The following is a 144,179-nucleotide window of genomic DNA, read 5'->3' as shown; positions in this document are numbered from 1 at the left end:
TTTGTTAAACTTTCTCCTACCCTGATGTAAAACTTTATTATTACATCTCTTGTTTCATTTTCTGTGAACTCGGAAACTTAAAACTCTCTGTCTCATTGTAAAATAGACCTTGGAATTTCAAGACTTGAAAGAATCTGAGCTGATACTATGATACAAATTTTACAGAAGCACCAAAAGCACCCAGTAATTGAAGTAAACAACATTTTGATGCAATATTTTTTAATAGATGCAAAAAAAATCCACGATGAACAAAATCTAAAAAGCTTTAAATAACATCAGGATCAGTATATTGTCTTGTCTAAAGATTGCAAATCCTTCACATGTAGGGCAAGCCTAGAACCAACTCTTTGTTTGCTCATAACACAATTGAGACAAGTTATAGTCTTTAATAAGACTTTATTCAAGGTTCAGAGGTTACAGAAAGTCATTTTCAATGCAATAGAGAAGCAATTTTATTTTAGCTATCAAAGGAAAGTCACCCTTATTAGGTGTTGGCCCAACGTGTATGAAGATAGAGTATCTTACCCTCCACTAGAGCACCCTAGAGCTTGTCTCCTGACATTAGTGTCCCATCTTACCAGCAGAAGACCCACATGACAGAACCAGACTCCATCCACTTCTTCCCTAAGTCTTCCTCTAGATTAGTTCAGATTTCAAGTCAATCAGACACTGAATGATCAGTTTTAATTTCTTCCTCTAGAATGCACTTCTTCCTGGGTAATTAATGTTGAGAATATTCCTTGCATACAGGGCGTTAGATTTGTCATACGGCCTCTGTAGGGAATTACATCAGAACACATGAGTACAACATCAGAACATTTCTCCAGATATGATGATTCTGTTTTAACAGCTCCACAAGCAGTGGTTCAACAGCATCGTCTGGGCTGGATTCCATCTGGGGTATCTACTTCCCTCTTTGTGTGAGATGAAGATGGGGCTTCCCAGGGTTTCCACCAACATCAGATCTCAGCTCCTGATCACTTGTGAACAATTTCTCAAATGATAGAAGCAATAAGACACATACATGTCCACAAAACTGAGTAGCAAATCATAGGCATGTGTAACTAAATTCAAACAGACAAATAGGATACACTGTCTACAGATGCCACCCTGCCTTAATTCTCTCCCTCTCTCTCTTTTGATTATATTACACAGATCTTTCTACATCTTTAGGTATTCCTTTCCAGTTTAAAATATCTGCTTAATATACACATAGCCAGGGCAGCCCAGGTGGCTCAGCGGTTTAGTGCTGCCTTCAGCCCAGGGCCTGATCCTGGGGTCCTGGGATTGAGTCCCACATCAGGCTCCCTACATGGAGCCTGCTTCTCCCTCTGCCTGTGTCTCTACCTCTCTCTCTCTCTCTGTTTCTCATGAATAAATAAATAAAATTTTAAAAATCTTAAAATATATATATTTTAATAATATATATTATTATAAAATAATAATCCCTTCTGATGATTTCCCCCAAAATAGAGGCCTCAGGATATATTCAGATTTTCACTTCCTGCAAAGTTTCCACCAATGTGATTAAGGTTTTGAAAATACCAAATTTTAGCGAGAGCACCATGTTACAATCACTTTGTTCTTTCTTTTGGTATATCAGCACCAGTCACTAAAAAAGATGTCAAAATTTAACTGGTCCTAAAAGTAAGGAAAAATTTATAAGATGTTTATAAAGTTGAATGTACTTAAACGATACTTCTTTATTCCTTGATTATTATTTAATAATTATTGTTTCATTAATTAGGAACTTATTTAACAATTATTTTTCTTGACTTTTAAAAAAAAATTTTTTTTTAGAGAGGGAGTGGTGAGGAGGAGCAGAGAGAGGAGGAGAGAACCGGACTCCCCACTGAGCATGGAGCCTGACTTGGGGCTCAATCTCATGATTTTGAGATCATAACCTGAGCTGAAATCAAGAGTCAGATGCTTAATTGACTGAGCCATCCAGGCACCTTGATTTATTCTTTATTCTATTTTACTGTTAATAAATTATGATAATAGTGAAGGGGAGCAGAATATGCCACCCCAAGAGATGTCACTTTGGCATATTGATTATTTCAAATTAAAGCTACTTGAGAAATAGCCAGTTTAGGAAGGACACTCTGACCCTCCTTTGTCCCCCTAAGAGCAACAAATAAATTTCCCATGTGAAAGGTACAGTCCCTGTACTAGAAGGGTAGAAAGCCTTATCTTTATGACCAAGAAGTCTGTGTAAGCAAATTTTGTTATTTTTTCACTAATTTACTACTCCAAACCCAAACCCCTTTGTGCTGACAATTTTCCATAAATTTATTGTGGGTTTGTTTTTTGTTGTTATTGTTTTTTGTTTTGTTTTGTTTTGTCTACAAGAACATCAGCTTCCTGCTTTGATCACTTCTTTAGACTCACATTTTTATGGGGCTCTCACATGTATGAAAATTACTTTTTTTCCCCTGTTAAGCTATCTTATGTCAATTTAATGATTATGTCATTCAAAAACCTAGAAATGAAGAGGGAAATGTTTCCTTCCCTACAATATCATATGTTGGTGTTTTGAACTCCTGATTTGGCAAAATAAAAAGTCTGAAACCATGTGTCATCCACATAGGATTATTGGTTTGTGGGATTGCTTTCATTGTTTTCTGTGGGCTGAATTGTGCCCTCCTCTTCAAATTCATATGTTGAAGTCCTAGCCCCTAGTACCTCAAAATAACCATATTTGGAAATGAGGCCTTTAAGTAGGCAATTAAGTTCAAGTGAGGTCATTAACGTGAACCCTAACTCAAATATGACTGGTGTCCTTTTGAAGAGAAGATTAGGGCAGACATACATACACATAAAAGAAACATCATGTGAAGACACAGATAAGACAGCCATTTGTAAGCCGAGGAGAGAGAGTCTGCTTTTTTTTTTTTTTAATTTTCTATAAGGGAGAGAGAGTCCTTAGAAGAAACCAACCCTAGTGATACCCTGATCTTGGACTTCTAGCCACCAAAACTATAAGAAAATAAATTTCTGTTTACATTGCCCAATCTATGGTACTTTATTAAGGCAGTTCCAGCAAAATAAGATATTATTGTTGGTATTGTGTTTGTAATTTTACCCTTCCTTGAAATCTCAAAATCTTAAGAATCTTGTTTTAATTGATTATGGTGCAGTTTGTCTTGCAAGAAGATCACAAATGCTTCTTTTATACCTCCTAGCACAACATAGACATTTAATCGGTATTTGTTGAAATCTAGAGATATGGAAGAAATTCCCAGAAAGATCACTGGGAAATTTTAGATTAAGAAAATGCTTCAATACAGTCCCAACAGACAAAGTGGCAACTGTCTGACTGTTAATACTAAACCCAAACTTGAAAAACAAGATTCATTTTGACAGGATTTGCTTTACAAGGACCATTTTTCTTTATAGATTTTATTCTATGAACAGAAATCATCATTTCCTCTTTGTCTTTTTCCCATTCTCCATTTCGCCCTTGTGATTTATTATTGATCCTCATTAGGGGACTTTTCTCTCCACCTCCTCATTACAGTGAAATTACTTCAGAAATACACTCTAAGAACCAATTATGCTTTCCTAAGAATCCCATTCGAGGTCCACTTGTTAGAGGCAGTTAGTTAGGTTCTAACAGGTTACCCAGAGGCCAGCAAAGGGGAAGTCACAGGCCTGTCCTGGCAGCACTCCCCAAGGAGCCGATCAAACCAGATGAGGCCAAGATGGCAGATGCCATGACAGGAAACCCCTTGCCAAATAAGGAAGAAAAGGCAGGAAACTCTGCTTACAAGAAATCCCCACCCCAAGTAATGAATATTTCTTTCACCTCCCAGTTAACAACTGTTAATAGAAGACAGAAACCCAAACCCCAGGGCATATAGCTCGCTTGATCTCTGAAGCTTGCCCACTTTCACATCTAAAGAGGGTACTTTCACTTTATTAAACTTTCCCACTGTGTCACTTGTTTACTGTGCTCTGTCAGTCCTTGAATTCTTATGACAAGACCAAGAACCTTCGGCGACATCTTTGGAAAGAGTTGAGTCAAGGGCTGGGATCTCCTCAGTTCACCTGGAAAAACACTTCAATCAAGTCCCAATGATGATGACAAAGAAAGGCCACACAATCCTTATTTTCTCTAGCAGAGTTCCAAATACATGTTATTGTCCATGCTCATCATTATTAATGATTCATAGATTTTTTTAAAGATTTTATTTATTCATGAGAATACACAGAGAGGAGAGAGAGAGAGGCAGAGACACAGGCAGAGGGAGAAGCAGGCTCCATGCAGGGAGCCCGAGGTGGGACTCAATCCTGGGTCTCCAGGATCCCGCCCTGGACTGAAGGCAATGCTAAACCACTGAGCCACCGGGGCTGCCCTGATTCATAGATTTAAAACAGGAAAAGCAATTCTTACTTGATGTGTTTAGTTCTGGCTTTAGCACCAATGAATCTCAACGAATCTCTTATGAATTTCCTTCAACTGTGCAAAAGTCTTTGTCCTCACTGGAGTGCAACCAGTATCTTGATATGGAAAATTGAATCTTTCTTTTAAAAGATTTTATTTATTTATTCATGAGAGATACAGAAAGGCAGAAACACAAGCGACCTGATGTAGGACTTGATCCCAGGACTCTGGGATCAGGACCTGAACTGAAGGCAGATGCTTAACCAGTGAGCCACCCAGGCATCCCTGGAAAACTGAATCTTAAACAGATTAGGTTTCCCACTTCAGGTGGAAAGAAAACCAAACAACAACCAAAAAAAATTGAAAAAGCACCACACACAAGAACAGCTATTCTTTAAAACAAGGTAAAATACAACTTATTCTCGTCTTAATTGGGAAAATCACCTTGCACATTCAGTGTGACAACAGGAAATGGTCTAAAATGAGAATCTCCTTGAAAATCATGGTCTTGTCAAGGCAGGCTTCGTAACAGAAAACATTTGTGTAACCTCAGCTCGAGCACTTTCCACTTGTGACTATCACAATATGCTCTGTGGGGGTGTTAATGAATACATCTGTTGGCCTCCCTGCACAGCTGAATAATATCTGAAAACAGATCTGTTTTTCACATTTCAGGAAAAGGCCCAGGGAATGCTCGCTGATGAACAGTGTGGAGTTACGTAAGTTCCCTTACTTGCCTCTTAAACTAACACTAAAAGATGCAGGAGTCACTGAACACCTGCTGGAACGCAGGGGCATATTATTCACTTTGAAGCCATAAAGTGCCCAGGCAGACATTTTTATCCATTACCTCTCCTTTTGATAAACAAGGCTGTCCTCGCTTTGGGCTTCCAGGGTTATCTATCTTGACTTCCTACAGGGGAGGGAGACACTACACCAGCCTCTTGCCAGAAATGTAGCCTTAAGGGGTCCATTTCCTTCTTTCTAAAGAGCATAGAAGCAGCAGTAAAGGCTGTAATCTGCTGCCACCAGGCCTCACAGTGGTTCCAAGCCGGGGAAGATTTACCTGCTATGTCATCGCAAAGAGAAGCAGTTTCAGCAGTTTCCAGACTCATTACAGATTTGTTTTTTGCTTGCTGACTCCGATGAGATCAAATGCGTTCACTCAGCCGCTCTGATTCCAAGAACTGAATTCTGATGTTTGGCCCGGTTCCCCATCCTCATTTTAGCAACACCCCCCAAAATAGATGCTTCCTCTTGATTCAGCTGCATTATTAGATTTGTTTTCTCCCCTTTCTACTGCTTTTATGCCAGATGTTTGAGATACCTTTGCCACAGTGACATCAACTGGAAAGAGTTGGAACTGGAAACTCGCAGAAACCCCCAAATTCATGTTTTTCCAATTACTTAGAGCTACTACTCAAATAATCCCCATGTAAGTACCACAAAAAATAATCCCAGCTGGATTTGTAAAAAGGACCTTTCAATTTCTAAAACAAATAATAAAAATATTTTTATTATTATAAAAATGACCATGAAAAAAAATGACCATGAGAACTATCTAGTTCTTTTTTTTTGGGGGGGGGGGTTCATACTTTGAAAAACATACTAGCAACAATGAGATGAGAGATTCTCAAAATGATCCTCACATTTTTAAAAAGTAGAATTCTAAATAAACGAATCCCATAAATTAGCAGGCAATTAATACTTTGGGGTAACTTTATTGAAATAGTCATTTATTCGGCAAATATATATTTTGTTTTTTGTTTTTTTTTAAGATTTTATTTATTTATTTATTCATGGTAGACAGAGAGAGAGAGAGAGAGGCAGAGACACAGGCAGAGGGAGAAGCAGGCTCCATGCAGGGAGCCCGACGTGGGACTCGATACTGGGTCTCCAGGATCAGGCCCTGTGCTGAAGGCGGCACTAAACCGCTGAGCCACCTGGGCTGCCCCAAATATATATTTTGATATCGTTTTACATATAAGGTATTAATAATGCAAGAGAGCCACAAATATGCTTGAATTGTGGGTATTCTCTGTCTTCTGGGAATTTACAGCACAACTAGAGAAAGCCCATAAAATACAGGATGTGTTAAGTGCCCTAAGAGAATGCTAAAAGATTTTAAAAGAAGACAATCATTTTAGTTGGAATTTGAAGACTGATTTTTTAAAATAATGCAACTAAGCAGTGCTCAACTATGTTTAATTCTTGTAGGTAATCTTAAACTTCATTCTGGAATGAGGCTTGCTTTTGAAGTTTTGTTATCTGGGGCCAAGGCAGCCTTGAGCCGCCAGTGTTCTGAGAGCTCTACTCCATGCCTCATGGGTTATTCCACCTCTATGACTGGTGGAAGCACAATTCTTACTGGCCTTTGGTGAGCTCTGAAGATTGTTCTCTGAGTTCCTGTCTGGTGGCTCAGTCGTTAGCAGTGGGGAGTCTCACATACATGAGATCAGGAATTTCAAATGTGCAGGGGGTTGGCAGTCTTAAGTCCTGCATTTTTCAGGGGTCAACTGTATAGATACAGATGTACATAATACCTGAAAGAGAAATATTTGAGGTAGATCATAACCTGTTTCTTCCCCCTTAATAAAAGGTTCTTTATATGCGCTATCATTAAATATGTAGCATCATTTAAAAATTTTTTTAGGGGAACCTGGGTGACTCAGTCAGGTAAGTGTCCAACATTTGGTTTCAGCTCAGGTCACGATCTCAGGGTTGTGGGATTGAGCCCTTCATCAGGCTCCATGCTCAGCAGGGAGTCTACTTGAGATTTCTCTTTCTGCCCCTCCTCCATCAAATAAGTAAATCTTTTTAAAAAAGGTTTTAATGATATATAACATTATGTTATTTTCAGGTGTACAACATGATTCAATATTTGTATATATTGCAAAATGATCACCACAGTAAGTCTAGTTAGCATCTGTCACCACCACACTTACAAATTTTTTTTCTTTCTTGTGATAAGAACTTTTAAGATCCACTTTGTTAACAACTTTCAGTATGCAACACAGTATTAATTATAGTTGCCATGCTGTATATTATATTCCTATGACTTACTTGCTTTATAACTGGAAATTTGAATCTTTTGACCCCTCTTCCCCAGTTTGGCCACCCCTCACCCTCTGCCTCTGGCAACCACCAATCTGTATCTAGGAGTTTAGATTTTTAGCTTCTTTGCTTTTGTTATGTTTTATTTTAGTTTTTGATTTTTTTTTCAGATTCCACATAAAAGTGAGATCATAGGTATTTGTCTTCATCATTTTTAGTACGCTGAAGTTTTATGGGTTTCCACAATAAATGTAAACAATACATTTCTGAGAAATGTGGGTTATTTATAACTCTTACAATTATAAAAAGCACCATAATAAATATTTGAAATTAAACTACATAGTTTAAAACTACTGAGGGCGCAAAGAGGAAATCATTAGAAAACTTAGAATATATTTGAGCTGAATTACAATGAAAATATTCTAAAATGTGTGTGATGATGATAAAACTATGCTTAGGAGAAATGTATAGCTTTAAGCATTATGGTAAAAAATAATTAGTGTGTAAAATCAGTAGGTGTAAGTTCCACTTGAAGAAGCCAAAAAAGTTTGATCATATCAAACCCAGACAAGAAGGGAAGCAGTAAAAAGCATATATCAATAAGGTAGAAAATAAATAGTAGAGAAAATTAATCAAGGCAAAAATTGATTCTTTGATAAGATTAATAAAACTACAAATCTCTAACAAGACCAATCAAGAAAAAAAGAGACAAACTCAGATTATCAATATCAAGAATGCAAGCAAGGTGTCATTATAGATTCTATACATGTTCAAAGAAAAATAGCAACTTTATGCCAACAAATTTGACAACTTAGATGAAATGGACAAATTTCTTGAAGAAAAAACAGCTTATCCTGACTCAAGATGAAATAAAAAAAATCTTAATTTTCCTGTGAATATTTAAGAAAATTGAATTTGCTATCAAAAATGTCTTTTGGGGGCACCTGGGTGGCTCAGTCAGTTGAGCATCTGCCTTCCACTCAGGTCATGATCTTGGGGTCCCAGAATCCAGCCCTGAATTGGGCTTCCTGCTTAGCAGGATGTCTGCTTCTGTCTCTCCCTCTGCCACCCCCCCTGCATGTTCTCTCTCCCTCTGTCAAATAAGCAAATAACATTTTAAAAAAAGTCTTTGCTTCAACCGTAAAAAAAGAATAAGTTCCATCTTGCCATTTGCAATGACATAGATGGAACTAGACAGTATTATGTTAAATGAAATTAAGTCAGAGAAAGACAAATACCATATGATTTCATTTATACATGAAATTTAAGAAACAAAACAAGAGAAAAGAGAGAGAGAGAGATAATCCAAGAAACCAACTCTTAACTGTAAAGAACAAAGTGATGGGTTATCTGAGGGGAGGAGAGTGGGTGAAATAGGTGATGGGGATCAAAGAGTACACTTATAATGAACAATGAGTAATGCATAATGTTGAATCACTATATCATATGCCTAAAACTAATATAACACTGTATGTTAACTGTACTGGAATTAAAATAAAAAACATAATAAAAAAATTTTAAGTGTCTTTTCACAAAGAACACTCCAGGGCTAGATGATTTCACTGGTAAATTCTATCAAATATTTAAGGAAGGAATAATACCAATATTATCCCTAATATAAGGAAGAAGAAAACACTTTATTTTATGGGATCAGAATAAAACTGATACTAAAATCTGACAAGAAAAGAATACTACAGGTGAATATCTTTGTAATTATAGGCCAAAAAAAAAATCCTCATACTAGTAAATTTAATATAGCAATGTATCAAAATGATGATATGTCAGGACCAAGTGGGATTAATTCCAGGAAAGCCAGGTTGGTTTAACATTCAAAAATTACTCAGTATTAGGAGAGGCTCTTCCAGAAATCCACATTGAGTGGAAAACTTTAAGTCCTTTCTTTTGAGCAATTGGGTCAATGGGGGTGCTATGTACTGAGAAGGGAAAACTGATGAGAGCAGAAGTGAGTTGGAAAATTAAAACTTTTTTTTTTTACATATTTAGATTGAAATGTCCTATTAAGGACATTACATTACATTCTTGTAAGCAGTTGAAGATATTATTCTTGGATTCTGGGAGAGGTCAAGGGTAGATACTAAGATCCGCTATCACATAGATGGCTTGTCAAGGTTTAGTCACCTAATGGGAAGTTGGAAGAAGGAAGAGGCTTTACAGCTGAGCCCAGAAAATAAGCAGTGGTCAGGTGGGAAGATCAGGTGGGTGTAATTCCCATGAAAGTATGTTCCAAAGGAGAGAATGGTCAATTCGGGATAATGAAGAATAATAAGATTTTGATAGGCAGAGAAGTAGAAAGAAAAGGAAGGATAAAAAGAAAAAGCATGTTAATTAGAGGGAAAAGAAGGAAGAAGTATAGTCCCTCTCCATACTGGACCCCAAAAGAGACCCTTAAATAATCTAGTTATCAGCTTTTGGGGAATGGAAATATAGGAAGATTTACTTCAGGAAGCCAGGATCCTATGTCTGAAGTAAAGATTTTCCATCCAAAGCACAACATTAACTACTTCACATTTCTAGGATGCCATTTAATAAGCTGAGATAATCACAGACTTTCAGAAGGAGTACACGGAGCCTCCTCAGTGTATCTACCCTACTCTGAACAGGTCCCACAGGATGATACAAGTTCAACTATTTCTCATCTGAGAGAGAACACTCAGAATCATTCTGTTTCAAAGACATTGCCAATGACTTGAAAACCAAATAGCCAAAGGACATTCTGATATCTTCACAAAGTGAAAATGTAGAGATCTTACATTGATTTATCTTTGCAAAGATATGTGGCATTACTTACTTCTCACCAGGGTTGAGATGAGTTAATTTTTACCCAAGAAATATACAGGAGAAAAAATTTTCCCCAGCAGTATGAGTTTATCAAATACGTATCATGGAATATTTCAGCCCTAAATCCACCCAGCTGAAAGATTTCACCTCTGAACACTTTCTGACTTCCTGTTGGCTAAATTCTTCTAAAGCTTATGACTCTCAGAGCATTGCTTTGCTTTAATACTGAGAATTTGACAAGAACTTATCATTAGAATTCTGTTTGACAGCATCTTTTTTTCAGCTTGTGGAACAAGAAAGGTTAGGATGAATTTTGAGTCTCCAAATAATATCTTAGCAGGAGGGGAATCCTGCCATTTCCGGACCCCTGCACCAAAAATCTTGACTTAAAAAATACAATATCACAGATTGTCTAATCCCCTTCAAACCTAAACTGGTAATATCAGTCAAAATGTTTTCATAACGAGATTTGGGATCAACGAATCCAACCTACAACCTAAACTTTCTTTTTAAGAGAAAATATTTGAATGCAGAATAGTTTCTACAAAGTTACCTCTAAGGTTGATTGTAAAAGACATATAAAAGTCAAATAAATGTATTAAAGAAAAAAGAACTAAGCACCAACGTGTGAAGTGCTGTTTTCCTGTGATTGCTGTCATCCAAATATGAATCACTTCACTGAGCATGGGCCACACCTCAACAGGCTTCTAAAAGAAAGAAAGAAAGAAAGAAGAAAGAAAGAAAGAAAGAAAGAAAGAAAGAAAGAAAGAAAGAAAGAAAGAAAGAAAGAAAGAAAGAGAGAAAGAAAGAGAGAGAGAAAGAGAGAGAGAAAGAGAGAAAGAAAGAAAGAAAGAAAGAAAGAAAGAAAGAAAGAAAGAAAAAGAAGAAAAAAAAAAGGAAAGAAAAAAATGTCCCTCAAATTTTGCATCTTATGTCAGAAAGGTAAGATAACCTTAAATGGATTTTTTCCCCTAAGATTTTATTTATTTTGGGTGGGGGCAGGGGGAGGAGCAAAGGAACAAGCAGACTCCCCACTGAGCACAGAGCCCGATATGAGGCTAGATCATGACCTGAGCCAGAATGGTGTCATAGAGGTCAAAGGTAGACCTGAGCCAGAACTGAGTCATCCAGGTGTCCCACCTTACATGGATTTCTTAACTCAACAAGTAGACATAACTTCCCCCATCAAATAGGTAAACATGTAATCAGTAAGATTATTTCTGATATTTTCAATTCCTTATTTTTTTTTATCTCTCTCCTGATGCTATATTGATGCTGCCAATACTGGGTTTCAGCAGATTTTTAAAAAATATTTTTTAAATTTATTTATTCACAAGAGATGAGAGAGAGACAGAGACAGACATAGGCAGAGGGAGAAGCAGGCTCCATGCAGGGACCCTGATATGGGACTTGATCCCGGGACTCCAGGATCACCCTGAGCCAAAGGCAGATGCTCAACCACTGAGCCACCCAGGCATCCCTTTTTAAAAAAAAAAAATAAATTCAATTAATAAATATATAGTGTCTTATTGGTTTCAGAGGTAGAGTTCAGTGATTCATCAGTCTTATATAATCATTACATCACATGCCCTCCTTAATGCCCATCACCAAGTTACCCCATCTCCCACCCTCTCCCCTCCAGCAATCCTCAGTTTGTTTCCTATGATTAATACAATTTGTCTCCCTCTCTGATTTTGTCTTATTTTTTTCCTCTTTTCCTCTATGATCTTCTGTTTTGTTTCTTAAATTCCACATATGAGTCAGATATGATAATTTTCTTTCTCTGATTGACTTATTTCGCTTAGCATAATACCCTCTAGCTCTATCCATGTCATTGCAAATGACAAGATTTCATTTTTGATGGCTGAGTAGTATTCCATTATATATATATATATATATATATATATATATATATATATATATCTTTATCCATTCATCTGTTGACAGACATCTAGACTCTGTAGTTTGACTATCGTAGACATTGCTGCTATAAACATTGGGATGAAGGTGCCCCTTTAGATCTCTACATTTCTATCTTTTGGGTAAATACCCAGTAGTGCAATTGCTGGGTCATAGGGTAGCTCTATTTTCAACTTTTTGAAGACCCTCCATACTGTTTTCCAGAGTGGCTGTACCAGCTTGCATTTCCACCAACAGTGCAAGAGGGTTCCCCTTTCTCTGCATTCTTGCCAACATCTGTCATTTCCTGACTTGTTGATTTTAGCCATTCTGACGGGTGTGAGGTGATATCCTATTGTGGTTTTAATTTGTATTTCCCTGATGCCAAGTGATGTGGAATATTTTTTCACGTGTCTGTTGGCCATTTGTATGTCCTCTTTGGAGAAACAACTGTTCATGTCTTCTGCCCATTTCTTGATTGGATTATTTTGTTCTTTGGGTGTTGAGTTTGATAAATTCTTTATAGATCTTGGATACTAGCTCTTTATCTGATGTGTCATTTGCAAATATTTTCTCCCATTCTGTCGGTTGTCTTTTGATTTTGTCCACTGTTTCCTTTGCTGTGCAAAAGCTTTTTATCTTAATGAAGTCCCAATAGTTCATTTTTGCCTTTGTTTCCCTTGCCTTTGGAATGTGTCTAGCAAAAAGTTGCAGCGGCTGAGGTCATAGAGGTTGCTCCCTGTGTTCTCTAGAATTTTGATGGCTTCCTGTCTCACATTTAGGTCTTTCATCCATTTTAAGTCTATTTTTGTGTATGGTGTGAGGAAATGGTCCAGTGTCATTCTGCCTGTGGCTGTTCAGTTTTCCAAACACCATTTGTTGAAGAGACTGTCTTTTTTCCATTGGATATTCTTTCTTGCTTTGTTGAAAATTAGTTGATCATAGAGTTGAGGGTCATTTCTGGATTCTCTATTCTGTTCCATTGATCTGTGTGTTTGTTTCTGTGCCAGTACTATATGATCTTGATGGTTACAGCTTTGTAATAGAGCTTGAAATCTGGAATTATGATGCCACCACTTTTGATTTTCTTTTTTCAGCAGATCCAACTTTCAATGGAACATCTCTTAAATAACCATAGGAAAAAAAGCAATTTCCTAATATGATAATTTTTCTTGATCTATAAATAAAATAAGTGATATAAAATGCCACTCACCATGTATTTTGAGGACCAGGGCCACAAACAAAGCATTTCTTATACACTGAAGTCTTTTTCACAGTGTTCTTTTATGCCTGCCCCCCTGTCCCAATTTTCCATTCATTGAAAGATATCCTTCCACATATTATTGCCTGTAACTTTCAGTCCCCCTGCTTTCCACCAGTACCATCCCACTTCCCCAATATGCAAATACTGGAAGGAAAGAAACCAGAACTTTTTATATCAAATGAAATGGTCCTAGATTAGGAGCCATGAGACCGGGTTCTCACCCTCGCTCTGCCCCTTGTGTTCAGTGTAGCCTTCATCAAATCACTCAACCTCTTCTGCCATTTATTTCTCCATTCGAAAGAAATGGCAATCAAAATAATGAAATATAATTTGTGATCTTTACATTGTAAAGATTCAAATGTGTGATTATTTGTAGTGTTGGACAACATGTGTACAAACATTGTCATCCTTTGTTCATGGGAGCATAAATTAATTCAAGCATCAGGTGGGCAATTTTGCAGTACGAGATCAGGGAGGGAGGAAGGAGGCAGGAGTGAGAGGTTCATGCAAGGGGAATCATCCCATCATATTCACGGGTTTGGCCAACCAGCAGAGGGAGATTTCATGGGGGTACTCTTGGGGTCAGGTTAGAATTCGGCCAACCACAGGGAGGCAAGAAGATGAGTATGTGAGGTTGACAGAAGAGGGGGTGGATCTGGAAATGTCAGTCAGTTTGGAGAAGTACTTTGCCAAGGATAATGGTACCAGTGAGTCTTTCCTCACAGATACTTCTCACCACCTCCACTCTCTTTTTCTCCCTTCCCCAATAAAATATCATCAGAACTCTTGCCCCACCCAAATAACCCTAGTCTCTTTACCACAGAGTGTCTACTCCACTCAGTTATCTGCCTCTGCCAGTTGGGTTAACAATCAAAATATGTTTTGATATTGATCAAGAAAATATTAAATCTATTATTGACTGCTTCCCTGTGTGGTCATCTGCAGAACCCCAACTCCCCCCAGTCCAGGACATCAGAGCCACCACCAGGAGCTGAGAACTACCTGGCAATCTCTTCCCTAATATCCAGCTATCCTGGGAATCAGAGAGGAGAGAGAGAAATGTCTTGCGTAGATATCTGATAAAGCACAGTATTGTCCAAAATTGAACAGATCTTACTCAGTACTTAGGGAAAAAAGTTGATACAAATTTAGAAACTGCTAAAAAACACAGCCATAATTAATAAAGTATAATAATATAAAATACAGCCTAATTTATTTCAAAATCTTTGTGAAAGAGTGCCAGATTTTGTAGAACTTGACATCTTTTATGTCACATTTACGCTTTAGATGTTCCTGATACAATAGGTTTAACACAATACCATTCATAACAAATCATAAGGAATTACAATCACAGATAAAAGCTCCTTTTTAACACAAATTGCCATGGGATGTGATATCACAAGTAAATACAAGAGAATATTCAAAGAAATAACCACTGCCAGTCTGCCATGTTTTCTAAGGTACTCCTCAGCCAGAAATCAGTAGATTTCTCTTGCTCTTTTGCTCTTGCTCTGTTTGCTAATCATCTTCAGAGATAAGGTTTCAGAAAGCAGTGGTTAAAAAAAAAAAAAGAGAGAGAATGAGAGAGAGAGAGAGTCAAGTCCCAAATTCATGACTTCCAATCCAATGGAGGGGAGAACAAAGTGACTTATTCTTGTAACGCACAAACCTAAACCCTGGGCTTACGTTTGATAAGCATGCTCCCTGGAGGAAGCAGCATAGACACTGAAGCCTGAGTAAATATAGAAGCTAACTCTACCAGGAGGTCCTTGTCCACCACGTGAAGGAGATTTGACTGCTTTTTCTTCCTAATGCCCTTTTTGGAGGGCATCAGGAAGCCATGAAAAAGTTTTAGAAATTGGTGTGATGGGATCCCATTTCCACGTTGGTATAATGGGTTACCTTGTGGGGCTCAGTCGGTTAAGCATCTGCCTTCCACTCAAGTCATGATCCTGGAGTCCTGGAATTGAGCCCTAAGTTGGCCTTACCCCTCAGTGGGGGAGTCTGCATCTCCCTCTGCCCTTCCACTCTGCTCTTGTGTGCATTCTCTTTCTCACATAAGTGAATACAATCTTTTAAAAAATATGTTAACTTGCTATTTCTATTGTTTCTTCTGAAATAGTGGCCAGCTAGTATATACATTTCATGGAGTTGCTGTTTCCACTTATGAAATACTTTTCAGGACCACCACTCTTCTATAATTTGGGGTTTAAGAATAGCCTCTGTTCTTCTCTGCGACTTAAGAATTAGGAATGCATCCCTTTTTCATTATTTATTTATTATTGAGCAAACTATATAACACACCACATGCAACTTTTCTGAGCAAACAGTGTATAAAGTACTGCAAATAATTACATTTATCACATTTTGATTTATGCATCCTTTTCAGGAACCCATGTGTTACATAAAGAAAGTGTTTTCCATTTGGTGAAGAGAAATTAGTATTCTTCACCTAATGACATACTCTTTAAAAAGTCATGTGATTTTGTAGATGATATTAACTACATATGAGATATTTGTTTTAAGAAAGCCTCTCTGTGATAGTGTTTTTTCAAGGTCTTTATATTATGGAAAATTTCATATATACACAATAGAGACAATAGTGTATATAATAAAACTCCATGTGTCCATCATTCAGCTTCAACTGTTTCTACACATGGATCTTTCTTTATTTTTCATCTACAGTTCACCCACTGAAATATATATTTTTTTAATTTTAAACATTTTATTGAGAGAGGGAGAGAATGCATGCACACATGTGAAAGTTGAGTGGAGAGAAAGAAAATCCCAAGCAGGCTCCATCCCATGACCCCAAGACCAGGACCTGAGCCAAAATTAAGTATTAGTCACCCAACCAACTGAGATACCCAGGGCCTCACCCACTTAAATATTTTTAAGCAAATACTGGATAATGTATTATTTCATCTCTACTTCAGTATGCATTTTTAAAAGATAAACATCCATTCATCCCTTGCTCTTCTCTCGCTCCTCCCATCCATTCTCCTTTCCTCCCTCTCTCCTTTCCTTCCTTCCTTCCTTCCTTCCTTCCTTCCTTCCTTCCTTCCTTCCTTCCTTCCTTCCTTCCTTCCCTCCCTATAACCACAAACCAATTATCACACCTTAAACAATTAACAGCAATTCCATAGTGTTTATAAATACCCAGTGTTCAAATTTCCCTGATTGCCTCAATTTCTTTTAGTTTATTTGTTGAAATTAGGATCCAAACACAACCACACATTTCATTTCATTGATTAAAAAAGACTCTTAATGTAGGTCAATTATACCTCCATTTAAAAACTCTTAAATCTCTTTAATCTATGCATTCTCCTTCCTCTTTTCTTTCTTATAATTGATTTCTTCTTTTCTTGTATGTGTTGTCTTCGTTTGTATTTTGCTAATTGTATCCATGCAATGACAATTTCTCTGTTTCATATGTTTCCTATAAACTGGGACTTATTTCTGGGGGATTTCTCAGATTCAGGTTCAAATTAATTTTTGTCAAGAACAGTCCTATCAGGAGGCACATGTCTGGTTGTCTCTTTTTGTGTGATATTAAGATTGATTGGCACATTCAGGTATTGTCCTTTATCAAATGCCTCACCAACTTTTCACCTAATGTTTTAAACATCTGTTGATGATGATTGCCTAGATCCATTGTCTTATTAGGGCCTGCATAAACAGATTTTATAAAACATCATTGACTTTTGGTGGGAGCAGGGAGGGGCAGAGGGAGAGCTAGAGAGAGAATCTTAAGCAGACTACACACCCAGCACAGAGACCTACACAGGGCTCAATATTATAACCCTGAGATCATGACCTGAGCTGAAATCAAGAGTTGGACACTTAGCCAACTGATCCACCCTGGTGCCCCTAAAACCTCACTGACTTATATGAACTTAGAGATGCATGGACCTTTAAAAAAATTAGTGTAAGTCTCTCACTTTGGATAAGACAACTAAAAGCCATGAGGAATGAGAAAAGCACTCAATGTTTGCAATTCTTTGTTAGAAGTATTAAACACATCTCTCCTATCACAGATGTGATAGCAAACTTCCGTTGAGACACACTACTCAGTGAAAAGCACCAGCACTGACTTCAAGTCTCGCTTGGCTTTATACAAATGAACTTGATCAACCTCTCTGACTACTCTGTGCTCAAGTTCCTTCATCTGTAAAGGGTAATATTCATCTCTAATTCAAAGAGTTGAGAGAAATAAGTGAAAGTGCTAATAAAGGGCTTGACATGGGGTAAGTGGTCAGAATTAGCCATTATTTCGTTAGTCACTCATTCAGCCATTCAATGATATTTTATCATCTTTACAATAATTGATCATTTTACAATATTTTATCATTTTATCATTCAGTGAGGTGAGTGCCAATTTCCACAATAGAAAACTGGATTCTGTAGAGGGTAGTTTTTCTTGTTCAGACCCTTTCACTTATTTTATGTTACATAATTGTAAGATATTTTCACATACATGATTTCATTTAATCATCTCAATTGATGTGCACTACAGGCAAATGTATCAACTATCCTAGCCTAGAAAGGAGGCCATGGAGGAGATCAGCTTGTCCTAAACTTCGTATGTAGTTACTGGTAGAGCTGGGACTGTGACATAGTTCTCCTGCTCTTTCCTTGACACACCATCTTACGTATCCTCCAGTGTTAGGTACGTCCTATTTGTTTAATCAATCAATATGTTTCAGGCCAACAGGAATAGGGTAGCTTTTTGTACTTGAAGACTTTTCTTTAAAATTAAGTATATTCTTCATTTTGTTTTTTTTTTAAATAATAAATTTATTTTTTATTGGTGTTCAATTTACCAACATACAGAATAACACCCAGTGCTCATCCCGTCAAGTGCCCCCCTCAGTGCCCGTCACCCATTCACCCCCACCCCCCGCCGTCCTCCCCTTCCATCACCCCTAGTTCGTTTCCCAGAGTTAGGAGTATTCTTCATTTTGTAATCTGAGACCTGAAGACAAGAATCCTACTATGGGGTTCTTAATGCATAGATTTTTCCTTAAACTCAAGTGAATTTTCTAGTTCATTTTCACAATGATGTTTAGTTGATCACTGTGCTAATGAAATGTGTATCATACCCTTACATCTATAGAGTAACACCAATGTTAGAGATAAGAAACTTCATTTTTCCTTTTAGAATGGGGAATATTAGAACAAATCTTTTGCATAAATAGATTCCTAAGCAAGTGAAATAAAGAGTTGTTTGTAGATGTGATCAATAATTATCTTTAAGTGTTGTTCCATTACATTCCCATTTAGTTACTGTCACATCACCTATAAAAATAGTATGTGTTAATTGGGTGTTAATGTGTGTCATGAAGACCCCAAAATCAATGACCTTGTTAGCAGATAAGAGAAAGAGCTTTTCTCAGGTTGCAGAGAATTTTTCATATACCATTGACATTGCCATAATCATTAAGCTAAAACTGATGCTCATCATTTAATGACAACACACTCAAAATCAATGTGGTCTGCCAATGGCTGTCAGCACGTGAACTCTTTGTTATCTGTCCACAAGCAGATAAGGACAGACACTGAGACAATTCTAGCAATTTGGCAGAGTAATCTCATGTCTGTGAAACCTAATAACTTTTAAAGAGTGGATATGTACTTTAATCTTTTTCATTTTATTTTTCTAGTAATTCAGGTTTTTTGTTGAGGTGTAATTTACATGTTCTCATGCCCTCCCCTGCCCCATTTTAAATGGACATTTAAATGAGTTTTGGCAAATTTGTCTACAACGCATAATGTAGGATGTACTCACACCCCTCAAAATTTCATTGTTTCCAATACAGAAAATTACTCCCATCTCTAACCCCAGGTGGCCACTGATCTGCCTTCTGTCCTTACAGCTTAGATACACCTTTTCTAGAGTTATTGATGAACCGGTTGCTCACTTTTTTATTGCAGAGTAGTATTTCCATTGTATGGGTATTCCACAATTTATTTATTCAGTCACAAGTTGACAGACATTTGGATTCTTCAGTTTGGAGCCATTTGAATAAAGCTGTGTGAATCCTTTAGTGGGTATGTTCTATGTCTTTTTTTTTTTTTTTTTAATTTATCTATCCATGAATGGGGGTGAGATGGGGAGCAAAGGGAGAGGAAGAGAATCTAAAGCAGACTCTCCACAGAGCTCTGAACCCCACCTGGGGCTGGATCCCAGGACCCTGAGATCATGTCCTGAGCTTAAATCAAGAGCTGCCCGCCGACTGAGTCACCCTGGCTCCCTGGGTATGTTCTATTTCTGTTAGGTAAATACCTAGGATTGGAATTGTTGGATTGTGAGAAAAATGTGTCTAACTTTTCCAGAGTAGTGTGCTTTTTACATTTTCACTAGCAGTGTGCATAATTTCCATTTGGTCCATGTCACCACTAACACTTGGTGTTGTGAGACTTTCTTTTAACTTTAAGCAGTTATAATGGGTATTTAATGGTACTGAACTGTGATTTTGTGTTCATGATGACTAGTGAGGCTGAAGACCTTTTCATATGCTTTGTTGGATATTTGTACATCCTTTTCTGTGAAGTGTCTGTTTACATCCTTTGGCTATATATTTTTGAATTATCTTATTAAGAGTTCTATATAGTTTTTTGAAATAAGAAATTTGTAAGATTATGTTTTGCAGTTATTTTTCCCAATCTGTGGTGTGCCTTATATTTTTTAATATTATCTTTCAAATAACTGAGGTTTTAATAAATGTTGATGAAGGTGACTTTACAGAATTTTTAATGCTTTTGTTTTTTTTTGTCTAAAACTTTACTCAAAGATGATGAAAATTTTGTTTTGTATCTGTAAGTTTTAGAGTTTTGGCCTTTATGCTTAGATTGACAACCTATTGTTTTTTAAAGATTATTTATCTGAGAGAGAGAGAGAGAGAGAGAGAGCGAGCATGGGGAGGGGGTAGTGTGAGAGGGAGAGAATTTCAAGCAGACTCCTTGCTGAGTGCAAAGCCCAACACAGGGCTTGATCCCATGACCCTGAGGTCATGACCTGATCTAAAATCAAGAGTTGGATGTTTAACTGACTGAACTATCCAGGTGCCCTGACGATCTGTTTTTTTTTATCCATCACAGTTTTATGTATGATACAAGGTAAAGATTGAGGTTCATTTTTCCCCATAAATATATCCAGTTGTTCTAAAATTTGTTGAAAAGATCAGTCATTCCCTATTGAATTATTTTGGCAGCTTTGTCAAAAATCAATTAGCCATCTATGTTTGAGTCTGTTTCTGGCTTCTATTCTGTTCATTGGTCCATGTCTATCCTCATCTTAATATCACATCTTAATTTCTGTAGCTTTAAATAGCAAATCTTTACATAGTGCAAATTCTCTAATTTTTCCTTGAAATTGTTTTGGCTATTCTGGGTCATTTGCATTTACAAATAAATTTTATAATTAGTTTCTTTACAAAAAAGACTCCCAGAATTTTGAGTTGAATTGCACTATTTATAGATCAATTTAAGGACACTTAACATTTACAAAATTAAGTCTTTCAATTCACAATTATGGCATACCTCTTCATTCAGATTTTCATTCATTTCTTAGCAATTGTCCATACAAATTTTGTTGTTATTTGTCCCTAATTATTTCATGTTTTTTAATACTATTGTAAATGGTAGCTTCTAAATTTCATTTTCCAATTATTTGTTGGTAGCATGTAGAATAGTTTTGTGTATTGACCTTGTACCTTACCTTAGTAAACTCATCAATTCTAGTTTTTAAAAAGAATATATTAAGATTTTCAATGTTTTATGTCTTCTGCAGTTTTATTTCTCACAATATGTATGCTAATGTTATTTCACAGGCTAGGATCTTCAGTATAGTGTTGAATAGAAATGGTGACAGCAGATAGTTCTTTGTCTTCCTCCAAATCTTAGAAGGAAGACAAATTATTATATATGGTGTTAGCTGAAGGTTTTTTCAAAGCTCTGTCAGGTTAAAGAAGTTCCCTTTAATTCTAGCTTGCAGTTTTTTATCATGAATGGGTGTTAAATTTCACTATATTTTTTTCCTTCCTCTACTGAGATGACCAGGTTTGTCTGCCCGTATCATGTAATTTGAACTACATTATTAAATTCTCCTAGTGATTCATTTTTAAAAATATTTAAGTTGTGGTTAAGATATAAATAAGATTTGCTGTTTTACTCTTAAGTGTGTACAGTTCAGTAATGTTAAGGATATTCACATTATTGTGTAACCAACATATGGAGATTTTTCATCTTGCAAAACTGAACTCTATACCCATTAAGCAACTCTTCATTTCCCCCGCTGCCCTTCATTCATTTTATAAGACTTTCAGTCTGTGACATATTGGAAATAAGAAAGTGGCCCTTCACCACAGGTTTTAAAATCATTCTAAGTTAGTATTTTAAATCAGTTTAATAGTAGTAAAATGCCTTTTAAACATGTGCTTAGCTTGCAAATTAAAGTCATACACGCACACAAATCAGTTTGGGATTACAAATTATACCTGATTTTCTGAGTATTTTCATCACTTCAAATGGGATAAAATTAGGTTTTGGTTTTAGAGCAATTTATTTCACTCAAACCATAATCTTGTAAGCATGTCATAGTTTGATCATTGCTTGACCATACATAACACACAACACCTTTTCTGACCCATTTGATTCCAGAGACTTTGGTCCTTGGCACCTGTGTGGCTCAGTGGTTGAGTGTCTGCCTTCAGCTCAGAGCGTAATCTTGGAGATGGGGGATCGAGTCCCACATTGGGCTCTCTGCATGGAGCCTGCTTCTCCCTCTGCCTTTGTCTCTCTCTCTCTGTGTGTCTCTCATGAATAAATAAATACAATCTTAAAAAAAAAGCTTTTCTTTTTTGCAACGGGTTTGCTGCCAGAACACAGGGGTCGTGAAAACCACCACTAAACCTAAACCAAAATGGGAAAGGAAATGACTCACATCAACATCATAGTCATTGGGGCAGCCCCAGGTGGCTCAGCAATTTAGCGCCGCCTTCAGCCGGGGGTGTGATCCTGGAGACCCAGGATCAAGTCCCAAGTTGGGCTCTCTGCACGGAGCCTGCTTCTCCCTCTGCCTGTGTCTCTCTTTCTCTGTGTCATGAAATAAAAAAATAAAATAAAATAAAATAAAAAAATAAAATAAAATAAAATAAAATAAATAAAATAAATAAAATAAAATAAAATAAAATAATAAAATAAAATAAAATAAAATAAAATAAAATAAAATAAAATAAAATAAAATAAACATCGTAGTCATTGGATGCATAGATTGGGCAAGTCTACCACTACTGGTCATCTGATCTACAAATGTGGTGGGATTGACAAAAGAACTATCGAAAAATTTGAGGAGGCTGCTGAGATGGGAAAAGGCTCCTTCAGGTACGCCTGGGTCTTGGATAAACTGAAAGCTGAACATGAACATGGTATCACCGTTGATATCTCCCTGTGGAAATTTGAGACCAGCAAGTATTATGTGACCATCACTGATGCCACAGGACACAAACACTATCAAAAACATGATTACAGGCACACCTCAGGCTGACTGTGCTGTCCTGATTGTTGCTGCTGGTGTTGGTGAATTTGAAGCAGGTTATCTCCAAGATGGGGCAGACCCGGGAGCATGCCCTTCTGGCTTAAAACACTGGGTGTCAAACAACTAGTTGTTGGTGTTAACAAAATAGATTCCACTGAGCCACCCTACAGCTGGAAGAGATGACGTCTACAAAATTGGTGGTATTGGTACTGTCCCTGTGGGCCGAGTGGAGACTGGTGTTGTTAAGCCTGGCATGGTGGTCACCTTGCTCTGGTCAATGTTACAACTGAAGTAAAGTCTGTTGAAATGCACCACGAAGCTTCAAGTGAGGCTCTTCCTGGGGACAATGTGGGCTTCAATGTCAAGAACGTATCTGTCAAAGATGTTCGTCGTGGCAACGTGGCTGGTGACAGCAAAAATGACCCACCAATGGAAGCAGCTGGCTTCATGGCCCAGGTGATTATCCTGAACCATCCAGGATAAATCAGTGCTGGACGTGCACCTGTGCTGGATCATCACACAGCTCACATTGCTCGCAAGTTTGCTGAGCTGAAGAAGAGAGATCATTCCGGAAAAAAGCTGGAAGATGGTCCCAAGTTCTTGAAATCTGGGGATGCTGCCTTTGTTGATATGGTTCCTGGCAAACCTATGTGTGTTGAGAGCTTCTCTGTCCTCTTCTGGGCCGTTTTGCTGTTTGTGACATGAGACAGACGGTTGCTGTGGGTGTCATCCAAGCAGTGGACAAGAAGGCAGCTGGAGCTGGCCACGTCTCCAAGTCCATCCAGAAGGCGGCTCAGAAGGCTAAATGAATATTATCCCCAACACCTGCCACCCCAGTCTTAATCAGTGGTGGAGGAAGGGTCTCAGAAGTCTCTGTGTCAATTGGCCATTTACGTTTAATAGTAAAAGACTGGTTATTGATAACAATGCAACATAAAACCTTCAGAAGGAAAGGAGAATATTTTGCGGACCTTTTTTTGTGTGAGTGTGCATGTATGGCAGTTTTAAGTTAGTTTTTAAAATCAGTACTTTTTAATGGAAACGACTTGACGAAAAATCTGTCACAGAATTTTGAGACCCATTAAAACAAAAGTTTAAGGAGAAAATAAAAGCTTTTACCAACTCGTTTGCTGACAAGGCCACTTTCAAAAAAAAAAAAAGACTGGTCCTGGCTGAGGCAACATAAACAGGTGATTTTTTTTCTTTAGTTGAAAAAGACTTGCCTTTTCACAAGTACTCAGTGTTACTACCATTCCTTCTGTTGCTATTCTAAAAGTTTGGCTCTGTGGATGGTATTTCATTTCTTTTAAGATTCTTATTTGACAGAGCACATGCAGGGTGAGCAGCAGGTAGAGGGAGAGGAAGCAGCAGGCTACCCACTGAGCAGGGAGCAGGACTCGGGGCTCGATCCCAGGAACAAAGGATCATGACCTGAGCCCAAGGCAGAAGCTTCACTGACTGAGCCACCCAGGTGCCCCTCTTTTTTCTTTTTTTTAAGATTTATTTATTTTGAGAAAGTGTGAGCAGGGGCAGGGGAGAGAGAATCTCAAGCAGACTCCTTGCTGAGCACAGAGCCTGTCACAAGGCTTGATTCCACAACCTTGAGATCATGACCTAAGATGAAATCAAGAGTTGGACACTCAACTGACTGAGCCACCCAGGGACTCCTCATTTTCTTAAAAACAGTAACTCTAACATCTAATTTTAGTTCAGTGGAATCTGTTCTTCCCAAATTGATAGTTTTTAAATAAAGTATATGGTACTCATGTACAATACAACAGATGTAGACTGTCATATTTTCTCATCCAACCTAATTCCAGGAATTTCAGACTTTTTTATGTAGGAAAAAAACTTCCAAGAACACAGAAATATACTGTATAATAGTTTTATTTTTCTCATTTTACTATTTTTACATTTTATGCACAAATATTTTTTATCTGAGTAAAAATAGAAAATAACTGTTTCATGTAAAATTACAAAAAAAATAAAAACCACAAAGAAATACATAATTGTTATTATGACCGTATAAGTGTCTTTATTTAAAGAGTAAAAATGTATGCAAAAATCCTCCTTCCTTTTACAAAAGACTGAGAATATTTTTTTCTGGCAGCAAGTGAAATATCACTGAAATATCAATATTTTTACACCTTCTAGATGTGAAGACATTAAGTTAGTCACAGGTTGTTTTGTAATTATGAATTTTAAAACATTTTTGTGCTATTTCAAAGATACACTAGTTCTTTTTAAAAGGCAGTAGCATAAAATGATGGACATGGAAAACAGGTGACCTCACCAAAAATGTTTGGAGGCACAACCTTTTAAAAAAATGTCACACTTGAGTTTCGTCATTAATGGGAAAAGGAAAACAACTAAACCATTTCTCTAATTATCTGACATGGATTGATACAAAAATGAATGTGATGAGTTGATACATGTGAAGATCAACAACACATAGCAATTCTTTAATGTGTCTGATTTTCTGGTATCAACACAAATTTCCAACTTCAGGCTAGATACACATCAAAGTTGGCTCAGTAAGAACCACACATGGAAAACAAGTTTTAAAGCAAAAATGGACATTTCCTTACTTTGTACTTAGAGGGTACAAAAGATGACCAACCATTTTATCTTTCTTCCTTTAAATACACTGTAAATTCCTCTATGGAAAATTTATTCATAAAAACAGCAAAGAATGAATAGCATGAATTGTATCTTCTTTTACAACACAAGTTCTCTTTCAATAAAAGAAAAGACTGCCTGGCTTTCTGATAATGTAACCTTAATAAGAACAATGGAGACAGTTTAATATTTAGGTTGAGAAAACGTAACTCAAGTTTCTTCAATCATGTGGGAGAATCAGTCTCATGACTTCACCTACGTTCTGGTGCATAAAATGATGGTGAAAGATGGAGATGAAAAAGAAAAAAAGAAATAGCACCTGTATGAGAATGATCTTTGTTCAAGTTGTAATGGGGAATAAAACTGCCAAAGGAAGAAAAATGGATAGAATGTGTCTTTGAAAGAAGGAATCTGAGGAATGCTTAAAGGAGAGGCAGCAATAGTTTGGAGATCCAAAAGAAACGTGGGTTCCTTGCCTTGAAATATATACAAATATATATAATTGCAACATAAAGAAGTCTGTCATCTTTGCTAAAACTTTAAAGTAACGTCTCCCCAAAAGCATTTTAATACTAAAATCAAAAATTTTGAGCTCTTGATAACATACCAGAAGAATTTACTTCCTTGTATGTTTTAAAACCATAAGCGACTTGTCAACTCCCCAGATTGTAATATGGTGCAAAACCTTCTTTTCAGCCATTTATTTGTTATCTGAACCTAAAGCTTCTATATATTATTTCATATGGTTATTCTACTCAGATATTCTTGTAGTCAGTGCCCAAAGTAACTGATAGTTTGTCAGTCTATGCTGTATGTTTATAAAAAGGTAAAAATAGAAGTTACAAGTTTTACTCTTTTTAGGCAGCTACCACAGTCTCAACGACTTAATCATATAGATGAGAACTGACCCTACACATCATAGTCCTACAGCACACAGCACTTCAAGCTACGGTTTGAGGTTACCAAAGAAGATCAGAGATCCTTCCTCTCCTGCTGGTTCCTAAGATCCCTGCCTTCTGGCTCATTCCAGACTACCGTCTGGTACCAGTATAGCGACTGCTAGTGATGCCTCCTCAACTTATACCCCTTTCCTCCTGGTTAGTCAGAAGCATCAACTGAGATCTTAGAAAGCTGCCTAGGGGGGTGGGTTTAAAGAAAATGATGAAGGAGAAGGTGCATAAAGTAACATTTAAGAATCAATCTTCTGCTGTAAGAGGATTAAAAGCTTTTTGCCAGTATCTCATGATTCGCATATAATACCTTAAAACAAAAAGCAAAAAGAAATAAAGAAAGCAAGCAAAAAAGACTTTTCTAGCCATTTCTGTTTAGTGTTAGCTTGTGATAAGTTTCATATATATGAAAATCATAATTAAAACATTTTTTAAATGAGTTATGTTTTAAAATATCTTTCCTTTTGAATACCATTATATCTTCATATGTATGTGTATAGGTATATATAATAAAACAGTCAATTGGACATATATATAGATATTTATGCTCACACATATATAATATTCAAAAGGAAGAAATTAAGGAAATGGGAAATTTTGTTTTGAGAGCAGACTGCCTATACTGGAGGTCAGAATTTCCTTTTAAAACTATTGGCAAGTAATTTGCTCTTGTCCTGAAAGGTAAAGTACTGCTGACTGATTTAAAGTCTTCATTTCATCAGAAACACAATGACTATATAAGCTGCTTTTGTATAATACACTAGCAGTATAGGGCAATTTTAAAAAAAGAAAGCAAGCCATACCAAACCAAACTAAACCAAACTTTTATTTTCTGGCTGAGGTATACCTTTTCAGTTTTTTAAATCTCTGACAGGAAAAACAGAGATCATTTCAGAATTTTTCTAATAGTTGGTTTATTAGAATTAAATGCCTCTCTTAAAATAATTTAAATTCTTGGCCTGACATTATGAATAATCTATACAGAAAATCCTTAAAATTAGCTTGAGGTAAGCCAAATTTCAACCTGGATCTCCTTCTGCAGCAATGCTCTTTTGCCAGTTGACTTCTTATTGTCCTCTGCTTGCAAATATATAAATTATTTTAATAACCTGATACTCTCAGTTTAGTAATTAATATTATAATTTTATTTGATATGAATATTTTAGCTCTGCTTGATTAGATGAAACAGGCACACATGCTTTAGCTGTGAAAAATTCCATTTTCTGGTTCTATGTAAAGCAACATCTAAAGCAGCAGAGAGGGGGAAACAGTTATATTTTCAAAAATAGTTATGCCAGACTGTTTCCTGGAGATACTTCATTTATTTTTCATCCTCAGATGCTACTGGCTATTTTTGGTAGGGCTAGACATTAATACTGACCAGTTTAGCTTTCCTGACTGTTAACAAACTATCCCACAATGAACCTGACTTCGTGCTGAAGACATTGTGGTGATCCTTAACATACACATATTCTAAAATATATGCTCAAAGTAAAAAGATCCAAATTCACAAGAGTATGAAATATTTATAAAAAAATCATGCATCAGATTGTACAGTCTAGAAATAAGATTCAAATTCAGTAATAAAGGTAAGAGCAATATTTGCTCTAATTATTTAAGAAAGACCTCGGACTCCCAGAAGGTCCTGGGCTCAATTATCCTTTTCCGTCTGCAGAGAAGCAGTAGCCAGGGCTACTGCTGTGACTGGCTGGGCAATCCCATGAAGCTGCATCTTTGCAAGTTTCTTCTGTTCACATTCTGTGACCAAACGGTTCAACTCTGCTGCACTGTATCCAATAAGAGTCTTCAAGTCACAGACAAACTTGTACACAAATCTCTTGCCTTGAACTTTACAAATCATGTCCCCGTCATAATAATACCTTTAAAAAGAAAAACACATTAGGACCATAGAAAAAATACAGAATTTGGACTTCTTAAAATATTTAACAGATTCTTGCATAGGCAGAAGCCTAGTATTGTATCTATACCAACATCAGTTAACACTGAAGTTATATAGAAATATTTAATGGTACCATCCAAGGAAACTTCAAAACATTACTCACTAAAATTTCAAGATTCAGTATTCTAAAACTCTATATATTAAATTTTCAAAATGTATTTCAACAACTATGATAAAATACTAATTTAAAATGAATATTATTAAAACAAAACAAAGAACTTGAAAGCAAGGGCTTGGAATCAGAATGTCAAGATTCAAAATACAGTGTCTCGACTTTGTGATTTTGTCACCACAGGGAAGTCACATTTTCTCTAAGCTTTTATTCGTCATCTATACAATGAGGTTAAAAACAGTACTTACCTTCAGAGAATTGTTGGGAATTAAAAGGGTTATCTTTGCAAAGTGCTCACTTAAGCACACAATGACTGGCACATAGCCCTCTATAAAATATAAGCTATGTTAATAATTAAGAACCCATATAAAAGGAGACAATTTTTAATACACGTATTCTACAGACTGTGGGAATCTGCTATATGTTGTAGCCACGCCTTCACCGTCACCGTTTTAATGTGTAAAGGCTCTCCTTTCAGTGAAATTCAAATCCAAATTCAAATACAAAAGGGAGCCTCAAAAGTGTAAGTAAAGGGCTAGAAGAAGGACAGAATACAGAACACCAGGAAAGAGGACATCATAAAGAAACAAGGTTTCTATACCTACACAGACAAATCTAGAAGTCTAGTTTACTGTTGCTATGTATGGAGTGGAAATAGAGCTGGATTTGTATTTACTTTGGAAAACAGACTTTATTTACTGTTATGTGCTGCCAAGTCCAACAAAAGGAAAAAAGGTGAGTCGAGACTTTTATAGATAGGAGGATTAAGCCTTTTATTATTTTTTCCCTATCCTGTGAAGCCTTCATTTTAAAACTGCACTGCCTGTCAGTACCAATTTGACAATGAGCAGTTATGAAAGGAATGACCATTTGCCAAAGTACCAAAGTGGTATAAACAACTACCACATTTAGCAAGATTTTATTATAAAAGTCATTCAACTTAATCAAGAGTCCATTAATAAAAAGGCTGATCCATATGCAGGATATTAAGTCACTTTTCCTAAATTTCAGAATAGCAAAAGTCTAACAGTCAGTTATGTTCACTTTCTCAGTGAGAGATACAAAACACTGGGCAGAGTTCTTGTGTTTTCTTTTGTGCCAATTACATTTATATAGAATTTAGATCTTACCCACAAACCACCAATTTCCTGTCATCCAGTTTAAAATGAGATTAGTATAATAAAAAAAAATGAGATTAGTATTTCAATTTCTTAGAAAATTTTTACATAGTATGTAAGGTTATAACAGACCCTTGAGAAAAAAGTAAAATGAAGAAAGTGGTTTTATATTTCAAGGAGGAAAATGGAGTTGGTATAATCTTCTGTCTCTTAGTAAGAGATGATAAAGAATACAAACATTAATTTTTAAATTTACTTAGTATGTCCTTCAATCTAGTAGATGCATCATACAACCACATATAAGAACATTCATATTTGTACCCTCTCTAAAATGAAGAAAGTAGTAAGATAGTACACAGTATCTGTACTTTCATGCACATGATCCCCTCTCCCTGCTTTTTCGAAGCTTGTATATTTTTAAGCCTTTTAAATTGTGAAATAGATTTCCCCAGAATCCCTCAAAGGCCCTTCCCAATCACTACCCCGCCTCACTCTAAAAGGTAAACACAATCCTGTTCCATGATGGTGGTTCATTGCTTGTCACCCAAATATGTATCCTTAAATGCTGTAATTTACTTTTTCTGTTCTTGAACTTTACACTATTAAATGCATTCATAAAATATATACTCTTTTGGGTGGGTCTGATTCCTTCACCGAACATTACGTTTGTGAGATTCATCTATATCAGTGCCTGTAGGCAGTTCATTTCCATGGATACAGTCTACTTTTGTTTACCACCATTCATTTAGTCACTCTCTTGTTCATAGGTATTTGGTTTCTGGTCTTTGGATATTATAAATAATGCTATGAGCACATATGTGGACATAAGCATGTGCTTCTGTCTGGTAAATATTTAGGAGAGAAACTCCTGAGTTAAGAGGTTATATCCCTACCCCAAAGTGTAGAGGCATTCCCGCTCCTCCACATCCTCATCAACACTTGGTACTGGGAATCATTTAAATTTTAGCCACCCTGAGAACTGTGTTGTGTCATTTTATCATGGTTTCCAAATGTGTTTCCCGGATTACAAAAGAGGCTGTGCACAGTGGCAGTCACTGGCCATGCACATAATCTCCAGCTGGTACTGCCTATTCAAGTCTCTTGCCTATTTTTTTCTATTTCTCCTATTGATTTGTACTTCAAACCTGACTTTTGTGTAAGGTCTGTGGCTTGCCTTTCACTCTCCTAATGATGGCTTCCATTGACCAAAAGTTCTAATTTAAATGTAGTCCAATTTCTTGATCTTCTCCATCAGGTTTAGTGCTGTAGATTGTTTGATGTCTTTCCTCACCTACTGACATCATGGAGATATTCCTGGATGCTTTCCTATTTTACTTTCCACATTTATAGCTATAAGCTACATGGAACCAATTTCTAGTATAGTATGAGGAAGAGGTGGAATTTAACTTTATTTCCTATGGATAGTCAATGTCTCAGCTCTGCTGATTTGAAAAACGGGTCTTTCCTCATGTCTTTTCCCCATGCCATCTTTAAGTCAAATACTCTTATATTCTTGGTTCTACTTGGGCTCTTTATTGTAATCTGTGATCTATTTGTTCTAAGCAAACAACACACATGCTATTGTTGTAGGTTTACAGAAAGTTTCAATGTCCTGGAGAGCAAGTCTTTCTGCTCTGTTCATCTTCTTCTGGTATCCCTGTTACTATGGCACTTTACATTCCCACATTTATAAATTTCACAATCCACATGTTAAGTTCTAAAAAAAAAAAAAAACAAAACCTTTCTGCATTGAAACTTGTATCAATCTGGGGAGAACAGGCATCTTAATGATTAACTCTAATAATTTATCTGTAATTTTGAAGGGACTTGTGTATATCTAATCATATCAACTGCCAAAAATGACAGTTTTAATTCTCATTATACGGAAAGGATCTTAAAATAGTTGGCAAAGTGTGTGAGACTAAATAAATGATAAATACATTGAAAATAAAGCATTTTAGGGGCACCTGGAAGCTCAGTTGGTTAAACATCTCCCTTCAACTCAAGTTATAATATCAGAGTCCTGGTATTGAGTCCCGCATCGGGCTTTCTACTCAGCAGGGAGCCTGCTTCTCCCTTTCCCTTTGCCCACCACCCCCATCCTAAGTCGTGCTCTCTCAAATAAATAACATTAAAAAAAAAAAAGAAAAAAAGAAAAGCAAGCATTTTAGTTACTTATGAATGCTAAGGAAACCAGTTATTTTGGAAAAAATAATCATGCTAAAATATGTAACAATACTTACATGATAATGATCCTAACAATGAAAACTGATATTACCACAATTTCCATATAATTATGTAATTACATTATGAAGGGACAAAGAGAATGTGTGTAGGGATGAGAGGTAGATCACAATCTCATAGTGTGAAATTCACAATGCCCAAGCAGCAGTAAAAGCATATTACTTAGAAACAGAGATAAATTACAGAGCTATTTTACACTATGTTCAATCTTCCAAGAAAGGACATTAGCTCTGTGATATTTCCATATATCTTGCTTTTTAACTTAAATGCACATACTGAATTTCCATCTCCATAGTAAGAATAATTTGAGTACTTATGTCAAAAAAAATTCATACTACTTATGAGATGTTACAAATAATTTTATTCTATTCCAATTCAAACTGTATAAAGGTTGGATATTCAGATTTAGGCAGGCTGAAAGGGGAGAAAGAACAGAGAAATGGGTTGACATTTTGCACCTAGTTATAAAAAACAAAATATATGCATCTTTGCTAAAATTTACACTCAATTCACCTATACAAATAAATGATAGCATCTTTATCTGTTATGCAAATAACAGAAAATTCGGAGATTAAACACTTAAGTTTTTTAAGATTTTATTTATTTGAGAGAGAAAGAGAGAGAGAGGGAGAGGGAGAGGGAGAGGCAGACTCGTCACTGAGCAGGGAGCCCAATGTGGGGCATGATCCTAGGACCCTAGGATCATGACCTGAACTGTAAGAAGATGCTTAACTGACTGAGCTATCCAGGAGTCCCTAAACATAAGACTTTTTAACAGAATAATATATGCTTTTGAATGAGATAAAAACAAATAATCTTGGAATCATCCTAAAAAGAAAACAAAACAATGTGCCTCAAAGTTAATACTAAAGATCTTTGTAAAAGTCATTTTGGGGGCGCCTGGGTGGCTCAGTCAGTTAAGTGTCTGACTCTTGGTTTCAGCTCAGGTTGTGATCTCAGGATCCGGGGATGGAGTCCCACCCTGAGCTCTGTGCTGAGTGCAGAGTCGCTAAAGTTTCACTCTTTCTCTCCCTCAGCCCTTCCCCCTACCCGTATGCTCAAGCGTGCACAAGCTCTCTAAAATGAATAAAATAAATCTTAAAAAAGTCACTTTTAACACAAGTGTGAAATTTTTAGCTTTTTAAAAAATTAAATAAACATCTTATAAACAAATCTTTTAATGTTATATAACAATATTAAACCTATAAAAAGTCATTTTTTAGAAAGGCTTGATAATAAAAAGTAATAATCATAATAATGATAAATGCTTACCTTAAAGCACGACTGAGTTTCTCATAGTTCATTGTAGGCTTATTTTTACGTTGTCCCCATTTTTGCGCAACTAGTTCAGGCTGATTTAGCTTAAACTCGCCTTCATCACCAACCCAAGAAATGCAGTCTCGAGCATCCTTGTCAGTAAGAAGTTCTAGCAAAAACTGCCACAGTTGGATTTGGCCATTGTTTCCTAAATTGACAGAAAGGACAAGTGTTTACCACAGTGTTATGGGTTAATAGCAGGCAAAAGGCAATAAACAGGTTCTCTGGTTCATCCCTCAACCATGCTACAAACAAAAATTCTTATAAATGCTATTTACATACTGCCAGAGAAATAATCCACATTCATACTTTCATACAGTGAAACAGGACAAAATACACATGATTTGACAAATTTTATAAATACCGTAAGATAATGCAAAAATACCCGTTCTGTTCCCAGGTGAACTTCTATCTTCTCCTGAAATCCTTGGAGCTCTTTGTACTTTTGCTGCCTTTGCACTGCTGTTTATGACTTTAATGGTGGTTGGGGTAGCAGACTGCACTGATGCTGGGATAATCTGCACAGCTGCACAGAAAAACAAGGGAAACATTTTTTCTTTTCTAATACAAGCCACGAGAAACATTACTGACAGAAAATGCTGTTAGTTTCATTAATGCCCCTCCAATTAGCTCAACAAAAGGCCTTTCAAAAAAACCTTACTCCACAGCAGTTTTGAACAAAATTACCAAAGAAGTTCTGAGGATAAGGTACGATGTTTTCATCATGGGTTGTGAATCTGAACTGCAGGAATAAGAGTTGGTCTTATTTTGGATGAACTTAGTGGTGTATATACGTTAGACAAAGAATGGTAAAAACATTTGCTTTAAGAGTAATTCTTTATTAAAAGTAGTTTATCAAATGCTGGGAGAAAATGTGGACACATAAGAACTCACATGCAGTACTGGTGAGAGTACCAGAGCCTCCCCCCACTTTATGGAAAGCTGTGCTGGTGGTCCCCAGTCAGGTTGCAAGGGTGGAACCCCTGCGATAAACCAGAGGACCTCACGTTCTTACAAATACTCATTCCATGATATTCAGAGTTTGAAAAATAATAGCAGTGAAAATGAGTGAAATCAGACTGCAAGTACCAACACAAGTCTCTGTTCCACAAAAAAAGCAAGTTATAAAAATATGTGTAGTTTATTTAATCATTTTACCCAAAAAGTTTAAACATGGGTAAAATAATGCATAAATTGTGGTTGCCTAGGTGGTAAAAATATAAAATATACATAGAATAATAAACATCAAATTCAGAATAATCATTTCAAATGCGATCTACAACAGGTAAACTTGATAGTTTTAATTCTTATGGTGTACGCAGATGTTATACTTTAATTCTTGTTATATTTAAAATATTTCATAAAAAGTTTAAAAATTAAATTTCCTTTTTATTACCTTGCAGTGCTGAATTAAAACAAAATCTCTTACTGACAAATGGGCATACATAATGGGCATGAGTACTCACGTTGATCAATTGTAACTATCTCATTCATCTGTTGTTCTTGGCTTGCCAACACATCTGAAGAACACACACAAAAATTTTTGTTTACACTTAAACCCAGAAATGCAAACTTAAGTTAGTAAAACTCAATCTAAGTAATCAACCAAATAAACAAAAAAGCAAAACATTGAAGAAAACTTACTGGCACGATAATTTCAAAAATACTTGATAGTCACTTTGCAAGGAAAAAGATACTTTAAGAGAAGTAGCCAATGGAGAGGTCCAATTCTTTTAATGTTAAGAAAAGTTATTCAGAGAATCATGGTCTTCTAAACATAAATATCTCTATCTATTTATCTGTGTGAAACCATTTAAAAACATGGAAATCTTCAAGATCAACAAAGTTGAGAATATACATCACACTGAAATTACTTATACATTCAAAGATATACATTCTCAGTCAAGATGACTGAGAGATCTTCAGAATGTACTATTCTAACAAACTGAAAAGTTTTGAATAAATTCACTTAAACTTTTTAAAATTAATTAATTAATTATTCATGAGAGAGCGAGAGGGCAGAGAGAGACACAGGCAGAGGGAGAAGCAGGCTCCATGCAGGAAGCCTGAGGTGGGACTCGATCCTGGGTCTCCAGGTTCACGCCCTGGGCTGAAGGCGGCGCTAAACCACTGAGCCATCTGGGCTGCCCTCACTTTAACTTTTTTTAAAAAAGATTTTATTTGAGAGAGAGAGAGAGAGAAAGGGAGAGGGAGAGAGAAAATTTCAAGTAGACTCCGTGCTGAGCAGGAAGCCTCACGATCTCACATCCCTGAGGATCATGACCTGAGACGAAATTAGAGTCTGATGCTTAACCGACTGAACCATGGAGGCACCTGCAAACTGCTTTAACTTTATAATGCTCCTTAAAGATAGCTAAATTTTCAATAAAATTGTAATGGTCCTAAATGTCACAAGGGAACAAAATAATTTAACAATGGCTACCAATCTAGCTCTCAACATCAGAGTTACACTGTAAAAGGTCCTAATTAATATAACCCTTTAGAGGTTATATTCATTCCATGCCTTCCTCATCTGTTACTATTCCCTACTCAAATGCTATTCTTTATTTCTTAAATGAGAGTTCCTATTTCCCAGTCTCTAATACTTCAGTCTATTTATTTAGGGCCCATCATAGATTGGATGCTTTTCTCTTGAAGCTGTACCCACCAGCAACCACCTGTGTAGTTTGAGTCCTAGTGCCTGGTCCTGAACACAGTTCTACTTAAGGTGCCATGCCAGGAACCAGTTCCAGCACACAGAGCTGGAAAGGGCTGAGAAACTGAGAAGAGGTCTAAACCCTGTCAGATGGGGGCTTTCCTTAGGGGTTTATATAATTATATGGGACAGATGCTGGTTCTGATCTTAGCACTCATTCCTGGCTCTGGGACTTTGGTAAATTATTCAATAAACTTAATTTCCTCAAGTTTAAATGAATTATCCCCATCTACCACCTAAATTAGCTGTTATAAGGATTCAAGGAAAATGTTTTCAAAAAGCCCAACACCTGAAACCTATCAGTAAGCTGAAGATTCTACTGTTTCACCCAGATTCCTCATTCTGAGCATTCTCTCCACTTCAAGAAAATGAACAGATACACAAGATTCCTTCACTCCCTATACTAGGAAAAGGTTCTGGATGAGCTTTAAAGATTGATAAGTACTAGGAGAACCAGAAAGAGACAAGAACAATAAAGTACTGCCCTGGAGGAGAGCGCAGAACACCCCAATTTAAGAAAAATTATACTGGAACCTAAGCAAACTATCTTTGTCCTAATCCTGACAAGTCCCTACAAGGAAAACACTTCAGCAAAAGTGACTCACATGTTAAAAACCTGAAAAAAATGCAAGAGTTTGCCTTATTTATTGGAAAAGCTCTGTAGAAAATAAAAACCTGTGAAATCAAAGGACAAAACTTCAACTAGAACATTTATTTACCTAATAAGAACAACTGGAAATAATTCTTGTAAATGTAATGAATGCAGTAAGACTTTCAGTGTCAACAGACACTTTTCACCTCTAATATTTAAGAGATTCCATGAAAGAAACTATAAATATAATCAATGAAGGAAAGCTTCTCCCTCGAGCTCATTTCTTATTCGGCAGCAGAGAATGCACCTCAGATGAAAACCCTAAGCCTTCAAATACCTGTGGAAAATCCCTCCAACCAGAGCTGCTCCTTTACTGGGCGCATAAGAGAAAAAACCCTACCAGTTACTTTTTTACCCATAACCATTACAAAAACAAAGTCAGCGTCTGTCCTGTTCACACATTCTGAAAAGTATGTGGGTCTGGCTAGCATTTCTGGCCCGCAGAATGGTGTTAGGGAACAGGATATTGCTGCGCTATTTTAACAGACAGTCACTGAAATACAAGACAGATTAAAATTCACACAAAATAATTTACATTTATTTGAGCTTTTTTGTTGTTGTTGGTCAGCCAAGAAGTTTCTAATTTCTTTATATAGTCACTTAATCATAATAATAATGTCTGTGGAGCCAACATGGAAACACTTATAACCAGCAGACTTCAATTCAAGACAGAGGACTGCATACTACTTTCTCCCTTAAGATCCCATTCAATTAAAAGGAATTTTAGAAGATTTCATTGAGGGAAGAAATCAGTGAACAACTTTAAATTTCCAGAAGATGAAGAGTAAATTAAAGAACTGACTGATGAAACAGAAGTCAATAAACTGGAATTTACAAAGAGAGCTAAGTGTGGACACAGAATCTTAAGAATTTGGATTCTCATGTTTGTCAGTCTGGTTTTGAATCCTGACTGCCACTCCCTAGCTGTGTACCTTTCTGGGGCTGGCTCTCTAAGCCTCATTATCCTATCTAAAAAAGTAAGGAAAGTAATGATTTGGGGCATTAGCAGAGAGATTAAGTGAGATAATATATATAAAGCTCCCACACAGCCTTTAACAATTAATAGGTGCTATTATTGCTATTATCATTGATCACAATGAACAATGAAGACAATGTTATAAGAAATAAAGTTAAATTCAAGCTAGAGTGCCAAATAGATAATAATTCAAATTTTATACATTTTCGGAGAAGTTCCAGATGACTCCACAGAATTTCTCCCCGAGGGACTCGCTGAAAAAAGTCTTCTTGGTTGAGACTGCATAATTCTCTTCCGGAAATGTTGAGCGTGGTCAAGTCTATATCAGTCATGCTGAATTCCTTCATTACCCAAACCACCCAATGCAGGACTTGGTCCGTAGACCACTGTATAGGATCTAGAGAGAAAAACAGTACCATTAGCCTAGTCCTATCTTAGATATTATATAAATTCACAGTTAATTTGTCAATATACATACACACATATATGGACAAAAATCCAGACAGGTTTTTTTCCCAAGTGAAATAAACTCAAATGAAATAAAAAGATTTTTAATACTCTATTTTCTCTTCAGCTCCTTTTCAATTTTTCAATCTAAATTTTTAATGAATTCACCTGGTTTTACAGCCGTTAGTCTGGATTTTTATCAAGAAAAACAATGTAAAATTACTCTCCAAGGGTCAACTCTAAGAATAAAATATGTGATTATTCTGGAGAATGTTATTCTCTGTGATTATTATTCTCTGTGATTATTCTGGAGTATGTTATCTAAGTTTGAAACATTACTTTTTAGCAGTGTATAATTTGGTGCACTGAAAAAAATAAACTGTAAGGGGTTTCTGAGGAGCTAAACTTATTTCTCAAAATGTGCACAACATAATCCTTTCCTTTTGCTTCTAGTAAAAAGCTGGTGCTCCTGTATTTACCCTTTAGCAGCACTTATAATACAACATGCAAATTGCATGTTTACTCAGCTGTCTTTCCCTGCAACACATTAAGGTCTTAAATACAAGGACTGTATCTTATAAACCACTGTATCTTTAGAATTTACAACAATGCCTCATGCATAGCATAATTTGTTAAATCTATGAAAAGTAAATCCAAAAAGTCATTTTCTTCATCATTTTTTACTATCTAATTGAATTCACAAATAAAAAAGATGGCCAACATGTATACATATTTCATTGTATCCCTGGGACCTAATAGATTATTCTATCCAAATAAATTTAATAAATACTGGCTGACTTAATTTTGGTATAGGTATTTCTGCATGAAAAAGATGATCTATCCAAAGAATATTGGTTACACACCCCTAAGATGCATGCTATTTAATTGGAATAAGTGGGGAGAAAAAAAAACATTTAGGTACTTATCAAGAACCAATCGATAATAAAAAAGGAATCAAACATAAAATAGGATTGATAGCCACATAACTGATTTTTAATTTGATCTTTTCACAAAAATGTGAAAGGGAAGATTCTGAGAAGATGGCAGCAAAGTTTTTTAATGCCTCTGAATGCACACATTAAAAAAACCCACTACAAGCAAGAGAGCAAAACCAAAAATTCATGTACATTTACAATAAAATCAGGTGACAAGATATCCCCATGGAAGCCAAAATACATCCAGGTAAAGACAAAGCAGTAACAGTTACAGACTTTCAGGGCAGCAGTATCTATTCAGAAGAAGGCAAAGGGCGAATGAAGCAAGAGCCATCTGACCATTCTTCATTCTGAGCACAGGAGAACCCAAACACAGCCAAGAAGTTTTCATTGAAAGCAGAATAAGCCAAGCTAATAGGAGGAGCTCAAATAGTTTTCCCCAATCTAACAACAGCTGAGTACAAAGGTCATAGTAAGGCTTAAAAGGGGTTGGAGCAGTGCAGCACCTCTGGGTTTTTCAAACGGAGTCACAGATCACATCCAGGAGAGGGGACCACAGAGAGGAGAAACTGGAGGGAATAGAATCTAAATTGAGTAGCACAGGAACACCAAGTAAAAAGACAGAGAAGGTCCAGATAAAAGTGGGGTAAGGGAACAGACAGGAACCGAGAAAGCAAGTGGTGCTATTTTTTTTTCTTAAGTTTTGTTTATTTAAGTAATCTCTATACCCAATGTGGGGCTTGATCTCATGACCCCGAGGGTCAAGGGTCAAGTGCTCTTCTGACTGAGCCAGCCAGGCACCTCTACTGGCTCTATTTTTTAATACTACTTGAAAATAACAGATGAGTTTTGGGAGAATAGATCCCAGTAACAAAAGTCTACAAACTGAAGACTGAGACTCTCTGTACTTCCCTTTCCACTTGCAGAATGCAGCATTCACATACATGTCAACCCTAAATCCTTACCCCAACCTTCTACTCCTGTCAGATGTTTGGCCAATTCTTCAGAAAGTTAGATACTCAGGAAAAAGATCTATACATACTGACACTTGAAAAATCTTTTAATGAAATGACTATTACCCCATTTTAACAGTGTCCAGTCAAGAAAACCCCTTTCAGAGCTTCAAACTAGTTAGCTTTCAAGTTATTCACTCTTAAATATGAAAAGATGAACAGGGATAGTCAGATATTTGAGAGACTAAAAACAAACCATTAAACAAAGAAAAATAGAACCCAGAAGCAGAAACAATGCAATAACAAGACAGAATTTTTTTTTTAAGATTTTATTTATTTATTCATGAGAGACAGAGGCAGAGACACAGGCAGAGGGAGAAGCAGGCTCCATGCCGGGAACCCGATGTAGGACTCGATCCTGGGACTCCAGGATCATGACCTGCGCTGAAGGGAGCGCTAAACCGCTGAGCCACCCAACCCAGGCCGCCTGATAAAATTCTCTAGATCAGCAGCTGTCCAACAGAAATACAATGTGGTAATTTTAAAAATTTTCTCACAGTTACACTGAAATAGGTAAAGTTTATTTAAATAATAATGTAATTTCATTTAATGTATCCAAATGTTATTTCAACATGTTCAACATAAAAAACTTAAAAGATTTTACATTCTTTTCTCTTTGTACCAGGTATTTTACACTTACAGCACATCTCAGTTCAGATCAGGCAGGTTTTAAGTGCTCACATGGGGACTAGTAGCTACTGCACTGGGCAGCGCAGGGCTATGAAATGCTACACCATAACCCATAAATCTACAGCATACGAAAAAGTTGCACAATGCCACTAAACCAAGATAAAGACCAAAGATAAAAAGGAAATCCAAACATCTTCCAGAAAGAAAAAAAAGGATATAAAAAGGAACTAGAATCAGAATGCTCCCTGGACATCTCACACTATAATAAAACAGAACAAGGCCATATAAATATTGAGGAAAAATAATATTTCAATTTAATATTCTATACCCAAGCTATCAATCAGAGAGAAGAGAATAAAGACATTTTCAGGTATGCAGTCTCCCCTACCAAAAAAAAAAAAAAAAAAAATCCCAAAAAACAAAACACCCCCAAAACAAAAAACTACTTTTATTTTCTAGGTACCCTTTCTAAGGAAAACTGTAAGAAGTAAAGAGAGAATAATGAGTAAATTGGGAAAACAGAACCAAGAAAAAGGGAAATGTAAGATCTGGAAGATAGATCCAGCATTGCAGGAAAGTCAAGGATGTCCTAGGATGACAGCTCTGTGGTAAGTACACTGAATCCAGACATACTTGAGAATCTGGGAAAAACTACTCATAGGCACAAAACAGACTGATGGAAATGGGAGACAATCTTGGTATGTGTAGAAATCTACACAATTGAAAAACTAAGCCAACTGTTAACTTCAGGAAAATTAAAAGTTGTCAAAATGCAGTCACGGTTATATGAGAAATTCTCACAGTACAGAAAAATAACTAATGACTTAAATAAAAGTTACCTAAGAATATTCACAAAATGGGGAAAGATAAGGTTAAGTTTAATTTGCTTGCAGGAGAAAGCCATGTAAGAGAACTAATCTACTGCAACGCAATGTAAGAGAACATCTACTGCAACGATTAAAGAAGTAACTTCCTATTAAGAAGTTAATAATGATTTAAAAAAGCAGTAAAGTAGAAAGTAGTTGCAACTGAGGAGCAGGACTGAAGAAAGGAAAACTTTTCATAAGACTTTCTTTCTTTAAACCAGATTTGACAGATACTTAGTGAGAACATACCCACGGACTGGGGGAGAGCTAGTCAGATACAAATCAACTCTACCTATAATACTTAATTTTTATGTCAATACATAATATCTTAAAATGTTAATACTTAACAATTCTGGAAGCCAGAATCATAAGTATATATCTTTATTTTTAATTATTCAAACTAGAAGTAAAAATAAAAATAAATAAGCACAGTCATCTTTTCAATATTTCTGTTTAATAATGGACAAGAATGACTTTAATCTTACCTAAGTCAGTTTAACATATTCCCACTTGACCCGACTTCTACCTACTACAAATTCATTAATTTGAGTTTCACCTACAGTTTTTAAATGTGAAATAGTTAAAAAAAAAAAAAAAAAAAGCAACAACAACACATAAAAAATATCAGGAAAAATCTCAGTGACAGGACTGTACATATATGAAGGGGTGACTTTAGGCTCCTGTCAAGATAGTAAGTTGATATGTGTAAAATGAATTCAGGGAATTATGAATCAATATTTCAAGGAGATTTAAAGTAGCTATGATCAGTTAGGTCTATTTCAATTTTGCAGAGAATTAAGCAATTTCAAAATGACTACCCTTAGGTGCAGACACAGAAATGAGAAACAACAGGTTCCTAAGAAAACAGCAATCAAATTTCTAAAACTTTCCAGTTGCTAACAATTTCATGACAACAACAAAACAAAAACCAGTGATTTTAAAAAAGTCTTCCTATACCTAAATAAACCTCACATGCTTTAAAAGAGCTTTATTCTAAGTAAATGATACCCCTGGTAGGAACTATGAGTCAGAATTTATAATCTTACTCTCTATAATTCATTTTTATATACTACTCTCCATAAAAGATTCTGCTACTAAAGGGTTCTTGTTGAAAGTAGTACAACTATAAAATAGTATTTCAAATGTTTGTATGCTTCCTTCTTTCCTTCTCACTGCATTTCCCCTCTCTGAGGTGACTCCAAACTCACTAACAATAATGTCAAGCACATCCATGCTAGCTTCTACAAGTCACAAATAAAGAACAATATTGTCAACCACATATTTGAGGAATGACGCTACCTGATGCTTTGAACTGAGCTTACCTTCCTATGCTCCAATTAAAACCTCCTGGCTTCCTTCATCTATCTTTCTCCTGCTAGTGCCAAACCATTTTATCTACAAATACTCAGGTTACCAACAACTCATGAACCTTCAATAATTATTTATTCCCCCAACACTCTTCCCATTTGCCCCCCCTCAAAGGTTAATATTCAGTTTTTTCCACTTCAATAATATCTATTTCCTATAATTCGGTGTCTCTTAACTCTAGTTACTTTTTGGAAATCTACCAATGAACCTCTGATACCCAAATTTAACAGATACCACTCAATTGGCATTCTTCTCTTTATCAGCAATATGGCCACTCTTGACCATCTAAAACTTTTTCAGTTTCAGAGACATGATATAAATTCTTATCTTCCTTCTATCTTTTCAGCTATTCCATGTTTCCATTCCTTTTCCTCAACCTGAAATGCTGACAAGATCCAGGCTTTAAAGAGTTCCATTCCATTTAATCTCTCTCCATCAGAGACTGTATATGCTTTTCTAGCTTCAAAACAAACTCAACACAGCAAAGTCCCAGAAAATATCTTTATCTCGTTCCACATCTTGTGTACCTGAAAATACTTTCTGGCTACTTTCAGTTAAAATATGTACTATTACTTCTAAAGGAAGTACTACCAACACTTAATCCTTGAAAAAAATCTTTCCAATATCAGACTTCCCCACCTTCCCCACTTAAGTGCTGGAGGGCACAGCCTAGCTTTCTTATGTACTACTGAAACCCCAGCATTTAATCTGATGCTTGGTGTATGTGGGTCACTAAATATGTAATGAAGATATAACTAATTCTCGTCAATATGATCATTCCCCTAGTCACCCAAACTTGAGAAGTTCCATCAGTCCTTGAATCTCTCCTCTCTACCCTCACGCAACCTATCACTGGTTTCATTCATCTCTTCGCACATAAATTATTGAGTCTAGGCGAACCTAGACCTTTACCACCTAGACACATCTCATCTATAACATGCTCCTATTTTCCCTTCATTCAGTCTCTATCTGTTCCAACGTATGTCACGTACTACTGCTACATCATCTCCCATGGTCACGTCCATCTATCAAAGGCAGTTCTATAATGCTAGAGAGTAACTCCACCAAATCTTCTCGCTTACTCCTGTATACTCACTCCTACGTCTAACTTTTGCATGCACATTTGCTATCTGGACTGTCCTCATCTGCTCAACTGTTTATCTATAATAAACCTTTCCCCAGTGTTCACCAGGCCACTGCAATCCCTTTAAGATTATTCTTTTCTCGGGATGCCTGGGTGGCTCAGCGGTTGAGGGTCTGCCATTGGCCCAGGGTATGATCCTGGGATTGAGTCCCACATCGGACTACTTGCAGAGAGCCTACTTCTCCCTTGGCCTGTGTCTCTGCCTCTCTCTCTCTCTCTGTCTCTTATGAGTAAATGAATAAAAAAAAAATCTTTAAAAAAATTCTTTTCTTTTTAAGATTTATTTATTTATTTTAGGGAGGAGGGGCAGAGGGAGAGGGAGAGAAGCAAACTCTGTGCTGAGGCAGGCAGACTGACTTGGGGCTTGATCCCAGAACCCTGAGACATTGACCTGAGCCAGTCAAAAGTCATATGCTCAACTAACTGAGCTACCCAGGTGCCCCTGATCCGTCTGAGATCCTAATAGCACATTCTCTTTATATAAGTTACTGACAGCTTAAAACCATGCTACTTTTTATGGTAAATATTTCTTTTTATTTATTTTCTCTCTCTTCAATTACACTGAACACTCTAAAGACAGTATTTTTTTTTTAATTTGTCTTCTTAGCACCTGAGATAGTATTTGTTCAAAGGGGATAAAAGGAGAGATACAGAATATCAATATTCTTTCTAAAAAAAAAAATCTACATTGAAAAGAGATTATAACTTAATGACTCTAGTGTCTTCTATGTCAAGCTTAATTCTTATTGTTCTACTTAACATGTAATTAAGTATTTTATTACCATAAGGTATCCCAAGACGTTCCTGCTCTTTCCTATAACCTTCCAGAGCGGCAGCCCATCTTGTCACTTGTTCTGAGGTTTCATCTGAAATAGTTGTAATGTGTTTTGTGCCATCGAGAGTTATTACTTGAGCTTCCTCAACAAGATGTGCTTCAGCTTCAGCATGGTGGGCATCCGGATCGATGACAACTTCAACTGTTTCCGCAGGTTTTACAATTTCAAGGATGTTTAGCTTAGGCTCAATTCCTTAAGAGTGGGATAAAAAAAAGTAAATATACATGAAAACAAAAAAGCCACTAAAAAATAAAATTTAGCTTAGTTTATATGTTCTCAAAAGGTAGAGCAAATGTTCTCTTTTAGACATAAATACAATTATTCACTAGAATTTCAGTAGATGACAGTATGTGTTAATATTAATTTCCTGATTTTGATAATTGTAATGTAGTCATAAAAAAAGAATTACTTGTTTTTAGAAGACACATACACTGATGCATTTAGGGACAGAAGGAAATCATGTCTGCAACTTATTCTTAAAAATAATGCGGGGATTGGTGGATGGAAATAAAGCAAATGTAATAAAAGTTAACATTTGGAGAATCTAGGTAAAGGACATTCAGGAATTTTTTTACTACTCTTGCAACTTTTCTGTACATCTGAAATAATATAGAAGACACCACCACCATACCCAATTACATATAAACATTTATTAGAAAAAAAGTACCAGTATGGATTAGAATATAAAAGCCAGACCAGCGAGAATATAAATGAGTGGTTACCCACCTGTAGAATTTTTAAAAAGTCCTTCTAAGCAAATTAAAATAATTTACTGGCTGTTTTTCTTTTCAAAGGTCAAAGTACATGTTTTAAAAATGAATAGGCACTAAGTTTGTTAGATTAAATTCACATTACTAACTTCTGATTTCCCTTTTCAATTGAATGAATCAACAACCCCAAATTCTTAAGACGGTCACAACAGAATAACTAGCCCTGTATATAATCATCTCGATACTTCCACTAAAATGACAGCTCTAAGAAACTAGCATATTAGCTAATAGCTATTGTTTGGTCACTGATTCTGTTATATAATCTGTATCAAATTTAATCAAAGTGTATTTGAAAGAAAAAAATAAAACTTCCTCTCTGAAAGCCAACTCCATAATAAAATGTATTGCTATCATTTATTACATGGTATAAAGATAAATCACTTTTTTCAAATACACCTATAACGTTTGAAAAAATTTTTTTCTAAGTTTTATTCTGACTCCCCACTCAAATTTCATCAAGTCAGCTCTTCCTAAATACACCTGCACTAAGAGGTCACTAGGCTTTTAAAGATAAAACAAAGAATTTCTTTCTTATTGCCAATGATAGTCAGTATTGGGGAAACTGTAGATCAGGAGGGGATAACTACCATTCTTTTTTCTAAGATATAATTTGTGAAATCCCATTATAAGCAATATGATATGTCCAAACATTAAAATTGGTCTAAAACTCTGGTCAGAATTCCTAACCAGGTACATTTTTAAAGACTAAAATTTAGCCTATGAAAAATAGTTTCTTAATTTTCTAACTTTTGTACTTACACAAGATTAGTAAAATACTGTGATGGACAGGGCTGGCTGACTGAGTCACTCAATATTTTTTGCAAATTCCACTCTCCTGTGCTAAACTGTAGGGACTACATTTCCTTGTGGCGAGGGTTCCAGTCGTGATTCTGGCTCTAGAATCACTGGCATAAGCCTTCTATCTGGTAAGGAGTTAAGGGACAAGCAGGCACCTCACACCCATGTTTTGGCTAGTGTGGATGACTGTGAAGGCAGCATGGTTCTAAGCTCACAGCTATAGTGATGGCTTTCAGATCTGGTATCTTCCAGATCATGGAAGGGCAGCAGCTTCTTTGGCAATCCAGTTCTGCAGTGTTGCTAAGGTGTTCTGAGAAAGTCAACCAGAACCCATTCTTCCAGTTCTCTTTACCTTACAATATATCCTTCCCTGAGAAAAATAGGTAGAATATGTCATACAAAAAAAAAAAAAAAAGAATATGTTATACTATCTCTGCTTCACCCTGACAGATATAATTAAACCAAAAGCATGAATATTTGGCTACAAAATCACATTAAGTAATTTGGACAACCATCCAAAATACCCAAAACTTGTAAAACTGAGTTCTCCCATATTTAAAAAAAATGTGACTTAAGACTTTTAAGTAGTTATAAAAGTAGCTTACCTTGGTAAGAAATTACCTGTACACTAAGTTGTACAGTTCCATCTGTCTTTACTCCTTGGTCAAATAAACTTCGTTCTGGATCCAGCTAAACATGAGAAAATAATTAAGATTACTTTGGTTCAGTCATCAGGTTTAATATAAACGGATGTACCAAACAGGACTTTAATTACTGAGGCATACTAACAAAATTATAAGAACACATCTAATTATCCAAGTTGCCATATCATGTAATTCTTTGCCAAAATTAAACATATTTTAACCGTTATGGTAGTAATTAAGGACAACATAAATTAACCAAATTTATTTGAGGTGGTGGTCTTCTCCAGCTCTGGAGTCTAGTTTAGGATTTTAAGTAATGCCAAAAGGCACTGATTATCCTGTAAGTATATTTTAAGCAGAAGATAATTTAATTTATCTGTCATGAATAAGCAAGGATGTTTAATTAACAGGGAGATTTATATGAATCTATTAACATAATTTTTGCCATGTCCCCATTATAACCAATGCCACACATTTAAGATCCAGGTTAACTCTAAACTTCTTGTAATGAAGTTAATAAAGTTAAAGGATTTATGACCTTACTATCTGATCTAGCTTTAATATCTTCAATCATAATTCTATACCCTTTCAGTATTAGTGCTTTTATCCATCTTACCTCCTTACAGTGAATGCACTTCACACAATGGCAACCCGATGATAAAAAGTAACTCAGACTTCCAGACACTGTCATCATTTTAAAAGTAGACCTGTACTGCAATTATCTTGAATAATGTATATATCTGTGTGTCTGCATTCCATGCAGCTGGAGGTACAAAGCTCTTCCCACTCCCATTCCCAAGAATTCAGTCAATACTGTAGTCATGGTACAAATATGTTTTCTAGTATCAAAAAAGCCATAAACAACCTAAAATCCTAAATGATTTTAAGACTAACACAAACAGGGATAAGACAAACTGTGTAATCCTGCAGAAAGTCATGGCAGTTTTAATCCTTAAAAGAAGTCTCTGCCTAATGCTTGGTTAAGAACTCTCCTAATATCAAGATTTATTGGGGTGTCTGGATGGCTCAATCATTGGGTATCTGCCTTCGGCTCAGGTAATGATCCCAGGGTCCTGGGATAAAGCCCCATGTTGGGCTCTCTGCTCAGTGGGGCACCTGCTTATCCCTCTGTCCCTGTCCCCACTCGTACTTGTGCTTGTGCTCTCTCTCACGAACAATCTCTCTTTCAAATAAATAAATAAAATATTAAAAAAAAAAAAAAAAAACCTGGTTTCTCCTCTCCACAGTACACACTGGTATGATCTACTAGAAGCTACAGCATGTGGAACTCTGAACATGAACTCTCAGGTAGTAATGAATATACCAGCTAGTGCACATACTCCTCAAATTAGCACAACCCTGCTACTTTCCATTGGCTTTCCAGTCAGCATTAATCTGAAAATACAGAAGCTTCACCACAAGCAGCAAGCATTCTGACTCCAGGTGCATGTGGTTAGTTGACATGAAGAAGAGAAACTGCTAATCTCACATTCTTTATGAGGAGAGGAAGGGAGACAGGAAGGAATGCAAAATGCCTTAGGTCCTAGGCTAGCTTGGAATTCCATGATACAATGAATTATGTGAATTTCCATTTATGTAACTAAATGTTTATGGAGAACTTATGATGTGTTGGGTACTTTGCAAGTAATACTTTCATTTTGGGTAGAGCAAGTATGCTAAGAAAGGCAACAGAAGTTAGAGCTGAAAGGCAAAAAGAAGAGATCAAGTCCAAATTTCCCTTCTTTACATATGAGACTATCAGGTGAAGCCCAGGGATTCTGAGTTAAGTTTCTTAAAAGTTTGCCTCAAACGAGTGAAACTTTGAAGTCACACAGGCCTAGGTTCAAATTCCCAAGTACCTCTTTATAGCTATGCATTGGGCAAATTATTTAACTCCTTTAAATCTGTTTCTACATCTGCAGAAAGTAATTAAGAATATGCTGATTTCAAAGACTAATGTGAATATGAAATGAAATAAATGTAAAAATGTTCTGCAATTATTTATTCATTCAGGATAAACTGCTCAGGCAGCTCCAGTTAACCAATTTGTCATGGCTGCCTTAGATACCAATCTACAGAAGTTATTTCTCTAATTCCCTGGTTTTGGAACATTTGAGTTATTTTCAGTTTCAGCACAACCATACAATTAACAGCTCAGATGTACAACTTTGCTTACCGAGGTGACGATTTCTGTAAGAATAATTTATTGAGGTGACCTTCTAGGTATTTCACATTTAATATTAATACACTAAATACCTTCCAAAAAAGATTAATTTATTCTCTCCCTGAGAGAAAAGCTTTAAATCCTAAAATTATAATATTAGACCCACATACATTCTCTAATTCTAGAACATCCTCGCCTGCACCACACCCAACATTACTAGACTTACTGAAAAGATAAATGCATGGTTGAGTGGCAACTGAAACACACAAATTTCATTAAAACATTTCAATTTATTCTACATCAAAATCCTATTTGAAAATAATAGATATATGATGATTTGAATTTTTTTTAAAAAAAGGCAAAAAGTCCTACAACATATGGAATAGCCATATGACAAGACAGGCAAAGGGAGAAGTAAAGAGTAAGATAAACCAAACAATTCAAAAGAGGATACACTATGTATTTGTATAAATTAGCATAAAACAGTATAAAACTCTAACACTTATATGTTCAAGGAAGGTCTAGAGAAACTATCTGAGTAATCCTAAGTTACAACCCTTTATACATGAAAACATTACTTTTCTTCAGAGAATACCAAAAATAAAACAGGACTATGAATATGCTGTAAACATCATATATTATTAAAATACTACCACAGGTAAAATCCTACGGCAATAAACTCCCAAGGAATATAAACGCTGGTGTTTAATTTCTTATCCAAAATTCATTACTAGAGCAAATAAAAATGGAAGGGAATGTAAAAATCATTTAGTCAACTTTTCTCCTTTTAAAGATGAGGAAATTAATACACAAGAAGCTAAAACCTAGTTAGAAACAGAGTATGAGGAGGACACACTTCATCCAGGTTCCAAGGTCAGTATGTTTCTCATTACTTTATGTTTAGGCACTGATTCACACTTATTTAAACTTATTTCATATTTGTTAAAGTAGAAAGCAAATGTTTGATTTAGTACTCAAGATTTTTTTTTCTTAAAGCAGGCTACACACCCAATATGGAGCTGGATGTGGGGCTTGAACTTGTGATGCTAAGCTCAAGATTCAGATGCTTAGCTCACTGAGTCACCCAGGTGCCGGTAATACTCAATCTTTTAAATATAATTTTAAATAGAGGAAATTTTACTGCAAGAACTTTTATTTTTAAATGCTTAAATATTGTAATACAGATCTAATTTAGTTATAAAGACTACAGCTATAAAGGTAAAAGGCTAACAAAAAATATTTCAGGGTGCCTGGCTGGCTCCGTTGGTAGAGCATGTGACTCTTGCCCGGGGGTTGTAAGTTTGAGCCTTACATTGGGTATAGAGATTACCTAAAAAATAAAATCTTAAAAAAAAAAATTTCTAAGGCAGACTTAAATGCTGAAATATAAATCTCCAAAGAAAAAAATATTACCTGGATATCTTGCAGGCAAATTTCATGAGCATCCAAAGAACACTGTAGTCTTGGTTCTAGCAGTTTCTTTAAATTGCCTATTGGCTCATTGATGTCTATAGCCTGGCTTACACATTCAGCTGGGGTGTAGGTTTGTTCAACAATACTAAATGTTAAAGGACATAACAGTTAATTATTTGTACCTTGGACATTAAAGTAACAATATGCTGAAACCAAAATTCAATACACATTTCTGGTCTTTGAAACTCATTTCTGCATAGACACCATTCATAATGGTAGGCCTAACACCAACTGGTATTGCCAAACCGAACACTACATTGCAGAGAAATGCAAGCTTGAAATTTAAAGCACCCTTACAAATAGATCTATATATATATATATATATATATATACACACACACATATATATATATACATAAATATACACACGTTTATATATGCCTATCAATATGTATACATACATACACACACATTTATATATGCCTATCAATAATGCATATACAATATTTAAAGGGAAATGTAAATGATACATTTTCAAGTTATTTTTAAAAATTTTAGGCCCAGAATGGAATATACAAATCTCCTCAAAATTTGTATACCATCTCTACTAATCAATTTCCTTTCCCGACACAAATAATGAGGTATGAAAGTAAGTTATATAAAATACTTACAATTTAATATAATCTGAGAACTACTGGTTATAATCAATACAGTTCAACATTAAAAAAAATCATATTCCTGCTTTGAAACTCTCAGAGACTCTTTTGTATTGTTATTTCATACTTTGAATTCTATGAAATCATAAATTCCTTAAGCGTAAAATCTTTGGCAAATAATTTTACATATTTTTTTCAAATCCTTATACGGAGTCAAAGAGAAGACAGACACCAAATAGTATCTGCTAAATTGGTGAATCTGGAATTCAATTAAGATTCACAGCACGTTTACTTTTAATATGATTTAAATCTCATTTGTAGTCAAAAAACAGCATTGTGTCTTTAAAAATTTGTCAAGTTCCGTTTTCACATAAATTCCAAATATAATGCGATATATGTGAAATTCAATAAATGTATATAGCCTAAACTTTTTCTAATACTTTAAAAGTTTATAATAGACCATTCATGATTAAAAACAAAGATTAGGGCAGCCCAAGTGGTTCAGTGGGTTTAGCGCCGCCTTTGGCCCGGGGCGTGATCCTGGAGACCTGGGATTGAGTCCCACTTCACACTCCCTGCATGGAGCCTGCTTCTCCCTCTGCCTGTGTCTTTGCCTGCCTCTCTCTCTCTGATGAATAAATAAATAAAATCTTAAAAAAAATAAAATAAAAACAAAGATTTTTAAATAATAGTAAATTGTTACTATTATTTTTGTTACGGTAAAATAATTGGGTATTTCAGTTAAGCATTTCTACCAAATTCTTTAGCTATAGCCCAATAGGTTATAATTTGTTTTTTTTTCTGTAACAATCATTTTTTTTTTTCGTAAAGATTTTATTTATTGGTTCATGAAAGAGAGAGAGAGAGAGAGAGAGAGAGGGACAGAGGCAGAGGGAGAAGCAGGCTCCATGCAGGGAGCCTGACACGGGACTCGATCCCAGGTCTCCAGGATCACGCCCTGGGCTGAAGGCGGTGCTAAACCGCTGAGCCATGGGCTGCCCCTGTAACAATCATTCTTTAAAAGAAATGTCTTTTGAAGATAGATCTGTAAAAACTTACTTTATGTGAGCTCAACAGTTAAAAAACTTTTATTTTGTTGCCACCATTTAAACCTTGGGCAACTTCATGCAAAAATCTGAATTTCTCATGAAAAAAGCAGATGATCTCCTATCACTGGCCCTAAATTCCTGACCATCTATATAGTACAGCTTCATAACGACAACTGCTTCTTTACAGCTATTCCCAAGGTCAACATAGTAACTATCAATTTCTTTTATGAGACATCTGCAAAGATTTTTTTGTAGAGGGCCAAAGAGCAAACACTTTAGGTTATGTGGGCCATTTGTGTGTGTATACATAAAAATAAATATATGCACATATGTATGTATAAACACATATCCACACATACATGTATGTATCCAATAGTTGGGAGGAGAAAATAGCATACTCAAATATGTTGAAAAGCTCTATTAAAAATTTAAGGTTTTAAATCTCAGCTCCACTCAACACTTAGCAGTCCTGTCAATCTTAGTAATTTTGTCTATTCAACACAGAGAAGTTCTAGACCTTCACCATTCCATAGAAGTCCTCTAACTACTCTTTAGTTCCTTTTACTTTCAACATATTATCTCATCTCCTGACTTATAGAGAAATGTAGGGACCCTTAGCCATCATCTTCCTCAAACTCTTCTTGACTCTCAAATCTCTATTTTGACCCAGACTGTGTCCCTGGATTCTGAACTCATTACCCCTGTTCTACCTCCTTAATGGAGTAATATTCCATTACTATTCCAAAAACTAACACCTTTCACTGCAGTATATACTTAGTACCGTGCACATAACGATCCATATACCTGTATGTCTCCTCAAATTCAACATGGCCTCTACAATAGCAGGCCACATTGTATTTGTCTCACTGTGGTACTCATTCATATACTCCCGACAGTTCCTAGTTTATAGCAGTTAACTTATAGATGTCTATTACATTATTTCAGGTTATGAATTAAACTCTTTCTGGAATAAAAATAACCAACATTGAGGAAAGAACAAAGAATCAAAGAGTGCCCTAGGGGAAAGAAACTAGTACAATCACTTGTTTCATCACTATTACTACCATTAGTTTAAAACTGTCTTTCCCTCCCAGCTACAAAGCAATTAAGTCAAAGGTAAAAAAGCAATACATTATCCCCCAAAATGCTGAGGTGAGTTACAAAAAAAAAAGGGGGGGGGAGTGTCTCCTGAAAACTATGGCCTGATTCTTAGTTTTAAGTAGATACACTGATAATTATAAAAAGTAGTAAACTCAGAAAAAAACCAACCTTTCTTCTGTGCACTCTGGTTTCTCTGTCCCATCAATCTCAATTTCTATCAGCTCCTCTGCTTCTCTTTTAGTCATGGTTGGAGTATTTCAAAAGCTCAGTCCTGCAAAGAGTTAAAACTTGACATTTTGAAATGATCTCCATAAAAGAAATGCTATATAAAAAGCAGAAATCCAATTTAAATAAAAGCAGAAGAGGAAGTGATCTTCACATATAAAAGAAAATCCACAAATGAGATTTATATGAACCTGACATGACTTCATCGTTCCACGGTTATTTACTGGGATGTTTCTTGGCCCAAACTTAGTCTATATGCTATTTCAAGTTACTTCAAAATTAAGTGAAAGGTATGTCACTATTATACAGCATCTCGGTCTTAATAATGGATTCAAACCTGCACCTTAAAAATTAACATGGAGACAAATTATAGTTGTTCAGCTAAAAGCTGTACTTTAGTAGCAAAATATACTAAGCATTGTAATGATAGTGACAGAAATTAATCATAGCCAGTATTTGTGTTATAAATGACATCTTATAAAGGCCAGTACAATATTCTAAAACAGCAAAATAAAGTAACGAATCATTACAGATATGCACAATATTGCCAATTATATATTAGAATTTTTTTATTTTTTGGATGTGGTTTTATGTATTTTAAACCACTGATTTTTGATTCTCCTATGTAAAATTACCTGCTGCTTTAAACTACCATTAATACAAAATCATTGTAATTTTTAAAGTGCTAAGTAATGCAAAAAATAGCTGTGTATATTTGCATTTCTTTGTGGCCATTTCTGAGGTCTTCATGCTTTTAAGTTCCAGGTTGTTATTTCTCACTGTCGCCAATGAAATTGTCTTTGGACTCCATATGTATAGTCTCAGTCCAGAGCAGAATTTTCTAAGTTTACTATTACATCTAAGAAGGCACTTTTACGTGCTTCTGACTCTTTGACTTATAAGGACATTATCCTCTAAATAAATCTGGTATTGTATTCTATTATAATCAAAGGAGTCTCCCACTTACAAGATTTGATGAAATGAAGACTTCAGATATCCATTCTAATAATTAATAATAATAATAATAATATTTACTGAGCACCTAGCACAAGCATTAAAATGCTTTATAATCTTTACAACAGAACTATCTTATTTTGAGTCCACTCTCATATGAAAACTATCCAGAGGCTAAGTGAGGCTTGGCTGCACATGGCTCCGTGTTACACTTTAGGTGCAACAACCTAAGTACACATTCTAGGTGAGGCTGAACCACAGTTTATTCAAAGATGGGCTCTATATCGCAAACACAACACGAGTGCAAGAACCGCCACAGTCTCTAACCTGGGATGCTGCCACAGTCCCAGCTAACAGGTTTCCCTGTTGCTGTGCCGTTGTCCCCACTAGGGTCCATTCCCAGTCAATACAACAGCCAGCGCAATCCTTTTGAAAACTGAAGTCACAGCATAGCGCTCCTTTGACTAAGATCAGTTACCGTAAAACCTAAAGACTTTGTGGTGGCCAGCAAGGCTCTACAAGGTCTACCTCCATCCCCACCCCTCTAACTACTGCCTCTGGCTCCTACACTAGTGTCCTTGTTTGTCCTTGTATGTTCCTGCCCTCCAGCCTTTCTTTGCTCTTCCTAGCGGGTCTGCCTGGCATCTACTTCCCGCCAGCTGTCCTCCTGGCTACATACCTCACCTCTTTGATGTCTGCTCAAATCTCCTTTCCCCAATGAGGTATACCCTTACCACCCCATTTAATTCTGTAACTAGCCTCCTCTTTACCCTTTTATTCTATCTTCTTGTCCACAGCACCTGTCCATTTAACATACTTTATCAATAATTTCTGTATTCTCTTTCTCCATTTTATTATCATCAAAGCACAAAGACCAAAATTGCTCAAGAGTGACTTCAGGAACTTAAATTAGTCTAGATTAGGGACTTTGCCAGCTTCCCAAAATAGGAGGAGCTCTGCCGGGTCTCAATTTCTCAAGAACCAAAGTCTCTGGAAGACACAAGAACCCAAAGCCTGTGAATATGCGAAGTTACGTGGCAAAGGGGAGTTAGGATTACCAGTTCATCTTAAAATACAGATTATCCAGGATTACCTAATTGGATCTAACAAAATCACAAGAGTCCTTAAAAATGAAAGAGGGAATCTGTGGAGATCCAAAGTGATTCAAAGCAAGAAAAACACAACTGGTCTGCTGTGACTGGTTTGGAAGACAGAGGGAAGGAGTCACAAGCCAAAAACACAAAAAGCCTCTAAAAGCTGAAAAATGAAACAAATTCTCCCCTAGAACCTTTAGAAGAACCACAGTTCTGTTAACATCTGATTTCATCCCAGAAAGATCCATTTCAGACTTGATTTCCAGAACTATATATAATTAATTGATAGTTTATTTAAGCCACTAAATGTAATTTGTCACACAGTAGTACTAGAAAACTATCTTCTTTCCCACTTTAGAAGGGCTATAACTCTCCTTAGGTCCCACCATCTCCAGCAGTTGAGAAGCGGGTTTTCTGACAATTTAGTCTCTAAATATCTGGCACTGAAATCTAGGCTAATAAAATCTAGGCTAGTCTGATCCCCCCCACCCCCGCCCCTTATCGACATTGCTCTCACACCTGCCCTATAAAAAGGAAGAACAATAGGGGGATGGGGTTCTCCATGTGAGTTGATACACAACATGCACATCCAGCAGACTGCCTAGGCCCCAGCCGACTTTTGTTCAGGATGATGAAAGGATTAAGGACTTTTCTTGTTGACTGTGGACTAATTAAGTCTTCCCTTTCCCCAGTAAAACCTATCCTTTAATTGATGCTATACATAAAATGGTGGATTTCATTCCGAGCACTATAGCAAAACAAGTAATGACCCAGTAGGGACCCACTTACAGGACAACTTAAGCTCCACAAGAGCAAGGATATTTGTTTATAGATGTATACAAAGTACTTGGAATGGTGCCTCATCCTTAATAGCCATTCCATTAATATGTGTTGAAAAGATAAAAGCTGTAAGGACTATTATACATCAGATAAAATTGGCTCCAGATGCCTTCAAGGCTTAAACATAAAGTAAAACTATAAAGCTAATAAAAGAAAATGGTGGAGATTTTTTTGCAGTCTAAGGACAGAAAAAGATTTCTTAAAATTCCAAACATATAAACCATAAGGACAAATACTGATGGGTTTCATTACATAAAAATTAAGATTTCTGTTCAATAGACAGGCTACAGAGTGGGGAAAATATATTTCCAATATTCAAAAATAACAGGGACTAATAATTGGAATGTAGACAAAGAGTTCCTACTATAAGTTGATAACCTCAAAAAAAGGACAAATTAGAAAAATAAAGCATAGGAAAAGGAAATTCACATGAAAGCAAAGCAAAACAGCTAAGGATACAAAGAAATGCTCAAATTCACATCATCCCCCAAAATGCAATTTAAAACAAAGAACTCTGTACACCGTGTGTGTTGGTGTGTACAAGGCAAAAATTAGAAATCTGACTACCAGAATGTTAGTAGGGATGTGAGAATGTAAAAATCCTCTGCTGCTAGTGATGAGGTATGGACAGGTGTAGCTATTTTGGAGAATAATCTAGCAGCATTTGTTCAACTCAAGTATGCTTGTATTTATGACCCAGCAATACTCTCCTTAGATAAGCATTAGACATTCTCACACTGATAATAGGATGTTCAGGACAGTTTTGTTGGTGATAGGTGGAAGCTGAAGCCAATAAGGGTATCCATGGTAAGAAAGCACCACATGCTAGAAAACTTTATTAGAAGGTAGAAATAAGAAAATAATGTATACACACACAATCATAAAAACCGATCTGTATTAGAAAAAGTGAGAAACAGAGTAAGGTTTATAGCAGAACACTTAAAAAGATCACTTATGGGGCACTGGGATGGCTCAATTGGTTGGGTAGCTGGCTCTTGGTTTCGGATCAGGTCATGATCTCAGGGTCCTGGGATCAAGTCCCACAGCGGGATCTAGCTGAGAGGGGTGTCAGCCTGTGGATTCTCTCTCCTCCCTCTGTTCCTCCCCAATCCTCACTGTCTCTCTCTAAAGTAAATTAATAAATCTTTAAAAAAAATCACTTCAGTTTTATTTTTAGGGCTTACACTCATCATCTACTCTTATCTTCATTACTTATTATTTTTTAAAATTATTATCTACTTTTATCTTCATTATTTTTTTAATTAAATAAGCTCCACACTCAACCTGGGGCTTGAACTCATGACCCTCAGATCAAGAGTTGCATGCTCTACTAAGCCAGCCATGTGCCCCCTCATAGCCAATTAAAAAAAAAAAAAAGAAAAAGAAAAACAGAAAGCAAGTGCAATTTCTGGGAATTATGGAAAAATAGAAATGAAAAAGTAACCAGAAGCTGAGAAACAGCCCTAAAGGCTTCTTAGCAGGGATAATGGTAGATCGACTTAAACACAAGCATTAAAACAGGGAGTTGTTGAAAAGATATCCTGTGATCTTACGAAAAAGTTACAGATTAGTTGCCCACAAAGTACCAAATAAAGTAAAAAAAAAAATGAGCCTTACATACTTGGGGGATGGGGGGGAATCACGTTACTCATTGATCTCCTTTTCTCTTCCTCTAAATCTAGAGAAGCAGTGGAGAGGTTTGGGAAATTATTCAAATCTTTGATACCAGCGCTTGAACGAGTCTTAGCTCTTTTTCTGGAACCAATTCTCCAGAATTCTATGTCAATTCCTAAGAAAATGGAGAAGAGAACATTACTTGGAGCCTCTTCACCTAAGGACTGCCACCGGATGCCCTGGTTTCTCCTAGATGAGATCTAGCCTGGGGTTCAGAGCACTTCTCAAAATAGATACAAATTAACTAAAAATTCCTAGAAAGGCTAGTTTTCTTTAAAAGAGTTATGTTGATAACATTCTCTTTTGGAGCCACAGATAAATGTGAGGACTGCATTTCTTCATTGCGGTGCATTATTAGTTTACAGATGTTAGGGCCATTTTGCCCACTGAAGGAAAATAAAGAATACATAAATGTAAGTAGCATAGTACAGGAGTACCCGGAGGACCGACGACCCATTTTCCCCAAGCTAACAAATACTTTTAAATACTGGAAGAAATGAAAAAGCGTTTTTGATTTTTTTTTAAATAAAGCCAACAGGTAAAGCCAGGGTGAGAAAGGGTAAAACACTTGGCGACCACCTCCCTCACCGCCGACTGTTGGAGGGTTTTTACTGTGTGATTTGTTTTCCAGGAATCTAGTAGACTTGGAAGTTGGAGAGAGACTAGACTCAACAGCTTTAATTTAGTATTCAGCCTCCCCATGGTGCCACAACTCACCTCAATTAAACATCTAACTCCTTATCTTGCTACTCCACGCCTCTATCCTTTATGGCACGTACATCTGCAGTCCAGGTGAAACTGCCTTAAGCCCACCTAGTGTCAGAGTATGTCTTTAAAAAGAAAATAAATAAATAAATAAAGCTCGGAAAACCCAGATCAAGACCCCAAGAGGGCCAGGTCATTTCCCTAAAGTGGCTCCTGGAGAGTCGCCTCATTTCTTCTTAGGCTCGAGACAACACAGCTCCCAGGACTGTCATCGCTGCCCGGCCCTCGGCTCCCTCGGCTCCCTCGGCTCCCTCGGCTCCCGGGGGACCTTTCTAAAGCTCAGCTCCTCCCACGCGTCAGACCCGGCTTCGCTGCCGGTGGAATTTGTCAGTGGAAACTCTTTAGGAAGCGGACACTCCTCCCGAATCGCTACTCATCACCTCGCGAGGCAGTGCCAGGCACCGTTCTCCCGGCTGGGAACCCACACAAACCAGGGTCCCCAAGCGCACTGCCAACACGCACAAACGGCTTCTCTTCCAGGACGCAGAGTGCCAAAGACGCTGGCGAGCTGCGCCAACCCGTCGTCCTCCCTCCCCTTCTTAGACGTGCCTAAGGGAGCTCCGCACCCGCACCCTGTGCGTCCGCCAGCGGCCTCGGTGCAACTGTGGGGCAGTTCTAGAAAGGCCGCCGGCGGGGAGGGGAGGAGGGGAGGGGAGGGCGCAGCGCTGAGCTGAGCTGGCGAGGACACCGGCTCGGCACCTCCCTCGGACACCCCGGCGGCGCCAGGCTCCGGCCCCACCGCGGCGACGGCCGGGGCAGGCCGGGCGGCAGCCGAGAGCGCCTCGGGCGGCCCGGCCCGGCCCGGGGGCGCGCGGCTTCCCAGGGGCCCGCGCCGCGCGCCCCTCCCCTCCGCTCCCCGCACGGCCTCCCCCGCCCCTCCCCACCCGGCTCCCTCAAGTCTCCACGAACGGAAATGGGAGTCACAGCGCCGGGGACCAGCGGAAACAAAACACAGAGGCGGCCGCGGGGGGGCCGCTGCGGGTGAGGAGGCCCCGGAACGAGGCCGGCCCGCGCGGGCCCGCGCTCCCTTCCACCCCCGCGGCCGCACTCACCCGCTCCGGAATCCGCCCCGTCGCCCCCACCCGCGCTCCAGAGCCGGCTGAGAACAGCAGGGGCGCGGGCTCCACGCGCAGCGTCTCCCTGAGTGAGACCCGCGGCTCCCGCGACCCGAAGTGTGAGGCCCCTGGGCCCTTCCCGCGGAATCGGCGCTGAGAAACTCCAACCCCCCTCCCGCCTCCCAGGCACCCCCGGGTCCGGGACTACAACTCCCAGCAGGTTGCGCGAAGCGAACGCCTGAGGCAACGGAGGCTCGCGAGGCACAAGAGAGCCCAACGCCCCCACTCCGCTTTGTTTTACACTCTCACTTTCGGGGCATAGTAATTCCTAAAGCCTCAACAACCCCAAAGAACAGGATGCTGAGTTGGGTCTGGGAGGATTTTTAACTAGGGAACAGGCCGATCAAAGTGCGCATGCGTGCAAAAGAAGGCTTCCAGGAGGTAAAAGACAGCAGGTCAAATTAGGCGAAGGAAAGATGGCGGAGGCTTCGCCGAGGGACCCGGAAGCACTTACCCTCCACTTCCTCCTCCTGTTTGGCTTCTGTCTCACCTAGAGCCGTCCGGTCGCAGACCGCCTCCGAGACGTTTCCTGTCCGGTGAGTGTCGACCGACTGAAACGGCGGCCCATAATGCATAGCGATGGCGGGTAGGCGGGTGGGGGCGGAGCCAGGGCCGGAAGTAGAACGGTGGCGGCCGTGGAGACTCCGGCGGCTCGGCGCGGAGTGCAAGGTGACTGGGGCGGGGGGGGTGGCTCGACCGGCTTGGCCTCTCGGGACTCGGATTCTGGGTTTCTTGCCGCGGCCTGGGCTGTCCGGTGCCGCCGTCCGTCCGGAGACGGGAGCAGCCCTGTGCCCCGGGCACCTTCACCGCCCGGCCCGGGGTCGCTGTTGACCTCGCCGCGTTTGGGCCGTGAAGTGTGCGGCTGACTCCGTATTCAGGCCCGGGGTTCCCTGCTCTGAGGGCGAAGCGGGGCGGCCCGGGGGGCAGGGAGGGAGGGAGGGAGGCAGGGAGGCCTGGGCCCGCGGCCCCGCTGCGGCCGCCCAAGGTCATTCCCTCAGGGCAGGTCTGCAGCCCGGGCCTGCCTTGGGGCGCGCGGGACCGTCTGCCCCACTGTTGAAAGCAGAATGTGCCCCGTAAGAGGGAGGCGGCTGATGGTGATGGTGATCTTTAACAGTTTGCACCCCGCCTGCAAAGACTGATAGTGGGGATCCCCGGGCGGCTCGGCGGCTCAGCGCCTGCCTTTGCCCCGGGGCGTGATCCTGCAGGGAGCCTGCTCCTCCCTCGGCCTGTGTCTCTGCCTCTCTCTCTCTCTCTCTGCGTGTCTCTCATGAATAAATAAATACAATCTTTAAAAAAAAAAATACGGATAGTGCTAAAACGTGGTCAGGCGGCTTTGTTTTGCACGCCCCCTGTCCAGCACGGTCGTCCGTCTCAACCCCAAGAAACGAGATGCCGACTGGGGGCGAAGGGGGTGCTTGAGTAGGGGTGAGGCCAGAGGTCGCAGGCGGGACCAAACAAGGTTGCCAGGAGGGAGAAAGAGAGCGGGTCGGTTAGGCGGGTTGTGGGTGGACCTTAGGGGTGTGCGCGGAAGAGGCGGGGGAGGGACTAACCCGTGGCCAGCCCAGCCCCTCTTCTCTGTGCGCGTCTCTCCGCCTTCCTGCCGCTGCCTCCCCCAGCCTGTGTCCCATCCTGTCACCTGTCACCGGTTCCCGCGGCACCCCATAGCGCCCGAGTAGAGAATCTATCGGACCCGGTATTTCACGCCCAGTAAAAATAGTGAGATCGCGCGCTCATTATTTTTCTAGACAGGTTGAGCTTGAGGGCCCCATAGGACCTCTGAAGGGAAGAGGCCTGTGGAATGTGTGGGCTTGGGGTTCAGGAAGAAGATGAAAGTTAGAGTTGTGATTTGGGAATCTTGAATACTTAAAAGAGGGTGATAGAGGGGCGCTGGGCGGCTCCGTCCGTGGAGCCCGCAACTCTTTATTCCCGGTGGTGATCAAGCCCCCGTGTTGGGTGTAGAGCTCACTTTAAAAACAAAAAACAGGGCAGCCCTGGTGGCTCAGCGGTTTAGTGCCTGCCTTCAGCCCAGGGCGGGATCCTGGAAGTCCAGGATCGAGTCCCGCATCGGGCTCCCTGCATGGAGCCTGCTTCTCCCTCTGCCTGTGTCTCTGCCTCTCTCTCTCTCTATGTCTCTCATGAACAAATAAATAAAAATCCTTAAAAAAAAACAAAAAAAAACAAAACTTAGATGATAGAAAATGAAAATGGGTTTTACGTAGTAGAAACAACACAATTTTTGCCACAGTCGGCGCAAATTAACTGGGAATATATAGGCAGTGTAAATAGCTTTCTTTAGACTTAGTTTTATTATCTATAAAGGAGGGATACGAACACTGTCCTCTAATTCTTAACAGTATTACTCTAGCGGTACACGGAGAGAACATGTATGGAAGTACTTTGCAGAGTATTCCGGGCTGAACAAATGTTTGGTGGCCTTTTTGCTGAGTGTTCAGCACGTCCTTAAGTTGCCAGAAGGGAAGATACACCTTGAGTTGCACTATTTTTAAAATGGGTCTGCGTGTCTGGTCAGATTCTACAGTGCACCCTTGGGCCACATACTTCATTTCTAAGCCTTATTTTCTGTGTATGTAAAATGGGAATCATAATAAGTAGATTATTTGTTGTTTGCTTCGAGTCTTCTCGAGTCTTTTTCTCTGATACAGTGTAAAAGTGACATACGGTGAATTCTTTAATTTTTTTCAGAGTGTGCTTTCATCCTGGCAGGTGAAGAGTATTTTGTTTATTATGGGAGTTCTTTTGGTAGGTTTCCTTTTTTTCCCCCAAATTTTTATTTAAGTCCTAGTTAGCGAACATATAGTGCAATACCGGTTTCAGGAATAGAATTCAGCGATTCATCATTTACATATAACACCATGTTCATCATTAACAAGTGCCCTCCTTAATCCCCATCACCCATCTAGCCCATGCCCCACCTCCCTCCATCAGCCCTTGGTTTGTTCTCTTCTTTTGGTGATCTTCATGTGCCATTCCAGGGCTTCTCAACCTTAGCACTATTGACGTTTTGGACCAGAGAATTCTTTTTCATGGGGAGGCTGTTTGTGATTGTTAAGGGTTGTTTAGCAACATCCCTGGCCAGTCACACCCAAGCCACAACAACCAAAAATGTCAGCTATCTCTTGGGGGGTACTGTCACCCCTACTCAGGAACCACTGCGTTACTACCCTACAGTCTTCTAACTTAGTGCTTCTTAAACTCTTAGTGGTAGAGGACCATTTTTACCCCCCAACCTTTGCAGCGACTTTGGAAGAATACAATGAAAATGAGGTACTGGAAAAATTAGGTGAAAGATGGTACAGGGAAGACACACAAAATACAGACTGACTTATTATTCAAGAAATATATATTACTCTGTCAAATTGCTATAAAAGTTTCTAAGTCCTTATTTCAATTGTATTACTATAGACCAGTAAGAATTTGTATACTACTGTTGGTCCACAGACCACACTTTGAGCACTTAATAGCAGTCCAGTGTTAGGATGACAATGGTTATTGTTATTAATAGGTAGTTTTGGGACACTGTGGGAGTCATGTTAGCGTGCCAGGTTTTCACTTTAATGTTCAGAAATTTTACCAAGCTATACTGAGGTGTGAATCTTTTATCTCCATTCCAACATAGGGTTGAATAAACCCTGTTTGACAGAGGCCACCTTTCTTAATCTGAGGGAAATTTCTTCTAATTATTTATGGCTTCCTTGTCTAAATTTTTTTTTTTATTTTTATTTATTTATGATAGTCACAGAGAGAGAGAGAGAGAGAGAGGCAGAGACACAGGCAGAGGGAGAAGCAGGCTCCATGCACCGGGAGCCCGATGTGGGATTCGATCCCGGGTCTCCAGGATCGCGACCTGGGCCAAAGGCAGGCGCCAAACCGCTGCGCCACCCAGGGATCCCGGCTTCCTTGTCTATTACTTCTTTTGGGAATTCTTGTTTCCATGTATTTTTGTAATTTTTTCTTTTTTTTTTTTTTGCATCTGATAGCTGAAATCACCTGTTTTATCCACTGAAATGTGTTAGTTAGAAGATCACTGTATTTTAGTTTCTGAAAGTAAGGACTTGGAAGTCTTTAAGTCCTTTTTTTTTTTTTTTTTTCCACTCTTTTATTGATTAGGTTGTACTGCTTGATTTTTCTCTTTCGTTGGTGGGCTCTGTTGGGCTGGTTCTTTTATGGTTGAGTTTTGTAGCAATTAGTGGAGTTAAAGCCCCACTATATGAAATATTTAGAGATATTTGGCAGTTATATGTTTTAAAGTATATTAACATGCTGGTGCTTGTTTTCGGTAACAGAATCACCATGATTCTTCAGAGGCTCTTCAGGTTCTCCTCTCTCATTCGATCTGCAGTCTCAGTCCATTTGAGGAGAAACATTGGTGTTACAGCAGTGGCATTTAACAAGGAACTTGATCCTGTACAGAAACTCTTCGTGGACAAGATTAGAGAATATAGAACTAAACGCCAGTAAGTGGTAGATAATCAATCATGGTGTAAATATAAATATCCAAAGTATTAAATTTTGAGATTGGGGGAAAAAATTGGTGTTTGAGAGTGTCTAAGATCTTCACTGAGGTGATCCCTGACATACAGGTTCATTAGATGCTCTAAAAGAATGTAAAGATCTTGATTCTTCTTTTAAGTTCCATTTTTTTTTTCCTTTTATGGGTTCCAAGGGAGAATTCTGTTAAATCTATTGTCATTTTAGATATATCATTATTATAATGTCATTTATTATAAACTAGAGTCAATTCTTAGAAGTACATGGGATCTTGAAATCATTTAGCAACTATATTTGAGAAAACTAAGTCCCTTAGACATTAATTAGCCTCAGGTCATAAAACTAATTGGAGGAAAAATATATTATCAAAATATTCTAATTCTCAATTTAGTGACCTTTCTATTACATCATGATTTGGGAGTAATGTATGAACACAGCATTTTTTTCTTTACTGCTATTTCCATAGTTATATATTTCTAGGAATATCAGAAGACAAAAGACTCTGAAATGGCATAAAGCAAATCCAGGATGATTATAGAACCACACCGTTTTGGAGATGAGTGATGACCTTAGCCATCAAATTCAACCCCCAAATTTTAGGAAAAGTGACATACGTCAGTTCAGTGTTCTGTTTTATTTAGCTGTCTAGCATGTTCAAAGCACTGGGCTATTAAACCGTGTTGGGCCACAGAAAGAAGCCATATTGCATTTCCATAATCTTGAAATCTGATAAGGGTAGAAAGCATGTAGGCACGTATAAAGTAGTATATAAGGTAAAACAGGTTAGATGCTAAGGTAGTGACATAGTTAATGTTGGGGAGTTCACAGGAAAGAATGCTCGTTTCTAGCTGGAGGCATTTTGGAAGAGGCAAAGGCAGCTTGTAAGAGTGATTGTTTTGTCGTGGCTTTGAAGGCACTGTTTAGTCCTTTATCCATTTTGAGAATATGGATAGCTCTGGATCATCCTCAGTTTAAAAAAAGTGAATAATTTACTCACATGATTTTCAAGCTTATAGCTTGAAAGGTTCCTCAAACCCATGGAAAGCCATTGGTAGATATCTACATCTAGGGGTCTCCCCCAGGTTATGAACAACCGGTGTGAAGGTTGGACAGATAAATGGGAGTGGGAGGACGATATCTTTTAGGAAGAAAGAATGAAGTGAGCTAAGGCATGAAAACTAGAAACCACAAAGTATCTTTGGGAAATTGTGTAATGCCGTTTCCCAGGAAGTTGGATATATACGAGGAGTGTAAGGAGCAGTAGCAATAGGAATGGGGTTGAAATGAGGGGATTATGAGGCTTTGATTATACGATAGGCATTTATAATGAATTAAAGGTTTTTAAGCAGTATGGTGGAGCGGAACAAGATTAATATTACTCTATTAGGATGATAATTTTAATCACAGAGTATTAGAAAAATTGGAATGTGCAGAAAAGGAAGACAGACATTATGGAAAATGTAATAATCCAAGCACTGGTTGATAAGGATCTTGGCTTTATAGCAGTGGGAATATAAAAGTGATAGTCAAGGCATTGAGAGACTGAGAACTGATCTTGGTTATCTGGTGGAGAGGCAGAGGAGAGGGAACAATTAAAGAACTCTGAGACTTTGAGTCTGAGCAACTGACAAAAGTTTTTGTCCTTGTCAGAACTAAGGAGGAAGAGAACAAAGGGATTAAAATGAAGACATTGTTATAAAATTCTGCCAACAATCTTACAGATCTTATCTCCATTTTTTATATGAGAAAAGCAAGGCTAAAAGTTTACAGTTTGTCTAAAATCATACAGTTTAGTGACATGTGCAGCACTGGTTGGGGGATTTGAGTGTTTCCTGTCCAGAGGTTTTGTAGTATCTTAGTGTTGATGCTGTTCGTACTTTATCCAATAAATTAATCCAGAGGTGTACTCTATTTTTTTTTTTTTTTCAAAGTAAGCTTTATGCCCAATGTGGGGCTCGAACTCAGAATTGCACGCTCTACCCACTGAGCCAGCCAGGCGCCCCTGAGGTGATCCCTGGCTGGTTTAATCTAAAGCTTTAAGATTAAACTCTTAGTCTAAAGAGTTCATTTATTTGTGCAAACTGTGTGGAAAAATGTTCTGCACATGAATTCTAGCCTGGAGTGCTGCTTTGACGCCAGCACTATGACCTTGGGCAGGTTATTTAACCTCTGTACCTTATTCATATGTAAAATGGGTATGATAATAGCAGTATTTCAAAAGATGTTGTAAAAATTAAGTGATTCAATAAATTAGCATGCATAGTATTTTTTAAGTGCAATAAACAAGTATCCTTTGAGTGTCTACTTTGTCCTGGTCACCATGCTAGATCCTGGGGATGTAATAGGATGGGCTGGGAGACATAGTCAGGTATATCCTATACCTGAGGTTATAGGTAATACCTGGCCTCTTTTTAATAAGAGTACACATTACAGTTATAACAGCCATCATCTATCAGTAACCAGTATAGTAGTGAGACTGGCTAGATCCTCTCAAAGCAGTTCCTGAGACCTGTGGCTCCCAGAGCTGGAAGACCATCATTAAGGTATCTGGTGGAAGGTTCTATCTTGGCCTGTACTGTCTTATTTCATTGGCCATTATCCACATGTGACTATTGAAATTAATTAATTATAGCTAAGTATAAATAAAAATTCAATTCCTCAGTCCCTTAGTCACATTTCTGGGGCTCACTAGCCAGATTTTGCTAGTAGCTACCTAATGAGACAGCATAGATGTAGAGCATGTCTGTCATTACAGAAGGTTCTATTCCATGTGCTGATCTAGAAGAAAATTGGGTCCATGACAATCAACATCATTAATAAGTTCTTAAAGTAGAGCTGTCTCTTTTTTTTGTGGAAATTCTGTAACATATATAAAGCCCTATGCTTTTAATAGGCATATGTGAAAATATTATTACCCATTTAATGGAATTCTCACTTATAAAGTTTGTTTATTGCTCATTGGTAGGTGGACAGTGACATGACAAACACAGAATTTATGCAAAGAATTAATTACATCTAATTGGCCCCACTGCTGGTCCATAATGCTATATTTATCTTCCCAAATTCTAGTTTTGTCACTTTATTGCTTAGCAAATACAATACAAACTCCCAGACTTAACACTCTAGGTCTCCCATGACCTGGGTCCTGCTGGCTTTTCCATCTAGATAGATGTCTTGTTCTTCTCCACATAAGCCAGTTCTTTATTACCTCCCTCCATATCTTTGCTTTCTCAGTCTTAGAATGTAGGAAATTAAAATCTGACCCAAATGCATGATGTGTCTCAAATGCCACCTTTTTAAAATGAAATTTTTCCCAGTTAACTCAGCAAAAGTGCGCTCTCCTCAGCTTGAGTAGCTGTTTGGTGAACCATGTCTTTCAAGCTTATCAATAACTTATAGCATAAATGTTTCTAGACATTTTTTTTTCTAAATAGCAAATTTCTGAGGATAGGAAATATTTGCTTCTTTGGTAGACCTGTATTATAAGAGACTTAAAGTTACTAAAAGACCTTTTAGAAGCCATTTAGTGGTGGCTGATTTAAATTCGGTAATAGAAATAAGTAACACATCACTGTGTCACTTCACTATGTGCCAGTCACTATGTTTAGTGGTACATGTGCATTTTCTCTGTAATTCTTATAATGCCATCGTTAGGTAGGACCTTCAGTTTTAGATGTGAAAACTAAAGTTTAGAGTGCTTCATGCCTTGCTGTGGTTTAGCAGTTTTAATAAATTGTAGAGCACACATTCAAACAGAAGCAGTGATTGACTCCAAGAGCCGTGGACTTAGCCATTTTATCTTACCGCAACTTAGACCTCAAGAGATTCTGACTTAATAAACATCCTTGATACTACAAATCTTGAAAGTTAGAAGTTCATTTGAAGTTGCCCCTTTTATGTGGAACCTCATCATAATAAAAGTTTGAATTGAAATTCAAATACTTTTTTCATAAAGAATATTTTTCCCATGTGAATACTTTTGAAAGATCTATTGAAACTTGATGCTGAAAAGTAATTTTGGTTTTATAAATTGGTGCGTGAGTTTTTACCTGGCTTATTTATACAACAGGACATCTGGAGGACCTGTTGATACTGGCCCAGAGTACCAGCAAGACCTGGAGAAGGAGCTTTTTAAGCTTAAGCAAATGTATGGTAAAGCAGACATGAATACGTTCCCTGACTTCAAATTTGAAGGTAAGTGTCTAATCATGGATTCATTCTTGTAGGAGATTAAGTTGAGCATATTTATACTTTACAATTGAATTCTTCAGAGGATTAAATGACAATCACATGTAAATTTATTAGGGCAATGATGTTTGCGTGTGAGGCTCTGATATAAATAAATGATTGCCGTTGGCATGGGAGATCACGTAAGAGGTTAAATGGTGGGGATCTGAAATCAAACTCTCTGATCTTGGATCTTGACAAGATCACCTATGAGGTATGTGATCTTGGAATAGGTAATGGTGACTGTTTTTCATCTGACATTGGAGAGAGTTATATCTTCTTAATGGTTATTGTAATTAAATGACATATGTGAAATCAGTTAATAAAGAGCCTGGTTTATAGTGAGTGCTGAATAAATCTTTAGCAATTGTTATATTCCCATGTAGGTGTTGAAAAACAGTAGATATTCACTAAAGAAAAAAAATTACTAGATGAGTTAAATATTGAAGCCTTCTAGATAATGCATTTTATTTCACTATGACTAAGCTTGAACCTTTTTTCTTCCTTTTCTTAGATCCCAAATTTGAAGTCTTGGACAAACCCCAGTCCTGAAGAAATAATGTAAAATTTATTTGGCAATTTGTCCTAGATTAGTTGTACAACTGGATCAGAATAAACATGTTTCACAACTGTCAAATGTCCAGAGAACTGTCAAATGTTCTTTTAATTCTGGTTCCAAATAAATTATTTGGTGATATTGGGTGTACAGTTGAGTGTATTGAATTCTGTGTCTCAGCACCAATTTTAAATCCTCCCATTTGGTTATAATGAATCAGGTGGAGACCTTGCATAAATTGGCTACAACTTGCCCATAACCCACCAGACTGTTCTCAGTGTGCAGGACTACCCTTTAGAGGAGACTTACTGCCTGAGCGGAGCCACCCTGACCTAAGGAATGCTTGCTGCAGAGGGGTGTTATATCTGCTCCCAAAATATGAAGAAATAACTTATAAATATTTTATCATGGCTTTTCCAGGAAACTCAAGTTAGGTTTAAACCTACACAGGAACATCCATTGTATCTCAACTGTCATCTCCTCAAATGTTAGCTGCTTACACCCTAAGAGCCCAGGTCCCCTCTCTTCCCTAGCAGTTTCTGATCAGTCTATTACTGTGCTCCCCAGGTAGAGAAAGGAAAGCTGAGAGCAAATGGGGGTTCTACAAAGGAATCTCCTTTGAAAGAATAAGCTGTATAGTGGTGTTTTGCCTCAGTGATGGAAGATCCAACAACAAACACGGAACAGATAGGTGGCATAATAGACACGTCAAAATTTCAGTTCCAGTAGATGGCTCTTAAGGAAATTATTTTTAAGAAGGAAACTAGCTGTGCCTTTTCATGTCTGATAATCTCTGATTTGTGTCAATAAATATTGGATCTTAAACTCTTAAAGGTTTTCTTTTTTTTTTTTTTTAATGAAGTCCTTTAACAACCTTCTTTATGAGTTTAGCTCACTTCAAAAGAGAAATAGATTGTTACTGTGGTGTGCAATTCTAACCAAAGCCAAACCTGCTTGGGAATACCTTTCCCGGGGCACCTGGTTGACTCAGTGGGTTAAGCATCAGCCTTCGGCTCAGGTCATGATCGAGTCCTGGAATCAAGTCCAACACTGGGCTCCCTGCTCAGTGGGAGTCTGCTTCTCCCTCTCCCCTGCTCATTCCCTCTCTCGCTTGCTCGCTCTCAAATAAGTAAATAAAATTTTTAAAAAGTTATAAAGGAATACCTTTTCCAAAAGACCTGTAAACACTTCCTAATAATACAGGTGTGACTAAACTAGTAAGGTGTGCAGAATTGGAATTGGAGAGGGTAAAGGAGTAGTAAGTCCTGTTTCTTCCAATGATGCTAAGCAATGATATTCATTTGAACTACTTTTATTTAAATAACTGTAGACATTGAAACAATTTGATGTTTGATTATGGCATTATTTAAAGGTAATTGAGGAAGTCTGGTTGCTCAGTCCTCCCCTGAAACAACACCCACCTGTGGCAGGTGAGCTACCTGGTTTAGCTTGCAACTCCCAGTCTAGAGAAGGTCCTGACCCTTTTCCGTACACGCTTCACCTCCCTTCTTGTTCCCTCACTTCCCCCACTTGGTTTAGTTGAATTTTACCTTTTATAATTTCACACCGACTTTCTCATACACTTGTTTAAAATCTGTCTTGCAACTCTTTGGAGTTTGCTAGAACTTCCCAATCTAGTCATTCATTACATAAACGTAAGGATTCTATTTGTGACTGTAAGAATACTGCATTAAGCACTCTACTCCCATGCCCTACATTCTAGGCCATATATTGCTCACTTTTGACTGTCTTCTCTAGCTGACATCTACGGTGGTGCCTTGAGTCATGGATGTTAAGGTCCTCATCTTTCTCAGAGCCCCTTCTTCCTGGTGAGGCTGCCCCGACTACAACCCTGGCCTTTACCTGCCACTATCAGTCGGCCAGTGCACTCCTTATCCTTGGAAATGACCTCAACCTTCTAGGTTTTAGTGTTAAAAATAGCTTTTTTCTCCCATGCCTGGTGTTACCGGTTGAATTCTGTTCCGCTTAAAATTCACTTGTTGAAATCCTAACCCCCAGAACCTTACAATCTTGTATTTGGAGATAGGACATTTTTTCTTTTTCTTTTTTTTTTTTTTAATTCAATTTGCCAACATAGAGTACAGCATTCGTTTCAGGTGTAGTGTTCAATAATTCATCAGTTGGGTATAACACGCAGTGCTCATCACATCACACCCAGTTACCCCTTCCCCCCTACCCTATTCCACCACCAGCAACCCTCAGTTTGTTTCCCAGAGTTAAGAGTCTCTCATGGTTTGTCTTCCTCTCTGATTTTTGTCCCCTTCAGATAGGACTTTTAAAGAGGATTAAGTTAAAATTAGGCCTTTAGGGTGGGCCTGAATCCAATCTGACGAGCATCCTTATAAGAAGAGGAAATGAGTTGAAGAAGGGTACAGAGAACTGGAAAGAGACATAATGTCTGTTACTTATCTAGTGTTACCTTTAATAATAATAATAATAATAACCGAAGAGGGCTTCTGTTTCAGGCAATTTTTATTTATTTAAATCCATTTAGTGTAGGATTTTTTGGTTTTGGCTATTACTAGTTCTTGGCTGCCCTTGCTGTAGCAGTCCTGTAAATGCTAGGCTCTCTGGTTAGGTGCTGCATGTGTAAGTTCTTGGGGGCAATCAGTGGGCTAAGAGGTCTTCCCATTGTACAGATTATCCCAAATGGAAAGTCCACTCCAACTCCATCTCTTTCCAACTCCCCTCTGTTCCCATCCCAGTGGGACAGTCTTGTTTCAGATGTTTTATCTCAGTAAGACACCAGCAAGAGGCTCAAGGCCCACTACTTTCAATGATGCCTACTTGACCATGGGAAATTCATATATCCTTGCCCTAAGAAATCATGAGAAAATGGGTGCTTCACCATTATCCTGCTGTCTCCCTTAATATCTTTGTCCAACTCCTTCTCCCTGCTCAAATAGCTATTTCCTTCTTGGCAAGCATCTTCAGTTTTTGCAAGTGATTCTCTTTAAAATCCTCTGTACTTGCCTTGGGGGATAGTCAGATGATAGAACACAAAACTTGGACAAATTCATTCTGTCTCACAATTTGGACACTTCATTCTCTCTCTCCCATTCCTCCCCAACCCCAATCTATCCATATACACTTGATAGGAACTTGTGTGGTAGGGTAAAAGGGAGAGGACTGGGGTAATGATTTCAGGGTAGCACCATTATCTTCATAAACATCAAGGGGGGTATTTATACCCAAATTGTTTATGGTTTTCTTTAGAAAGTGGGGTACTTGGTCCTTGGGGCAACAGAAGATATCCCAATCAACATTCTGTTACATGAATATATCATACGTTAATGTATAATACTCTTTCTCATGTCCTTTGCTGTATATTATCCTACAATTTAGAACAATTTTCTTTTTTTTTTTTTAGAACAATTTTCTTGACCTCAGTAACTTTAGTATGATTTTTGCTAGTTAAATATTTAGAAGGAAGTTGAGTTTGAGATTGAAAAGGCACCTTGAGGAACACAACCACAGATCTTAGGAAACTTCAGTTTTTACACCATCTATTTAGGAAGCACTTACGAGTAGCACATTCACTGTTAAAAACATCATGAAGTAGAGCTTTAAATCAATCCACCTTCAATCTTAGAGAACTTAAACAGGTCCTTTGTTGATACAACTATTCACTTATTTGAGAGCATTTTCTTAGTAGAAAGCATAAAAACATACTCTAGAAAGCCTAAAGACATACTCTAGAAAAAAATAGTATTTTTTAAACTTGGGCAAATAAAAATATGGCATGTATTTAAGTCATAAACAAGAGTAAATAGAAAATGTTAAACAAAATTCAACTGAGTAAATGTTAAAGACTTTAGTGGCTTTATTTGACGATTTATGAATCAGGCAGCATCCCGTCTAACAGAAAAGTGCTCTGAAGATCCATATGAAATGACCTGTAGGCAGAAGGGTGTGCGACAAGGTAGTTACAAGCAGAGTGGATTAGCTGTGGCAAGGTCACCTTCCTTTAGGGGACTTGAGCAGGTAACCTCAATTCCAGATTGACTGGTTTTAGATTCCACATCTGGGAGAGTTTTGAAACTGTAGTTAACTTTGGTATTAAGTTTTGGTTTAGTAATTTGGACTTAGTACAAATGTCTCCATTTTAGAGTATGTCTTTTTTTTTTTTTTTTTTTGACACTTTATTCACTTAATTTGAGAGAGAGAGCAAGTGAGCATGAGCAGGGAGAGGGACAAGTGCGGGGACAGGCTGAGGGGCAGAGATCTCAAGCAGACTCCCCACTGGGCAGGGAGACTTGATGTGGTGCTCAGTCCCAGGACCCTGGCATCATGACCTGAACTGAAGGCAGACACTTAACTGACTGAGCCAGCCAGGAGTTTTTTTAACAGTATCAACAAATAAAAATACATAGTCTATTTTGAATTTCCTGACCAGTTATTACTACTGAAAGTGTCCCAAACTCTTACAGAACAAGAAACAAAGAATGGAAAACTAAAATTTAAAACTTGAAAGTTGGAAAAATATTTTAAGATCTTTATAAGAACAGTGTGGAAATGGATGCTTAATAACAAAGGAGTAGAAGAGAGAAACAATTTCTGTCCAGCTTTAATTCATGGAGCAATAACTTGTATCACTTTGCATAATGAATGAACTGGATTATAATAACATTGCAGAATATGATACTTTACTAAAAATCTAAATCTGTAGAGAAATTGTATCAGTGTCTTTTTAGTTGCCTTTTCACAAGCACTCTTGATTTTTAAAAATTAATTCAACATTTATTAGATACCGACCATATCTGATACTGTTTAATATGTGCATAAGTGTATTATGAACTAAATACCAATAATTGCCATAAAATAATCAACCAAGGGCTATGGAGGCTCAGAGAAGAAACTATTCCAGCAAGAGGAATGAGGGAAAGCCTCCTAAGGAAGGTGGAATTTGAGCCATCCCTTAAAGAGTCCATAGAATTTACCTATTTTTTTGGATTGGGAGAATCAGCATTCCAATGGAGGAGAACATTGCTTATTGAGATAAAATGACCCTAGTTAAGTTTGGATGCATAAGGCAACCAAAGTAGAACAGTGGAACATTTGGCTAGATGGGTAGGTTGTGACAATATGACAAGAAGTGTAGGTGGCTAGGAGGGTGGGGGAAGACTTTCTTAGCTTTGAACTTCAGGCTAAGGAATTTAGCCCTTGGTAATAAGCTTTGGAAAGGAAAAGAGTGGAAGGTTTTTAGCAAGGGGAAGGGAGAAAAGGGGGAAGAGGGTTGACATTGTTCAGGAGCAAATCTGGCAGTGACTGAGATAGAAGTCGTGACTAAGAGAGAAGCTATTTGAGGGAAGAATGTCCCAGAAGACAAAATAGTAACAAAGGCCTGAAGTGAAAAGGATGAAAGTAGTGACAATCATGGAACATGTAGTGCAGGATGGAGTTGATGAATGAGGGGAGATGGGAGATGGGCAGATTTAGCGATGAGAAGGGTGGGAGTAGGGGACACCTGGGTGGCTCAGTGGTTGAGCATTTGCCTTCAGCTCAGGGCATGATCTCGGGGTCCTGGGATCAAGTCCCACATCGGGCTCACTGCAGGGAGCCTACTTCTCACTCTGCCTATGTCTCTGCCTCTGTGTGTGTTTCTCATGAATAAATAAATAACATCTTAAAAAAAAAAAAGGTTGGGAGCGGGAGTGCAGGATTTAAATGTAATCATCATAGTTCCTTTCAGTATTTAAAAAAATAAGATGAGAGGTTTGGGCATCTGTGGTGAGAGTAGATGAGCATGGAAGGGCCCACCTTAGCACTGAGACTGGCTTGTGGGGATAGGGAGGACAGAACAATGTTACTACCTGTGAGCCTAGGGAGAGGCCAGCTTGCCAGAGGTTACAAGGGGTGAAGGGAAGGTGTGGCACAAGAGAAGAACTTAAGAATTTAAAAAGAATGTATTTTGGGGGCAAGAGATAAAGCATCTCAAGTGAAACATTCTGGATCTGTGGAGGCTGAGAAAAATCAAGGCCATTCCACCTCAAGTTTAGCATTAGCACAAGTACAGCCATCTTAGGCCCCTGTGATTAAGAGCTGAACTTTATAGAAAAAACTGCAGAATGAATTCCGTATCAGAAAGACAACAGAGCCCACACCCGTGGTAGAAAGTCCCATATAGAACAGAGCTCAATGCCCTTGAAAGCCCCATATCAGAATATAAACAGAACTTGAGAAATTCCTCCACCCCTTCTGAAAATCCCCTAGACCAGCCTATAAAAAACCGAGCTGTAACCCACTTCGGGGTCCAAGTCCCTGCTCCGCTGTGTCGGGTATACTTGGACCCAAGCTCGAGCTTGCTAATAAACCCTCGTGCGCTTGCATCGGTGTCGGCTCCTTGGTGGTTTCTCAGATTCGCAATCTTGGGCACAACAGATCAGATGGACCAGGGTCCTATAAACCAGAAGTCCTCACTTATCTCTGTGAACTTGGTGGACTGACTCTGAATCTCAGATTCCTGGTCTGCAAATGACATGACCCACTTTATTTTTTTAATATTTATTTATTTATGAGAATGAGCAAGCAAGACAGAGAGAGAGAGCTGGGGGAGAAGGAGAGAGAGAATCTCTAGCAGGCTCCGTGGGGCTCCATCTCACGACCCTGAGATCATAACTTGAGCCAAAATCAAGAGTCTGGACACTTAACTGACTGAGCCACCTAGAAGCCTCACGATACATAATATTGAGATGAATGAGATTGTATGGACCCTCACCTCCATCTACCCCTACCTGATCTATATAAAATGTTTTAATAGTTTTGCCTTTTAATTTGCAGAGCATTTTCTTCATCATTTGAGAGGGTTGGCAGACATCCAGATGAAAGATGATGAGATTCTAATCTTAAGCAGCTAAAGAGCTAGCCTTGTAGCTACAGATGGTAAGAGGGTGTAGTTTCCCGGGTTTTATTGAACAATAGGTGGATGACTTCCCTGTACTGGTTAAATGGGCCTAAAAAGTTGAACAAGTTCAGCTATTTTTATTAATGTAGACTTTAATCAAACAAAACCACTTGTGAGATGAAGGAAGTTCTTTGCAAAGTTGTACTAAAAAACAATCAATTGTTCCAGATTTAGTTAGGTTAAACTCCCAACTAAAAATAAATTAAATCTAGCTATAATAGCAACAACAATAATTAAAGCAATACTTGCTATTAGAGATTTCAGAGCCCTAATCCTTATATAACACAATTTCACTGCAGGAAGATACAATCAAAATGCTCTGTGAATTATAATGGGGTCTTACCAATTATTAATATTCAAGTCCCTAAAAGCAAATGGAAACACAAGTCCAGACACAAGTGGATATATTTTTAATAAACGGAAAATGAGTGCTCAATATTATATCTTTTGTGTGGGAGAAAGCATTCTCCACACAATGACTTCTACTTAGCTCTATACAATATATTGAGATAAAGTGTAATATATATCTGACTCAAAGAAAACGTTATAATATTTTATAAGATGAATTGACTAGCCAAATGGCACAGAAGCTTTCATCTGTTAGTAAAGCAAAGGCACTATGTATTTTTTCCCCACAATACAGATTTGAGTCATTTAAATTGAAGAAATTGATCTTATGGGATGGTAGGTATGCCTTCAGAGCCACTTTTTTTTTTTTTTTTTTTTTTTTTTAAGTAGGCTGCAAGCCCAGTGTAGAACCCAGTGTGGGGCTTGAATTCACAACCCTGAGATCAAGTCCTGAGCTGAGGTCAAGAACTGGACGCTTAACCAACTGAGCCACCACAAAGAGCCATCTTCGAGACTCACATATACTTGGCACTTGGCAATGCAAGAAGAAAATATTCCTCATGCCAATCAAATCAAAGCATGGGCAACATTTAGCTTAATTTTTGCAGAAGTTGATGGATAAGTGTTTTTCTCATGTGTCACTACCAGGCATTGGGAAGCCATGCATAGGAGCCAAATCCTGTCTGTGCCTGCTGTTTCTATAAATCAAGTTTTATTGGAACACAAACATGCCATTTGTTTATTATTGTCTATGGCTCCTTTTCTCCTACAAAGGCAGAGATGAGTACTTGTAACAGGCCATTATGGCTTAAAATATCTACTATCTGGCACTTCATAAAAAATGTTGGAAGGAGTCTGGTGAGAAGCATCCAGTGCTACAGACAAGTGAGGGGCAAGGTATAGTCTGACAACAGGCATCTTCCCAGGGACCTGGTGTGGTGCCCAGATACCAGCTAGTGCCTAAGCCATTTACTTGTCCAGTGAATCCTGGGATCTACTTTGTCTAATGGGGAAAAAGAATGGACTCCTTAAGAAGCAGCTTAACTATGTTCAAAGTTGACAGTTTGTGAGTAACCTTCTCATCCAGATTTGCCCAGAACTAGATATATCCTTCCCATATTTTATTACCTATATTTGATATGAATTGAATAATCACAATAAGTTATAGAATATTAGGCTTTTTTTAGCACAGCCTAATTGCTCTTGCTGTTACACGGATCATTACAACTCTCAGTTTGTAACACTAGCCTGGACGCCTTTATGATGAATCAGTGGAGAAACCAGATGATTAGACCAATTTTTCATTTCAGCTACCCTTTCTCCTGTATCTTCTGTGTGCCAAGCAGGGCAACAGGCACAGGGAGCCATAGTGAGCTCTTTGATTTCATCTGTCAGACAACCCCTTCTCCTTTCTATATCCTCTGCTCTGCAATAAGCAGGACTGGCCAGCAAGAGACTCGGCCCAGCCCAGAATTTTCCTGCATGATTTTCAGAGACAAATTATGAAATCACCATCATGCAGAGAACGGTATCTGCAAAGTTATGTGTGTAGGGTTCAGTGATGAGTTCTGATGTCAAGGTCACTGATCCTCTTCAAAGGGGTCTTAGAGGCAAGAAAGAGCAACAAGCAACTCAAGTGAAATAAGACACTTGGGTTTGTGTTTGACTCTCAAAATTATGTTTAATGAAGAAATCAATGACACACACCAGGGGAGTGAGCTCTGGCCATTAGATGTTTTTCTTCATGTTGTTGCTTTTGGTTCTTAGAAATAAAAATAAACACAAAGTGCAAATCCTTGGGAATAAGACCCACTCCTGCTACCTCCCTCTTGCGAATAGATTAGTGATAAATGAGCAGCGGAGTAAGGATTGTATTAGGGGAGAAAAGAGGATTCCAGGAGAAATGAGACCAGAGTTTCCTTTTGCGTCTGTCAGTATTTTCTAAACCCTGTAAATCAGGCTCCTGCACAGACGGTGCACACAGTTTGTATTTTCATGCTCTGTGGATTAATTTCACAATCAGTATCCTATATTTTAGTAACTTTCTCTAGAAGTTAGGACATTTAACATTTCATACACCCCAGAATATTAAAGTATTGTGATTCTTTTAACTTAGTCCAGACATAAAAAGCCAGACTATATTTTATTTAGGTGCTGACAGAACTATTTGTTTAAAATAGCAATTTCAAGTAATTTAACAATCATAGAAATTATCACGAAATACCAACTTCATCTCTTCATGTACCTCTTTGCAAATGTAAGACAAAGCAGAGTTTTATAACCCTTTAATAACTTGTGTAACAACTGTGTTTTTGGCGTCTCTCAAAGGTGGAATTCTTTTAAATTATAAAAGATTTTGTATGCTTGAAATCCTAGGAAAAGGGAAAAAAACAAGTTTAAGTATAATGTATTAATTCATATTTAAACAAATCTATAAATCTCATCAGTATAAAGTTACATGCACTATGAGAATCTTATAGGTACAAACCAGCATCTAGTTAACTAAATCTATCTTATGGTGATTTAAATAAATAGTAGGAGACAAGGTCTTTGAAACTGCCTTGAGTAAAGAAGTAGGAGTGGGAGTTAGAGCGGGAGAAATCTTATCTGCTTGGGGTATGCTCCTGGCATCCAGTGGGTGGGGGTTGGGGTGCTGCTAAGCATCCTACCATGCACAGTACAGTCCCTCCAACAAGGATATGCAAAATTATAAGAATTCATTATATAAAAATTTATATAAGAAATTACAATATAAGAATAATAAGAAATTGTCAGTAATGCCAAGACTGAGAAATCCTGCTCTAGGGCAAAACCAGAATTGGGCAAAACCATCCTTTCAGTGGATGAGGGCAACTGAGAGGAAGACAAGGAAAAAATAAAAGGTTTTTGCTCTTTTGACTCAGCCACAAAGTGTTTCTTATTCTTTGCTAGGATGAGATTACTTTATTCCACATTTAAAGAGTATTTTCTATAAATTGTTGGAACAAATATGGAGTTACATATTGCTTGTCTGCAACGAAAAAGTAATATGATTGTGGCATAGTAAACTATAAAATAAAGTGACTTCTGTCACTTTCTGTCTCTGTGAGATTCTGGAATAGACAATTTTAGGAAATCAAATTTTGACAAAAACATCTATGGAACAATAAGTAGGTCATAAAGATAGTGTCCACTAGAATCACTCAAGTGTTTAAATATCTGTGTCCACTGCCTACCCCAAGCTCTACAAGTAGGACATCTAAGAGAATCCCTGCCACTGAGTGCCACAGAATTCAGAGAACCAGTGCTTCATTTCTCAAGAAAGAGCTTAGACCTCTAAAAACATTGGAAACCTTCCTCCCTTACCTCCTATATTCCTGAAAAATAATCCAGAAAGTTGAATATACATCCAAAGAGCTACAAAATCTGAGCAATGATACTATTTACTGCTTCACTGTAGTGTTCACAAATGCAAAAGCACACAAGGGTCCAAATGATGTTGCCTAAACCATCTGAATTAGATAATTATTGTATCTCTCCAGGGATTTCTGAAATATTCCTTTCAGCAATAGTAGAGGATATTCCATATGCCTAAATTTTCCAAGTTCTCTGAATAACCAAGGGAGAGTCCTGGTATCACAGACCTGGTGGAAGCCATCTGTTTGGTGAGCTGACAAGAATCTAGGTACCTGGATCCCGCCCCACCACTGTGATCTTGTGAGAACTTGTGTCTTAATTTTCTCATCTGCGAAATGGGGCTGATAGTACCAGACCTAATGATGCAAAGGAGGCTAATCATAGCAAACACCATGAGAGAAAAGAATGGAATGGCAAAGCCCCGTTGCTCTACAAATGGCAGTCAGCTTTCTCATACCATCCCAGACAGAGGGTGGAAGCTAACATTCACTCAGCAACTTCTAAAGACCAGAAGTAGACACAAGCACAAAGTATAGTAAAAGTGAAAATCCATCACTTCTGTAACAGTTCCTTCATCTCCCTGCCCTATTTCCTAAACACACTGGATCTATAAGTATGCTTTAAAGATACTCACATTTTCACTCATTGTGGTGGCTTTAGATGAAGAACTACTCTTCCTGTTTGTGGAATATAAAAGACAATGTTAAAAAAAAATGCCAGCAATTGTAACTGAGTTTCTTATATTTATAGACAATATTCACAGAGAAAGCCAGGTAACAAGTACCAACCTATGAAGACCCAGGTATCTTATTATAGCCTAGGGCTAAAGATTTCTCTGTAATATGCAAACACAGACTTATACACTTTTAACTTAGCAGCTTTTTAACATTTAGCATTTTGAAAACTTGGACATTATAATCAAAATTCTTTTTTTTTTTTTTTTTGCATGGAAAGAAAGTTTTACATGGTAACTAGGGTGCTAGTCATCTGCTATAAGCTGAACTGTGTCTTATTCAAAACTTTACGTTAAAGTCCAACCACTAATACCTCAAAAGGCACCATATCTGGAGACAGGGTTCTTGAAAAAGATAATTAAATTAAAATGAGGTCATTAGGGTGAACCCTAATCCAATATGACTGGTGGCCTGGTAGGAAGAGTAAATGTGGAGACAAACACAGGCAGAGGGAAGATGATGTGAACAGAGAGAAGACCATGTACAAGCCAAGGAGAGAGACCTGAAATAGATTCTTCCCTCACAGCCCTCAGAAGGAACCAACCCTGCTGTCGCCTTGATCTGGACTTCTAGCCTCCAGAACTATAAGAAAATAAGTTTCTGTACGGCAGTTCTAGCAAAATAATATAACATCCAATTCAATAATCAACAAATTTTAAGGGCCATGGATTTGACAAATGGCAGGAGACATGCTTAGGAGTAAAGATACTACCTCCCAGATTCCTACTTGGTTATTAAGAGACCCTATGGTTGAAGAGAAGAATAACCTCCCTCGAGGTAGCAATGCCAACTTTTCTCCTTATATAAGATGATGCTTTCTTCTGCTTAAAACCCTCCAGTTACTTTCCATCTTACTCAACAAAAGTGGAAGTCCTCACAATTGCCCAGAGTGGGGATGCAGGGTGGCTATACCATCAGGTAACTCTGTTTTCTGAATTCTCCTCCTTTGCTACTGCTAATCCTGATAACTTGGAGCTCATCTTGGACTTGTAGCGGGATATGATTAGATTGAGTGACCAGGTTTGAGCAGGAAGTCTGGGAACGGGAAATTAGTGGCAGTTAAGTCTTCAAAAAGACTTAGAATACCAGGAAGCATCTGAAGCCACAGCAGCTGAGACTAGAGGGGAACGCCCATAGATCTGGGTTGGGTCTGCCGTTTCCATGTACAAAGAAAGGACAGTCACAAATCAAGTGCGCGCCAACTTGGTGATCTCATCATACAGCAGTGATTCCTAAATTTCTAATCCTAGTTGAGATATTTTTCCAAACTCCAGGTTATATATTCTGTTACTAATTATCTCTACTTGGAAGTCTAATCAGCATCTCAAATATTAAAATTCCAAAATATTCCAGACCTTTCCACCTAATGCCCCCAAACCTGCTTCTCCTAAAGTCTTGCATATTTCAGTAAATGATAACACCATTCCTCTCATAGCCTTGAAGCTACCTTTTTCTCTTTTTCTCCCATATCTCCACATCCAACCAATCAGTAAATTATTCAAAATGTATCCAGAATCTTATCACTTCTCCACATCTCCAACACCTTTGCTTTGGAACCAGCCACCATTTTCTCTTGGCTGGATAATTATTGAGCCATTTCCCAACTGGTCTCCCTGCTTCCTCCACTTTTTGCTACCTTATAGTTTATTCTTAATCGAGCAGTGAATGTGAGCTTCTAAGAATTAAATAACAGGATACTACTCCCTGACTCAGAGCCTTCCGATGACTTCCCATCTTACTTAGAATCAAAGTCAAACCTTCACAGCTTAGGAGAGGTTCCATGTCATCTGACCCCCACTACTTTTGTGCACTCATCCCTTCTTTCCATCATCCTCACTCTGTTTTAGCCACACTGATCTCAATGTGTCCCACACACTCCAGGCCTGCCTGGCCTCCAGATCTTTCCATCTATTCCTTCTCCTCCGTTTGAATGTTCTTCTCAAGGGTATCTGCATGGCTTGTTCTTTCCGCTCCTTCACATCCTTCTCAAATATCACTTCGTCAGTGAAGCTCTCCCTAACCATCCTAAAGGACAATCTCCACTCCTACCCTGTGCATTCTCTATTCTCCTCTCTGCTTTAGTTTTCTCCATAATACTTATCACAGTCTGACATACTGTAGAGTTTACATATGGTTTACTTTCCGCCTTTCTCTACGTAAACTCCATGAGGCAGAGAGTTGTTGGGGCCTGTTTTGTTCTCTGCTGTTTTGCCACTCCCTAGGACGGTGTTGGGCACAGAAGAAGTATTCAAGTACATGTGAAAATAGCTGCTAAGTAAAATTTTATTTGAAAATTTTAAATTTAGCAAAATGCAGCATATTTTTTAAGGTAGTATGTTGAAAATGCCTACAGAGTAAAAGAATGACTATATGTCTTCTCTAGGTAATTAAACAACATTGACAGGCATGAAGCATGAAGTGAGGTGTATTTCTCAATGAATCACAGTCACTTCCCATAGGATAAAACTCTCAAATAACTCAACTTTCCACATTTGACTAATAAATAACTCAAATAACTCAACTTTCCACATTTGACTTTAAATAGATGATTAACAGAAGATTAGCTGATGGGGGCGGGGAAAGGCATGCATTTAAGAAAGTATACTTACTGGAACGAAGTCTCTTCTACAAAAGAATAAGTATAGATCATTAGTGCAAGAGTTAATACTGTATGATACACATTCATTTAAAAGTGAGTTTAGGCTTAATTTCTTTTTCTCAATATTGATTCTCTCTTGGTGACATTTGTACTTTCTAAATCAAGGGTTGACAAACTTTCTCTGTAATGGGCCACAAGACAAATACCTAGGCTTTGAGGGTCAAGATGTAGAATTGAGGATATTAAGTAGGTAGTTATATAATAAGAGAGGCCAAGTTTCCAAAAATGTATATTTATAAAATTTAAAATATAATAATAATCAAAGTCTTTGGTATAGGTCTATTAATTGGAAGAATAGAGTTCTTTGTTGGAAGGCGCAGATAACATTTCTCTTACTTGGGATTGGTTAGTGTTCCTTCCTTATTATAAAAACAGATAGTAACTGTTCATTTGAAAAAAAAAAAAACATTCTTAGCTTGTGGGCCACAGAAAAACAGGTGGCAGCTGGATTTGGTCCTCCGGTCACAGATTGCCAACTCCTGTCTGAAATCAAGTTCAAGAAAATGATCCCCTTGGACAGATTTTCTGCCAGCTGAGAATGGGAGTAGTATTCTTCACTAATGAATTCCTAGTACCCAAGTCAGATCTTTAATTAACTCACTATTTTAAGAAAAATGTCACCAAGTCTCCAATAAAAATACTCAGACAGAAACCCTTTGGAAGTAGAGTTAAAAGAACAGGAATTTTACATGAATAATTTTATCTGTCTGTACCTTCACTGGTGACCAGCAGGGGGACTCAGCTGGATTCCATTCATAAAATTATATTTACACTAGACTAAGACTGGAGCATCAAGGAAAGAGTTATTAATTCACAGAGCAGCTATTCTTAATTATAGGGAGTATTCTTGAAACAATGCTCGTGGAAATATTTTATGACATTTAATACCTATTTATAGGTTAAGTTTTATGTTAGTATGTTTTTTAAACCTAAGTTCTAAAATTAATGTTCACTATAAAACAGTGAGTCTAAAACTTGTTTATGCTATAAATTTATTTATTATTCTGTTTTAAAAATTCTGTTTCGTACACTATTCCCAATGCACTTGATGGAGTTCTACAGCTTTTGAGGTCTCGGATAATTTTAAAGACTGGGAGTAAAGAAATACAACAAGAGAACAAAATGTTATTTTTTAATCTCACTCATATCAAACCTATTTTATCATCAAATAGGGGTTTTGAGTTAGTATAGGTCTCAACTTTGTTCAGAAGCAACTGTAACACTATAGTTTTTATTCAACAATGCTATATATACAGTGGTGCTAAATTTGACATTCAACATTCCACTGTTCTACACTGATAAACTATTTCACTGATTTATTTCAATGAAACTTCTTGGGATAAAACTGGAAATCAATTTACATCTTGAAATATATAATTCCTAACTTAAAATACAGGGCTTTTAAATAGATGTCAACATATTATAAGCATCCATATATGTTAAATATCTCCCAGCACCACTGCATTATACTACTCCAGTGTGTATCTCACAGATACTGTGGTGTTTCCTGAATGTTGTGATGAGGAAGCTCTGCCTTTTCTCCCTATGTGTGCTTTACATAGGTGCTTTACAACTCACCCACATATCATCTTGGACATTTTTTACTGCAGAAAAATTAAGGAAAAAATATTCTCTACAGTTTGCTGGAACTCATTAGGAGAAAGAAGGTCTCATAAGAAAACTCTAGACCCACAGGAAGTTGTCTAGCAAAGAAGGATGAAATTCACTTACTGGAAAAGTAGCCTTTCCTCTGAGCGTAGCACACGCCAAGGCCACAAACAGAAATCACTAAGGCCACAACTACTACAGCTGCTATGATGCCACTGATGTTGAGATCATCTGGAATGCAAAATAAGCCATGCGTGAAGTTGGGTCAAAAGATGTACAGATGTAGTTATGAAACTGGAAAAATTCAAATAAGCTTCCCCTTTGCAGCTATTCCATACACATGGATAGTTTCATGCTGCTGAAGCCAGTTAAATAGATTCAGTTCCCGGACAAGGTTCAAAATGGATTGAATATATTAACAGAATTAAGTTTTGCAAGAATCTTACATTTAAGGAAGATCTTTAAATGTAAGATTCTTGCAAAACTAAGAGTCAGAAACACCTTTCTTGAATTGGGCTTGTGGGATCCCTGGGTGGCGCAGCGGTTTGAATTGGGCTTGTGTGTGTGTGTACTTTATACACATACACACATGCCATTAAATTGTCATCCCATTAAATTTAAAATGAATTAAACTCCCTAAGACTTTTTCCTATTGCCATTAATTAAGTCATCTTTCTTCTAACCTAATACAACTGGAGTTTTTTGGACCCAAGTTTGAAATCACTACCATGTTACCAACCTGTAAGATTTCTTCAGATACTGATTCTGTTGTCCAAGAATCAGATTATTGACTTTTCAAGATTAATATATATGTAATTGGGAACTGCATCAAAAATATACTCATTCAAGTCATTAATAAAATGTTGACTATGACTTTGTTAGGGAAAGAACTACAGACAGGCTATTACACATCTCCCCTCATATAATGAAATTTATTACACCCTCTTGGTATGGGTCCAACTATGTGGAATCCATCTAAATATTTAATCTGAGATACATGTCTCCAGCTTGTCCATAAGGATTTCATGAGCCACATACCTCTGTCATTTGGATACTTCCTATGTATTGATTAATATATAAATTACCTGTACTTTTTAAAAGAACAATTCCTCAAAGAGTTCTAGTTTTTAAAAGCAAGTATTAGCGGGACACCTGGGTGGCTCAGTGGTTGAGCGTCTGCCTTCAGCTTGGGGTGTGATCCTGGGGTCCTGGTGTTGAGTCCCACATAGGGCTCCTTGTGCCTACTCTGCCTCTCATAAATAAATAAATAAAATCTTTAAAAAAATAAAATAAAAGCAAGTATTACTTAACATGGGATTGAATAACTTGGAGAAAATATTAGATAGCATTTTCTCAACAGTAATTTTATATATTTAATAAAAGCACTGCACATTTTGGGAAAGATTTTTTTTTAGAAATGTTTAAGTGAGTATGCTTATCACAAAACTTTTTGGTCTCAAAATTTGTTTCTAATGGCAAGGGTTATTAATTTTCTCATATATTAACTGAATTATATTAATTCAGAATTCAGAATTATATTAATTCTGAAATATTAACTGATTTTTTTTAAAGAAAGAAAACTGAATACATCTTTTAGAAGACTGAGCAATTTGACCAGAGTAGAAAACATTAGCTATTGCTTCATATAAACTCAGTTCATTTTTAGGGACACCTGGCTGGCTCCATCAGTAGAGCATGTGACTCTTGATCTCAATATTATAAGTTTGGGCCCCCACATTGGATATAGAGATTACTTAAAAGTAAAATCTTAAAAAGAAACAAACAAAAACCTCAGTTCATTTTTGCTTGAGCATTGAACATTGAGAGGTCAATGAGATCCAGCTTTTTATTTACTTACAAAAAATAGCAGAGAGGGGAAAAATTCCACAATATTCATAATCTAAGGCAAAATGAAATTAATAGGGAAAAATCTATAATAATCATTATATAAGGCAAAGTAATAACTATATGAAACTCCTTAAAACCAAACTGTAGCTACTATTTTCTTTGTAGTAGTCAACAAATGTGACATTTATGAAGGATTCAACCAAAGGGCAGATTCTAACAAAAAAAAAAAAAAAAACTGTCTTATTCTGTAAGTTACGGTATAAATATATTCTACTTTTTTCAGTGAAATGGAAGAAGCCTGTAAGCCTGTAAGCCTGTAAGTTAGAGATGAGTTGATTTCATGCCATTTGCCATTGACTGTGAGTTATTGAAGCAACTTCTATAACCGCCTAATGCCTCACTAAAGAGAAAATGTAACAACACATATAAGAATATTTTTTTTTCTTTGAAAAAAAAAAGGCCACAGTAAAACGATGGTGTTATTATTCTAACCAAAAAGAAATAGGAAGCAAGCTGTTAAAATGCTAAGTGTGAGTGAAGTCTCCCACAAGTTTTACAGGGGGCAGCCTGGGAAAAATCACCAAATCTGTATTTACTTTCTTTCTATACTTCAAACAGAGCTTCTTTAGAACAGATTTGGGTTTGGGTTATAAGTTATTAGTGATCACTCATGAAGAAACCTTGACATGTGGTTTCACAAATCCTTATGTATCAAAAGATAATAAATTCCAGCCCAAGGGCACGAAACATCTGGGATCAATGGATGAGAATTAAATGAACAAATTTTAACTTTTAAGCTAACTTATAGCAGAAAGAGTAGATATGTGAAAATCATGGTCAAATTCAAGTGGTAAGACTAGCAAACACATACTATTAAATTTCAGCCGTTCTGTATTTATTTACTGCCTGCTTAAAAAAAATGTAACTAGTATGTTAAGACCATGACATCCCAGATATTATTTCTTGAGATAGGGTTAAATTAGGCATTGAAATTAAACAGGATCAGGGATCCCTGGGTGGCTCAGCGGTTTAGCGCCTGCCTTTGGCCCAGGGTGCGATCCTGGAGTTCCGGGATCGAGTCCCACATCGGGCTCCCGGCATGGAGCCTGCTTCTCCCTCCTCCTGGGTCTCTGCCTCTCTCTCTCTCTACGTCTATCATAAATAAATAAATAAATAAATAAATAAATAAATAAATAAATCTTAAAAAAAAAGAAAAAGAAATTAAACAGGATCATTTAAAGAAAAAATAAATAGTAATAGTGCAGGTGGTATAAAGTTACAGTAAAAAAAAAAAAACCCATGGGAATAGTATATAAATGAATGAAGTTAGGAAAACACTGTATTAATGCATTAATTTTAAACATGTTCTGATGAATTTTTCTAAAGCTAATTCCAAAGTAGCACTAAGAGGAGGAGTACTTTCTGGTATCTTAAGCAAATGCTTATGTTTGACTATAACTGTCAAAACTTGAGTGAATTGGATGGCTAATATGTATCCCTGAATTTTAAAAAGACATGGGTGGAAATTAGAATATACTACTAAATATCTTATACTTTAGGGTATCCTGAGGTCTAATAAGATTATATATTTAAAAAAAATAATGCCAAGAGTTTAAGTGTCCATAAATAATGCAGATGAGTGTGCATATACCGGCATATCTCTCAGCACATTGAAAAAATGAATTTCTGACCTCACAAAGATGAGGATAAGCTCCTGAACCAGGGGAGCTGTGGGTATTCTGCTCCAGAATGCAGTCCCCCCTGCCCCCGAGTGAACTTTAAGCTGCAGGTGCCACCTCTAGCTAGTCCTATTCCACAATCTTTTTCAAAACACAGGACTTTCACAAAGGGAGAAATGAACCAAATTATTAAAAATAAAATTAAAAAGAGTGTTTGCTCTGAAACTCATAGAATCTGAAAAAGATTCTGAGTACTAATTTTACTGACTTCTAAGAAGCTCATTTTGTGAAATATATGGCAGCTATGTTTTATAGCAAATAGAGATTCACAACTACACTTGACATGTCTTTTTTGAGAGCCCACTCTGTGGTAAGTAAAGCACTGTATTTTAGGGGACTGAAAAAATTATCAAGCAACTAAAATAGCCAACTCCTGAGAGTGCTCACAATATGCCAGTGGTATTGTAACCTTTTCAGATATCGATTATTTTTCTTTTTGTTATGAAAGATCTACTCCCCATGTGGGACTTGAACTCATGACTCCGAGATCAAGAGTTGCATGTTCTACCGATTGAGCTAGAACCCAATGAAGATAGCATATTACTATTTCTATTTTGGGGAGACTGAGGTTGAATAATTTGCTCAAGAATATGTAGTGACAGAGCTGGCAACTTAACCCCATACCAAATCCTTGACCCTGAGAAATGTATACAACTCTTAGCTTCTGTTTCAAAGAAGACTGTCCAGACAAGCATATTTTAAAACGATGATTTGAAAAATTCAAAAACTTGAAGAGCATAGTGCTAAATATTCTTGGCTTGTTTGGGACATAGACTAAGAACAGCCTGTCTGGCTTTTTTGCAACACATTATGTCAAGCTCATTCGAAACATTCCCTCTGGTTTATTCTTCCAATCACTCACGCTCAATCCTACCCTTCGCTCCTTGCTGTCCCCAAGTACACCTGCACTCCGGCTGCAAACCATTGTTCCTCCCAATATTTCATGCTTACCTACTTGCATTCGCTTCCCAGGACACCTGCGATGTCCAACAGAATTACGGGCTTCACAGGAATATTCTCCACTGTCTAGTTTTGAAACAGTGTTAAATTGCTATTTGTGGAAGGAAAATAAATATATTTTTAAAGCAATAAATCTGTAAGTAGACTCCTAAAGTAACCATGTCCCTTGAACTTTAGCATTAAGTTGGTCTTCCCTTTTTCATGACTCGGGACTTGATATCTTTACTGTGAATTCAAGACTGCCATGCCTTCAAGGGGTAAGTAGCTAGGTTTCCTGTTTATTTTGACAGGGAAAGACTTAAATATATATGGGGAAGTGTCTTTGTTTTGTGATACTGAGGAAGTAGTATGGTTAGAAAGGCACTGGGCATTTTTTAAAGTTTATAGCACCCAGTACTATTAAGTTTTGTCGGTATTTCTAATTCCCAGGAAATGCCATTTGTAAAGGAAGGTCTCCCTGGCTTGAAAGGGTGAATGCAGTTTTCTTGGCCACAAGTGAGTTCACTACAGTGGCAAATCATGAACGTTTCTTCTAAAAGGCCAGAGCAACTACCAGGAAGTAGCATAGGGTCTAGGAAAATCTCAATCAGTGTAGTTTATAGGATTACAAATTCTATCAAGTGTGGGATTTTTGAAAATTCTGAAAGGATTAAGGTCTAACCTTTGCTCCTTCTACTCTCGGCCAAAACAACGGAAAGGTATGACCATAGAAAGGAAGAAAAGATAGATGGATAGATAGAGGGATGGCAGGGGAAAGGGGAGGGAGGGAGGAAGCAAAGATGGATGGATGGCATGGAGGAAGGAAGGGGGAGAAAGAGAGGAGGGAAGTAAAGATGGATGGATGGGAAGGAAGGAAGGATGGCCAGGGGGAAAGAAGGGGGGGAAGGAAGGAAAGAAGGGAGGGGAGGAGAGGAGGGAAGCAAAGATGGATGGATAGATGAATTGATGGATGGATGACGGGAAGGAAGGGAAGGGAGGGAGGGAGGAAGTTAGTGGACAGGCAGGGAGGGAGGGAACACAGTGGGTCTTGAACACCTTAGAGGATTCTGCCAGGACCAGCACAGAGGGTGAGAGGGGTGCCTGGATCATGCTTCTGATGCCTCCTGTCACACGCTCAGTACTGCTGTGGTCACTGTTGACTGCAGCCATGACAGCCATGAGTCTCTAAGGAGCACCTCCTCATGGTTTTGGATCCTCATGCAACATATGTTCCTAAAAGCAGCCAAGTTTTTGATCTACTAACTCCCTTTCCTCTCTCACTTGACATTACCCACTACCTACATCCCCCTTCTTTCTGTATTCAACATGATGGCACAGGAAGCTTTCCCTCATGTATTTCACTTTATGAAATCATCCCTCACTGTCCCAAAAGCCAGACCATAAAAATATTCACCAGGAATGCAAGACCAAGGGTAAGTATTAACAATAAGTTGGACAAAAACCATAAATGATCTACTAGCACATAACTGGTAACTAAAAGGAAGCCATCATCATCCATACACTGGAGTCTTAGTTGTTTATTTCTCAGGGAAGAACCTATCTCTGTTCTGCCCTGGTACAACCCTTTGACATCATAAGATATTTCAAGGGTTGAGGCTAAGTGCGGAAAGTGAATCTATATCATTCCAAACTTGCCTTGGGGCTTTTATCACCTGCTCTGAGAAAAAATAAATTTGAAAAGTAAATATAGCAAAGTGTGACGGCAGGTTTTCTGCCCAAGATGTCAGTGTAAAATCTACTGGACCTGCTGACTGAGCCTGCTGGTGCTGCAAGGGCGGGAGTGTGCTCCTCCTCAAGGAGTCACATCAGTTAATGTGCTTTATTATTGAGCCACTTTATCAATATGCTTGATTATTTACCAGAGGATCTGGTTTTCAGTGTTATTGTGTACTCGTAGAGTGAAGGAATGAACATTTTAAAATTAGTTAAAATTATTATTATTAGTTCTCTATATTGTCTTCAAGCTCTGGTTTTCCATCACTTCCCTGGGTATATACTGCCATCTTTCCCCACTGCCCCTTCCTCTCTCCACTTAAGTATCAGCCCTCTATTCTCCATCATTTTAGTTCTAATAATTTTTCTTCTCCAAATATAAGACAGCTATCAGATCAATGCTTGAAATGACCTTACCAGAGTTCCCGATTTTGTATTCATTGTATAGGAGCTGTTGGTGCTTTGGGAGCCAAGTTTTGGATTCTCTGACAAAGGAACGCCATCCTTAAACCAGGTGTACTCGGGAGCTGGATTCCCTTCTTTGTCTTGACATCGCAATTCTACCACAGTTCCACTCAGAGCAGAATTGGGTACTTCACATGCTGGAACTGCTGGGGCCACTGAAGGATGGAAGTCAAATGGTACTGGTTATTTGTAAGCTATAGGAAGATTTGACTGATTGATTGATTGATTTAAAGATTGTATTTATTTATTCATGAGAGAGGCAGAGACATAGGCAGAGGGAGAAGCAGGCTTCCTGTGGGACCCTGATGCGGGATTTGATCCCAGGCCTCTGGGATCATGATGTGAGCCGAAGTCAGGTGCTCAACCACTGAGCCACCCAGGTGTTCCTAAAGAAGGATTTTAACAGCCAGGTAAATATGGGCTTATTGGACACCTGTGATAGAGACTGGCTACTTGTTCAAGAGATCCATGTCCTTTCTTCTTGGGCACACAGCCAGACCAGTTGCCAGCCCCCTTGCCAGACCAGATGGGGTCATGAGTTCTGACCAATGGCATGTGGGAAAAATCATATATGCCATTTCCAGGCCTGATCCAAAAACACTAATATAGGTACTACTTTGATAAGATTTTGGAGAGGTAATTTAAGGTCCTAAATCTATTGTCTTTAAAGATAGGGAGATTACCTAGATGGGTCTGACCTAATCCCATGACCCCTGGAAAAGTTGTTTTCTCTAGTTGGTCACAGAAGGGAAAGTCAGAGATTCAGAGCACGGGAAGGATTCAACATGCATCTGTTGGACTGTAGATAGAGAGGGCCACGTGGCAGGGAATGTGGTGCCTCCAGGAGCTGAGTGTAGCTCCCAGCTCCCAGCCAGAATGGAATGGAGACTACAGGTTTAGAGCCACAGGAACTGAAATCTGCCAACAAGAGTGAGCTCGGCAGTGGACTTTTCCCCAGAACCTCCAGACAAGAACTCAGCCTGCTGACTCCCTGATTTCAGCCTTATGATACCCTGGGAAGAGAGCCTTGCCTTGTCAAGCTGGACTTCTGATCTACAGAACTGTGAGCTAATAAACGGGTGGTGGTGTAAGCTGCTTGGTTTGTGATCATTTGTTATGTAGCAAGAGAAGACTAATACACCAGCTGAATCTCCTGCAAAGTTTTCTGAATTTAATTTCTGCTATACTAGTGAGTGACTAGCATTTTAGAAAGACCCTGGGTTATATAGAAAAAGGAAGAGGAGTCATTTTACTCTCTATGGTCAGCAGTTTTTACAGTAACATCTAGGGGGAAGAAAAGATCATGTTCCTCCACCAGTTGTCATCATGAGCTGTTAGTATCTATCAGGGATTCACATAGTAACTAAATATATTGGCTTTGGAGTTAATCCCACCAGGATCCAAATCCTGGTCCAGACAATTATTAGCTATGTAGACTTGGAAAAAATCGTTTAGCTTCTATTTTCTCATCTATAGAAATGAAGCTGTCAGTGAAGATTAAGTAAAATTATGTATGTGTAAGAGCCTAACATATACTAGCTGCACAATAAATCCTAATTTCCCTTCTTTACCCAATTTCTTTTCTTTTTTCTTTTCTTTGTTCTTTCATTTTCTTTCCCTTTCTTTTCTTTTTTACCAAATAATTTCTAATACTTTCCCTGACCTACTTTTTTGTTTTAAGGCTTTTCCGTCATCTCGTGTGATTGGATTTTATATGTAAGAGATAGACCCTGTATACTGAAAGGTACTGAAAAATAAACTGTTAGGGGAAAAACTCCTGTGTAGAAGATAGGGCCATTAAGATTTACCTTAATCTGAAATGAAAAGAGATTTTTGTCACAACAAATTTCTAAGAGTAAAATTTTGGCAGCGAATGAGGTGAAAAGGGGCAATAGCCAAGATTTTACAGGAAAGGTGGTGTTGGTGATTTCTAGAACTTTCCTAACCAGGGCCCCAGGTGGCCTAGGTGATGGGGATGAGGGTAGAGAACAGTAATCCTACAGCTACAAGCACATCACACCTAGCACTTCTAGAGTGACCGTATCTTCTTCCAGGTTTTGGCCTTGCTCAGATGGGGCACTAACTTCACAGCGGTATTTCCCAGCATCATTTCTTGTAACATTTTTGATCCGTATACTGAAGTCTATCATCTCAGCTCGATCTTTAAAATCACCTTTTAGAAAAAGAAAACAATAATGTTAATAATAATGCAAATAACTTTCTATATACTACCTTCCTCTAGTCACTTCATTCAGTGACCAAGGCATTTGTTTCCCTATTAATGAACTCAATTTAAAACTCAAAAAGGACTCTTAAGTATAGGAAACAAACTGAGGGTTGCTGGATGGGGGCATGGGGTAACTGGGTGATGGGCATTAAGGAAGGCACGTGATGTGATGAGCACTGGGTACTGTAACAACTGATGAATTACTGAAAGTCTACATCTGAAACTAATGACCTATTATATGTTGGCTAATTGAATTTAAATAAAAACTCAAAAAGTTATATGCCGATGCTATTTCAAATTTCTTCTTCTTCTTTTTTTTTTTTTTTTAGAATAACAGTTCACAAAAGAACATTGGGTTCAATATTCTCATATTTTAGAAGATTCAATCCTCATTCTTGCCTCATCCCCTTTCTAATAAGCTTATATAAACATTCACACCTTCAGAAGGCACTGCAGCATCTAGTTAATTTAGCTGGAACAGTAACTTTATGTGTGGTGGCCCACATCATACTGCCCCAAAAGAAAAGGTGAATGGGTCTTAAAAACACTCTTTTGATTAGTGTTTGGTAGTAACATGTACAGAATGAAAATAGTGTTTTGTAAAACATTCAGGTGCTAGATTGGCAATGGTAGAAAATTCAAGCAAAGACAGCCCTGTGGCCTGCAGCAGTCCTATCTTGACAGATGAAAACAAGATGGGTATTTTAAATTCTTTATGGACTTTAAACATCTGTTCACATACTTAATTCTTTTAAAATTAAAGTAATGCATAGTATTCTAAAATAATAACATGCTTCCTATACTTGTTATATTTCCAACTTTTAAAATGTTTATAATGGAAAATTTCAAGCACACAAAAAATTACGGAGTATTGTAAAATAAAACTCATCACCCAGCAATAACAGTAACCCATGCATGGTCTATCTTATTCCATCTGTACCTCTAAACACTGAATTATTTTGAGGTAAGTCCCATACATCATAGCATTTTATCCATTATTATCAATACTTTAAAAGCTCAGTATATATTCAACAGGAAAACAGCAAGTGGAAAGAAATGGATAAAAAATAAAGAATTAAAAATAAAGCACTGGTTAAAGATAGTTGTGTTTACCCTTCCCCAACCAGAAGTCTAAGTCTTAACTCTGTAGAGCTCTTAGCTATGGCCTACCTTCCTAGATGGTGATATGGAAATAGGGTAACATTATTACCACAGAACATCTCACTTCCACACCATCTCATCTTCCTTTCTCTCAAGAGTCTAATCTACTGGGTCAGCAAGAACCATTGCATTTTATATCCTTTAGGACTGAGTTGAGACACGAAGGGTCTAGGGCCTCCATGGTGTTCAACTTTCTTCTGTTCTCTGTCCCGTTTTAATGGTGATTATGCTTTAGGTCTCAGTCATTGTTGGGTTCATCTTACACTTACAAAACACATTCTCTTTCACCATACATAAAAATAAACTCAAAATAGATTAAAGACCTTAATATGAGATCCAAGACCATAAAAATCCTCAAAGAGAAAACCTGTGCTCTCTGACATTGGCTGTAGCAAACAGTTTCTAGATAGGTCTCTGAGGAAAGGGGGAAAAAAGCAAAAATAAACCATTGTGACTATATCAAAGTAAAAAGTTTCTGCATAGTGAATGAAATAGTCAACAAAGTTAAAAGGCAACATATGGAATGGAAGAAGATATTTTCAACTGATATATCTAATAAAGGGTTAGGATTTAAAATACATAAAGAACTGAAAACCCAAAAAACAAGTAATCCAATTAAAAATGGGCAGAAGACATGAATAGACATTTCTCCAAAGAAGACATACAGATGGCTAACAGACACATGAAAAGATGTTCAACATCACTCATCATCAGGGAAATGCAAAACAAAACCACAATGAGGTATCACCTCACATCTGTCAGAATGGCTAACAACAAAAACACAAGAAATAACAGGTGTTGGTGAGGATAAAGAGACAAAGGAACCCTTGTGCACTGTTGGTGGGAAAAAATTAAAAACAGAACTAGCCTATGATCCAGGAATCACACTGGGTATTTGCTCAAAAGACACAAAAACACGAATTAAAAGAGATATATGCACCCCTATCTTTATTGCACCATTATTTACAACAGCCAAATTATGGGAGCAGGCCAGTGTCCACTGATAGATGAATGGCTAAAGAAGATGTGGTAGATATATATAAAAATGGAATATGGCTCAGCTATAAAAAGAATGAAATCTTGCTATTTGCAACAACATGGCTAGAACAAGAAGGTAGTATGCTAAGTGAAATAAGTCAGTCAGAGAAAGACAAATACCATATGGTCTCACTCATATGTGGAATTTAAGAAACAAAACAGTAAGCAAAGGGGAAAGACACACACACACACACACACACACACACACACACAAAACAACAACCCAGGAAATAGACTCTTAAGTATAGATAGAGAGCAAACTGATAGTTACCAGAGGGAAGGTGTGTAGGGGAATGGGGGAAATAGGGGACAGGGATTAAGAGTACACTTATCATGATGAAAATAACATAACATAAAATAAAACAAAATAAAATGATTAAAAACCCCACATTCTCAGTAATTAGCCCTTCCCTGTTCCCATTGGTAAGTTAAAGAACCCAGGCTGTACTTGGTGTTCTCTTGCTCTCACCTCATCAAGTCTACAGCTTCTTACCTTGAAGAGCCTGTTGGTAGTAGACAAAGGAGACACTCCGGCCCAGTTTCTTCCACTCTAATCTGGAGGAGATGGTCTTCTTTGGGTATTTACAGGCTAAAATAACCTCTGGGAACAACAACAAAAAAACTTGTTTTCTAATGGTCCCTATGAATTTATATTTTACTTAAGTAAATTTTTAAACAGCCATAAGCTACTCCTTTATACTTCCATCCATCCATCCATAAATTACCTCAATGGGCACCACGTTGGCTTAACCCAAAGATGAACTGAAAGCATTATAGCTCTTCTCCATAGTAACTGCATGACACTATGCTACTGACCCTAGTTCTTGAGACTCATTATCATCTGTAAAATAAGATAGTATCTTAGAGAGTTGTGAGTCTTCAAATATAGTAATACATGCAAAGCACGCATGTCTGGACACGGTAAGTAATTTAAAAATGGCAGTTATGATCAATTATTTATCATTTATCCCACTATTCCCAGTCTCAGTCATCAGGGAGTTTATAGCCTGGTGGAAGAGGCAATTAAGATAAAGTAATTTTGTTCCATTGTGATAAGGGCCATGAGCGCCATGGAGGTAAACAGAGGCTGCTTCACATCCAGTGCCTAAGAAAAGCACTCAGTCCAGCCCATGGGATCCACAAACATTCTACCAACATGCGACGTTCCCACTCAGACCCATTCTTGGATGATCCTCTCTATGGGTATGTTGCTACAACCCCAATATAATCTATTAAATCATGGATTCCTACTCCTTATCTCTATCCAGATAAATTATGAGAAGATTTAATCTTGGCATCCAGTTTAACTGCCTCACTGTAGCTCATTTAGGTCACTTTATTACAGGAAATTTACTGCACTTACATCATTAAAGAATTCCTGGAACCTCCGAAGGAACCCCCCTCTATTAACTGTCCAAACAAGATGACTGGGGGGGGGGCAGGAGAAAGTCCAGTGCCTATCAGCCAACTGCTCTGAGTTGCCAAAGGAAACCTCCAGTTGTAAATATTTTTAAAAGTATGTTTCAGTCAGGCTCTCTAGAGCGTTACCTTCATATCTCTGAGGTTTTTCCCCCCATAACGCATATAGTTTGACCCCAAAAGTACATATCTTTGACTAGAAAGAAATTATGTTCAAATCTTTTCCATACATCTGATTTTGATGTAGCAGATTTGATGTCATTTTAAAAGACAATTCAGGATACTACATGATATGGTCGATTAGAGAGCAATACTCATATTACCCCAGATTTTATTAATATACACATAGATATGGAAAAAGAGCCTGTACAAGTATGTATGAAAATATTTAACCCAGTGATGATTTCTGTGTGATAGAATTCTTCTAGTTATATGTAGTCCCTAATTTTCCCCTTAGTTCCACACATATGGCCAGAAATATAGAAATAGAATAAAAGGTAATGGAAAACAGAAAATAGGACCGAGAAAAGAAAGGCAAGGGGGGGGAGGACCCCCACAAAAGTTGTTTTCAAGGATGCCTAAAATTTTTAGAGCAGGTTTTACATTACAAGGAGACATCATTTTACAGACATGTTTACAATTATGCTACAAAGACAAATGTGTGCTAAGGGACTTGTCTGAGGAAACACGGTTCTGTTCTGTTGATTAAGGAGAATGGGTGGTGACTTTCCGGAGTCTTGAGTTTTAGATAGGTTTCCTTCCCGTATTTTGTTGGGTTTCCAACAATTAAACACACACCCACACTCATTTTTAGCCCACACACTTAGGTCTTAGGAATAAATTTGTGCTCGGTCACATTGTTTCATATATTTAACTACATACACAGACACAGACACACACAAACACAGCATTCTTCACCAAGATCTGACTTCTGCCCTCAATGCTCTATGAAAAACCTCTGCAGAAATTATATTTATAAATGAAACTAACGGTTTTCCTAAATGCAGTCACACCACTCCTGCCTCACTCACAACGACCATGTAAGATGTGGAGAAATGGTCTCTCCGAGTCACCCAACTAACTGTGTGTCCAGAATTGTTGCTGAGCCATATCAGTGAGCAAAACAAAGATCCCTGTTCTTTTGGTTCTTACAATTTGCAGGGGGAGTCAGGCACACAAAAATTATCATAAAGTGAATTAAATGCTACATTGGGAAGGAATGTGTGCTGTGGAAATAAAGCAGAGGAGATCAGAATAGAGTATGAGTAGATGAGGAGGGTTGGTGTGCAATTACAAAAAAAAACTGAGTAGTCAGAGTTCAATTCATTTAGAGAGTGACTTTGACCAAAGACTGAGAAAATGAAATTAGAATTCCTTAGAATTTGAATAAAAATTTCCCAGAATTCAATATTGGAATTGACCATGTGTTTTTTTTTTGTTTTTTGTTTTTTAAAGATTTTATTTATTTATTCATGAGAGACATAGAGAGAGTGTCAGGGGCACAGGCAGAGGGAGAAGCAGGCTCCATGCAGGGAGACCCTGTGGGACTCGATTCCGGGTCTCCAGCATCATGCCCTGGGCTGAAGGCGGCGCTAAACCACTGAACCACCCAGGCTGCCCTCACCATGTGTTTCTTTGGGAGTATTCCACATAAGGCAATAGCCAGTGCCTAGATCCGAAGGCACCAACACCATGATTTCCAGAATGTGAGAAACATTAAGTAAACTGGAATCATGGGATCAACATCTGAGGATAAAGAACTCCAGATGAACTGAGAAGCTAACCACCAATGGACTCTCCTCTCTTTTCAGCTAAAATGGAACACTCATGATCAATATAATCTTGTATGTAGCCTGTAAAGTTATTATACCATAAAGTAGTAGTTTAAGGCACAGCCTTTTGGAATTAGACCTCTGCTATATACACTACGCGTGTGATGTTGGGCAAATTACTTAACCCTTTTTGAACATTACGCTCACATTTGTAAAAGGGAAAAAATAACAATATCATCTCACGAAGTTATTGTAAAGATTAAATGAGGTAATATATTTATACTCTGGGTGTGCATGGTACTTTGCACATGGTATGTAAGTAATCCATCAATGATTATTATTGCTCTCACCCTGAGAAATTTCCTTTAGTTGCAGTTGTAAGTATGCCTTGACATGAAAGAAGCCCACACTTTACACAACCCAAATTTACCTAAGAATCACTCAAATTTGAATTAAAACGTTACCTTTGAGAGAGCAAAGAATATGACATAAATTATATATATATATATATATATATTTTTAAGACTTTATTTATTTATTCACGAGAGACATAAAGAGAGAGGCAGAGACATAGGCAGAGGGAAAAGCAGGCTCCCTGCAGGGAGCCTGATGCGAGACTCAATCCCAATATCCTGAGATCATGGGCTGAGCCAAAGGCAGACAATCACCCACTGAGCCACCCAGGTGCCCCATAAATTATATTTCCTCTTTTTTTTAAAAAAAGATTTTATTCATTTATTCATGAGAGACACACAGAGAGAGGCAGACACAGGCAGAGGGAGAAGCAGGCTCCACGCAGGGAGCCCAACGTGGGACTTGATCCCAGGACTACAGGACCATGTCCCAGGCCAAGGCAGGGGCCAAACCGCTGAGCCACCCAGGGAACCCTAAATTATATTTTCTCAAAACGAGGCGCACTAAAACATAATAGTGCACCAAGTTGTTTTGTTTTTGTTTTTTACTAAGATGATCATTTCATTGCCAAAAATATGTTTCCTTTGGATCAAGAAAAGACAATTCTTCGTTTAGAAAAAGCATTAGCAAAAATTATTTTCATGTAGCAAAATGGTCACTTTTAGAAATCTCATCGCTAGAAATCACTGTGAATTTTAATTTTTCTAGGATTCTGTACTGCTCATTATCTTTTGATTTTATTCTCTGTGCTCAAGTTGAAAATCATCACAATTTTACATAATGCCAAAACAGAACTGATACTACCAAAACAGTTCTGAAGAATTACCAAGAAATTACTTCTGTGAATAAAAGCATGCTATTAAACTGATTGATAGCTTACAGCATTGGACATTGGACATAAAGGCTGCTCATCTAATTTATAAGCCTAGCAAAGCTTCTCTCATTTCAGTCTTGTTCTGTTCTTGGCACCACTATGGGAAATGATACAAAACAGCAATACTCAAAAGAAGGAATTAATTCGTGATTTGTTGACATCAGAGAGACAAGAGGCAAAAATGAATGAATTAGGTGGAACATACCTATACCATATACACAAATCATAAAATATTTCAGACTTTAACTAAAATTAAGTCACTGCATGAAATATGCTACAATTAAAATGTGTTAGAAGATAGAAATTTATTTTTGCTTTAAGGACAGTCAAGTTGGAATGATTGGGGCACCTATAAAACAGAATCAAAATATAAATTTTTTAAGATTTATTTTTTTAAAAAGAAAGAGAGAGAGCACATGCAGGTGTACACACAGGTGAGTGTGTGTGGGAGGAGGTGGCACAGAGGGAAAGAAGCAGACTCCCTGCTGAGCACAGAACCCCATGTGGGGCTCAATCTGAGATTATGGATCATGACCTGAGTGGAAACCAAGAGTCAGATGCTCAACTGACTGAGCCACTCAGGTGCCCCTATAATTCTTAATTAAAAGGAGCAGAGGGGAAAAAATAGAAAATACTTATTCAGGAATATGACTAACATTTGATTGCAATAAATATAGAGGTTTTTTTTATATTAAAAATAAAACATGGATTAAAAAGTAACGTAAGGGGCAGCCTGGGTGGCTCAGCGGTTTAGTGCTGCCTTCAGCTTGGGTCGTGATCCTGGAGTCCCGGGATCGAGTCCCACGTTGGGCTCCCTGCATGGAGCCTGCTTCTTCCTCTGCCTGTGTCTCTGCCTCTCTCTCTCTGTCTCTATGTTAAAAGTAACATAAATGCTAAAAGATTTTGGTTTGGAGTGATGGAAATTTTTGGAACTAGACAGTGGTGGTAGGTAGACTGTGAATGTACTAAATGCCACTGAATCATTTGCTTGCATGTGCTAGCTTTATGTTATATGTGAATTTCGCCTCAATACATTTTTTAAAAGTAGTGTAAGACTGTAGAATATAATTTTGCATCCTAATTGAGATGTCATGCTGTAGGGCCTGGGTGCTGATGGGCGGGGTGGGGGGACAGGGTTGTATATTCATGGTATCCAGCTGGGCCCAACAGTGAGAACCTCCAGGAAAGTACAAAATAGGACAACTCACTTCCTTCGTCCCTTACAGAATCCTGGCCCATCTTTTCCTCTCACTGTGTGATCCCTCTTTTGGCCTTTTGCTCATCTCCTTTTCGACATCTTGTCTGGCCCTGTTTACCTTCCCTACAAGTGCTCCATACCTCTACTTTACTCCCAATCATTAATTTGCTCTTCCCACTTCTCTGCACTTAAAACTAAATGTCTTATTACTTTAATTATGTAACATATTAGGACTTAATTAACTGAAATAGTGATTTAAGTGATCTGTTATCAAGTGATGTGTTACTTGTGAGTGGCAGGCTGATTCTTAACATATTTTTATGAAAAAGGACATATAACACTGTGTGCCAGGCACCACCGTAAGTACTAGTTAAATACTAACCTACCTAATTTTCCCACCCAGTTCTGGTCTTTAAACTTTGTCTCTTTCCTTTGAACTCATCTCACCCAACTGCAGAAACCTAAGATTGCAGTTGTAAGATATGAGTTCACACACATTTGTAACTTCTTTCTTAAATGTTTACCATCTCTGGCCTATACAAGCATCATACCAAGGACATAGTAATTCTTCTGGTGTCCTAGTATTACTGTTTGAAGTAAAAGAGCCTTCAGAAACGTTGTAGGTGGTCAATATTTGAAGTAAACTTATAAAAGCCCTTATAAAGTTTTCCTTGGTTATTTTATTAGTCCTAATTTTTTTTAATTTTTTAAAATATTTTATTTATTTATTAATGAGAGAGAGAGAGACAGACAGACAGGTAGAGGGAGAAGCAGGCTCCATGCAGGGAGCCTGATGTGGGACTCGATTCTGGGTCTCCAGGATCATGCACTGGCCTGAAGGCTCCTAAATCACTGAGCCACCGGGGCTGCCCAGTTCTTAAACATTTTTTTTACAATTGTGGTTAAATACACGTATCTTAAAATTTACCATCTTTTTTTAACATTTACCATTTTAACACTTTTTAACATTTTGCCATCTTAATGATTTTTAATAATTCAGTAGCGTTAAGTATATTCATTGTTAAGCCACCAATGTCCAGAATTTTTCACCTTGCAAGAGTGATACCCATTAAACACCAGTAAAACCATTATACTATTATGGCCATTAAACACCAACTCCCTATTATACCCATTAAACACCAATTCCCTATTATAAATATATTTAAGAAGCTAAAATAAATAACAAAAATGGCACCCCAAAATAGGCTATATTAATGTTATCTTAAGTACATTAAATAGAGTAGAGTTTGCAGCGTTAATTTCCATTTGCTATATCCAGCTGGCTGGAAACTTTGCAAGACCTCCATCTACCAGTTTCACAAATTAGATCTGCTTTGTTGCAGATAATTTACGCAATTAGAGGCCCTCTTTGTACATCAGGTCTTTCGTTGAATGTCCAAAATTTCCACTGAGGAGGTGGAGAAAGAGTTCTCAAGTGGAAACAGCACAGAGCAGCATTTCAGAAGGAAGAATTAGTGCGAGGTAAGGCAGAGGGTTCAACAAATAGATAATATCACATGCGTCATATTTGTGAGTCATTTGAACAACACAGTCCGTGAAAATCATAAGTTACTCTACCTTGATACTCTGTTGCTGTGACCACTTGATGGCCTTTTGGAGCAGAGAATCCATAGGCCTTATGATCTGAAAGATTAAAACAGATAGAATAATTAAAATGGTACCAAAGGCCACTTGCAAATATTTGAATGGAATGCAACATTAAAGAAAACTGGCCTAAAGTTTGGGGACAAATTCACACATTCATAAAGCCTAAGTTTTAAAGTATCAAAATAAGAAAAACCAAGCCAAACCATATATGTCTTTTCCATGTTCTGTATTGTGGTTTCTGCTTTCCTTTCACAAAGCAAAACCCATGAATCTCTCAGGGCCCCATGACAGACAACACAATGTCATAAGCCTGATTATGAAAAGCTCGCTTGCTTTCTTTTTCTTTTCTTTTCTTTTCTTTTCTTTTTTCTTTTCTTTTCTTTTCTTTTTTCTTTTCTTTTCTTTTCTTTTTTCTTCCTCCCTCCCTCCCTCCCTCCCTCCCTTTCTTTCTTTCTTTCTTTCTTTCTTTCTTTCTTTCTTTCTTTCTTTTCTTTCTTTTCTTTTCTTTTCTTTTCTTTTCTTTTCTTTCTTTTTTTCAGATTTATTTATTTATCTTAGAGATAGACAGCACCTGCAGAGGAGAAACAGAGAAGCAGACTCCCCACAGAGCACAGAGCCTGACTGGATACCAGGACCCCCAACTCCCTCCACTGCCGCAGATCATGACCTGAGCCAAAACCAAGAGTACTATGCTCAACCTCAACTGCTCAACCTCAACCAACTGAGCCACCTGGGCACCCCAATCCTGCTTGCTAAATAAGTGATTTTATCCTTAATTTAGCCTAATATGGAATCTAGCACCTAAGGTACTGCTCCTTTAAGATAAAAGCTCATTATTTTACAGTTAAATTGCTTTACCAACTTACCCCTGATTATACCTACATCATATAGAAATGGGTTATTTAAACATATTTGTGACTAGGAAATATATATATATATAAAATACATACTGTATATAAGCTTTGCATATACAAATATGATGAAAAATGCAAGTAGAGCATCTTTATTTTTCTCCGAAATATTTCAATGATTTTCCAGGATTGGTATCTAGGGTTGAAATGACTGACCAATTATGGTGGCTGATGTTATCTGATACTAATACGATGACGAAAATGATGAGATAATCACCTTCATAAATTTATATAGAATATTTCATTTCATTTTTTAAAGATTTATTTATTTATTTGAGAGAGAGAGAGAGAGAGAAGGGGCAGAGTGAGAGAGAGGGTCTTAAGCAGGCTCCATGATGGATGATGAGGCCAGGCCGATGGAACAATCCTGAGACCATGACCTGAGCCAAAACCAAAAGTCAGATGCTTGACTGACTGAGCCACCCAGGTGCCCCAACAATAGTTAACATTTATTAAGCACTTAGGCAACATTCCCAGTTTTTTGCAAGTATTAACTTATTGAACTCTCACGACAATTCTTTGTGGTAGGGTACACCATTTTTATCCATCTGTTTTGCAAGTGGGGAAACTGAGACACAGAGAGGGTAAGAAACCTTGGTCAAGGTTATACAAGCAGTAAGGAATAGGTCTGGGAGTTGAACTCATCCGGTCTGTTCCTAAAACCCACGTAGTTTATTACTAAACTACTATCCTGGGCCCCACATCGTGTTTCCCCCAAGCCGAACTATGAGGAAGCACTGCAGATTCACAAAGATGTCAGGTAGAAAGGTCTACTGATCTAATGAAGATGGACTAAGGTGAGAAATTGGGGGTTATAATGAAGATTCTGAAGCACAGCAGGAAGGCAGAAGCTAGGAGGCTGTGACAGGAGAAGTGGTTCATCCTGGTAATCTCAATGCGGAGGGTTTCTCAATCATGACGCTATTAACATTTGGAACCAGATCATTCTTTGTTGTGGGAGGGCTGTCCTGTGCATTGTAGGATGTGGTGCAGTATCCCTGGCTTCTGCCCACTAGGTGCCAGTAGCACCTTCATCTCCCCTATGGCAAACCCAAGTCATGACAACCAGTGTTTCCAGACCTTGCCAAATGCCCTTGGGGGTGGGGGTGGGGAAATCGTATTTGATTGAAAATCTCTGCTTTAGACTAAACAGCTAGGCTGGTTTGAAGAACCAGGAAGAGAAATAAACAAATAGACTAAAGGAGGACAAAAAAACCTTGAGTTCAAGGATTTCAAAAAAAGCTCCCAGGAGACCAGAATTTCTTGGGTATGAAATCATTGATTACATTTCTGGGAAAGGGAGAAAAATGTTTCATATAACATGCCATCTTTGATTTATTCATCTATAGGTACACTGACATGTAAATTGTGATGCTGTGCTAGACTTCCTCATTCCTAAGGAATACATGCTATTTTGGATAATTTTTTTCTTTCTCTTTCCCTTAGAAGCCTGGATAACAAATATAATTGTGAAATTAAAGCTCTTAAAAACCTACAGGCCTCAAATGTCCAGTTCTCCTGTTTAACATTGTTCAACTATTCAGGTTCTCTATCCCTAAATTGCAATCTTCATGAAGCAAATTGGCAAAGCTGGTGTCTATCTATGTGAAGAATGGAGAACTGAGTGGATTGTTTTCATTGACAGTTGTAAACATATTTATATAAAGCAGTGGCCTGAGGGACGCCTGGGTGGCTCAGCGGTTTAGCATCTGCCTTCGGCCTCAGAGCATGATCCTGGGGTCCCGGGATCATGTCCTACATCGGGCTCCCTGCAGGGAGCCTGCTTCTCCCTCTGCCTATGTCCCTGCCTCTCTCATGAATAAATAAAAAGAAAGAAAAAAAAGCAGTGGCCTGCATGACCCAGTCTTAGAGAGATACCAGGTCACCAAAAAGTGATTTCAATATATCACTTTTGCTTGTATATTTAAAAAAAAAAATCATGAAGGGGTCCAAGCAATCTTTTTAAGTATCCCTCTTTCTACCACATACCAGAATATGTCCCACAGTCCTCTGAACTCCACCCTCACCCCTATAGATCTTTCTTTTCCACTTTCTCTTCTCCTTCCCCATTTTTACTTTATTTTAGCCCAAAGGCAGGGTTCAGATCTTCAGAAAACAGAAAAGCCAGGACCTCATTTGTTCACCCTGAGTCCTACCTACATTTACGTGACACGATCGCTGAACATTTTTCCAAGGATTCTGATTCCAAATCATTATTCTGTGAAACTTTCAAAACACACTTTGAAGCCTCTTTTCTCCTTTAGCCATGCATAAATTAGTGCCCTCAGAGCAGTTCTGTTTCTGACAGGCGTTTCTTGTGATTTTTGAACTATTTTAGTACATTTTTTAAACAAAACAGTGAAGACTCATATTCCCTAGAAACCAGTTGAGGGGAAAAGTAGAAGAAGATAATCTTTGTTCCCTCACATCATAATATCTTTGAACTTTTCAAACACTACACTGCCTACTGAGAATGTTTATTTTCTTCAGCATGCTCGTGTTTTCTTTCATTTGAGGCAAACGTTAGTCCAACCCAAGACTGGAAGATTTAGGACTGGGTCCAATTATTTTCTCCTTTACTCAATTCTAGTTTTCTACTTGCTAAAATGTCCTTTGAGAAAGATTTCTTAAATTTTCAAAAATCACCTTAAAAGTTCTATGGAAAATAATAGCTGTTAACTCAAGAATTTTATTAGTATCTTCAGAATTTTTATATGTATATATCTGAATAGAAAAAAAATTGTTCCAAACACTAAAAAAGAGAGGACTGATTGAATTGGCAAAACTATGAATGCAAAACTATTATAAAGGAGATTGGTTTTGGTAAACTAATAAATAGATACTATTTCTTGGTACCTGAATATTTAATTCTGCGATTTTAAGTGTTGTTTTCTAGTTATGTTGCTTCCTCCGGTTCTTTTTACTTCAAGATCTGCTTTTCAATTAAGTAAAAATACTTAAGATGTGTGGTCACCTATAATGAACTTATTTAAACAGAAAGTTTCGAATCTTAAAAATAAAACAGTAAAAGATTTCTACCTTGTTTTAAGCCTTACTGGTCTTGGAATTCAGTTTTTTTCTTTTTTTTTTTTTTTAAGCTTGAACCCAATAACTTTACGAAAACAAAATGTTGGAATTTGTACCAACATTTCACTAACAGATGTTAGGAAGAGTCTCTGTTGGCCGCTTTCTTGAAGTGATTTTTTTTTTCACCTTTCCAGAGTGAGTTTAAAAAGAAAACAAACAAAAAATTGTCATGTAGGTCTGCTGGTTGAGGTCAACAATTGTTTTAAAGTTAGCTACAAAACATCTTTAATAGTTTTGGATGTGTTCCAAAATCACTGGCAGAAGTTCATAAAATGAGGTTAAGAAATGATTATTTCCATAACGGCTAACAGCTCCAAGTCAAGTAATCCCTAACCAAATGAAACCTTTTGTGCTTCTTCCCCCAACTCTAAGAATAAAATTTCTTACATTGTCTATCAATCATCTAAAATATTCTTGTGTGACCAAGGATAATGTAGAATGACTAAGAATAAGTATTTGTATTTAAACACAATGTTTAAATTTACTATACAAGTGTTATTTAAAGTAACACTTTTAATTGGAAACATGATTAGGAAAAATTGATGTGTTACAGAGGTTTTTTGTTCTAAGAGTACATTACAGAGAGTACCATGGTAAAAGCAAATTATAAAAACTGTGGATATGAGTTATTTCACAAGTTTTCAAAAATGAAAATTAATAGCCATGTGGTTTTGACAATCACTAATATACAATTATTGTACTAACAAATATAGAACAGGGCAGAGGGCTAGTAGTAACAGATAAAATAATACAATCCAGTATTTATCATGGATAAACATTCATAGGGTAGAAAGTAACCCAATGAAGTAGGAATTAGGAGTTAGGTTAATATACTCATCTATCTCACTATTATTTGACTGTAGTAGGTCTAGGGAGTAAGGAGAGAAGGAGAGGGTAGGGAGTGGGAGAGGGAGGGAGGGGAAGAGAGAGACACACAGACACACAAATCCTTCTGATCTCTCAAAATGGACATTTTGGCCCCTGCTTTTTTTTTTTTTTTTTTTTTTAAGATTTATTTCTTTATTTGAAAGAGAGAGAGCATGGGAGCAGGAAGCGGGGCTAAATCCCACAAACCTGGGATCATGACCGAGCCCAAATCAAGAGTCAGACATACCCAACCAACTGAGCCACCCAGGGACCCCTTCTGGCCCTCCCTTTTAATAAGATAAAGGGAAATCATACCAAAGTGCAAGGAAGAATAAAAGATGTGCTTGACTTTAGAGCTACCTGTGGCTGGTGGCGTGGTGAGTTAATGATGACCTAAAGAATTAAAGGGTGATTTTGACTATGAATAAATTTTCCCCTTAAGAACCTAACATCTAAGTAAGATGTGACTCCACTGTGTTAAAATCCTCATTTGACAGATGTGACAATTGAAAGAGGTCCTGGCTCAAGGTCACAACACTGGAAAGCAGAGAAGCAAAGTTGTGTATTTATATCTAGTTAGTTTGGCTCCACAGACCTTTCCTCCTTCCTCTATTCTCAGATCAGCATAAGGCATCGTGAGAAAGTCCTATCAAACATGACTCTGTCAGACACTCTGAAGATGGCTTCACATCCATTTTCATTCTTTAGGGCTGTAAAGGTATTATGCAGAGAGTGTATAATTAATTGTTATTTTAACAGAGAAAGTGTTAATAGGCAAATATTTATGGTGAATGAACTGATTTGAATAAAATTTGCATATTTATTATATACTGCACAAAAATTTTATGCCCCCTCCTCTTTTCTGTTTTTGTTTTGATTTGTTTTTTAAGTCATTCAAAAAAAATGATTGAGTTCAAAAAGAATGATTGGTGTGACTTGGCTCAGGTCATGATCCCGGGGTCCCAGGATCAATTCCTGCAACAGGCTCACTGCAGGGAGCTTGCTTCTCCCTCTGCCTATGTTGCTGCCTCCCTCTCTGTGTCTCTCATGAATAAATAAATAAAATCTTAAAAAAAAATGATTGGTGTTTCAGAATTGTGTATATGGTTGTTTTCATATAAGTTACATGCTTTAGTAAATTTAGGAAAATTTTCAGGGCATCCTCTTACCCAAACAGCTGAATGATTAAATTTGGGGGATTATATTACGTAGAAATAAAATAAATAAAATAACTTCTTATAGTAAAATAAATTCTCAAAAAAAATTTGTAAATGCTCTTCAAGAACATCTTCGAAAATTTAACAGTGGCCTGTGGTATTGGAAAGCCATCAATGGCTGAATTTCTCACCAGGTACTCCCCACTAGAACATGAAAGGAACAATTTTAGGATTCTGAGATCTTTCTCTAATATTCCCCAAGTGGCAATCTCAGCCAAGCACAATTTGCTCACTAGTGGCATTAACTATAGATTTCAGATAGATGGCAATTGTCAACTCAAATCCAGTAAACACTCTCCAGCAGACAAGATTGAAGGAATGTCCTCTTCCAAGATTGATGTTAATAAGAATCACATACTCCGTGGAAGGCGTGGGTGTTGACCGTTCTGTGTTCTGCAGGTTCTCCCTGAGATTAAGGTGCCAGGAAGCAATGGCCCTAAAACTTTATTAATGTAAAATAAGAAATCATTACTAAAGATGTCAGATTACAAAATAGACAAATGGTGTAAAAGCAAAGAACACTAAAATGGAAGAGATAAAGAGTAATAAACCTGAGTGTCTCTCCTCACTAATTGACTCATGCGGTCTGGACTGTGTCTCAGGTATATCCTTTCATTGGAGATGGCACATCAGGTTTGATAGCTTGATGACATTTTAATTTAAGATTATTCACTGCCCTTTAATCTGAAATTGTAGTTACTAACTCCTAAATCTCAAGATGGCTTTTCAAGATTAAAAGTCCAGAACCATCACCAGTATCTGATAGTTGTATTTCTCAGCAGAAATGGACATATTAGTATAATTGTCAAATAAATAGTTTTTGAGAGCAGATATTATAAATCCTATCTCCAGAGGTGTTTTTTTTAAATATTTTATTTATTTATTCGTGAGAGACAGAGAGAGAGAGAGAGAGAGAGAGAGAGGCAGAGACACAGGCAGAAGGAGAAGCAGGCTCCTCGCAGGGAGCCCAATGCAGGACTCGATCCCAAACCAGGATCATGCCCTGAGCTAAAGGCAGATGGTCAACCACTGAGCCTCCCAGATATCCCTATCGCCAAAGTTTTGATCAGCTCTGGGCAAAGAGAGAAAAGCAAGTTTCTGGATCTGGGTTCTGGTTCAGAACTCTGGTTCTGAACCACCAAGTTGTGAGAGTCTGGGAATTCCTGCACAAAATGTCCTAACAGCTGATACACACAGATTACTCAGTGGCTTTGTGGGTCAGGGGATAGTGAAATGGTTATTGTGCAGTCATTTGATACGTATAAATCCACTTAAGCAACATATGTGAGTAGAACTACCAGCTACTAAGCTCTTTTCACCTTGACCCTACACAGATGTTTGTTTTAAACTCTTTGTACCTCCAGAGTCTGATTTCTCTGCTTTACTGAATGAATTTGGGGAATCACTTTGATGCATGCAATATTTTCATTTTTTGAAAGCACAAACATGCAGTAATGAATAAAAATTGAGTTTTACAGGGATTAGCACAGAATGTCAAACACATTTTCTAATATTTCTAATGTGTCAAATTTATAATCTGCAAAGGAAGTCATCTTTGCATTTCTCAGATGAAGATAGAGTACTGCTAATGTTTTAAATCTTTTTTTGAATTAGAAGATTTATAAAATATGATGAATAAAAACATAAAGGAAGGAAGACTGACCGTTAATTTAGTAAGACTTAAGCTCTGGGGCTCTCCCTTGTATAGCACCCCCTAAGGCCTTAGGGGTTATCCTAGCAACGTGTGCACATTTTGACTGGGTGGCTCAGTTGGTTTACTGTGTGACTCCTGATTTCAGCTTATGTCATGATCTCAGGTTGTAAGATCAAGCCCCACATTGGGCTCTGCAGTCAGCAGAGTCTGCTGGCAATTCTCTCTCTCTCTCCCTCTTCCTCTGCTTCTCCCCTACCCAGTGAATGTGTGCTCACACGTGCTCTCTCTCTCTCTCTCTCTCTAAAGAACAGCAACAACAACACAAAAGCCAAAAACCAAAAAACTCTCAAGAATAAGATTTTGGGGGACGCCTGGGTGGCTTAGCGGTTGAGCATCTGCCTTCGGCTCAGGGTGTGATCCTGGGGTTCTGGGATTGAGTCCCACATCGGGCTCCCTGCATGGCACCTGCTTCTCCCTCTGCCTATGTCTCTGCCTCTCTTTCTGTGTCTCTCATGAATAAATAAATAAAATATTTAAAAAAAGAATAATATTTTGGGGGTACAATTTTTCTTAGAGCTCTAATAATCCATCTTCACACACAATTATGGGCTGCTTCTTATTAACAGGTTTATTTAGTTTTCTATACTTGACCACCTACAATAAAAAAGTGATCTCCAGAGTTCACTGCCTGATAGATGAACCTTTAAAATACTAAAGATTTTATATGACCAAACACTTAGCATACCTCTACCTTCTCCCTCTCTCTTAAATTTCAATTCTGAAAACATGGGGGTTGTATGAATTTTACTTTTCAACTCTCCTACGGGATGATGATTCATAAAAGCTTATGCCCTTATAGTTTGTCCATATGTTACTAATTAAATTCTGTTACCATAAGTGCTTCCAGAAGAGATTTGAAATCTAAGGGAAACCCTCCCAGCTTATTGTTGCTTCATGTTTCCTTTGATTAGTCTTCAGGAAGCCAAAGGAACAAGAACGATTTCTTGTGAAATGCAGAACATGGAAACAATGGTTTGGCATTTCTTAACTGTCATATTTTACGACTGTCAGGTAAGACTCCTCAGAATTAGTTATCCTGATTTCTCAGGTGCTTTACAACCAAAGAGTACAATTTCCCTTCTCTTTCCACAAACACGGTTCTCTGACTCACTGTTTTTATTTCAAAACTGGTTCTACACATCCAACAGTGAGCTAACACCAAAACCTCCTCTTCAGGGCCAGTCATCTAGACCGTAAAAGAAATGGTTTAATGAAAATCTGTGTTATGGATTGAACGTTTGTGTCCACCACCACACTCCCCTACCCCCCCACACACACACACTAAAAAATCCCTGCATTGAAATCCTCATGCCCAGAGTGATGAGATTAGAAGGTGGGGCCTTTGGAAGATGAGTGGGGCCTTCATGAATGGAAATAGCACCCTTAGGAAAGAGACTCCAGAGACCCCCCCCCCCCATCTCGGCCTTGGGAGGACCCAACAAGAAAGTGACAGTGCCTAAGCAGGAAGCAGGCTCTTACCAGATACTAAACCTGCCATCACCTTGGTCTTGGAATTTCTAGCCTCTGGAAGTGTGAGAAATAGATATTGTTTCTGAGCTACCTGGTGTATGGTTTTTCCACTGTAGCAGCTTGAACTAAGACAATCTGCATACATTCAAATCAGAGCTGCACCCCGAGTGCAGGGTCAAGAAATGAGTATGTGCCATTAGAGATCCAATTCTTGAAATTTATCCAGATGAAGTATTTAAAAATGGACAGAGGTATTTGTGTCCAAATATGGTGTAAAAAAGTCTGTTTCCCCCAAATTCAGGTGAGCTTGTTGTTTGATATCCTGTGTAGCATGATGATGACCACATTTGTGACAGAATCAACCAGATATTTTGAAATACTGTAGAGTCAATCTTAGCAATTTTTTGATGAAGTGGTGTCGGAGCTGACTTCTCATCTAATGGGATAAAGAGTTAAATAGCATGGTACAACCAGCAGCACTATTTTCAACAGCTTGGCATTTGACTAAATATTATCTGAAATCAAACAAAAAGCAACATTAGAGTCCAGATGGGTGAAGAAAGGGTAATCTGTTAGAAATGTGGCCCAAGGCTTTATTACAGTTGGGGTCAGAATCATTCCTTGTCTTCAGGAAGTCACAACTGATAGAGATGAAATGAGACCTAGCTAGCTTTGAATACTCAGGGCCGTGAATTACTGGTCACATCGCCTGGGGCAAGCCTCCGTCTTCACCTCCTAAACCTTAGTTTCCATTTAAGTAAAATGCCTTCCCTAATAGTGCCTTCCCTAATTGGCTATAAGATTAAATAAGGTATGTAATTGCTTGGCCTACTTCCAGGCACACAGTAGATTCTCTACAAATACTTGCCTCTGAGCTCTCCCCTCTCATTTGACAGTGCTTTTTTATCAATGTGACCAATGGGAGTTTAGTGTTTTACAAATAATTCCACGATAATCATGTATTAGGATGGATTGCAAAAAATAGAGAATGAATTGCTAGGGTTATAGATTTTTCTCCCTTCTTTCCATGATTAGCACGAAGTCTTCATTACAGTGACTGCTTAGAGCAACAAGTCCTGTGTTTAAACTTGACCTCTTCTTTATGCTTGCTGTGACATATTTGGGACAGCTACAGCCTCTTCGGGCTGTGCCTCATCTTGTGTAAAACCTGATTTATGCCGTTGAAGCCTTCCCTAACTACTTTCATTGACACAGCTCACCACACCGTTCATCTCCATATCACCTTCTACACCTAGCATCTAGGACGACACACTTCCCTAGCTTTCCTTCTCACAGGTCTTATCCTTATTCATCTTCTCCTCTCTGCCTCTCTGCTTTCTCCTTTAATGGGGTGATCCAGGCTCATGGCATTGAACACCCCCAGATATAAACAATTCCCAAATATATACCTCCAGTCTAGATGTCTCTGCTGAACTCCGGACTCAGATTCAAATGCCTATTTAATTCTGCCACTTGAAGGTTTAACAGACATTTCAAACACTATGTCCAAATCTTATCTTTCTCTGTAAAGCTGTCCCACTTACCCCAACTCAGATGATTGCAACTCTATTCTTCCAGTTGTTTGGCCAAAAATTCACACTTATCCTTAATGATTCCAGTTACCATAGCCCATATCCAATTCATCAGCAAATCCTATTAGCTCTCCCTTCAAAACGCATCCAGAATTACCTCTGACTACTTCCATTGCTACCATCTGGTCTGAGCACCATCATCTCTGCCTGGATCCCTGCAATAAGATTCCTGATTGGCTTTCTATTCTTAGATAGAATAGAATTCCTGTCACTCTAAAATCTAATTTCAATGCATCCACTACAGTGATCCATTAAAATGCTAAATCAGATCATGATGTTCTTGCTTAAAACCTAGGGCCAGCTCTCCATTTCCCCCAAAGCAAAAGTAGACACCCTTACATTGGCCCTGAAGCCCTACACAATCTGGCCTCGCTCCCTTTCAGCCTCCTTTCCTGAATTCTTCCCTCTCTCTGCTCCAGGGACATTGGCCTTGCTCATCCTCAAAACAGGCCAGGTGAGGCTGCTCCCCCACCTGAAAGATTCTTCCTTCAGATGTCTATTAACTCTCTTAATTCTTCAAGACTTTGTTCAAAGGACACCTCCGTAATGGATTCTGCACTGGCCACCTTCTTCCATAGTGCAACCCCAACTCCATCTGACCGTTTTCCTTCCAAACTTCCTGATTTCCTTAATCCTGCTTTGATTTTCTTTTTTCCATAGTGCCTATCACCTTCTAACACACAATATAATGTACTTATGTACTGAAGGCAGGGGCCTTTATTTTCTTACCTATATCCCAAGGACCAAGAATTGCTTGATTTGTAGTAGATACTAAATAAATATTTGCCAAATGACTGGAAACAAAATTAATTATGGAGAAAATGGAAATGAAATATAAAAAGCTATGCTTAATTTTTTGAATTGAAGGATGAGCTCCACAAGATTAATCAATGAAAGATTCTGAAGCAGCTAATCTTGAGATTAAAACCACCTTATCACACCACTGTGTAGAATTAATTTTCATATTGCGCTGCAGCAAAAATTACATAGTAGTAGCAGCATGCAGTATGTGGAATAGTTACCTAAAATGTGATTTTATTCTATTATTTTTTAAAGATTTTTAAAATTTATTCATAAGAGACACAGAGAGAAATGCAGAGACATAAGCAGAGGGAGGAGCATGCTCCCTGCAGGGAGCCTGATGAGGGACTTGATCCCAGGACCCTGGGATCATGCCCTGAGCCAAGGGCAGACACTCAACCACTGAGCTACTCAGATGCCCCTAAAATGTGATTTTTTAAAAGTTTTTTAAAAAGATTTTATTTATTTATTCAGAGAGACACACAGAGAGAAAGAGGCAGAGACACAGGCAGAGGGAGAAGCAGGCTCCATGCACCGGGAGCCTGACGTGGGATTCGATCCCGGGTCTCTAGGATCACACCCTGGGCCAAAGGCAGGCGCTAAACCACTGAGCCACCCAGGGATCCCCTAAAATGTGATTTTAAAAGCCATAAATTACTGTTTTTATTTTTTTAAAAGATACCTTTTAAAAATGTAATTTTAAAATCCTAATTATAATAATACAAGGTAAGTTTTATTTTTTAAAAGTAAAATTACTTGCTTTAAAAGGTTTTTTTTGATATGTAATTTAAAATAATTTAAAAGTTTCAATGTGTAATTTTAAAATAACTATATATAATATATGTAATATATATGTAATATATATATAATTATATATATATATTTTGTGTGTGTGTGTGTGTGTGGCATCTTGGATGGGCCAGAATGTCCAGTTATGTAGTCAAACATTATTCTGGATGTTTCTGTGACAGTGTTTTGGGATGAAATTGACATTTAAATGGACAGACCTTGAGTAAAGCAGATGGCCCTTCCTACCTTGGGTGGGCTTCATCCCGTAAGTTGAAGGCCTGAACAGAACAAGAGACTGGCTTCTCCTGAGCAAGAAGTAATTCTGTCAGAAGACAACCATTGGACTTGAACTGCAACATTGGCTATCCCTGGGTCTCCAGCCTGCTGGCCCACTCTGTAGATTTTGGACTTGCCTGCCTCCTTACTACCATGAGGCACGTCCTCAAAATAAATCTTTTTATTTATATACACTTCCCATTGGTTCTGTTTCTCTGGAGAACTCTAATACAAGCACCATCATGAATTACAATAATAAATTAATTTCGGAGTGTCTAATAAAAGTGTGCTTTGCATCTTAGGAGTTCTTTTAGGAGGTTCAGCAGGACTTTTAAAAAATGTTTCATTGTCATTTATGTCTCAAGAATAGTGATCTAGAACAATCTTAAGTAGTCAAACTCTCTCCTCTAAGCCTTAACAAACACCTTCCTCTGAGCCACATCTATATCTCAGGGACAATGGATAGTCTTCCTTATCCTTTTCACACAGCCTTCTCTTGGAGGGGAGGTGTACACAGGAGTGGAGGCTGTCTCCTCTTCATTAACATTCTCTCCAAAAAAAAAAAAATTCTCTCCAATCTTCAAGGCCTCTTCTCAGTCTTATCACTTCTAGAAAGTTCTCCTGTGAAAGCTCTAAGCAACATCTTGACAAAATCCACTTTGATGAAATTAAGTAGCATTTTATGACTTGCCAATTTGATAGTTTTTGTGACACCATTCTCTCCTGGTTCTCTTCTCTGATGCTCCTTTCCTTTCTCCTCTTCCTCAGATTGGCCACTGACTCTTAGCATTTGATAGAAAGATGAGGTCATGAAGGTTTGAGAAACATCCAGTCAATATGTTAAACAAGAGTGCCTGGCTGGCTCAGCTGGTAAAACATGCGACTCTTGATCTTAGGCTTGTAAGTTTGAGCCCCATGTGGGGTGTAGAGATCACTTAAAAATGAAATCTTTGGAAGAAAAAGAGTTGAACAAAATTCTCCATTGTAGGAGTTATTAGATCCTTGAACATGCTAAGGAGCATTGTGACTCTCCAAGGGGAAATATAATTTAGAGCATGAACACTGGAGTAGAATAAGAGAGGAAAAAGCCCAAGAGAAACTTCTGTAGAAGTCTGAGAAGAGGTAAGGGGACACAAGAAAAACTAGGGCAGAATGATGTCACGGAAGTCAGGGGTGGGCAGACTTTCAAGGAGTGTCAACAATATTGAATGTTCCAGGGAGGTCAAGTAAGGTTTTAATGAAAGTAAGCTGTGAATTTAGAGGCTAGCAAATCATTGGTGATACAATGAGAGTAATTTCAGTGGCATGGGAAAGGAGCAGACTGCAGCAGGTTGAAAGGTCATTACAAGAAGGGAGATAAATCCAGATCACCAATTCAAGAGCTTTATGACAGAATCATGGTGAGCTTTTTTTTGCCACTGCAATTGTAGGGACTTGAACATGTTTGTAGCCCATGACTGGAGAGAAGATAAGTTGAAGATCTAGAATGGATGATGGGACACAGGCCCCAAGGAGACTGCAGGAATAGCATTATGGGCACAGGTAAGAAATCAGCTTTCAGTGGGAGGGATGGCTCTTTGGTTCCGGATGGAACTTGCTAAGGATGAACACAAATGTGCACAGGTTTCAATGCAACTGCCTCACTCCTACATGAGGTACCTGCTTCCAACATAATCTGATCAGATTTATTTTTTTTTTAAGATTTTATTTATCTATTTGAGAGAGGGGCAGAGAGAGAGGCAGAGGGAGCAGCAGACTCCCCGCTGAGCAGGCCTTAATGATAACTTCAATAATTCTTTCGTAATATTAAAGGTTTATAGCCTCTTTGCACAAAAATCTAAAAGTAATTTTCACATTGCATAACTAAACTGTCACTGTAACTACATATAAAAGGAAAAAAAAAGAAATATATTTTGGTGAAACAGGTGCACATGAACACAGTTATTCTTCGGTGCATTCTAGAGTCATTATTTTAACATTTTTTTCCATTTAATTTTTTTCTCTCACATCAGCTAAAAATTAACCCTGGAAAGGGAAAAACTGCTTCCCTAAAAATAGAATATATAATAAGTTTCCTATCTTCTATAGACTGAAGAATTTACTGCAGTAATGAAATACATGTAATTTGCATCCATTTATTTTAATTGGTTGGTTTTCAGCACTACTGGAACCTCTCTTTTTCTTTCTTTCTTTTTTCTAAAGATTTTATTTATTTGAAAGCGAAAGAGTATGAGAGAGAGAGATAGTGAGAGCACAAGGAGGAGTGAGGGAGAGGCAGAGGGAGAGGCAGAGGGAGAGGGAGAAGCAGACTCCTCACTGAGCAGGGAGGGCTTGATCCCAGGATCCTAAGATCATGACCTGAACTGAAGGCAGACGCTGAACCAGCTGAGTCACCCAGGTGCCCCAGAAGACCCCTTTTTCTAATAAATTTTTGATGCCCCTTTACTATCCTGAAACACAATCTATGGATAATATATGTTTATGGGTTTATATGTTTATATGCATATATGTATACACACATATATACATATATATGCATGTATAAAATTTGGAAAGCTAAATATAATGTTCCCTTAATATTAAAGAGAAAGAAAACAATATATAGTAAAATATTAAACACTAGAATACACAATGATAAAGAATTCAGGTATTAGTCTATTTTTACAATGTTAAACTGGACTTAAGAGAAGGAGACCAGAAGCCATTCCAAATGGTACAGGAAAATAAAGAACAGGCTTAAAAAAAAAAAAAAAAAAAAAGAACAGGCTTACTGTGGACATTGGAATAGAAGCTTGTATATTTAGTTATGCATTAAGGCTGTGCAAAAGAAAAAAATTATCTTTACAGCTAAATTAGTATAAGCTATTCGCTCAGATAGCTATAAAGTTTTCACTTATATGGACATGAAGTGGGACGGGAAAATCATGAAGGATGCAGGATGAGGGACACAGGAAGTTGTTTATTTTACACTGGCACACAGATATTTATCAGCTCCGGTCTCTGCCCAGCAGGTGTATAGCACCCAACCATCATTGTAACAATCAAACAGGTCCCCAGAACTCCACAACACACCCCAGGGCAGTAACCCCCATTGGTAGCTCCCCATCGAATTCCTTGAACACACACTTAGCTAATTGAAACCTAAAAGCTTTGCATTACAAACTGAGTGTTCTCCACGTACACAGCTATCACATGGCCTATAAAGTTAATTTTTTTGAGAGTAAACCTATGATCACCCACATTCCATAGGTGGTACTTATTCTCACAGTGAAACCTGAAAGGAGGTACTGGAGAGGACCCAGGATTTTTTGAGGCCTTTTTGGTACCTTTCAGTGGCTTTTCAATTCTGTTATTTTCTCTCACCTCTTTTGATTTTTAATTACTCCCTGCTCCCAATCTAAGCCCAATATAATTCTTCCTACTCACAATATGCTGTATTTCAAAGGATAACATTTTTAACGAAGAAACATTTAACCAATTTTGATGATCGAACTGGGATAATTGGTGTCTCTTAAGTCTTATCTGTCAAGAATACTATGCCTGAAGATATTTCTTTCTTTCTTTCTTTCTTTCTTTTTTTTTCAGGCATGTTCCCCCACATTCTTAAATGATTTTAAAGCTCTCTGATCCAAATCTTTAATAAAAATCTTTGAAAAGGCACACATATTGTGAAATCTTAACCCAGTTTTCTTTACCTTCAAAGATATAACACAGACACTCATCTTAATTAAGCTGCAAGTGCCTGAAGCCTAATTAGGAATCCTGGACTCAACATTCTGAAGAGTCCCAAATATTTTCTGACTGATCCTGTTCCCATGGAAACTAAAGTTGGGAAGTAGTAAAAGCCAGAAGAAATTACAAAATAGTACCACAGAAACTAGCTAAAAGAGTTATTCTTCATTTCAAAGTAAAGGAAAAAAAAAAATCCCTTTGTCCTACTATCAGATAAAACATAGCAATTTAAAAGGTACTACATATAAAAAATTTAGGAAGTGTGTGATATATGAAAATATTTATTTTTGCTTAGGACAATATTCATGTTTTTCTTTTGATATTAACTTCTAGGAAAAAAGCCAGAAAATTATGGGGACTTTTTCTATTTTCCTTTTAAATGATCTGTGATGCTACAGTGTGACTAAATTTGATAATAAATCCCTCAACAATATTAGCTGAGCTCATGTTTGGGTATTTTTCCCTTTTAGCTAAACAATATTTTCAGATCATGAAATATTTATTTAGGGCTTATGGCTAGCAGTGCTTTGATTTCAACTTGAGTTGTGAATGCAGAAGGCATGTGTATATGTTAAGAAACAACCAAAAGAAAAAAAGAAAAGAAAAGAAACAACCACGCTACAAATATACTAAATTTGAGTCATTACCCACATGCTAAATGGAACACTCCAATTATTTTCTTATTATGACAGAAAAAAATGAGCCATCCTTGCAGTGCCCCTGCGGGATACCATATGCTGATTTTAAATCCATACAGGACAAGACAGAGGCTCCCTCTCTTCTCCTGGTGCCTTTATAAGAGAACACCAGAAAAGAGCACCTTCGATCGTCCCTGAAAATCTCCTCAGCCTTTTACCTTTCCTTATACTTTCCTCCTCTCCCACGTAGGATCTGGGGTCAGCAGTTCTAACCTCTTCAAGTCTTGCCTCTGTGTATCCCTACAAATATTCCAAGCCTCTGCTTCTCATTTCTGAAACCCTGATAACAATAGTCCTGGGTACCTCATTGGAATGTTAACAGGAGAATCAAGTAATACAATTCTTTGTCAATCATAAAGTTCCTTTCAAATGCTAATTTTCTCTAGTTTTTTAATCCCTCAGGTTAGTCATAGCTTCACTCTGATCTCCCATCATTCTTCTGGCCTCCAGATAACAACTGACTTGGCAAAATTCCTCCCTGCTTCCATGACACTGGTTCTGTTCTTGTCTATTATTTCCCTGGGCACTTTCTCTTCATTGTCTCTGCTCTTTTGTATTCTCTAACTGAGCACATTCTCCAGAGTTCAGTCCTCTGCCCCTACTACGAATCAACCTCTGTGTATTCTCCCCTAGAATGTCTTCTCCTGGCGTGAATCTACCTATTTTTGTTTACCACTTAAGTACGGGGGATAGGTACAGAGAGAATGGATGCTTTCATCCTCTTTCCAATGCTCTAAAGAGACATTTTTAGTTGGATATTTTGTTGTCTCCTGACATATACAAAATAATCATTCCTTCTCAATTTAAGCACTATGACTTCTCTGGTTCTTCAAATTTACAAACTTGAAATGAACTGTTTTGATATCTTTGATGTCCCTCCATCTTTCTCATCAACCACTAAATCTTACAAATTTCTATTTTGAATGTCTTCCGGATTTAAGTGTTCCTAAATAATTTTGGCAGCTGTTGCCTTAATCCTCTACCCTTTTACCCAATACTTGGGCTATAGTTACCTCTTGCCTTCCAAGTCTATCCTATATGTAAGCCTCAAAATTATTGTTTACCCTAAATACCATCTTTTTGGTATTTTTGGTATATTGCTTCACTGTTCAAGACTTCTGGCAACTTCCTGATGACGACTGCATCAAATAGAGACTTTATACATAATATACAATCAACTCCATGAATACCAAGCCATTTCTTGTGCCTTTTCAAAATAAAGCTCTGTGTTCTAACCAATAAGAAATCTGAAAGAGGCAGTTTAGAATGAAAACAAGTTCTCAACACCACACAAAATCATTTTACCATCTAAGTATGGTACATTTTTTTCCCAGTTGAAAACAAAATGTTAAATTATGAAGAACTCTAATCATCATTATCAAACCCCCTCATTTTACAAATAAGGAAAATAAGATCCAAAGAAAATAGTTTTCTAAAGCCTTATCAAAAACGAAGGGCGGAACTGACACAATCTTAGTTCTTTGCATCTCAACCTCCATTTTATTTATACCATACATTTTGCTTCTTTGTAAATAAGTAGCATTTATGGTTTGAAGTTTAAGGAGATCCTTGACCCTCCAATTGAGACATTTTACCTAGACTTTTAACTTACAAATGTAAGAATGTACCACTACCAAATAGACTGAGAACTCCATAATTTATAAAATTAATCAATTTAAAAAGTGAGGGTGATTCTACCCACCATCCCAGTCAGTGTGAACATGCCTCCGAGTTCTGTCATGGAAAATGTAACTGATATCTTTCAGGTAAAAGATGAGTAACCATCATTCCTTGGAGAAAAAAAAAATACATTCAACACACTTATTGGTGAGATAACTTTGCTCTCTAGAAGAGGTATTTCTTCCAGATGTCCATCAACAGATGAATGGATAAAGAAGATGTAATATATAATACACACACACACACACACACACACACACACACAAAGGAATACTACTCAGCCATCAAAAATATTGAAATCTTGCCATTTGAAATGACGAGGATGGAACTAGAAGGTATTATGTGAAGCAAAATAAGCCAATCAAAGAAAATTATAATATGATCTCATTCATATGTGGAATTTAAGAAACAAAACAGAAGAGCATAGGGGAAGAGAGGGAAAAAAATCAAACAAGATAAAATCAGAGGGGGAAACAAACCATAAGAGATTCTTGATCACAGGAAACAAACTGAGGGTGGCTGGAGGGGAGGGGGATGGGATAATTGGGTGATGGACATTAAGGAAGACACATGATGTAATGTAATGAGCACTGGGTGTTATATAAGAGTGATGAATCACTGACCTCTACCTCTGAAACCAATAATACCTTATCTGTTAATTAATTGAATTTAAATTTTAAAAAATAAAAATAAAATAAACAATAGAAGTTATTATTTCTGTATCCCATTTCTAAAATTATTTGTCCTTTTATTTTCTAATAATAAAAAATAAATTTCCTCAAATCTTCTAGTCTATGTAATGAAAAAGGCTGTCTTGACTGATCTCATCATCAGTGAGAGATTTTAGTAGTCACCAAAGATGAATAGTTGAATATGTGGAATGGTGCAAGCTAGAGGGACATGACTTGTTTGTTCACATAGTTAGGACTCTATATATAAATTCTATTAGAGGAGTATGATGCAGTCTTGCTTCTATGATAAAAGTAAGAGGTAATGGGATGAGAAGTGAAGTGGAACTCCTGCCTCTATTAACGTCTATATCCTCTTGCTCATGAATTCAGGGTGTATTTGGGGAAAATGTTATCCCATATAGAAATTGCTTCTGACATAAATGACTACAATGAGAGTGTGCATAAGCTGCTGACACAGGCTCTGGGCAGCCTCTAAATGCCTTTAATTCTTTCATTCTTCCCCCACAACCAGAGTCTTCTCTAGAGAATCCCTAGAGCTTTGGGGTCTTCAAGGTTAAAGGAACTCTGGGAAATTAGATCTTACAAAGACCTCATTTGGAACTTGATATTAAGTTTTAATGATATAGATTTGAACATTAAATGAATATTTTAGAAAATGTGAGCAGTTTCAAAATGTGCTTGAGTTGGTATGTTAAATGCTAGATAGGCCCTTCCTCCCCCAAACAAACAAACAAACAAAAAAACCAAAAAAAACCTGAAGTAGTCTCTCCTGTTGTTTGGAAGAGCCAGAGGGTTGACAAAAGAGGCTTGATTGGACTGGCTTCCGTTAAGTAAATGCAAGAGAAAATTTTTAAATTTAATCAACTCCCTTTTTTACATTCACCTTTTTTTGTTATCAGTCTATGACTGTGACATGCACTCATCTAATGGGTACTTTTACATTTTAGGGAATAAAATATTAAAGTCCCTTTCAAAGGAACTGAAAGGTCCTTGCTACATTATGAAGAAAAACATAGCTGTTATGCAGATTTACTAACAGACTTTGCTGTATCTTTGAATACAGGATCTTTGAATTCAGTTAATGACAGGGTGTTTTGTTTGTTTTCAGGCACTTTATTTTTCCATTAGTGTGAAACAGACTAGCTAGATTAAAAAGGGGATTATTCAAATAGAATTTGAGTTTTTTTATACTGACTGCCCTGGTTCAGTAAGGTACAGAGTTTAAGAGAGCAGATATTTCAAGTAGACTTACTTTGGTCTGTTTATTTTCTCTTTAAACCAGTAGATTCTAAGGTGGATTGTCCAATAAAACCCAGAGGGCAAAGAAAGGAAATACTGAAATTTTAATATTTTTATCACATTTTTCTCTTTTCATGGGTTTAGTTATTTTATGAAAAATTTTCTTTTTCTTTTTCTTTTTTTAAGATTTATCTAAGTAATCTTTACACCCAACATGGGGCTTGAACTCACAACCCCGAGATCAAGAGCCACTCACTCTACCAACTGAGTCAGCCAGGTGCCTCTATTACAAATTTTCAAATACACACAAAAGTAGAGAGAACAGAATTATAGACTCCATATATTGATTATTTGGATTCAACAACTATAAAGGCTGCCATGTTTACTTCATCTATCCTTTTTGTTGTTGAGAAATTTTAAATCATATACATCAATCAATTTCCTTTATTGTTTTAGGAGATATCAATACAAATTAAAGTCCTATGGGCCACAATAACATTAAAATAACAAATTATAATTCATTCCTTAGTATAATCGAATACCCTGCCCTAATCAGATTTGCCTTATATCTTTTTTGAATTGGGATTCACATTGCAGCATTACACTTGCTTCTTAGGCTTTTTGTCCTATTTTGTTTTTAATCCAGAGTTAACCTGCCCTTTTCTCCTATTTGTTGACTTGTGGAAACCTAGCAGTTATTCTGCAGAACAACCCACTTTCTAGGTGTGTCTTTAATCTGTGCATCTACCTTCCTGTAAAAAGAAGATACCTGCCTAGAGGTTTGATTCAAATAAAGGTCAATTATTATTATTTTTTGAGGGATGAACACAAACACTACATAGGGAATGCTATGCACTTGCTGTTGTATTACACGATTGGCCGACTTTTAATGATGCTAAGATTTATCAGTGGTTTTAGGTGATAACAGACTGGCCATTCCATTTGAAAGGTCCCTGTCAACATTTTGTCTAATTTTTAATAATTATATGATGAACCAATGACATGTTGCAAGATGATGATTATTAGATTCTATTGTTTTTCCTATTATCTTTGCACATTTACTAGCTTGACTTCTATAAAGAAGAATTTTCTCTATCAGTCAAGGTTATATGTTATATACACAAACATAAGGAAAGCAGGCTTACTTCTGTATTTTGATTGTTAAAAATTGGGGAAGGAGTCATTGACATAGTTCTAATGGTGACCAAAGTGTAATGATTGTGGGTTTTTTTTTTTTAATCTATTGACTCTCTCTTTTAAGTGTCTGTAATTTTTAAATATTATTTTTTATTTTTTAAATTCATTTATTCATGAGAGACACAGAGAGAGCGAGAGCGAGAGCGAGAGCGAGAGAGAGAGAGACAGGCAGAGGGAAAAGCAGGCTCCATGCAGGGAGCCTGACATGGGACTCCATCCCGGGACCAACTGATCCAAGATCAGGCCCTGGGCTGAAGGCGGCGCTAAACCACTGAGCCACCAGGGCTGCCTTAAGTGTCTGTAATTAATACACTTAAGAAATAGGTTCGACATCTTTAAATCAGTTGCCTTCAACTTGTTTTTTCATTTTTGATTCTCAAATTGCCTCTAATTTGGTCAAAATGAGCCTTTTTTACGTTGATTCCTGTGTCCTTTAGACACGATCCCATTAGCTTTGGGAGATTACTTGCTTTCTGTCTGGCACAACAAAATAAATGTTTCCAGACTCCTATCCACCCAACCCTAAACATGGAATCAGATGCTCCTCTACAGATCCCTGGTCACTACTAGCGTGGAATGGTATTCAGAGATCACAATGTGTATGCTCATTTTTATGGTGCTGTAGGATAGATTTTATTATTATTCCCAACTACTCATTCCCTTCCCACTTACTATCACATGATATCCAGGGCCTCCTGGCAGGTAGGATACACTTCCTCAACCCAGTAGCAGGTTTGGCCATGTGATTGCTTTGACCAATAAACATATACCCTGGTAAGCGAAAGCTTGAAGGCTAATATAGTTCAATCTGTCTCTGGCTTTTTCCTTGACCACAAGAACTATCTGTCCCAAACAGGTTAGCTCCTTGAGCCTGGGGCCTAGGATGAGAAAAAGACATGCAGAGCAGAGATTCTGCAGCTGACATGGAAACACTAAAAGGGGATGTAAGCAAAAGTAACCTGTCCAATGACTGAGATTTTTAGGTTATTTGTTACTTCATTAAAACTAACTGATACAGGTCATTATTTCACCTAGAACTTTTTAGGAGACAGAGATAGGAAATATGCAGTTTGGGAAAGAAAAAAAGCTTTAGTTCATACGGATTATTTCCAATTCAAATACACATGATAGGACTTTTACTTTGTTTTAAAACGTAATATTTGTATCTTTTTTTTTCCTTCACTGATAATCTTAATATTTAGGTCATTACAGTTATTGATTTGCATTATCCTGCAGTATAATTTCAAAAATAACACCCTTGTTTCAAATTATTTTCATTTAAAAATGTATTTGCAGCTTTAATTATCCTTAAAATAAATTCTCCTACTTAGTGGAATATTACATTCTAAGCTCAGACTGGAATAATTCTTTCCTCTGCATGGTTATATCGCTGGTTTGATACACAGTAGGTTTTTTTTTTGATACACAGTAGGTTTATTTCTTTCCACTTGTTTTCAATGTTTAGGATGGCTGTTTTAGTGAATTTTTCTTTGAAACAGACATTTTTGTTTTTACAACCAAATCTATGTAGTAAGTTATTAAAAGAAATCAGCTCCATTTCTGCCCCTTTCCACCCATTGTGAGTGGTCTTCATTTAACCTTCCAGTATTTCTTTCTTACATAAAATGCAACGTGCTACATTATACTATTCTGCACTTGCTTTTCTCATTTGTGATACCTATACCTGGAGATCATACTCATTCCTTTTTACAGCTCCATTGCATATCATTCTGTTATTTATTTATTTATTTATTTATTTATTTATTTATTTATTGGAGATTGTGGGCATTTGGTTGTTTTCAATCTTCTTTATAATAAATAAATAATTTTGAAATAAGCAATCCGATTCATCAATCATGTTTTTTTGTTTCATTTACCTTTTTTAAAATACAGCTTTGCAACAGGCTCCCAGTAGTGGGGTGGATGAGTCAAAGTAGACATACAATTTTTCTACATATTGCTGAATTTTTCTCCATGGCAGATAGATCACTACCCAGCCCCTCAGCAGGGAGAGGGCCTGTTTGCACAGAGCTTCAATAATAGAGGATGCAGATGAGTTATGTGTTTTTGCTAATCTGGCAGGGAAGAGAGGTTATCTTTGTGACAGTTTAATTTGCATTTAAGTGATGTTGAATGCAGTGTCATATCTGAAGAACTATTAAAATTTTTCTTCTGGGAACTCTCTGGGGTTTGTCCTGTATGCATGCCATTTTTCCATTTTATTCTTTATATTTTTATTTTCTTTCCAGTTTTAGGACTTGTTGTATATCAGTGGCAATACTCTTTGGCTGAGATTTAAAGTGCAGATATATTTTTCCCAATTAGTCATTTGTCTTTCGATTTGTGTGTGGTATTTTATTTTTTTTCATGCAGATATTCTTTTGATATATAGTTTATAGAAGAATACATCCATGCTTTGGGGTTTTTTGGGGAGGGGGATGAATTTATTACTTACTGACATTTAGAGTTTTGATCCATTTGGAGTTTATCATGTACACTCAGAATCAGATCCATTTTCTCTCAAATGACTACCCAATTGTAACAATATTTATTACAGTTTTTATTACAATATTTTATTACAGTTTGAGAGACTCCTATTTTATATATAGATAGGTAAGTGGAAAGATACATCTCATAGCTATACTAAATTTCCAAATGAATTTGGGCCAATTCCTGGACTTTATATTTTATTCTATTGATCTGTCAGTCTATTCATATACTAGTCTCACAGTGTTTTAATGATAGAAGTTTTATCAATTGCTGTAGTATGGGACAATCATCACCTCACTTCTGCCCAAAGACATTACTGCTGATTTATTTTTCATTATCTCACTTGTTTGATACTTATTTTATACATCTTTTATAATTAATGCAATAATATTGATACAGAAATATGTGTATATAATTCATTACCAAAAATGTATGTTGGGGCATATGTTCTTTTTTTATTTAAAGATTGTATTTATTTATTCATGAGAGACACACAGAGAGAGGCAGAGACATAGGCAGAGAGAGAAGCAGGCTCCTCACAGGGAGCCCCATGTGGGACTTGATCCCCAGACTGGGAGTCATGCCGTGAGCGGAAGGCAGACACTCAAGGTGTCCCAGGGGCAAATGTTCTTCTTAAGAGAAGTAGGACATGGAATAAAAAAAGTCTGAAGGACCAGTGCTCCAGGCAGTGTTTTTTTGAACATTTTGGCAGATTTTCTGGGAGAATAGCACACCAGAGCTGAAAATCTCAGGATGCATCTAACCCTGGCATTTGCAATGAGAGACTACCCTTGGACCTAATTGATGAGTCACCTGGATCCAGAAGAAACTATTCACTGATAATAAGCAGGTGTCAAGATCCCTAAGAAGATAGGACTACTGGACACGAATGCCTAGGAAAACCATCTTTGGTTGTAAATAAGGATTGGGCCCTCCCCTCTCTCTTAATAAACTTTTACCTATTGTGGGACATGGATTGCTAGGGTATCAACAGAGTGGACCACGAGGGGAAAGTCTGGAATCCCCTGTTCCACAGAGTACTTTTACAACTCTCTAACATCCTGTGTTGAATTTTATCTCAGGAGACTTGAAAGGAGGTATTGTTTGATTCATCTGGGCTTTTAATTCATCTGAGCTTTTAATCACTAATTCAAGAGGAGCTTATATGGGTTTTTCATTTCGTTTTGTTTTTGTTTTTTATAATACACAATGGCATTAGGCAATCAGCAAAATTTCTTAAAACTCTGTAAGGCAGGCCAGTCTCTATATTACCATGTAACTCTAAACTCTAGGGAGGCTACAGATTATGAGGGAGGTGGGAGTTCTAAGAGCAGTAAAATTATTTACTTATTATTTATTTATTAGGGAAAATTAATTTTACGTATGTCTTAGGATTCCCTAGTATTAAAATGTAATTTTAGGAGGCTAAGAAACAAATAAACATTAAACTCCAGGTTACTCCCTTCTATTCATTGAACTATCAGAGAATCATCATGTGCCAGGCATGATTCTAGGTGCTAGACACAATGATGTATTGTCTCTGTCCTTGACAAACTGGCAATCCAGAGAGAAGCACATGTAAACACAGTTAGCAGTAGCCCAATAAGTACTGTAAGGGAAGCAGGAACATACCAAGAGCACCAGGAGTATAATAATATGTGGTAGACTTTGGCTCTGAGGAATGGATGAGCTGGGGAGGATTAAGAGAAGGTATTTGGGGCACCTGGGTGGCTTAGGCATCTGTCTTTGGCTTGGGTCATGGTCCCAGGGTCCTGGGATCGAGCCCGGCATCTGGCTCCCTATTTATCTGGGAGTCTGTTTCCCCCGCTCCCTCTATCCCTTCCCCTGCTTGTGCTCTCTCTTTCTCAAGGAGATAAGTAAAATCTTTTAAAAGAGAGAGAGAGAGAAAAGAAGCGGGTTAGATCTTCAGGGAGTAATTGCATTTGGCACATGGAGAAAATTTCAACAATGATAACACAACAGCAGAGAAAATGGCTGGGAAGGAGAAACATTGTCTAAAACATTTTATCTAAAATAGTAGTTCACTCCCTTAACACACACCCACACAGGGTGCAAAAGCATCTGACTTGTTCTGGGACCAAAAGCATTGTTTGGGGCCAAAGTACAATGATCCACAGCTCCCATCAGCTTAGGTACAATTTTTATCCCATTTTTAAAAAAGATTCTATTTATTTATTTGACACAGAGAAAGAGAGAGAGCCCAAGCATAAGCCAGGGGGCAGGGCAGAGAGTGAGAGAGAGAGAAGCAGGCTCCCCACTGAGCAGGGAGCCCAACCAGCTTCATCCCAGGACGCTGGGATCCTGACCTGAGCCTGAAGGCAGACGCTTAGCTTAACCGACTAAGCCTTCATCCTAAGCCTTTGTCCGAGGCGCCCCTTTATCCCATTTTTTAATGACATAGCTGACTGCATGTTTAGATTATTGGACAAACAGACCCCTGAGTTATCATTTATTCCACGGTAGGAGCTCAACTTCTGATTAGAATCCATTCCTATTTTAAAGTGCCTGTAGAGCATTTTTTATATATATATATAAAAACATTAGCACAATTCTTCCTTTTCAAATTTAGCACTTTCCCAGCAGTTCAACATGTTCCCTTTTTATTTGCGGTCATTACTTCTTCTTTGGTCTCCTTTCAAAATAGCATCAGCTTGCACTTGTCCCTAAGTCTCAGCCGCTGCTGGTGTCGGTCTTCTCTGGGCGTTGGCCCCTTACCCTCTACTTTGGGCTTTTCTTTCCGCAGTATCCGAGTTGGAATTTTTTCCTTTCTAGATTTGGTCGCTGGTTTGGGAGTTTATGTCCTTCTGTTTTGTTATATTCATTTTGTTTCCCTACTTACTTTTGTTGGTTTTAACTAGAAGGTAGCCCCTGCTGCACTTTGGCTTAAGGAATTTAAAGGCCTCTGCAAGATGTTACCGTGAGTCCTGTTTGTGAGACAGAGCTCTGGGTTGTGGCTTAATTTACTAGTAAAAATAAAATTTTTGCATGGGGTGCCTAGGTGGCTCGGTTGGTTAAGCTTCTGTCTCTTGGTTTAGCTCAGGGCAAGATCTCATGGGATGTGGGATCAAGCCCTTCCACACCCCCCCCAGGCTTTGCACTCAGGAGGGAGTCCACACTTGGCCTTGGAGAATCTCTCTGCCCCTTTCCCCACTCACATGCTCTCTCTCTCTCTCTCTAATGTAAATAAGTAAATCTTTAAAAAAAAAAAAAAACGAAATATATTTCTGCAGGAAGGCACAGAATATCATATATAATATGATTTGATTTGTTGGAAGGTGCAGAACAATAAGCACAGCAAATTTTGATTTTTAGTGTGTGTGTTTTTTAAGATTTTATTTATTTATTAATGAGAGACACAGAGAGAGGCAGAGACATAGGCAGAGGGAGAAGCAGACTCCACCCAGGGAGCCCGATGTGGGACTTGATCCCAGGACCCTGGAATCACAACCTGAGCCAACCAGGTGCCCCTGATTTTTAGTTTTAAAGAAACTATACAGGTATGCTCCTATAGGCTGGAACTATATTTCCCCCCCCCAATTTTTCTGGAACTATATACAAAAAACTTAAGAGTGAGTTATCTGTAAGGAGTAGAATAAAAGTCAGAGGAGTTATTTTTCATTTCTGTACTGTTGGAATTTACCCTATACATACCTTGTTTTTAATTAAATGTGTAAGTAAATGCATTCAACAATGATCTACTTTTGTCTCTGATTATGCCCTTGAAGTATTTAACAAGTTTTTACAGTGTGAGCAAAACTAAAACTGAAAACAGCAAGTGACTGCTTTGACAAAAGGAGAATAAGTGAACTGGGAATGCCTAGAATAAAGGAGAAAGACCAGATTAGGCTTTTTCACTCTTTACCAGTTTAAAAACAACTCAGTCCCAAACTCTCCCTGTGAAAAATTTTGAAACCCAAATGAAACAGAAAATCTAACAAATAAAAACTGACATAATGACATAAGAAAGTGAGAGAAAAAGGCAAAATTCTTCAGTTAAGAACTAAAACTCCCATCTGTTAAGATCACAAGGATTCTTGAGGTGCCTGGGAGGCTCAGTTGGTTAAGCATCTCCTCATGATTTCAACTAAAGTCATGATCTCAGGATCCTGTGTCAGCCTCTACGCTCAGTGGGGAGTCTGGTTGGGGATTCTTACTCTCTCCCCCCCCCCAAATAAATAAATCTTAAAAAGAAAAAAAAAAGATCACAAAGATTCTTGCTTAGTACTATTTGAGCCAAGACAGTGGAGAGCTAAGAGAATAGCTCTTGAAACACTTTCATGGGACTAGGTCCAGTGGTTCTTTGCTTCTCTGTTCATAAAATGTGGCAAACATTTCCAACCCCTTCACTGCCTGAAGATTCCAAGAGTAGGAGTCTGTGGTCCTGGTAGCAAGCATTCATTTGAGCATACTCTTTCTTCCTCTTTCTCTCCTTTGGTCCCTCTCTCCTCCTTCTCTCTCCACCTCTATCCCTCTATCTCTCTGCATCTCTCATACATGCACACCCTCACACACTTAGTAATACAGAGGGCCACTCTTTTTCCCCATCAAATCCAATCTAATCACCCGCCTAAGGATGGCCACATGGGAAACAGGTAAAACAATACCAAGGGAAGACAAAACCAGGGGTGGGAAAGAGAATAATACTGAAAGAGGATAAATAGTGGTCCCAAAGTTTCATGTTTAGATGTTGGGAACTGAACAGGAAGCTGGAAATATTTGCAGTGTACACAATTCTTAAAAATTCCTTAAAAACCAAAGAACCATTTTTCTCAAATCCCTGATTAAATTTAACTAACTAAATTTCAGATATAAAACAATTTCCTGTGGGTGAATGTAAATGTCTAATCAAATATGTGCATATACATATTTCAATGAGCCACAGAAAATACTTCCTATTACTTAAGAAGTAGCCTGGACCACTCCAATAGCATCTCACTGGGCTCCCCACTTCAACATCCCACCCACCCATCCTGCCCATTCTCCACACTTCCATCCACTGTGTTCTCTTTGAAAGGCAAATCTAACTGATACTCAGTGTTTAAAAAGCCTTCAATGGCTTCTCCTAGTCTTTTTTAGGATAAATTCAAAATCCTAGATATGACCCACAAGGCCCGCTTTCCACCTGGCGGGGACCTTTCATCCTCCCCTGTCCTCCATGCTCTGGCCATACGGAACTTCTTCCATTCCCTGCTTGCTTTTCCCCAAGTACCTCTGTGCAACACTGTTCCCTCCGTATCTGAAATGGTCTCCCCACTCCTTTACTTGTCTAGCATATTCTTTTCATGTAGATAGACAGGTAGCTACAGATATACATGCATGAGTATTCTGTAATAAAACTTTAAAAAATATATTTCAAAATAAAATCTTTAAATAATAAAAGTAAATAAAACTGTTTAAACTAGAATAAACTTATGAAACAGTTCATTATCTGTGTTTGGAATAGGACCCTCATAACTGTAGGAAATCCATTATAAATGATTATATGAATATTTAACTCCACCACCCCCAAATGTTATCAACAATAACAGTACAAGTTTTCTAAGTGTGCTAGACATGTGTACACATTTAATTCTCCCTACTTCTCTACAAAGTAAATCTATTATTGGGATTATCACCATTACAGATGGGTAAACTGACACACACAGACCAAATAGCTCATAGCAGATCCGTTAGCTGGTAAGTGCACACAGAACTCAGCATCAGAGCACATGTTCTTTACTGCTACACTCTGTGATCTGAAATATAACTCAAAAAATACAGTTCTCTATCACTATAAATTATAATTTAAAGGTAAAAGTTGTGGTCACTCCATGGGGTCTAGAATATTCTTGGCTACAAGGCTGATTACACATTACTGGGCACACCCTAATTTTGGTTGGGGTGATGGTTTCCCAGAGATGTCTACATCCTAACCCCAGGAACCTATAAACATGTTACCTTACATGGTAAATATGAATTAAGGTTGTAAATAGAATTGAAGCTGCTAACCCAGCTAACTTTGGGATGGAAAGATAATCCTGGATTACCTGGGTAGGCCCAATGTAAATATAACGGCCCTTGTAAGTGGAAGAGGGAGGTAGAAAAGAGAGAACAAGATTTATGGCAGCCTGGCACCACTGACTTTGAAGCTGGAGGGACAGGGCCCCGAGCCAATGGCTTCTAGAAGCTGGAAAAACAGCTGGTTTTCCCCTGGAACCTCCAGAAGACAGCTGCCCTTCCCATACTTTGATTTGAGCCAAGTGAGACCTACTTCAGATTTCTGGCCTCTAGAACTTTCAGATAATAAATCTGTGTTGTATTAAATTTGTGGTAATTTGTTTCTGCAGCGATAGGAAAACTCATACAGTTGGATTGTTTTTCTGAGTTCTGGTCATGTGAACAGTAACACCTCCCAAGAAAACAGTACCCAGTGTTTTCTTTCTCTGTTTCTGCCAAAGAAAGCACTTGACCTAGATTCTGATTCCCCTTTTCTGTCTTCACCTTCATCTTCCTCAAAGCATCAATGTGGCAACACAGGTATACTGGAGTACTGACTCAGCAGTGTTATGGGATGAAAAGGTTATTTTAAATAATGGCCTTTACAGATTTCTTCTGGCTCAACTTCAATACAGTGGCTCTAGCCTCCAGAGTTCAAAACATCTTCTCTACAGAAACCATGGGTAGAGCAAACATATGTAAATGCACAGAGGCTCCTCTCATTAAACTGCTCTGGTGGAAGGATAATGAGTGTTTTCAGTCTTAAGGAATTTACTTTTCTCTTTATGCTGATTTTTTGTTTTAGACTTCTTCCCTTTGAAGGCCATTTCTGTTTCAGTTTTAAAACCGTTATCAGGTCTACCAGTAAGCCCAACCTGACCTTTATTCTCATCAGATAATTAAGATCATGCCAGGATGGAACTTGTTCTCTGCAGATGATGCTTTGTTCTTAACAATGTTTACAGAGGGCAGAATTTTCCTGGCACTGGTTCCCTGGAGTGCTCTTTTGGGTCAGTTCCACTACTGGGTCAGAACTTTGTGATTTTGCAGAAGATCTGACTTCTCCCTCCTCCACATTCCTTATCAGTTGATGAAATATTACAGACTCAGGCCAAGAGGCCTGGCTTGGGTACCAGTCCAGATTTGAAGACCAACTGCTACCAGCCAGGTAGTGTCAAGAACAGCACACTGCTCTCATTAACATCTAACTGCTTGGCTTAAATGTCACCTCAGAGAAATCTGACACCTCACCTATTTGGCATTAGTTAGGGCGTCATGATTTATATTGCAATTATTAATTCCATCCATCCATTTCTTCCACCTCATTCCCTTCCTATCTGATCAACAGGTATCTATTTACACCTACTATTCATCAGGCACTTTGCTTGGCACTGTACATACAGTGGGGAGCAACTATAAAGAAATTCCTTCCGTCATGGAGTTCCCATTTTAATGGTAAACAAAAATATAGTTTCACTAAACACACAAGTAAATGTCCATATTTCAAAAGGTACACTGAACTCATAGTCCAAATAATGGCGGCAGCAGCGACTACAAAATTCTTCCAAACTACTAAGAAAGAAATAAGAATATGGACAAATAAAAATAAAAGGAAAGAATGGAATACGTATGGTATTATATATAATAGGATCAGAACAAAAGGGTGGTACAGTTATATTTGGGATGGATATTAAAAAGAGGAGTCTGTAATTAGAGAATAAGAAATCCACAGTCTTTTTTTGAATTTTGAATGAAGATAGTGGAAAGGATTAAGTGCTCAGCTAGAAAAAGAGAGAAGTCCAATTATCTATGGAACAATTTCTCAGATCTTCAAACCCCAGTTCCATTCTTTTCAGTCTCCATAAATGATGTTGCTTGAGCCTTGAGGGTCATGAACTGTAAGTTGAAGATATGTTCTGTCTCATGCATTTGCTGAGAACTTAAAAAGAGAATATTCAAGAAAGTCCGTAGTACTGTTTTTGGATCTCAACATGAAACCTGAGTAGACAAATCACAAATAGGACTGTGGAGTGAAACTCAGCCCTGAAAAACATTCTTGTTTTTCAATAACACTCTTCAATAACACCTACACCTTGGTTTCTCCCATCCAAGTACTAACTAGGCCTGACCCTGCTTAGCTTCCAAGAGCAGATAAGACAAGGCTTGTTCAGAGTGGTATGGTGGTAGACGTACATCTTGGTTTCTAACACCATTCTCCAATAAAAGGAACCAGGGCTTTTTGGAGAAATGGCCAATCCTAGGCCTGGAGCAGGAAATATACAAGATCAGCCTGAAGCATTCTGTGTTACCAGAAAGTAAGAAGCACTAAAAACAAAAAACAAAACAAAACAAAAATATATATATAGCAATGGGGGTATGTCAGAGGATACAGAAACCACTAGAACTCCCAGTGGCCAAAACTGGAAGCATTTCAGTACTAAAATAAATAAAATCACATTGAACTATAAATCCAAAGTATAAAATAAATATTCATAAGCCCATACTGATATAGGATCTAGAGAAAACATTAAAAAAATCAGTTAAGGGACATTCAATAAAATACTTCATCAGTACTCCTCAAACTTGACAAGGTAATAAAAAACAAGGGAAGTCTGAGGAACTGTGACAGCTAAGAGGAGCCTAAGGAGGCAGGGCTGTTAAATGTAATATAGTATCCTGGATGAGATCCTGAAATAAAAAAGGACATCAGGTAAAAATGAAGGAAATTTGAATAAAATATGGAGTTCTAAATAAAATATTTAGTTCATAATAATATACCAATATTGTTTCATTAATTATGACACACGTATCATACATACTAACAAAATATTAATAAAAGGAGAAGGTGGATGTGGTATATATGGGAACTCCCCATACTATCTTCACAATATTTCCTCAAATCTACTGTCATAGAATAACTAAGTTTATCTGAAAAAAAGAAAAGAAAAGAAAACATTCTTGCAATGCCAGACCTTGGGCATCCCGGGGAACAACACAGAAAAGGTCTATGCACACTCCCAAACTCTTCCCCCCTAGGAGTGAGGGTTAGAAGAGCCACTGATTAGATTTACCTGAAGTCTGAACGAGAGGTTTTTCTGCCCATTTATCTAAGCCTGTGTTTGCCTCTTGGTTATTTCTTCCCTACACATCCAAACTGCGGGTGTATTGTTTCTATTTTGATCACTGAATAAGAATAGCAGAGCAAAACCATTTTCTCTGCTTTTCATTAGTGACAATTCTAAAGTCAGTCTTTTTTAATTTGAAATTTAGGATCGTCAACGAAATACCCCACTTTTCCAACAGTTCGGTGACAATTCCTCCAGCCTGTCTCTCTGTTGTCCTTTACCATTACTGCATTTTTCCCCCCTCTGTGTGTTCAACATGATACCAACTTCAAAACTGCATAATGGTTTTATTGTGAAGCCTCGGATTCCTGGTTTGATTTTCTATAGCATAGGTCAGCACATGTCCCTTCACTGGGACAACTTGCACCTTCCTCCCCCACTAAGGTACAAAGCTCACACCACGTTGGGTTCTGCGATACTCTCTTGTGCAGCAAGAGCGTGCGTGAGGAAAAAGTCATCGTATTTTGGTATTAGACGCTCATCCGGTGGCTTATGTTAAATATTGCCAGGGCTTGGATAGCAACAATAATAACCTCTTCTATTAAAAAGAGAGAGAGAGAGAGAAGGGAAAACGAAAAACAATAGAAAAGGGGGTCTTCCCTGCCTAAGTGCTTAAGATCTAGTTCGATTTCCTCCATTTTCCTAAAAAGTTAACGCGAAGGAAACAAAATAATAGGAAACGTTCCCATGAACGTTTGAACGTTCAATGAGATTTGAAATCTCATGAGCTCAGAATCCGCGAAAATCCTGTCTGGAACCACCCCGGTGAGATGGGCTTTGGGACGTCCCCCGCTCCTGGTTCATTCAGCGTCTGCCTCTTTCTAACAATCCCAGCGCTGCACGTCCCCCGGGGACACGGCGTCCCTAACTGGATAGAGACGTGCAGGTGGAGAGGCTAGAGTACCGCGGCTCCCCTCGGCCCCCGCCCGCCCCACCAGCGCGCCGCCTCCCCCTCCTCGCCTCGGAGCGAGGCAGCCCCAACCGTGCCCGTCCCCGCTGGTACTTGGCGGGGGCCGCCCCCCCCCCCCCCCCCCCCCCCCGTGATGCCACCTTGAGGTCTCAGCATCTCAGAGGAGTCCCGGTCCTAGTGAGTTCTGCATTCAGTTCGCGCGCGGGCCTGCGTCTTTGAAAACTTACCCCAACTTTGAAAGAAGGTCAGACCCCGCCGCTGTGGACTCTTTCCATCTTCTCTAACCCGAATGCACACAATACGATAAACCGCCGGACCCCGCGCCGCCCCCCACGCCCGCCCGCACCCCGATTCCCGCTCGGGCGCCCGGGCCGCGGGGACGGCGCTCGGCGGGCGCGGGGGCCGCAGGTCGGGGTGGGGCCGGGTGGGGGAGGGGAGGGGGTACCCCAGCAACTTACAGCCCAGCGCGACCACCAGGTAGCGCAGCAGCAGCAGCAGGAGGCGGTGGCGGCTCCTCCTCGCCATCTTCGCGGGGTCCGAGCTGGAGGCTCCTCGGAGGCGGGGAGGCCGGGCGGGGGCCCCTGAAGTTCTGGGGGCGGGAGCGGAGGAGAGACGCGGGAGGGGGGTCCGTGCCCGGCCGGGGGGCGGCCCGGGGGCAGGTGTGGCCTGCGCGAGGGCTGGGAAGGGGGAGCGCGGGGGTCTGCGCTGCTCCCCCCTGGGGGGCGGGCTGGGGCGGGGTGCGGCGGGGGGGGGGGGAGGGCGGAGGATGCAGGCGAGGTGTGGGCTGGGTCCGAATGAGGGCGCGCGAGGAGGCGAGCGGCGGAAGGGAAGCCCCGGGGGCGCCCCCGCCCCTGCGCCGCGGGCCCCGAGCGGCTTTGTGTCCGGCGGGGCGCGGGGCTGCCAGCTGTCCCCGGGGCGAGGAGCCCGGGCGCGCGGGCTGCGGGGGCTGCGGGGGCCGCGGGGGCCGCGGGGGGGCAGCTCCGCCCGCCCAGCTCCAACTCCTCTCCTCCTTCCCCCTGGCACAAAACTTTCTGGGTTTTCAGCCTAGGGGGGTGGAGATTTTTGGAAAATTTCTGGCCAACTGGGAAGCTGCGGGGGGAGGCGCTCGGGGCGGGGGGGACATGGGGTTCGCCGGCTCCGCCTTGGGCGCGGGAGGGAAGACGAGAAAGCCATGGAGACTGGCGCTGGAGGGCAGGGCTCGGGGTCCAGCAGCAGCCTTGGCCCCTCCTCTGCGCGAGCCCTTAGCGCTTGGAGAGTCAAGGTGCGTTCTGCGGCTCTTTGCTTTCCGCGTGTCCGCGTTGGAAGTTCATCCAGCGGCGTGAAATATTTATCACGTCTCTTTCCAGTTACATAACTGCTGCCTGTGGAGTTCTCCACGTGTTAAAACTCCACAGCTGCCCTTTGTCAGGTTTATTTTTGGTCTACTGTGCTTTTAAAAGGGAAACCCATTCTGAATGCTCCGTTGCCTGCTTTAAAATTGACCCACACTTCGACTTGCACACACTCCAAGGGCTAAACAGGCAATTTTTGTATTTGCTCCTAGGCCCCGAAAATGTCTGGTGCATTCAAGAATAGTGACAGGTCCGGGAAAAGACCATTCCCAAGAGAAGAAATTGCTATACATCAGGCTTCTTTTTAAATTATTTATTATTATTATTATTATAATTATTATTATTATTATTTAAAGGTAGAATGATGGATAAAGGACTGAATAGAAGACAGTTGATTTAGGGGGGAAGCACATGAAGAATTCAGCTCACTGGACAAAGGCGACCAGAGTTGAGATATGCAGAGCTGTGAGGAAGGAATGAGACATCCCTGCTGTTTCCTTGGTGACAGTGATGGAAGCTTGATGCCCAAGGCAGGGAGGGGCCGAGGACCCGGGAAGTCAAAATGGCCAAAACGTTAGAGCTATACTCCAGTCAAGCAAGGAGAAGGGACAAAAATTTAAACAATTTTCTGGGCAGGAACCAGGAAAATGGAACGCTTTACAAGAGAAGTTGTTGGCGTTCTCTTTTCTCATTCTTGCCGCTATGTATCTCTTTTGCTCCTCCCTAAAGATACACACATTAAAAAGGGGGTAATTTTTTATTATTATTCCGTGACATCACATGTGAATCATTGGTTCACTCCATCATTTGTCATCCAGTTAAAGCATTTGTCAAATAGCTACATTGTGCTGGATGCTGGTGTACAATGTTGAACAAGACTGAGTCTTTGCTGGTAATGAGCTCCTAGTCTTGAGAGAGAGAGAGAGAGAGAGAGAGAGAGAGAGAGAGTCCCATCTGGAAAGCCCTCTAATACCACATGATAAGTGTTGTGGGAGAACAGGAAAAAGTAACAGCAGTTTTTATTGAGTACTTTCTCAGTGGTGGAGTCTGAATAGTGCTAATCTAATCCCCCAAGAACTCTGTAAGGGAGAGAAATATTATTCTCACTTTGCAGATGAGAAAACTGGGCTGAGAGATTCTAATGGCCTGTTCAAGGTCAAGGATAAGGGGATGTTCCTCTGTTGGAGGGTGTGCTTTATTAGGCATGGAAAGTTACAGATTTTGGAAGGCATAAGATGAGCAAAGGACATTCTACACAGAGGGAAGAGCAGGATCAAAAGCTGGGAGATCTAAAAATTATGGCTAATGTACCTGAAGGTAAAGCAATGTTCTACAGTGCCCCTTATATGTAGGATTGGTACAGAGGAGGTGGCAAGACCTGAAAAGGGGATTCGATTATGAGGGTCATTCAGTGCCATACTACAGACTCTAGACCTTATTCTGGAGTTAACTTCTGAAAACTTCAGGGTAGGTTAAAAAAAAAAAAAGAAGAAGACGAAGAAAAAGAAAATCCATGTTTTAGAATTGTGCTGTGAAATATGGTAGCCTCTAGATCCATGTGGCTATGTAGATTTGAATTCAGTTAAATTTAAAATTCAATTCTCTAGTCACACTAGCCATATTTGATGTTCTCAATAGCAACAGAGAAAAAAATCAAGATTATGGAGGCAGCAAAAAATTCAATGGTTTCCAGGAATTAGGGGAAACAGAGGGATGTATAGGTGGAATAGAGGATTTTTAGGATAGTGAAACTACTCTAATATTACTACTACAGTAGTGAATACATGTCAATATATATTTGTCCAAACCCATAGGGTATACAACATCGGGAGTGAGCTATAATGTAAACTGCGGACTCTGGGTGATTATGATGTGTCGATGTAGGTTTACAAATTTAACAAACATACCATTCTGGTAGGAGGATGTTGATAATGGGGGAGGATGTATGGGAAGTCTCTGTAACCTTCTGCTTCATTTTGCTGTGAACCTAAAACTGCTCTAAAAAAAGAAAGCAAAATGCAGTTACAAAATTAAAACAAAAGAAGACTCAGAGAAAGAACACAGACAGGAGCAGTCAGAAAGTGTGAGAGAAATGGAAGAGAAAGAGGAGCAAAGGTGGAGGTGTCTCCAGCATCACCTGCCAAAAAGGGGATGGAGAATTTCTCAGGTAGTTAGCAACTATAGGGGCATTGACCACTTGGACAATAGAGAAAGCAAGCCTCCCAAATACTTGTAGAAAAAACTTTAGAGATGTGTGTTCTGTACTTAATGAGGTATAAAACTAGTGCATTAAGATAAACACAAATAATGAAATGCTTACAAACAGCAGCCTGATGATGAAAGGAATAGCGATAGTTAATACTACTTCATTGGCAAGTGGTTGGGAGTTGGTTTCATGTTTGTTCTGCTAGTAGGAATCCCTGCCCCAGGCAGCATGGGGCAGCTTGTAGGGAGGAGTAGAGAGGAAATAAAGGGAGTGCCTCCAACTGGCTTCTACTCTCTGTGATCATATTGGGCTCCCTCTCTTCCCATATGTTGCAATCATTCTGCCACTATAAACAGTTTTGTCAGGTCAACATAAATGGGGATTTGGTACTTTAGGACATCGTACCATTTTTAAAATTCTTTCCATCCACTCCAATTCTGAATTCAAGGTAATGTTGAGGAGGTGTCAAGGCACATTTCCTAAAACAAGCAATGGAGAGAAGGGCTGGGTTTAAATTGAGGGACTTCTCACAACACCTCAGATTTGGTATTTCTGTGTTGGATGGGTTATTTTTTTTCATGGGTGTGGAGAAGGTGATGGAAAGTGTGCCTACACTCTGCAATTTAGAGAAAAGAAAAAAAAAGTCTTTCATTTCCAGAACCACATAAATTCCCAAGTGTCTCTCCTAGAAATGTTAAGCTATGGATAGAATTTAAGGTCTTTCACTAATGGGATCCTCATTACTTCTCCCTCATTATTATCTCCTCAGATAATTTTCTGGAATAATCCTCATTTCAACATTTCTTTCTGATACACCCACAAGCATACTCATGGCTTGTGCTCAAACCACATCCCTCTCCAGCCAAATAAACCTATTCAGAGAAACTCACAGTGTCTCCAGCATATAGCCTTCATTACTCTCCCAAAGTGACATCTTCCTTCAGTTACATTATAACAAAACTTTCTTCCAAGAAAAACAAAAACAAAACAAATGAACAACAACAACAACAACAACAACAACAACAACAAACCTTCATTAGACCTGGTTCTAATTACTACAAGCAGGAATATCTTTCTTTCACATTCTTTGCTCTCAAATGACTTAACAACCCTACAGAGGTCCTATGTGCCAAATAAGTGAAGTTCATCAGCAATCAGTAAATTAATGCTTTCTTTTTTAAAAGCACATTTATTATCAACTCAATGTTTGGCTTCTTTGTTGAGTGATAATTAGCAATTTCATAAAGAATTAGATAATGTAAAAATGATTTTTTGTACATGAAATTTACATGGGGAAGAGCTAGCATCTAACCAACATTTGCTAGAGTCAACAAAGAATGGACAGGCACAAGTTAGTCTATAACCATGGAATTGTGACAACTTGAGAACTTAGAGATACTTCACAACTGCATTCCCTCCTCCATTCTCCTTTTTCTTGTGTCACAGTTAAAGATGATAGATAATGAGGGCTCCTGGGAGGCTCAGTGAGTTAAGCATCTGACTTTGGCTCAGGTCATGATTTTAGGATCCTAGGATTGAGCCACATATCAGGCTCCCCACACAGCAGAGAGTCTGCTTCCCCTACCCCCTCTGCCCCTCCCCCTGCTCTCTCTCTCTCTCTCTCTCTCAAATAAATAAATAATCTTAAAAAAAAGGATGATAGATAATGAGACCCAAAGGGTGAAATGACTTACTCAAGATCACATGGCAAGAAGAAACAACCAGGCCTGGGGTGAACACTCATGACCTTTTTTGATGCAGCCCCCAAAACAGCATGGATCTTTCTGCATTGGCTTGGAACAGGTTTGCCTTTCTGCATACAACTTGACCCAAGTCATTACCTGATTTCTCCCCATGAACTCCTTGCCTGTAACGACTACACTTCATATGTGTCCTTAATTAAAGAGTGAGTGGGGAAGGTAAGAAGTCTCCATTGAGTTACAGGGAGCTCTTCCATCTAACTCAACATATTGGATCTGGGGCAATAGAGCCCAGATGAGAGGATACTGAAAGAATTTGGGCAAGATTCAGTGATTCTTCCTTTGGTCTCTGCTCTCCAGTACACTCCTAAAGATAGTGATAATGTATTAATTGTTAACATTTATTAAGCACTACTTATGTCTGACATTGTGCAAAGCGCTTCATAAACGTTATCTAATAAACAACTTTGTGAAGTGGTGCCATTATTATCTTAGAGAGGAGAAGAAAGGTTTAAAAAAAAATTAAGTCCCTTACTCAGGACTAGGCAACTAGGAAATCACGAAGTCAGATTTAAACCCAGGTTTGGGGATCCCTGGGTGGCGCAGCGGTTTGGCGCCTGCCTTTGGCCCAGGGCGCGATCCTGGAGACCCGGGATCGAATCCCATGTCGGGCTCCCGGTGCATGGAGCCTGCTTCTCCCTCTGCCTGTGTCTCTGCCTCCCTCTCTCTCTCTCTGTAACTATCATAAATAAATAAAAAATTTAAAAAAAATAAAATTTAAAAATAAAAATAAAAAAAAATAAACCCAGGTTTGTTGGACTTCCAAGACTCATGTTCTTAACTGCTAAGGTATCTGAAAAGATGGACTCCAATGGAATGCATTTCTTTCTTCCCCTAGGATGAAGAAAAAGATATTCAGGGTATTCTGGGTGACCAGCTGGGTATGAGGCAGCC

General features: G+C 38.2%; 3 protein-coding genes and 1 long non-coding RNA gene across 20 annotated transcripts; 2 read left to right on the top strand and 2 right to left on the bottom strand.

Annotated features, from left to right (window-relative positions):
- Positions 1–24,810: 24,810 nt before the first annotated feature.
- Positions 24,811–60,698, bottom strand: GABPA (GA binding protein transcription factor subunit alpha). Of its 12 annotated transcripts, none has more exons than XM_025450063.3 (12): positions 60,044–60,259; positions 58,944–59,056; positions 58,174–58,341; positions 53,608–53,710; positions 50,634–50,778; positions 47,018–47,102; positions 44,791–45,036; positions 37,808–38,002; positions 34,728–34,781; positions 33,647–33,787; positions 33,217–33,409; positions 24,811–28,390 (listed from the first exon to the last, which is right to left on the bottom strand). In XM_025450063.3, the coding sequence occupies exons 4-12, from the start codon at positions 53,682–53,684 to the stop codon at positions 28,162–28,164; spliced, it is 1,365 nt and encodes a 454-aa protein (XP_025305848.1). In that variant the 5' UTR covers positions 53,685–53,710; positions 58,174–58,341; positions 58,944–59,056; positions 60,044–60,259; the 3' UTR covers positions 24,811–28,161. The 12 variants fall into 12 exon arrangements, with proteins under 12 accessions (XP_025305848.1, XP_025305844.1, XP_025305846.1 ...); XM_025450059.3 differs by lacking the exon at positions 60,044–60,259 and adding an exon at positions 59,372–59,710; XM_025450061.3 differs by lacking the exon at positions 60,044–60,259 and adding an exon at positions 59,423–59,710.
- Positions 29,161–46,830, top strand: LOC112661930 (uncharacterized). The gene is made up of 3 exons (XR_003138092.3): positions 29,161–29,317; positions 41,090–41,238; positions 44,797–46,830. It is a non-coding gene; the product is annotated as an uncharacterized LOC112661930 (long non-coding RNA).
- Positions 60,502–69,539, top strand: ATP5PF (ATP synthase peripheral stalk subunit F6). Of its 5 annotated transcripts, none has more exons than XM_025450071.3 (4): positions 60,502–60,642; positions 64,411–64,581; positions 68,685–68,809; positions 69,357–69,539. In XM_025450071.3, exons 2-4 carry the CDS (start codon positions 64,418–64,420, stop codon positions 69,392–69,394), a joined length of 327 nt encoding a protein of 108 aa, XP_025305856.1. In that variant the 5' UTR covers positions 60,502–60,642; positions 64,411–64,417; the 3' UTR covers positions 69,395–69,539. The 5 variants fall into 5 exon arrangements, with proteins under 5 accessions (XP_025305856.1, XP_048960502.1, XP_025305855.1 ...); XM_049104545.1 differs by having other exon boundaries at positions 68,685–68,813; XM_025450070.3 differs by having other exon boundaries at positions 60,635–60,775.
- A 9,256-nt stretch (positions 69,540–78,795) lies between these two features.
- Positions 78,796–139,000, bottom strand: JAM2 (junctional adhesion molecule 2). 2 transcript variants are annotated; one of them, XM_025449632.3, is made up of 10 exons: positions 138,447–139,000; positions 103,475–103,540; positions 96,713–96,820; positions 93,814–93,966; positions 91,746–91,948; positions 89,607–89,706; positions 85,192–85,299; positions 83,411–83,426; positions 80,702–80,744; positions 78,796–79,043 (listed from the first exon to the last, which is right to left on the bottom strand). In XM_025449632.3, exons 1-10 carry the CDS (start codon positions 138,511–138,513, stop codon positions 79,011–79,013), a joined length of 897 nt encoding a protein of 298 aa, XP_025305417.1. In that variant the 5' UTR covers positions 138,514–139,000; the 3' UTR covers positions 78,796–79,010. The 2 variants fall into 2 exon arrangements, with proteins under 2 accessions (XP_025305417.1, XP_048960500.1); XM_049104543.1 differs by lacking the exon at positions 83,411–83,426.
- Positions 139,001–144,179: the final 5,179 nt, after the last annotated feature.

This window comes from Canis lupus, chromosome 31 (assembly GCF_003254725.2).
Source record: "Canis lupus dingo isolate Sandy chromosome 31, ASM325472v2, whole genome shotgun sequence".
NCBI classification, from domain to species: Eukaryota; Metazoa; Chordata; class Mammalia; order Carnivora; family Canidae; genus Canis; species Canis lupus.
This window is presented reverse-complemented; position numbering and strand designations above follow the sequence as displayed.

Coding starts and splice junctions, on each gene's coding strand:
- GABPA (XM_025450058.3), bottom strand. CDS start 53,684: ATGACTAAAAGAGAAGCAGAGGAGCTGATAGAAATTGAGATTGATGGG. Junction 50,779..53,607: donor CCAGAGTGCACAGAAGAAAG/GTTGGTTTTTTT, acceptor TTTAACATTTAG/TATTGTTGAACAAACCTACA. Junction 33,788..34,727: donor GATAGTTACAATTGATCAAC/GTGAGTACTCAT, acceptor TTTTCTGTGCAG/CTGTGCAGATTATCCCAGCA.
- ATP5PF (XM_025450071.3), top strand. CDS start 64,418: ATGATTCTTCAGAGGCTCTTCAGGTTCTCCTCTCTCATTCGATCTGCA. Junction 64,582..68,684: donor GAATATAGAACTAAACGCCA/GTAAGTGGTAGA, acceptor TTTATACAACAG/GACATCTGGAGGACCTGTTG. Junction 68,810..69,356: donor CCCTGACTTCAAATTTGAAG/GTAAGTGTCTAA, acceptor TCCTTTTCTTAG/ATCCCAAATTTGAAGTCTTG.
- JAM2 (XM_025449632.3), bottom strand. CDS start 138,513: ATGGCGAGGAGGAGCCGCCACCGCCTCCTGCTGCTGCTGCTGCGCTAC. Junction 93,967..96,712: donor CTACCAACAGGCTCTTCAAG/GTAAGAAGCTGT, acceptor TTTTTCTAAAAG/GTGATTTTAAAGATCGAGCT. Junction 79,044..80,701: donor CCACCACAATGAGTGAAAAT/GTGAGTATCTTT, acceptor CCCTTTTCCTAG/GATTTCAAGCATACAAAATC.